At 40.0% G+C, this 144,179-nt stretch overlaps 3 protein-coding genes and 2 long non-coding RNA genes across 8 annotated transcripts in view; 3 read left to right on the forward strand and 2 right to left on the reverse strand.

Moving 5' to 3' along the window:
• Nucleotides 1-6,859: 6,859 nt before the first annotated feature.
• LOC116035097 lies at nt 6,860-58,900 on the reverse strand. The gene is made up of 3 exons (XR_004101269.2): nt 58,664-58,900; nt 44,595-44,814; nt 6,860-7,579 (listed from the first exon to the last, which is right to left on the reverse strand). It is a non-coding gene; the product is annotated as an uncharacterized LOC116035097 (long non-coding RNA).
• Nucleotides 58,901-58,963: 63 nt separating this feature from the next.
• Nucleotides 58,964-67,146, forward strand: tbx3a (T-box transcription factor 3a). 2 transcript variants are annotated; one of them, XM_031278040.2, is made up of 7 exons: nt 58,964-59,421; nt 60,628-60,910; nt 61,414-61,560; nt 62,412-62,488; nt 63,008-63,165; nt 63,717-64,354; nt 65,329-67,146. In XM_031278040.2, the coding sequence occupies exons 1-7, from the start codon at nt 59,030-59,032 to the stop codon at nt 65,773-65,775; spliced, it is 2,142 nt and encodes a 713-aa protein (XP_031133900.1). In that variant the 5' UTR covers nt 58,964-59,029; the 3' UTR covers nt 65,776-67,146. The 2 variants fall into 2 exon arrangements, with proteins under 2 accessions (XP_031133900.1, XP_031133901.1); XM_031278041.2 differs by having other exon boundaries at nt 60,628-60,895.
• Nucleotides 67,147-84,828: 17,682 nt separating this feature from the next.
• Nucleotides 84,829-106,138, forward strand: tbx5a (T-box transcription factor 5a). Of its 2 annotated transcripts, none has more exons than XM_031278103.2 (9): nt 84,829-85,256; nt 85,958-86,130; nt 87,047-87,141; nt 88,914-89,033; nt 90,003-90,150; nt 97,142-97,294; nt 100,919-101,010; nt 102,470-102,702; nt 103,416-106,138. In XM_031278103.2, the coding sequence occupies exons 2-9, from the start codon at nt 85,987-85,989 to the stop codon at nt 104,006-104,008; spliced, it is 1,578 nt and encodes a 525-aa protein (XP_031133963.1). In that variant the 5' UTR covers nt 84,829-85,256; nt 85,958-85,986; the 3' UTR covers nt 104,009-106,138. The 2 variants fall into 2 exon arrangements, with proteins under 2 accessions (XP_031133963.1, XP_035860619.1); XM_036004726.1 differs by lacking the exon at nt 84,829-85,256 and adding an exon at nt 85,301-85,564 and having other exon boundaries at nt 103,416-104,008.
• A 1,930-nt stretch (nt 106,139-108,068) lies between these two features.
• Nucleotides 108,069-123,374, forward strand: LOC116034913. The gene is made up of 3 exons (XR_004101242.1): nt 108,069-108,079; nt 119,294-119,298; nt 123,290-123,374. It is a non-coding gene; the product is annotated as an uncharacterized LOC116034913 (long non-coding RNA).
• Nucleotides 123,375-143,550: 20,176 nt separating this feature from the next.
• The window catches only part of ddx54 (DEAD (Asp-Glu-Ala-Asp) box polypeptide 54), an 8,419-nt gene continuing 7,790 nt past the window's right edge, over nt 143,551-144,179 (reverse strand). For both annotated transcript variants that reach the window (XM_036004808.1, XM_031277935.2), the window contains exon 20: nt 143,551-144,179. This exon is cut by the window's right edge and continues 304 nt beyond it. The gene's annotated coding sequence lies outside the window, so the exon portion shown is untranslated.

Consider the following 144,179-nt stretch of genomic DNA (forward strand, 5'->3'; position numbering starts at 1 on the left):
TGGAACCTGTTAGAGGCATGTTCCCTGCAGGGAGATCACAAACTTTTTTTTAAGATAATTTTTTCGGGCATTTTAGGCCTTTATTTCCATAGGACAGATGAAGACACGAAAGGGGAGAGAGAGGGGGAACGACAAAGGGCCGCAGGTCGGAGCTGAACCCGCGGCTGGTGCGTCGAGGAGCAAACCCCTACATATGTGCGCCTGCCCCACCTACTGAGCCAACCCGGCCACGGCCTCAGGAAAAACTGTAACTACAGTCTGCACTCGAGTCTGTTCGGTGTGTTCCGTGCCGTCGTCCGTCGGAGAAGCTGTCGGCCTTTATTTTGGCCAACCCAACATACTCAGTCGGAGACAGGGCAGTCGGGACTCACCCGGAAATGGCGAGCGGATAAGCCTCTCAAAATCTGACAAAATCTTTTAAACTGACCTTTGTTGATCTGAAATGAAGACAGATTCAGCAACTGTATGGCCTATTTCTCGCTTAAAATGTTTTCAGAAACACGTTTCTTGAACTATTTTAGTACAATATGAGATCGTATTCTGAACAAGCCGCCATGACAGTCTGGCTGTGAATTTCCGGAGAAAAAAGACCCATGTGACGCGTTCGTCCTATCAGCTGCCGGTTTTCATTTTCTGGAAAACAATACAGAGAAGCGCCGCCTGCTGCTATGGAGACGTATTACGTTTCGCGTACACTCAAGTCAGCGTCGCCTCAGTGTGTTTTGAGGCATTTTTTTGGACCTCGGGGACCCGACTGATCAGTCCGACTGCCTTTTCTGCCGACGGTCAGCCGTCTGGTTGGTGTGTAACAGCTTTAAGGATGGAAGCTTGGGGTGCGTCGCTTAGGCCTAATTGAACAGAGGAATTATGGTATTCTTCGGTAGCCTGACTAACTTTAACCGTTGTTCATGTGAAATCTCAAAGACAGCCTGATGCTTTGTTTGTGATGTGACTATTTGTGGGTGGCTGTTTGCTGTTTGACCTATCAATTCCTGTCGATAAAGTATTATAAGGTAAATCCTGTATAGTGCATACTGAACTGTTATGTATCTTTGTAAGTCATTGTAAGTCGCAAGCGCACTCCCCATATTTTTCCTTGTATTTATGTATAGTTTGCAAAAATGGGAACTGCTGGGTCCGTGAGATGAGAGAAACAAAGTGTATGCGCGATGTGCACACTCTACATTACGGCCAAGCATGCGCCCTTAAAATAGCATCTGAATAACGCGCCACTGACTTTGAACTAGGTTTTTTCTGGTCAATGGAGGAATTGTTTTCTGAAACTGCAAAATAGCACTAGGGAACGTTTGCACCGGAACACACCTGCTCTTTTTGCTGAACCGCCCCCGGGAGCACAAATTCATTCTCGAATTTACCGACGTGAGTCTGTGGAGGGAAAAGTCAGCTGTGCGTCGGGTGCAAAATAGGAATGATACATGCGTCGGTGTACAAAGTCAATTGCGCTGGGTGCAAGATAGGGCCCATCGTGTTTTTGGCCACGCCACCCCAGCCCCCCCCTCTTGAAAATATTTAGAAATTGAGAATGAGTACAGGTTTACAGCATAGAATGAAAGAGAGGGAACACTTAATCCACTATGTACAGGGTCTCCACTATCTCTGCACAGAATCACTGTTGGTGGGCTAGCTTCATGGTTAGGTACATGAAACAATAAACTAAATATGAATCAAACACAAATGCTAAAAAAGGGGAGACACAAAGATAAAATAGACTGATTGACATAGGCGTACACTATAGAAACACAATAGTGTCAAAGTAAAAGGTACTTGTTTAAGACCTCACTATAAATGTGCTGGTCCTGATTCAGCAGGATAGAGGGACTCAGGTGACAACTTGTGTCCCTCCTCCGAATGGGGACCTCAATAGCCTCCACACAGCCAGTGTTTTCTGGCAGGTCATAAAAGATAATTGCATTGCCTGGGCTTTTTAAGAGTTAGCCAACGAGTGCTCCGGGGTGGTCAAGGGGACTTAGTGTGTGTTTACCATGACACAGAGACAGTGAGACTATACTTAGCCACCCACTAGACAATAGATAATACATCAATCTACCCCTCCTCTCCAATTTAGGCAAGAAGGGAAGGTGGGATGGGAGGAGAGGAGGAGCTGTTTGAGGAATGAGTGGCGCTTTCCCCATCCACCATGCAGTAGTTTGGGGTTGCATGCACCATAACTATACACTGAGCATGTGTATGTGTGTGTGTGTGTGTGTGTGTGTGTGTGTGTGTGTGTGTGTGTGTGTGTGTGTGTGTGTGTGTGTGTGGGCCAGACCCAGCAATCTACAGGGAGTCGTTGCCCTATAGCCCCAGTCCTGTTATAACTTCATTAGGTGTGTGTGGAGGTAATGGCACCGTGGTCCAGGAGCTCGTAACATAGAGCCAGAGGCCCATCGGCTGCCCGCCAGCACAGCCCACACAGATACTGCACTGGTATGCCTCTGTATAAGCTCTAGTTATATGGGTAGAATTAGCGTTTAATGAAGAGCTGCAGTAACTTAATCTGATACTGTGCTTATATATATTGAAGTGAGTGGATTGTTCGAGCAACATGGGATTAAATTGGGAACATGGGGATAGATTAGTGGATTAATTCTCACTAGACATATATAATTCTGCTGGGCAACGTGAATAAAGACTTAGGGCAAATGTAGACAAAAGAAAGTAATTGATTCTAAACTCCAAGACAATCCATACCCTTCACACCAATGATGTAATAAAGCTGGTCCAAACACAGTCCAAATTCTGCTGACAGCCAGATTGTGGTTACTGCTTTGTTGGAGTCAATGAGAGAATGAGCAAAAAATGTGCTGCTTCTTCAAAAATAATATATTAAACTCCTGGATAAAGCAACATAATCTTAAAATGTTGCACCCCAAGGTGTAACAATCGATTCCAAGTGGAAAGGATTAAATTGCATTATGTCATTGTCTGTAGCCTATTGTTTTGTTAGTTGTCACTCACCCTTGGCAGTCTGCCAGCTGAACACAAAGTCAGAAAAAGAAGAAAGTGTTTCTATACACCAGGGATGTATTTATAGAAGTTGTAGGGACAGATACACAGTAGATAATGCGTACTATCATGCATGAAGATGTTGGTAAAACTTGCTTTTAACCCTCCCTATTTAGCATTTATAAGCAGCATATAACATTTTATAAATCATTTATAAGACACTATAGTGGGTTTTTTTCCCAGATATTTCTTACTGAATGCAATGACAAACAAAAAAATTAAATCTAAACACTACAACTAAAACTAATACAGAATTTGAAATGCATTATCATATTCTATGTAATGTCCGAACAGGCCCTTTGTTTCTAATGACAGAGACTGAGGACTGACGACGCTCATACACCATGAACTACTTGTCGTTTCTGGTTTCTTCCATAGACTAAAAGGTACAGCTTATTTGAATAATCAGCCTGGTCATAGAGGCACACACACACACACACACACACACACACACACACACACACAGAGACTGATTGAGTTGCACATCCCATTTCCGAAGGAAGCCTCTGTTTATTTATTTGCTATATGTCTGAACTTGCCTGTCTTGATGTTGTGTTGTAAGTGAGTCAGAAAGAGGCCCTTTATTAAATCACTGGGCTCTCCTGCTGGAGTGAGACTATCCCACAGATCTATGGTAATACGCAGCCTGGGGTGGAGGACAATTCCATTAGTGGAGGACAGGGGCTGGGGCTGATAGCGCTACAGATAGGGCGCCCTCCTCACTACAATACCTCTTGGCTGACTGGCCGTCAGCCTGTTTAGCCTGAAGTTTTATAGAGCTAATCACCACTGTTTGCACAAGTCAGAATAAATCTGCCCCCTGCACCTGAGTGGTAGACACACAACAAAGTATTGTTGTCATGATCCAAGTACCTGGCTCCGAAGGTTTGTATCATAGACTGCAGCAGGAAAGCAGATTAAAAGCGAAATCTGAGTTTTATACAATCTTGGTCTTATTTTGATTGTTGTGGCCATTATTGCTATTGGTAAAAATAATAATTGCTGAGATCTGGCAAAATCATAAAACAATAACTGATGAAGCAGGAAACATGAAAAGTCAGACCAGACAGGTTTTAGGATTAGCCAACATTATTTGGATGAAAAGAAAATTGTATAGGGCTCCCAGGAAGTCTCATGGTTAATGTGCATAGCACATAACCGCAACGTCCACCATTTGACCCACAACCGAGGGACCTTTGCATTACTCATACTGTCTGTTGTAAACATTCATCACAGTTTACAGACTGACCCTATACTTCAACTTTGACCCATGGTACTTAACATAGTTTTGTGCAAAATTTCCCTGTGCAGTGAGAGACTAATAATGCTATGTTGGGTGTCCTAAACCAGGTACAGTGTCTAACTGTATGCAGTTTGGAGCCACTCCCAGCACACAGCTCCATTTACAGTAGTTTACATTTCTGAGTTGACCTTTACAAAATTAGGCCAAATGAGTGAGCAAGAATAGGCCAGGCTTTGGTAAAGCCTGTGATGAAAGCCCACCACTCTTGTTTTTATTGTCCACTCTCCACCAGGCGGTGTGTTGTGTGAACTCTAGAGAGTTGTGGCTGCTGTTTGATCACACCATGGGAGTCTGACCTGTCAGTAAGTGGTGGCAAACATGGCCCACACACGGAGCAGTGAACGACTATGCATGTATATGTGTGAATGTGTTTCCCACACGCAGCGCTACATACCTCACCAGAGGAGGCAGGTCACAACGTGTCAGAGTGTTGAGGATCCATAATGGCCATTTAGCCTTCAACAGCTAATATCAGCAGTGCTGACTTACAAGGAATTGGGCTGTGTGGTCGCTAGAGTCAGGAGCTGCTTTCATCAAACCTGTTTGACATTAGCTGGTATGAACATAAAGCCGAAAAGATACACATATATTATACCAAATAATAATAAAATGAAAAGGAGATATTAAATAAACTGGTGATTATGCATAAGCTGCTTCCAGTACTGCATTTGATACCAGCATGTACCATACACCCCTCCATGTTATGGCACTGGCTCTGGTAACCAGCTGTTTCCAGCCAGGCAGAGTGACAAGGGACCGGAGGGAGCCATCGAAACTCCAGGGACTATGACAGAAGCGTGGTGACAAGTGACGACTACGCCCTCCCTCATGCATGTGTCCCCGCACTGCACAGGACAGCACCCTCAGCAACAAGACAAGACGGAGATCACGCACCATGCTAGGCTAATAGCCACGATATGCTCTGCTGAAGTCAACTCTGATAGAGGGCTGGCTCTGTGATAACTGCTGATAGGGGAACAATGTGACTCGTAGATGTCAGATTGCATATATGGAAATGGCAGCTTCACTTTTTTCCAGAATAGTTTCTATATCCAGCAATGAAAACTTGAAAAATAATGCATAACTCCAGAGCTAGATTAATAAGGATCTGTAATTGCTTAAGATTGGTGATCTGCAGGACTTGACCAGAGATTCACCTTCACCACAGTGTTGGGAAGTATCACACTGGTGCTAATGAAGACTGTGTTTGTTAGATCTATTTGTTGCAGAGGCATGGTGTAAACAACATGTGAATGAAGGTTTGACTAGACACACATACAAAAGTTAAATCTTAGCAGTAAAAGCTAAGACTCTTTGCACAATATCATACACACACTCTACTTGCCCCTGTGACCAACTGGAGACCAGAGAGACATTGACATGACCCAGATAATAGGCCTAAAGTCTTGCCTCTACAATTTGATCAATTTGCAGTTTCCTCACAATCGCAGCCACAGCGCTGTCCCCCGCAGCTACTGTGTAGCCCCCCACGCCTAGCCATGCAGACGCATCACTGCTCGCCACAGCAAGATGCTCCGCCTTTCACTCCTTTTCCCCCCAAATCACCGCTAAGCCTGCCTGATGCCTGCTGCCGGGACACAAACGTGCTCTTGCTCCTGTCATCTCTAAGCAAGTACAGACAGGAGGGAAAAAGGCTGACAGTTTGTCTTGTACCATATGCCACGTGGCAGCAAAGCCTAACTGATATGGCCGGAGTTTGGGCCACAGCCAAGGGCTCTTTTTTATCTATTTTATTCTCTTCTTTCTTGCATGTGGCTGTGTCTTGGGTGGAAATGTGAAACAAAATCACTGTCTTGCCCTCACCAGGCTGGATTTACTGTCTGGGCCCAGCCAGTGCAGGGAGCTGCTTTGATCATTATTTGTGCAATATTTCAGACAGTACTCACGATAGGTCCAGCCACTGAAAGCTGAAATAGCCTCTTCCCTGCTCATGGGATACTTGCCGTGCTGAGGGGAGTCCGAAAAAACACTGTGATAGGAAGTAACTATCCCCTCCTTCCATTTGCCTCAAGACATGTTTGTCTTCAGTAAAGCTATCAATCATGGATTCACCTGTGGGGTCTTTCCACGCAGTGAAGGACTGGAATTTTAAAAAGGTTGTCAACAGTTTAGAATTTACTTGTATAGTAGGCTTAGTGAAGGCAAATTTGTTGCTGCTAATGTTTTAACCCTTCAGGAGTAGCATTTCTTTGATAATTTTCTTCAGAGCAGACCCTTAGGCCACAAATAAATTTCAGAAAACTGTGTTGTCACAGCTGCCAAAAAGAACAAATGTATGTAGGTAGCTACCTGAGTGTGTTGCTTGGTCTCCTGAAATTATGGGAAATTAATTATTAATTATGTGGGAGAGACATGACTGGAAACAGGTGGGGTGATGAATGAGGAAAAATTTGAAAATTATCCAATTTGTGGTAGAAAATGGATCTTCAAAGTTTTGGTTCTTATTTTAATTTACAGTAATACAACAATGAAATGATAGCAACAGGAAACAATAGTTTAATAAAACAAAATCTTAAGGATCTAGCTTTTTCTTAAACTTTCAAGCGCATCTCACTGATTTCTCGTTATCGTTATCATTGGCAAGTACAATAAATGTATTGATATGTCTTGGTAACACTGGTGCAGGAGTTATACTATACTATAACTTATATACAATACAGGACAGTCTAAAGAACATCAGTGTAGACTTCATATTACTTTATCTTTAGGGTTCTATCATACTAGATATAATCATGCAAAACAAACCTATGAATTTGTTGTTACAGATTGAAAATGTCTTATTAGTCAAGTGTGTTAAATAGTTAATAGATACATTCTCCAAACTCCTGTGCCTCCATAGAGAAACCTACTTTAATGAGATTTCAGTCAACACCCCCCTAATGTGTCATCTTTCACAGCAGCTAAACCTGGTACCGGGGCAAAGTGGTCACCATTTTCGCTCCAATGGTTCCCTCCCCGCCTTTGCCGAGGCCCAATTCAAGAAGGTAGGACGGAGGCAGGAGTTGATGAGAGAAATGACAGGTGAGTGACAGATGCCTTGAGGGACAAGAGGTGGGAGGGATGGGGGAGGATAGAAGCGTGCTAGCCAGGAAGGTGCAGCGTAGTGCCACAGGTAAAGAGATGCCAGGGTTGAAGATTGACGCACCTTGACGGCACTGGCAGGCAGATGTGACACAGGTGAGGGGCAGAGTTGGGGGACCTTCCAGGCTCCTCACAGCTGCTTCTTTGCTCCTGTGAGACAGATGCACAGAAAACCAACCTTACACTGGAGACGATGCAATCATGTGTGTTCATTTTCACAAACAGGCTCACACTCACACAGTTTTTTAAAGTCAAGACAACACAGAGTGAAAGGACCAGTCGAATTCTAGCTTGAATTTTCTTCTATAAGGGAATTATTAATTTAGACATTAGATTCATAACATCAACCAAAGTTACTGGCTATTGACCAGCTCCTACCACCTCTTTTCTTTCTCTACTGCCTCCTTACTTCCAGCCTTGCTGCCACAACTCCATAACAGGTGCCACATGTAACCATTGATCGTGTCACTTTCTCCTCCCCTCCTAAATCTATATTCTCTCCTTCTTCTACACCCATTCTAATTCAATTCTATGTTCATTTACCTCTATATAACCCTAACATAGGCAGTGGAATCTAGCCATCTTCCTTCTTCTGAATTAACTAATGTGGAGCCATCACAACCATCTGCGGGTAACCATGATGTGACCTTTGTGTTGTGTGGATAGCAAAAGTAGTAGGAGTAATTCCTTTGGCTCCACATAATCTTGTCTTTGTTGAACAGTGAAATAATAGGTGACATACAATTTCCGATGCAATATATCATGAGTCAATTTGCAGAATCATGCCACAAAGGCAGTTGAAATAAAATGACTATTTGTAACTGAAAAACTTTACACAAATACACAAATTTGATAGACTGTACGATAGCATTACAAGAGAATGAAACTGAGTAAGAGAGAGACAGCGACAGAACACCACCTCTCCAGCTCACTTATTAACACGTTAATAAAAAACCTAAAAAATAGGGCTGTCAATTGATTAAACATTATTTACTGTTAATTTAACTGTTCTAAATGTACTTTAAAAGGGATATTTTTTCAAGTTGTTAATGCTCAAGTGGTATTTGAGACTCTACTACTCCACTGCTAACTCAGTTCATATAGACAGTACATGCAAAGAAATTCAGTCTTGGGGGAGAACTTTCTGAAGGGTTTGAAACTCATTCTTCCATTTCTGCTCAAGGAGCTTTGTTTCTGCTAGCCATCCACTCCCGTTCATGGATGTACAGTATTATAAGACCCGTAAGACCCGCTTCCGTTGCGCCGCTTCGCCTCCGGTGCAGGCAGCCCCACCCCTACTGACTGCCTGCACAGTGCTGCTGTGCTGTGGACAGAGGGGGAGAGAGCAGCATTGTTTAGTGTTTAACCGAGGGTCTGTGGAATGCATGCATGGGAATGAATTACAATAGAAATATATTTGAATATATTTTTAAGTCGCTAAGAGGGTCTGAAAAGTCGCAAAATCTAGCGAGAAAGTCGGCAAGTTGGCAACACTTTTCACAACGTTAGTGCTGCAGCTTCCTGAATTCCCCAACAACGGATCAAAATCACAGAAGGTGCGTGCATTAATCACACGTTAAAAAAAAACAAGTGGCGTTAAAAGGAATTTGCGTTAACTCGTTATTTACGCGATCATTTTGACAGCCCTAAACATACTAAATAAAATGTGTAAAAACAACAATTTGTGGTTTTATGGAGGTATGAGTTGGACCATTTCCTGGCCAGGTCCAGTGACTTCATGGAGCCTTCACTGCAACGATGACGAGACTCCATGAAGTCACTGTGTCTGAGTCACAAAATAGTAGCTGTACCATTATATTTAGCGAACACTGTGGTATTAATTTTCTCATCGAACTCTCAGTGAATGTGTTTTTCCTTAAATGTCAAACTATTCCTTTAAAACAAGTATGATCGGGCACCTGGGTAGCTCACCTGGTGGAGCGTGCGCCCATATACAGAGGCTCAGTCCTCGCCGCGGTTTCAGTTCCGACCTGCGGCCCTTTGCTGCATGTCATTCCCCCTTTCTCTCCCCTTTCATGTCTAAGCTGTCCTAATAATAAAGCCCTAAAATGCCACAAAAAAAATCTTAAAAATAACAAAACAAGTATGATCAACTGAACATTACAGATAATCGTTGCACAGTGTAATGCTATTGTAAAAAAAATGGACTTGCTTACAATTTATTTAATGTCATCTTTGGACCAAAAGTATTAATTGAGTGACTGTAATTCAATAACTTAAGTGTAGCAGTTTAAAGTGTCAACAGACAATTCAATGAATGAACCTGAATCAACAATAGATGCCATCTAAAAGGCGTCTAAAAACAATAATGTTTTTCTCTATGCAGATAAAATATGAATTAATCAGAAGTATGATATTTTATTCAAGGGGCCACAGTAGCGAGCAGGGCGCCCATCTGTCTCTCATCTCTCTAGTCAGTCATGTGGGACTGAAGTGAAAGAGAAAGAGAGCCTCTGATTGCCTGCCACCCAGCTCTTTGCTGCTGCTCAGTGTCACTGCCACTCACCCGCCGTTCTGATGTGTTCGTTCCTCTCCACCTCCATTAACGTCATTCTTGGTCGACACGCTCGCAAATGGAAAGGCGTATAGGCCTCCAAAATATGGAAAAGTGAAACGCTTCATTTATGTTTTAGGTGTACATGGACACTTGAAAGGCAGAACAAGAGTGATATTTTTTTTTTTATTTCCTTAAGTAGGCTTGCATTTCTGCTTTGAAATGTTATTCTCGTACCCTGAGAAACTGGTCTACTACAATCCTGCAGTTGTTATCCTAGCAGCCTGGCTTAGGCCCCACTGTCAGTGAATGGAGATGTTTCAAGCAGACTGAGTGACGAGGTGCATAAGAGGTCAGCATTCTAAAGGGGGCTACCAATTGGATCATGACCCATGAGGGACAGATATGAGCAAGGGATTTAGCCTCAAAGGTCACACTGGGGTCAAGGAGTGTCTTGCATTCCAGACTCCTAATCCTCTCCCTGCAGTCTGGAACGCCAGGCTTCGCTGCTCCACACACGCATGCCCACACACACAAACATGTACACCTCCACATACTCTGTGCTGAGTCTCTGTGCCAACAAGCACAGGTTGTGGTGATAGATTGGATAAAGAGACTTAAAATAAATGTATGCCTCCTCCTCTGCCTTACGTAGAGAAAGCATGGCTTTTGGGTGCTCTCGCCACTCAATTCCTTGACCTTCCACTTATCTACCCACCTCCTACTGGGCCATCGAGTTTACCCCATGCTGAGACACCAGAGTGCCGTGGATGTGGGTAATTTGTCAGGGCAACCCAACCCCCACTATTCATGCCTGTGTGTGTCAGTATGCAAGCATGTGTATGCACCAGGGGCTTTCTCCGGGAATCTCTCAGACTATGTCGCCAGTCCAGGCGGTCCCAGACAAGTCAGTGTCAGTGGCTGCGCAAGCACTGCTCACGCTAGTAGCGGTGCATTGGAAGCTGGGGTATCCTGGTCACGGCAATCTGAGCCATCCATCAGCCCAATGTGACGTGCATGCCACCCAACACCGTGCAGTATTTGTGCCCCCCCCCCCTCCCCTCCCCTAAACACTTATACATGACATGCACAGGCACAGTATACAATGGAGGCTATACACCCCAGATGATTTTGGAAGCTGAACCTGTTGACATTTACACTGCAAATCCCAGCACACACTCAAAACACACAAACATAGTGACAAAATTGCTCTATCTGTGGCTCAGACTACACGTAACACTGCAGTATGTGTGCAGCAAGGCACACCAGGCATCAGCCTCCTACTGTTTGTGTTAGAGTGGCCCTCATGCTGGGCCTTCAATTGTACCCCACCAACTTCCTATCCCACTACACTATACCAAACAGAGCCAAATAAAACACAGGCTAACATAATGTAGCAGCATGTCAGTGGTAGGCCCTGAAGCCAGGCTGAAACATGAACCGCTCTGTACCAGCCATTAGGACAAGAGTAAACGCAGCTACAATTTCTTTCTAGCCGTCCAGCCCTTATGTTGTCCAGCGCAGAGCCTGTGTGTGTGTGTGTGTGTGTGTGTGTGTGTGTGTGTGTGTGTGTGTGTGTGTGTGTGTGTGTGTGTGTGTGTGTCAGCAGCAGATTGAGTGATGTATCCTGTGTGGCTGTGGTGTGCTCAGTGGGCCAGAGAGAAGTCCCAGCAGGGAACTACTTCTCCCTTGGCCCCCGGGCCACTGCACTTCATCAATCTCTCCACTGGGAAAGGCCTGCCACTGGATTGCAAGAGTTTCACACACACACACGCACAATTGCGCTCACTCAGAGAGAGGACCCAAAAGCAGACAAACCAACGTATACAGAGTCCGAGGAATATGGTAATATTGGAAAACTGTTTAACAATGTTACAATGCTACACACTGGTATACATTTTTGTTACACTTTAAGCAGGTTTGTATTGGAATGCCATGATTTGTACAAATTAGTAAACAATTTGTTGCACACAAATGTTCTTGTCAATGACAGCTGACAAGCTACAAAGTTAATATTAGATTACGACATGAGCAATCTTCAATGTATTTAAAATGTCCTTAGATTTGAACAAAAGAACATGAAGAAGATCAAATATTTGCATATTACATTTTTTTTTATAGACTGTATTAATTCTCCCTGTCGGTTGGAGGGCCCATGTTTTGTGAAAGGGTGTGGTGGTGGAGAATTCTGGCGCTGGATTCTATAATTGGCTGGAATGACATGACATGAGGTGAGAGCTGATAGCTGCGGTGTTCAGGCCTAACTCTTCTCACGGTAAGAAATACTTTTGTCTACTTCCAGCACTGACAAAATCTCAGTCAGGATTTCAGTGGTTAAATCCAAAATTATGCTAATACAATAAAATGCAGTCTGGTTTACGTGTCATCACTTATGTTGCTATAGTGGGAGGAATCCTGCCTGTCTCAGTGTGGGGACCGCAATTTCTTTTAAAAAAGTAATTGTGTGCACATCCCACCTTCTGGCAGGTGCAGGACAATGAGAAATACTAAAATGAAAAAAATTGTAAAAAAAAAACTCAATTTCTTGCCTTGGAGTTAAAAGGAAGCATGAGCACACACACATGAACACATGCTCTGGCACAGTTCCTGACCTCATATGAGGGCTGGGTGTACAGATTCAGCGAAGGTGAGAAATAGCTAGCCTCCTCTTGAGTTGATGAGGACTCCAGAACTTGAAACATTTAGGGAATTTCTCATGCCTCAGCGGGAAGCAGGGATCCCCTCTCACTTGTTCACGTCGCCCTCTGCATTCTACAGTACACAGATTTAGAAGCCATGTAATGCCAATGAAAATCTTCTGGATATGACTTAGAGATTGTGTATGATACACACTCTTGTCAAGTAGGATGAAAACTAAAACTCATTCCTAAATAAAAAATAAAAAAGACTGGGTTTATAGCTGAACATTAAATGATATTAACATACACTGAGCAATAGGTGAAAACCCTTAAAAATAGAAGCAGAATCTATGGCAGACTTTTTCAGTCCTCTATTCCAGCTAAGCAGCTTTTAGGAGTTGAATCAATGCTTTGTCAAGTCAAGAGGAAGCTGTGGAAGGAAAGACAGAAAGAATGAACGAGTAAAACGAACAAGAGCCAGAGCGGGTGAGGAGAGTTGGTTTACAGTGCAATCAGCATTAAGGAAATTGGTTTGCACTAGCGCTGCGAGTGGAGAGAGGTGATTGATGCTAAGCTAGGCTAGCAGGAAGGAAGTGGAGAAATTAGCAGCAGGCCAGGGCACTGAGAACTGTCAACTACTTCCTGGTCAATCTGGGGTGTGAAGTATGCGTCCACTGCCAGCCCTCATGTACCACTTTTGTAGGTTTTACACACACACACACACACACACACACTTGAAAATACTATGCATGTATACCATATACTGTATAGATGCATACACACATATGGGGCAGGCATTTTGCATTAAGTATGAACTGTGCTTTAACAGCATTATGTGAAACCTGAGCACAACCTGACTCTTCCAATCTGAAACTCGAGTAGAATATATTGATTTAGGAGTGAGTTAACACCAAGGGGGTATATCTTATATGTGACAACTGTGTGCTCAACATGCTGGGAAGTGCACATACTTTGACATACAAACACACATGTAAATTAATTGCGCACACACCAGGGGCGATTCTAGGATCAGACCTTTAGGGGGGCTCAGCCCCTAATGAGAATGTGACACGGATACAGTGCCTTGCAAAAGTGTTAACCCCCCCCCCTCTCCATGCCAGTTTCATTTCATTAGCCGATAATCTCTGAACTAGCTACGGAACAACAATGTCAGCTAACGTTTTTAACTAAACCTGAAACTTTATAAGTCACAGTAATAACGACCAATTTGACACAATGTTCTAACATTCAGCAATTTTAGTTGCTTACGTTTCAATTTGGGTTCTAATCTGCACCATAAAATTACCAACTTCTTCTCTGGGGACTACCAACGTTAAACTTCACAACCGCACTACTGCTCTCCCTCTGACAGATTAGATAGAGACTCAGCCAAAGGCGGGAGTCTGGCACAACCACCTCCGATAGGCCCAAACTACGTTTCTGTTGACCCTTTCCTTGACGGGGTTACAGGTGCTTTAAGCCATTTGAACCTGTAATTGTTTGTCCTCTGTCACTAACAGACAAGTTTGCAAACTCTAACTTGAAACACCAAATTTGATTTAAAAAAAAAAGGTTTTTTATTATTGTTATTTTTAGGGGGGGCTGAGATTAAATTTAGGCTTGAGCCCCCCTAAAAAGGGTCTAAAATCGCCCATGGCACACACTCCCTTAAAACACAAATTTTTAATTATTTTAAATCACAAAGAGCAAACATGACCCCTATCTTGATCTCAACTCACTTTCCTCTGCACACAAACCTTCAACAGCACATATAAACAACACAGTGCAGTCTCCAGGGCACAGTGTCAAAACTTGGCTTCATGCATGCTAACAGTGCAGCCACGTCATGCCCCTGACAATAGCAGTAGTAACATACATTCAGTGTAATTAAGCAAGGCAACAGAGGACAGGCACAGTGGAGGAGAAGACACAGAGATGCCCTTGATACTTGGGTGTTGGCGCTGACAGCATTTCCTCTGACAGCTTCATCTCATCGGCCACCACAGAAGCTCTTACATCTCCTGACGTGCTTTACTCATGCCTGCCTCACTTCTCTGCTCCCCCAACATGACAGGAAAGAAGGGATGGTTGGAGATGGATGGGGGGATATTATGATGGCTGTGCTTGTTGGTATCAGCAGTCAAAAAAGGAGTTCTTGTACACACTTGTCATTGGCCTACATTGGGGCTGAGAAAGGACATTTATTAGTGTTATGAAATGTTTAAGAATAATTAATTAGTTACGTATATATGATTTAAAATTGTCATATTAATCTTTATATGTTTAACAATAATGAACTAGTTACTTATATGATTTAAAATTGTCATATTCATCTTTATTGAAAGTTCATATTAGTGCATTAAAGGTGCAGTAGGTAAGACTCATAAAACTAACTTTCTGTCATATTTGCTGAAACTGACCCTATGTTCGAGTAGAACTACATGAAGCAGGTAATAAAAAAAAACAATCCGGCTCCTCTGGCACCACCTACAGCCTGTAGTGTGATTTATTCAGATGCACCAATTAGGGCCGGGGGGGGGGGGGGGGGTCTAACTGCGTGTCAATCACTGCTCGTGCACACACATTAATTCTCCCTTGTGGGGGGAGGGGCTTAGGAGATCGTTTTGGGCTTTAGCAGAAAGGGGGGAGAGACTGAGAAGTTGTCGATGTTCAGATTTTTTGGCTAAGTCCTGGATCTTCGCAATCCTACCTACAGCACCTTTAATTAAAAGAAGAAGAAAAAAACACTCCAGACCGATCCTCTTAGAGCTACAGTGTCTGATGAAGAGTGATAGTCATCATTTAAATCTTTATGGACTTCCCTCTAGAAAAGTAAAGTAAGGGGGCCTGATTCCTCAAATGTATCATTTAAAGCAAACTGTATTATTTAAAGGTGGAGGGTGCCTGAAAAGCAATTTAACCAGTGCTGTTTATTGATTTCTCAAGTGCATTTAATACGGTGCAGCCTCACCTATAACATAAACTGGGTGTCAGCCCACACCTGACTATGTGGGTCCTCTCCTTCCTCACAGACAGACGGCAGCTGGTGAGATTTAAACGGCCACTGCAGCTCAGTCAGAACCATCTCCACAGGTTGTCCTCAAGGCTCTGTGATCTCCCCAGTTTTGTTCACCCTATACACCAATGACTGCAGAAGTGAGAGTCCAGACAAGGTATACCTGAAGTACTCTGATGACAGAGTCATCGTGAACACCACCAGCTCAGGGCAGCGACTGCAGTCTATGGTAGACAACTTCTCTCTCTGGTGCAGGGATAACCACCTAACCCTGAACATCTCTAAAACCAAGGAGATAGACCAAGTCATAGATTTCAGGCGCTCCTCCACCAACTCCCCTGCTCTTCAAGTAGATGACCAGACAATAGAGAGACTGGAAGAGTATAAATACCTTACAACCATATTTGATAAACAAGCCATCAGGAAGTAAACTCATCATCATCACCCACCCATAATCTCAATAACCAGTACCATCTGTTACCTTCAGGGAGGAGATTCTGTTCCCTTCCCGTACGATCTATACAAGCCATGTCCACCTTTGTGCCAGCATCCATCAGACTGTTGAACAAACAATAACCACCCCCCATCGATCGATCCAGACTTCGACCTATTCTCCCTACCCACCCCTCTACTTCTACCCTCAGGGTTTTTAGTTTCTTTTAGTATTTTAGTATTTAGAATTTATTTATTCTCTGGTATGATTAATACAGACTATGTATTGTTGTATGTTGTGTTTGAATGTGACTGACCACAAATGAAGTTCCCTCATGGGAAAAATAAAGTTCTTTTGATTTGATTTGTACTGAAGGCAGTTCTGGTATTTTCAAGTCTTGTAGTAAAGGTTTCTTGAGGTCATGCTGCACCACAGCACCAACTACTTTGGACAACATTTTGGAGATATGAAGAAAGGTTGTTTGATATCTGTCTCTGAGATTTCTGCCTCCACTTCAATATAGTGAAAGTCCATGGAATCGCATTAAAAAATTCAATAGCAACATCTCTTTCCAGAAACAATGTCCTGTTAACACTGGATCCACATCCAACAGTTTTTGGGGAATCTGTAGAAAGTAGTTTTCACAAATCACATATCAGGGTGGAGGCAGATAATAAACCCAAACTATATTATACTATATATATATATATATATATATATATATATATATATATATATATATATATATATATATATAGTTCACTCAGAGTAAATTAAGAAATATGATTTTGTTTTTGTAATTTGGGTGAACATCCTTTAAAGAAAGTAGGGAAAGAGACTCGCACTCCAAAAGAGAGATGGCCATTTTACAGAGGCCCATCTTCTACAAAGCACTCCATTCCTCTCAGGCAGGATTGAGTTAACGTCCCTTCCCTCCCTCTCATCCCTCCCCTGCCCCTCCCGTTTCGCTGTGACTTGCTGGCTTGATTTATCTGATGGAAGGAATTCTGCACAGGGCTCTGGTGGTATCCCTATACTGTAACCTTTTCCCCCCACCAGATGTTCCTCTCTCAAAACACGGTAACGTTCATCCCAAAATCCCCATACAAACATATCAAGTGGTCACTACATGTTGACGTGGGCCATGGCCGACAGAAGTGACAGGGACAGTGACATGAGTATTGGGGGGTTGGAGATCAGACAAGGAAGAGAGACACAGACAGAAAGACAGACAGACGGAAGTGTCAGACATATGTCTACGCCAGCTGACGACACCAGGATGACCCGAGGAGTAAGCGGAGATTGGGGGAAGAAAGGGGTTGATAACTCCCAAAAATGTTGTAATGGGTGATACTTTGAGTTCAGCAGTTTGCCTGGATCTGAGGGCCTGAACTGATTTATTGTGTCCTTTCTTGTTACACAGAATTTTCCTTTTACATGATTTTTTTTATTATTTGGTGCTAAGCATTCCAACAAGGGTGGTGAAGATGCTTTTGGTGGACACGCTGCTGGAGAATTATGATCATAAATATGTAAATTAGAGGTGTAGCCAATGTGTTGCATAAGCTAGGTGTGCTAATCGTCAAATTTGGAATAATAATGTTACAAAAAATAGTCTTGGGTCAGGTTCAGCTCTCAAATTTGGCCGCAGCACTTGGCTTAAAATGAATCAGGCCTTAAAGACACCGGTACAGGCCGGGTTCAGGTCGCAGTTTTTGGTTCATGCAGAACTGTACTCGCCACACTTCACACAGTATTTGTGTGCATGTATGTGTTCATACATCTGTGGATATTGTGTTCCCGTTATTAGGTAAAGAACACATACAACATCAGCAAGACAGGATAGGAAAGAGAGAGAATGATGACAATCCTGATTATGATGATGGGGGGTAAGCTATATCAAGGCCCTGACCGCTTTGACCGCCTCAGCCAATATTTATCACTTTCAGTGTGCATGAATTCTTGATTTGATGTGCCTTAATTGATTCAGCTCTGCCTGACACTGTCTGTCTGTCCCCACCCCCCTTCTCTCCTCAGCTTTGTATTTATCTATCTATCTTTCTATTTCTTTATCTATCTATCTAATATCACAAGGAATACGGAGTCTAGGCAAACTAAGATGAATGCATTGCAGGAAGAAGAGCAGCCAGCGATACTGCCCTCTTCGTGACCTCTTCCATGACACAATGAGCCCCAAATGGCAGACATAAGTGAGGATCAAGTGCTTCAAAGTAAGCCAGGCAGAGATAAAACCCAACAGGCCCCTCAGATGATAAACGGGTTTTGTAGCAGGAAAAAGCCATCATGTAGCTACCATGACACCTGGGCTTTGGTGCACAGGCCCAACACATGTTGCATCATGTAGCTGAAGGAGGAAAAAAATAAGAGTTGTTCATGAGCTTAGTTGGATTTTAGGATTAAAGCATATTATGCCAGTATTTAGTGTAACGGCTGTACTAAATTCTCAAGACTTAGATTTGTAGGACGATTTATATTTACAATACCTGTACTTTGCAACACAATCATGCAATAATGATGAACCTTCGTGGGGCTTTCCATTCATTTTTATTCTCATTCTGTTACCAATTCTTGTAATAATCACTTTCTTAGGTGTTTAGTTCCCAGATTTGAAAGAAATATCACTATCAGCTCTTTGTGCTCTGTTACCATGGTGTTCAGACCAAGGTTTGCCATTCTATGTTTCTCACAATGTGTCTTTTTTCAAGCCTGCATTTTTGCAGAGCACATTTACCTTGGTTGTATTAATCCATGCCCACTACAGAGAGAAACACAGCCAAAATTGATTTCCACTTCATTTATTGTAATAGCAGAAGTATGCAAGGTTGCAGTGGTTCCCACTAGAAGGGATGGCCTCCTCCTCTTCTTAGCCTTGGACCAAATGATTAGTAGGGGAGTAAAAGGGCCCGGCTAAAACTTGTTTTTCGTAAACACCCCCTGTCTGTCTATATGTGTGTGAGTCAGGGAGGGGAGGGGGGTTTGATGGTGATCATAGACCATTCAATGACAAACGTGAAAAGAATCATAGAAAAACCTCATGTGTTGTGGTGAGGATTACTCGGAGCACAAGATACTTACAGAAAACTCTGCGACAACACCAACCATTGTCCATGTGTTGAAAGCTGGTAAATTTCCCATAAGTCTCTTTTGAACAGAGTCAAAAAGGCCTAGATGGGAGCTCCCCCATACATGTAGAAAGCCACTAATAAATGTGAAGATGCTTGCATGCTTTTTACAGAAAGCATAATTCTACTTTATCTGCCGTTTCATGTTGGGTCCATTCAAGTAATGTGAGATACCTTTAATCTCAAGCCAGGGTAACTCGTTTTATGATGAGTTGTGGGTAATGCTGAAGTAGAGAAACAGAAGTAACTGCGCCTGCTTTACAATAAAGCACAGAAGACCAGTACTGAACCTGTCAGCTTGCAATTTAAATGCATACTTGATTGCTTTTAAAGTGGGTGCCACTGATATCCCACCGGCTTCTTTTATGGGTGGTAAAAGCCTGAGAAAAACTTTCAGGAAAAAGATCAGGAAATTTTAATCGCATAGAAACACATAGTTTTATTAAAAAGAAACAATTGTGCTCCATCTCCGCTCCACTCAAACCCCCGCACATTATGTTGCTGTGCTGATGTCACATTGATTATGCTGATCGTAAACTGCCTTTGTTTGTCCCTCGCTCCCTCCCGTCAGTCATCCATCTGCAGGGATGAGCAGAAGTCACACTAAAAGCCATCTTTTCCATGTTTTCTGCATTTTCAAGTCATGCTGCAGATGACGGCAGTCCCACTGGAGGCCTAGGCGACTCCTCTTTTCCTTCGCACTCCAGTATATTAATTGATTTTTAATGTTTCCCTTCTCTCCTGCAAGTTGTTGCATACTAACAAATCAACAACAATAAGGTTCTTTTCGCTGTTGCGGGCCACAGCCAAGGCTAAAAGGGTACAGTCACTAAATTATCCATGCATTGGAATGAAGGCTTCAAGCTGGTAACAGAAGAATTTTAGCAGGAGGCCATTTGGCTTTCTTTCTGCTTTGTCCCAAGTGTCCTCTGCTCCCAGCTGTGCGCATGTCGCAGAATGGGACTTTGGTGCGAGCGAGAATGGGAAGATGTAAAACTGATCCAACTAATCCAGCTAACCCAATGAAGCATTGTGACATGCTTCTCCCTCTTGAGCCACAACTTTAGGCAAAATTAGAGTTTTTAGCATTCATTATTAATCTACAGTTATAAGAAATGAGCTCCCTGTCCTGCAGAGCCTTTTAGAAGAATCTTAGGGAAATGCTGTTAACTTTACATTTTAAAGAAGAGGGGAAAATGCTTGCCATTTTGTAATAGAACACCGTAACTTGTTTTGTTTGTGAACTTAAACATTTTCAGACAAAAAAGTTTAATCCATATACATATTTTGAAATTTGGTTTTATCGTTTTATTTGAAATGGATACATGACTATTATCGGTTTTATGACAGCAGATCCCACTTATATACGGGAAACTCTAAAAATATGTGTGCCCTATAGTAACAAATTATGTAATGAATTAATTTGTTGCAGGCTTAAGCAGCCTTTTGAAATCTCTGCTCAGTAGCCTGCAGCAGAAACGAGAGCTCTCACTGCTTAAGCTGTTAACCTACAACTTGCTGCTGCCTGTAACATGATTCTTGCTCCCAACATACAAGGGAAGCAAAGGCGGAGGTAATCAGACGTATTTACAATTTTGTAATATGAAAGGTCATAACCTAACTACATGGTTAGCAGACTTACTGTAACTAATGACATAACACATTCAACTATGTCTGTGATTTGTTTAGGATATTTGGTTCCTACTTTATCTACTGTACTTACTGAAATATATTGTCCTATTATAGTTTGGGGGGCATGTTTCTCACGACAGAAAACATTTTTAAGACGTACAGTAGCAGATAGAAAATCTAATACAGAAAAATATTTATATATATAAAAATCCACAATGACATCAGGGATGAGAAATGATCCTTTGTAGTGGCTCATAGCAAAAACCATTGCTGACTGTATTCTTGGTTCTGTATTATGTGTATGGTTTTTTTTTAACTTTCATCTTCCATAGAAGAATGCATAGGCTACTTGTTTAACATTAGACAATCTGTACATATCTTTCAGTCTAGAAAATAAAAGTACAGTTTGTTTGGAAAGTACAAGTTTGCATATGCACACCCAAGCAGCAACATTGCATTGAGTGAGGAACGCACGGGGTGCAAGGGGGGTCATCAGCGAGTGTTTGGAGCTTGAGTTACAGGGCCAGCATCTGCCATCCGGCCATCAGGCCCTCATATCCATCACTGGCCGATGGCGTGGTGCAGCCCGGCGTTTGTAAAAACACCCAGAGGAAATGGAGTCTCTGGGCCAGACAAGAATAAAATTAGCTTGATGACTAAGTTCCTCCTCAGGTCCCAGCGGGAATAGAACTCTGCCATTTGTTTTCATTACTTCCCTTGGCTGTAGATGGGAGGACAACGTGTGTGTGTGTGTGTGTGTGTGTGTGTGTGTGTGTGTGTGTGTGTGTGTGTGTGTTACTGTTAATGTGCATGTGTGTTTAGAGTAGAGGGTGCATGTGTATGTCTGCTTCCATCCCTGCAAAAAGAGCACTGCACAAAAACAGGCATTTTGTCATTTCCAGTACTGTATGGGTTTAATCAAACATATTCACTCGTAAACACAGCACTGGTCTGTAGAGGTGACATTACTGTTTGGAATTGTTCCACAACCCCTCATGGCATAGAATATTGGCTCTGGCCACTTTATTGCATTTGCCTCGGAATATCTAATAAACAAGCAAAGGGTATAAAAATTGATTTGCTCGCAAATGTGTTTTCATTCATTCCCAGTGCTATGACCTAAGCCAACTTCTACTGAACTAAATGTGCAACGATCTCATTTTTGGTGGCTAATATTAATGTCAAAAGCATAACATACCTTGTCACTTCAGGCCAAAGATGAAATTGTGATATATATCTATGCACATCTTTACATTCTCACCAAGTTGATCATATGCACATAATCAATTGGGTTTTAAAAGATTGCTCCGCATGCATAAAAACAGATAACAAGGCGGTTCTGGTCACGAAAGAAATAAAGATCACTGGAGTGGAGGAAAGAGCAGAAAAAAGTAAGGTAAAGAACAAAGTATGATAGACAAAGTAAATTAAATTCAAATGGATACTATATATACAAGGTAGACGCTTAATCATAAATGTCTTTACTGATAATGTTCTATATAGAAGTATTTACATTTGAGATTCATGCAATATCTGCTGAGAAACACTATTAAAACATTAATGGGAAACTAAACAGCAACCTGTGCTATTCCAGTGTCCCTGCATGCTCACGGTGCAGAATAATTGGCCTTGTTTGTACTAAAGCAGCACAGAATAGAATCCCAGAGAAAGCAAGGAAGGGAATTTCTTTTGTGAAAAGAGTGAGAAACCTCAACACTACAGAAATAATGTCAGCCATATTTACTATTAAGCTGTGAGAGCACCTCTGAACTTCACCTACTTACAAATGCATTTCTCTGCTTTGAATACTCTTACACACACACACTCACTCTGTCTCACACACACACACACACACACACACACACACCTCAGATTAGTTCCAGCTTTTACCCAGGGTGCCTGTTAGAACTGAAGTGAAGACATCTTGTACTTCTTTAAAGCATGTAGCATTAACACCTTAGCCCCCTGTGTAAACCCTGAGTACTGACCCACAGCGGAGAGCGAGATGGGATGTAGCAGTGTGTAACCCGCAGAGCTGTGTGTAAATGTTACTACAGCACTTTTCAGTCAAAGCTCTTGTAGGAAGGAAGGAATCAGGAAGGGGGATATTGGAGGTGATGCAGAAAATGAAAGTGTGTGGATGTGTGCATGTGGGTGTGGGTGGGTGTTTTTAGGGAGACAGACTGACTAAACAGGCCAAAGGCTGGTGAGGCAAAGGCCTTGAATCAGAGGTGTCAACAGAGAGATCCGCTTGGCACATCATTTTGTTTTTTTTGTTTTTTTTGTCATAGGTCGATCCATCTCTGCAACCTCCACACGCAGCCAGAATTAGTTTGTTTTTCTAGTAAGACCATTAAAGGGTCAGTTTACCCAAATTAGGCCTACATTTTTTTAAGTGGTATTTAGTCATGCAAATGGTTTGTTTTATTTAAAGATTTTTGAGATATTTGTCTTTCTGCCACCAACACAAAACAATTTAAATGGATGGAATTATCTTTGTGTTGCTCACAGTATTGAAATTCACATGGATTTTTGGATGGAATGGAATTTAATGTTTCCATGTTGTAAATTAAATTCCATTCACCTGGAGTAGAAGCAAAAATGTATAAATAAAGCCAAACTATTCACATGGCCAGATTTCTTTCTTTGTTTATAATTTAGAGACCCCTTTAATGTCTGATGTATTTCAATGATTAGCATCCTATCTTTAATAAAAATATATACAACTGCTGCTTTTACAAACACTGTATCTCCTGTCCTGACATAATTGGACAGAGAAGTAGACATGCACAGTAGCTGTAAAATATGGAGTGTATACATTTTAACTGACCATGGCACAATGAATTCAAATATGCAGTTATGGGAAGACAGAGAGAATACAGATCACGGAAGAATAACACGACTTCCCAGAACTATTGTTAGCTGAAAGGGGGAAGTGATTTAGTCTAATGTATCTCTGTGTTGTGTCCTTGTCCTCCCACGACTGGTCTGCACACCAACAGTTAGGGGTCCTGCAAAACGTGGGTCAAGGCGTGTGTGTGTGTGTGTGTGTGTGTGTGTGTGTGTGTGTGTGTGTTTTAGACAACAAGAGAAAGAGAGAGCGAGAGGGGTAAAGAGAGTTTGCCAGTGACAAGGAAGTCAAATAAAGCAAAGAAAAGCTCCATTTCCCAAGCTAAATGTACCCCTGGGAGGCGTAAGGGAGGGAGGGAGGGAGGGAGGGAGGGAGGGAGAGAGAGAGAGAGAGAGAGAGAGAGAGAGAGAGAGAGCAAAAAAGAAAGAAAGGTTATGAACCGACAATACTCCTGCAAGGCTCTAGATTTACAACTACCAAGCCCTAAGAGCTCTGCCATACTTATTTCTACAGCCAGTTAAAACAAATTGCAGCCATGTTTCAATCACCCACATCCTCTTCTTGCTCATCCGCTCATGCCGGGCTTTTGGCTGCTGTATTATTTCTCTCAGTAACTACTGAATAAATACTTTACTCTAGTGAGGCAATCTTCATCCACTGGAAAGTCCCCACATGCTGTACATACACCCACACTCTCCCAAACCCCAAGATCTCTCTCTCCGCTCCCCTCTTTTCATCTCATGTCAACTCTATCTGGCACTTGGAGTGATTTAAAAAGGAAATGGATGCAGTTTTCAGAAACTGTTGGCACTTTTGATTTTGTTTACTTGCATTCTGTCAGCAGTGTGCAACTTTTATTTTTGGATACTAACAGTTAGCTGGATCTTCACTGGCAAAATTAAAGTTAATCTGCTATTCTTATGCTGTTAAATCATTCTTTAAAAAAGAAAACACTGGAAAACAAGCAGTTGCTTCCATATTGAGTGAAATTCCTGACCTATGGAGCCATGGCTGAGAGCACAAAAAATGAATACTCCCGCTTTTGTATGTTTGATTGCAAGTTGTGGTAGAAACGTAACCTGATACGCTGTTTGATTTGGGTTCAAATGAGAGAGAGCAACGTCGGGCAGAAGGAGCGGGGTGGGGGTAGAGGATGGTTGGGGGCAGGTATGGGGTCACAAGAGTGTCTTTTTCATGTTGCAGATTAGAAGCAGATGTCAGTGGGATTACACCATCAGTGTCATCACTCACCCCACAGCCCCACCTCCATCCATACACAGTCATAGTACATGCACACACACATTCACATGCAGAGAGGGTTAGAAAAGATTCACAGTGCTCTCAACCGTCCACACAGCTACACAGTGAGTAAGGAACATCAATGGCTGATGTGATGCACTGTGCCACAGCTGAATTAGCCAAGTTGAACCGAAGCAAACTGAATTGTATTAAAATATGTTGAGCATGGAAGTCTGATCCTGATGCCTGAACGAATCTTTCAATTTAACCTGTCCTTCAAATAAATGAATCAAATCAATTCAAAAACATGAACAAACCAGAAATAAAGGAACACACACACACACACACACACACACACACAAACTGACACACACAGTTCCTTACGGGGAATACTGGAATGCATTTATTGTGAAGCAGCTGCTGGAATACATGGAAGTGTTTAGCCACCGAATACTGACTTATTGCTTCATGAAAATTCATCTTAATCTAGATTTGTAAATGTGTTGCTTTTTCACTGGTGGATCAGTTTGAAATATTGCCAGGGAGGAATCGATTTCATAGCAGCTCTGACAAAGCATGAAAAGGTTAAAGCTTTTTGTTGTATGCCTGCGGGAGTCTGGTATGAAGGAGAGGAATCTAGTTTATGAATGAAAGAACCAAATACTCACTTTGATCCAAATGAACCAAACGCTTGCTCCCTCAATGACACAGTGGAATCAGTTCCATTCATGGATAAAGGATCCAAGTCACTCATTCAAATGAGTTGAAATTCATTATAAAAGTGTATGGAGCTAAATCAAGGCCAAATGTTTTGTTAATTTGAAAAAAATATATATAGTTGAAAAACTAAAGCTTGAAATAGAAAATTTAAATTTTGGTCTAAAACTTGAAAAATAAAACCATGTATTCAAACTAAATATAAGTGTACCAATTTTTCTTTCAGTTTGAATAAAATTTAGATTAAATTCTGGAATTATTTTTGAATAAATTATTAATTTTCATTTTTCACTTTTATATTTGTTTTCAGTTCCACATTTCATGTTTTCAGATTCAAAACTTATTTTTTTTACGGCTTCAAATCTTTTTTTTTACAGTTTCAGATCTGTTTTTCAGTTTCAGATCAGTTTTTTTCAGTTTCAGACTTTTGGCCCCGATTTTGCATAGGGGGCGTGGCTTCAACTCAGAGGGGCGTGGAATTATGAGTGACAGCCTAACAAAGAAGGCAGAAGACTCCTCAGTCATGTTGCCTTCAGGAAATTGTGTTACTGCGAGAACTATGACTGAATGCTTTCTATCCACCATATACATGTGATTTTTACTAAACAAACTGATGCCAGTGACAAAGTTCCATTTAAAAAACTGTTTTAGACATCATGTGGTACCAATTACACTATAAGAGCAATAAACTTCCACGTACGACTTTGAATGAATGCACCACAGAATTCATTCGGCCGTCAGCATGGCGTCCGCTCCGCCAAGGCATCCCTGGTGCCAGCGCACAGGTAAGACATGTGAAAGATATTAGCATTTTTGAATAGATACTCTGGGACATTATCCCCGCAGTGGCATTTTTTTTGTCATTAACACATAAAAGGGAAAATAAGTGGACAGCTGGACAAAGCTGGAAATGAAGCATCAGCTCTTATAGTGTAATTGGTACCACGTGTTGTCCAAAACAGTTTTTTAAATGGAACTTTGTCACTGGCATCAGTTTGTTTAGTAAAAATCACATGTATATAGTGGATAGAAAGCATTCAGTCATAGTTCTCGCAGTAACACAATTTCCTGAAGGCAACATGACTGAGGAGAGTCTTCTGCCTTCTTTGTTAGGCTGCTACTCATAATTCCACGCCCCTCTGAGTTGAAGCCACGCCCCCTACGCAAAATCGGGGCCAAAAGTCTGAAACTGAAAAAAAATGATCTGAAACTGAAAAACAGATCTGAAACTGAAAAAAAAGATTTGAAACCGTAAAAAAAAAAAAAAAAATACGTTTTGAATCTGAAAACATGAAATGTGGAACTGAAAACAAATATAAAAGTGAAAAATGAAAATTAATAATTTATTCAAAATAATTCCAGAATTTAATCTAAATTTTATTCAAACTGAAAGAAAAAATGGTACACTTATTTTTAGTTTGAATACATGATTTTATTTTTCAAGTTTTAGACCAAAACTTAAATTTTCAATTTCAAGCTTTAGTTTTTCAACTATATATATCTTTTTCAAATTAACAAAACATTTGGCCCTGATTTAGCTCCATAAAAGTGATGGACATTGTCATAACAATGCCATATATGTGACGGAAAAACTTGTTGTGAATGATTAGCATCTAATGAAGTTGTGCTGCACTGGAAACTTTGAAAACTTCGATAATCAGGTTTGTGTGGCTTCCAAAATAAAGGCTTGTCATTTTTCTGCCTCAAAATAAAATTAAAAAGCCATTAAATGTGACTTTGGGTGACATCTGATGGCATTATATATTATGTTAATGATAACAGTATTGCTGCATCCCTCTTTAATGTCTCTACGTCATTACACTCATGTCTACAGACCCACCCTGGCCTGACAACTGACCTCAGCACCATGCACCTCCCAGGGCCTTGAAGTGGTCCTGGCCTTGAGGATAAATGATGTGACTGAGGAGCCGCTGTCTGCAGAGAGCTTATTGGAGAACCTCTGAAGATGCAGAAGGTTTATGGGATCTAATTCTGAAATCATTGGAACCCTAAATGTTCAAATGTGTGTGTCCACATGAGAACATTGGATGTACAGATGTAAGGAAATGTGTATATAATGCAGCAGGCATGGTCTGTTTGGTCCTAGCTGTTTGATGCTGGCAGAGTGGTGTTGGTACAGAAACAGAAGACAGGAGCCAAGAGGCTCCATGAGAGATAGCTGTGAGGAGTTAAAGCTGAAAGCCACAGTGCTTATTGTTCCTGACAGAAACCACACTGGGGCTGTGAGTATGGTCACATTTGCTGAGAACATCATAATACGTTATTTTGACCACTGCAATCAGCTAGTGAAGCCTGGAAGCCTTTTTTCGGGTGGGGGTCAGAGGTTTTGACCGGATGTCGGAGGTAACTGTGGATCAACTATGACCTTAGGCATTCATAAAGAATTTGTGGTCATATGAATATGGGAGCAGCTTTGCTGAAATATAAAGAAATATGTTTGTCTACTGTATAAAAATGCATTTAAGTTTGTCACACCAAACAATCACATACATCAAGCAAAATTACAAGAACAGACCATTTTACAAGGGTTTTATCAGGAAGAAGACACAAATGCTTATAAGGGGTGTGTGTGTGTGTGTGTGTGTTCTGAGATCACAGAGTGTGGACAGTTGAGGCTCCATTCCAAAGCTGGGAGATTTGGAGGTGCCGCTGTTGTGGCAGACAGACTGGTGGAGATTAAAGAACTTAAGATAGACAGACGTTCAGAGAAGTTCAAAGACTGCAATACAGCAGTTCTTTTTATGAGAAGATGTCTGAAGAATGCAGACCACTGCAGCACTTAACAGTGTTGCAAAAAGATTCATTCAGTCTCTTTTACAGTGTTGAAAAAGTAAACATGTTAGTCAAGGTATACTTCATTCCACAACAAATCTTAATCTAAAAAAATCTAAAACTTAATCTAATTTACTAAAGAAATGTTTCTGGTCTGTTCAGAAAATGTTGATTTTGGAACTCAATGATGCATTAAATGACCAAATGGAGATTGCAGCAGCATGAATATCACGCTATTCCTGGCAAGTGTACTGGAGCCATGGGATCAAATCCACCCTGTGTTGTTGTACCTCCTTATCTTTTTTGTTTTCAGCAATAGATGTTAAAACACTTCAACCAACATATAGAGTCATGTACCAAGTTACTCATACAGCACTAGAAGACTAATGGGCACAAAACAGAGACGGTATGGGCATGAGACAACCTAAATACTGCTCGTCCTGACCTATATTTAGTTTCAAGGGGTAACTCAGTCCCCTCTTATCTCCTCCACTACATGGTGACTGCATGCGAGCTTTGAGTGCTTTCTGAGAACAGCCATAGAGCACCGAGAGCCCACTCTTGAGTGACTATCTCCATGCTCTTGACCCAGCGGTACAGCACGCAGATTGCCTTAACTTTGGTAACTGATGCACAGAGGCAAAATGCATCTGTTTAAAACTCAAACTTATCAATTTACAGTAGATGTAAAGTTTTCAAGTCATTTGTTTTGGTTTCTGCCGAGATTTGGATCATGATGGATGTAATTACACTAAGAAAAAGGAAGCACAGCCCAACTTTAACAAAACGTACAAATAACTGAAACAAACTGCTAAACAAAGTCCATTATTACTGGCCACCCACAGTTTCACCATTGGTATCAGCACCTCAGGGTGATATTTAAACTGTCATTTCAGGGGTGCACAACACCAGGGGACCCAACTCTCAAATGTAAACATCATGTGCATCTTGCAAGGTTCATGCATCACATGTATCACACACCTATAAAGTCCCACAAAAAGGTGATGCTATATCTCATACAGTGTGCATTTATCCATTGTGTTCTTTTATTTGCTCAGGCAGTGTCATACTTTCTTCATATGTCCTATGAAAAACAAAGATCTCTGATGTTCCTTCCTATGAGATATGGGCAGTATTTTACTCTATTATGCGGTTTTAACTGGGTGCTAAAGGTCACTATGGAATAATCAACAGATTGTGGTTCACTTTGAAAATGATTCATAATATTCATATCAGAATTAAAAAACTGTAGTTTTCAACAAGTCCTGCAAACCATATGACCATATAGGTCGTTTATTCCTACCCTCTTAATACGACCTATAGGAGTGTTTCATGACTTAGCGCCCCTAGTGGTGGCAGGAAATACGACCCACAGGACCGTTTTCCAACCTGTAACGGTCGTGGTTTAAATACGTTGTTAACGTTGTGAAATGTTCGCAGTTTGGTTAGGTTTCAGCAACAAAACTACTAAGTTAGTTAAAAAAAGATTGTGGTTTGGGTTAAAATCAGTACTTTTGTTACGGTACATCACTTCTGGTTACACACGTGACTCAGAACATGACATAGTTCCATTTGTTTCATAAAGTTAATAAAAACTCAATGTTTACTTTTAATTTCAAACAGGAAATGAACCCCAGTCTTGTGCTTGTTTGACCCATCCACCACCACAACCTGCCTCCTTATGGAGTTTTGGCTCTCTAATCCCGATTTTCCACTGGGGCGCGTCTTTACGCGCCATACCACACCAGGAGCGTTTCAGAAGCGGAGTGTCTTGCTGCCCGACTGGTAAATTTTATTGTCTCTCCAAGTACTTTACAGAACAATCCTGTATTTATTAAGCTAGTATCTACCTTCCACTCCGAGCACTTCCGCAATTAAACTCCATGCATTCTCTTTTTTGGCGTTGTCGTTATAAAAAAGATCTGTGATGTCTTTTGTTTTTCCACCTCCAAGATGAATCTCGTTATAGAGGAGACGTATACGATATTAAGGGGTGTGTTTTGGTAAATTGACTGGATACTATTTTACATGGATTAATGACTTGGTGGCAAACTGGGGCAAACCTTCAAACTGCCTTAACAGCAGTTATTGTTGCAGCAAAATGCAGCTAAAGGCCATATATTTATGTTTAATTTCTCTTCATTGCCTTGACCTGCACCCGTATCGTAGATTTATAACCCAAATCTGCTCCCTCTGACCTACAATTAAAGTTAATGGAATCAGGGAGACAGGGAGTCTTGTGTTTCTATACGTCTCTTAAGTGTGCATGCATGTATGTTTTTCCACATCCTCTCCATCCCCTCTTTTCTTTTTACCTTCTCCATGTTACTTTTCAGCAATTGAAATCAAGGTAATGACTGGGCAAGGAAAAAGAATGTTCTTTCAATAGATAATTAGGGAGATTGGTTTACCAGGGCCACTCAAAGCCTATTCAAATGCAGGGCTGAGGCCAGGCCTTGTTGTCTGCTGAGCCCAAAAGGCTCCCAAGAGAGGCATTCGCCTTGGCTTCATTTCTCAAAGCAGGTGCCTGGCAGGTAGTCAATGGAGACGGCCAGTTGAGATATATAAGAGACCCATCCCCCTGGACAAGGGGTCAACATCACAGGTCAGGGGTCATGAGCAGAGGTCACAAGGTCAATGTTTAGCACACAGGATTGGCCAGATGACTGGAAATGCAAGCTGGACAGCCAGCTATCAGTTCTATGACTTGACTATGTGCAGGAAGTGGAGGTACTACTGTTGTTGATTGATAGCTACCATTTTTATCATCTCTATCGAAATATCTTATCTGGATTTAGCTAACAGCACACTAAATTAAAAGAAAAACGCACCGCATGAGCCTCATTTGCCCACCCAAAAATCTGCATCAGCCAAAATCAAATTATGTTTTAACTGACCCACAATGTTAAATATAAAATTTTTTCTAAAAGCTAAAAAAGCTGAGGTAATTTAAACTTTTTAATGATTCTTTGTGAAAACTGAAGTGAACGTAGAATTGATTGATTGCTACCATCCTTGGCATTCCTATAGATTTTCTCATCATAACATCAGCTCTGACAGCTTCATTGGAGCATTATTATTTTACATTATATGGGGACTGGTGGTCCTAGTTTACAAATTTGCTTAGAATTCCTCCCCACAACATGAGCGGTGCAGGATTAGAGGTCAGGGGTGATGTGCACTCTAATTTCTAATTAAATCTCAGTGTGGAAAAGTGATCCGTCATTGCCCATGGGCTACCATTGACAAGGGCTCAGCTACCATGGCTTCACACGTAAAGGGATAAACCCCCCCACCGTCCCTGGACTCCAGCCACCTTGGGCTCCCTGGCTGCACCCCAAGGGAAACACTATATAAATGTCAGTGCACTGAGAAGCTGCTACTAAGGGAGTCAGAGCAATCACACAAGAGGAAAGCACATGGAGTTCTACAGGAGCTTTTTTCATTCTAGTGGTGGTCTTTGGAAATGCAGCAGTGATTTAGAGTCAGATCTTCTTACATAGCATTGGACCTGAGCTTCTGTGATATGTAACGGAAACTCTGTTGGGTTGGCAAAATGTGCACACCCAATCTCTGCTGGGTGTGCATGTACCCATACACATGTAAGGGAATGATTACAAAAGGTACAACAGTATACAAAGAAATCTCAACTCAAACCTTATGTTGTATACACTGTTCAGGTATCTGCAACCCAATTCCTCATTAGCATTTGTGGCAATAAGCAGAGCAACATATCCAATATGCATGTCAATGTTTCTCTCTCTAATCAAATAGAAAGCCTGTGAAGTAAATATCTATTTTCTTACAGCCTGGCTGTTTACAACATGAGGGAGCGGCTATATGAACAGCGTGTTGCAAATGAGGAATTTCTTTTAACGTATCGGCCTTGCCAGCATATGCTAGATATAGGAAACCCACAGCGTTAGTGGCTCCATATCGGCTGCACAGGTCAAAGGCTAGGGAAGGTCAAAGGTGTCATCCTCCTTTCTCATCATGAAGTGCATTAACATCTTCTCCCTGTCCCGGCTTATCCAGATGGCTGACCAGGCCACAGGACAGATGCCCCATTTTAAAATATCTCAGGGATTCAAAATGCACCATCAAGAATAAATATGGCTCCATCTTTAGGACATCATATTTCAAAAGGAATATGGATACGGGTGGATATAGGGCGCATAAGCCCAGGCTGTCTTTAGCAGGCCTTAATTGATTCTTGGTCCAATTTATACAGCTTGCTCTCCTCAGTTTGTGTTTTAACTATTAAACTTTTCATTCATGTAAAGTAGGAGGAATGCAGTTAAGGAAAGAAAAGTGTTAGATTTGAGACTGCATGTCATAAGTGAAAAATCATTAGATTGTATGTGTGAATAGCAAGTACTAAACATCTCACGTTTGACAAACAAGTCAGGAAAAAAAGTGAGATGTTAAGTATTTTTTCCAAGAATAAACTAAAAATAAACATCAAAGAACATAAAATTCAAGGCCATCACATAGTGAGCTAACATTAGACATTTTTGACCATGATACTGCACCACTGTTGAAATCAGCAGACTAATTAGACCAGGTTGTTGCTATTGGCAGTAGACCATGATCCATTTTGAGAAAAAGGCATGGACCTTACCAGGAGAAGTGACCTCACTTGTGTGCCTAAGTAATTAAATCCCAGGGTCTTGGAGTGCATGTATGGCATTCTTCCACTTTTTGCTGGGTTATGTCACATGATAGCCACACAGACATGATTGATGTAGTAGAAAAGTTGGCTAATTAGTCGCTTTACAAACTGCAAGAAAAAATATCGAAATATCTCCAAAATTCTACAAGTTAGTCCATCATCAAAACTCATCACTCAGTGTCCCTCTTCAACCAATGAGCACAGCTTATAAAGAGATGAGACCACCTCTCAGAGCCTGTCATTATTTTAACAGCAGCAAAACTCTTCCAGGCATGCTTGCAGTCAAACAAATGGAGCCTCTCCAAGCCAAATAGACCAAGGCACCCTGCTGGGAGCTTTGGGTTGGACACACACACACACACACACACACACACACACACACACACACACGCACACGCGCACACGCGCACACGCATATGCTACCCTGCCCGGAGACCTCTGACTTGAACCTGCTGCTCTCACTCAGCAACACATAAATCACTGGGCTCTCAGCAGCACTGCTGACCCTCAGTGCCAAGCTGAACTTGACTCCATGGGAATAAAAGTCTGTAACTGGATACAAAAACTAATCCAGGGCAGAGACAATTGCTGGCATACGGCTCCCCTAGAGGTGCCGATACCCCCTGTGACGATATTCCGTTTCTGTCATGAGACCTTTGACTTCTGCACTAAGGCGACACAGGCCTGCTAGGTGCTACTGGTCAGAGAACAGAGAGACAGAGAGAATGAGTGAGGACATGAGGGAAAGGGGGTGATGAAGAGAGAACCTGTCAAGTTGCTGCCATTCTTGGTCTCGCCATATGTTTCTCTAAATATGCGGGAGATGGTGCACTTTTTACTGCTTTATACTGTATTTGAAGACTATGGTTATTTTGTAATTTTGTTACATATTAAACTAACCAACAGTACAGGAATTTGTTACAATTGTTACAAAACTCCACCCCAACCAGCTACAATATTGATGCATCTGTAATCATAATCAACACTCTGAATAGATCTACACTGCATAGTGAGTAATTTTACTATAAAAAGAAATTTAATGCAGGACTTGCACAATATTATTACATGGCAGTATAGGTTTGAGTAAATAAACAGAACGTGTCTTCCAACACCACAAACACACAATTCATGTTTTTTTTAAAGCACTGCAACAAACATGGAAACAAGGGAATCTAATACCAGTTTAATTGTACAACATGAAATCACATAAAGCTGGTACAACATGTCACACATTAGCATATGCACCTGAAACTCTCTCCATAAAAATGTCAACATCACTGTATCTCCTAGAATAAAAACATGTTCATTTGTTAACCCCAATTGCTCACAGTGATTAATGAAAGTTAGAGTAGGCAAGAAGTGAATGCTGCCTTTGTCATGGTCCCTGAGATTTATGAAGCTATAATGAAATACAAAACTTTATTTGGACTTCTCAGTTTCCCTTTGTTGCCCTGTTAGTCTAGTTAAGCTGTTGACAAGCCAGCCCAGCAAAGCACTAATAACACCCTGCTGTAAATAATCCAACGGCGTGTCCGGTAATGTGGCAACCTCCCCACCACTCCCCAACTGTCTAACTGCGCTGCTGCAGCATGCTTCAAGACTCCATCCCAGCCCCCAGTCACAGCTACAGGCCTGACACCAGCTCCAGTAATACAGGAATGCCTCTGTACTCCTGTCCTGATAGAGAGGCCACTGTGATAACATCAGGCACCAGGGCCTGCACAGCCACAGGGCTCCAAGACACACTTTTATGACTTAAGTATCTAGGACTGATATCTGCAGCCATCAGCTCAATACACCCTCATCACATACTTAGACACACTCGCCTCGTGCACATGGACACACAACCTCACTATTTATTCTACCTCCCATAATTTGTTGTACACACACACACACACACACACACACACATAACTGAACTTCTTTATTCTGTGGGCCACATTTAATCTTTAGTCAACTAGTATTCAATTAGCTACAAATTGTAAAATTACCCCTACTCCTAAACACTTAAACCTGACCTAGTAACTTAACTATAATCATAAACCTGAGCCCGCCTAACTGTAACACGAGACAAAATGCTAAATTGTAAACGTGGTAACTCTAAACTTAAAGATAACTTTGCTAATGTAAGGACCAAGATAAAACAAAATGTGGTCCTCACATAGATAATGTATAAAAACAGGCACAAGATGATCAGTCTAAATCAAACAGACTTCAAGCTGAGTGTACCAGAGCCATATCACTGGGAGACACAGAGGAAAACAGCAGGGAGTCTCCTGATAACACTGACCTTTCTTTACAATGTCTGTCTGATTAGGATCCATGCTCACTGAATACAGTCAAATAATTAGGTTTTTCATTCACCTACTTTGCACCTACTAAGTTGTATTTGTCCTTTTACTAATAAGAAATTCAGAAGTATGCATCTATTCACCTTTCATTTTTATGAAGTAGGATTCTACTGTATAACAAATAACTTTTGGGGGGTATTTTGAAGAAGAAGACATACTTTATTAATCCCGCAAGGGAAAATTACATTTGTACACTCTGTTGGTATTACACATTACACACAGACCTGAAATACACACACATGCACAAACAGGACCTTATACATGCACTAATGGAGAGATGTCAGAGTGAGGGGGCTGCCGATTTTCTAGGTACATACACTTTGTTGATGTCAAAGTCAGAATCTAGAGATTATATGTTGGCTATGATTTGGGGGGAAATGGACTTCATACAACAGCTGCCATAAGAATGTCTATAAAGACAAGTGTGAAGAAAAGTTTTGAATACTTTCATCTTACACAATTCATATACAATTCTGACAAGTTTATTGCATGAACGTTATTTTTTTACAGGCTCAGCTCAGGGATATAGACAGAAAAGAACAAATGGTAACTCAAAAAAAAAAAAAGTTCTTTATCACAAACTAAGCATTCTGACAGCTTCACTATACTGTATTATACTGTCTGATCCATCCAGTTAAATGTAAAATGTCGCCCAAAGCACCACTGTCACTGCTGTCAGAGTGTGGAGACACCGCAGTTACCCTTTACTCCTCTTTGACCTAAGAAAAGGCAGTGTTTGCCTTTTGATGGACAGCACCACTTCACTCTTTCACATTGATGGTCAGTCACACAAACAAAAAGAGGGATGAGATGAGTTTCTCAGGGGAGTGAGGATAATAAAATCAGGGTGTCTGTGTGTCCTAAGCGGGGGCCATATTTGATGCTCTAACAGAATGAAGGTCTTTGGCGGCCCGGCCTGGCAGTCTTTTAGCTAAAGCAAGCAGATTTCTTTGAAGCCTGGCCACCTTGGCTGAAGAGCCATTACTCCCGGGTTTTTCTATACATTAACCATGCTACAGCAGCACAAGTGCATTACAGGCTGCCGCCCCAGAAGGGACCAATTGTACTCCCTCTTGTTAAATATTACCCCAACAGAGCTTTTGATTTTATTGTCATTTTTTTCTCCACATAGCGCTTATCCTCCTCCCCTCCCCCGATCAGATTAGGATCGATTGCTGCATGGCAGAGCTGGCCCAGACATGAGGACCAGAACAACGCTACAGCGTGATTGTGCTCCTCAGACCCCGCCTTGGAGACTATTCAGGCGACTAAATAGAATGATTTGCCCTTAGATGTCAAATTTCCTCCGAGACAAGGATGTCAATACCAATTAGATTGTCTGCAGTTGCCTTAGTTACGCCAGCCTGCCCCACACAGCCACCCCAGCCTCTTTTCCTCTAAAGATACACTCGCTCTCTTTTAACATCTCACTCACATCTCTCTTTTTTGTAGGCAGAGTGGTGGTCTCGGCACCAAGCCTTTAGCCTCAAATCAGTTTTATGGCTGGTGCTGTGCAGACATTAGGCTTACTCCATTAGCCTCTCTGAAAGAGATGGCCTGAGGGGATACTGAGGGGCCAAGATGTGACTGGGTAGGCACGTGCGTGTGTGCATGTGTGCGTGCATGCTGAAAGGGTGAAGAGGTAACATTGTCTTACAGAGTCTTTTGGCATCGCCTTAAAGGTCAATGTCTGCTGGTTCGAGGAGGCAAAGCCCACTGGAGCAAGAACATAAACAAGAAAGAGAAGTGGGCAGAAAATGGATTAATGAACAAATGTAATTAGGAGAAAGGGTGGATGGGGAGAGTGGGAGAGAGGACTCTGTCTCCACTTAGTATCGTGGCTCCTGCAGGCGCTTAAGTGCTAACATGACAAACAGATGTGGCCATGGCTGGCCAGACATAGGGCTGCACACACACCAGCGTACAAATACACCTACAAATACACAAATGCACATACTGACATTCTTTCGCCATCTCTTTCTTAGCTTCCTGAAAATGGACTTCAAGCTCACTGTGCACAAAATGCAGTAAAATAGCATTTGGCTTGTACAATTCCAACTGATTTATGACAAAATGTTCATACATACATACTTGGACAAGCTCAAACCAAACAGGACAATCATGTGTAAGCAAGAAATTCAGCAGCAGAGGAAAAGTTAAATTAAAGCTACAACTGCTCCAGTATGTACAGTAGAAAACATTCTTACGGACCATTGAGCATCAATACGGATACCTTTAGGAACAAACTTATACACAGCTTGCTTCCTTTTTTGCAAAATAACATCTCATCTCTGCAACGGTGGTAAGTAATAGCAAAAAGTTACTATAAGTTATAGATCTGACACGTTTTTTTCCTCACATGAAATTTCTGAAAGGACAATCATTACAAGATTGAGAAACAGATGTTTATTACTACTGCTATACAGCAGATCAAATGACCTTATATTTTTTCAGCCTTTCATCTGTCACGTCTGTCTGGTCACACTGTGTTCTTTACTCAGCTGTCCACCAGTTATAGCTTAAGTGTCTCTGTGAAGTCACCTTGTCCGAATTTCAGCATTAAACTGTTGTTGGTGTGTTGTTAAGTTCATAAAGGGTATTTTGCTTCAACTGACATTCATTCAGGGGAAAGTTTTCTCACAGCTCTCACAGCTATTTTTACATTAAATATGTGTTATGGGCCACATTAAGTGATTAATAACTTCCTCCTGTTTAGTTTACATTGTTATTCCTACAGGAATATGAAACCTTATACTTTCTTTTCCAGGTTTCAATTAGCATCTAAAGACACCATTAACTACTGTAATTGACTAAATCAATACCTTCCCAGAAAGCATCCAAATAAGCATGAGATGTAATCAGGTCTGTCAGTTCTGTCGTTAGTTTACCATAAACACAAGGGGACTTGAGAGCATCAGATCCTACAATAATTTGAAATTTAAATACTATTTCATGGTTTCAGGCAGTATGAATCACTGTTTGAAATGTTTGAGATACAGACAAAAAAATGACTTCACCATTTGTAACGCAACCCAGTTTTAGGCACATTCTTTCCCTCAGTTTCATGTCAAAGGCACACTATGCACAACCAGCAGACATGTGTCAGCCATGACCAGGGTTGTGAATCTCCTTCTTTCAATCCCTTTTCCCCTGTTCTTTTTTAAGGGCAAACAACACTACAAAATCAATTCAGCAGTGAGGAATGGAAACAAGACTTGCATTTTGAAGTTGGTTTAACCTTGCAGTGACACCTATTGCAGATGCTTTGAAATGGTTGAGAAGAATAGTTTCCGCATGGTGGGATCTGCAATTAGGCGGCACATCTGCACCAGCAGCAGCACTCCAGCATCCCTTCGACCTCCGAATCTGGCATGCTCAGAGCCCGCTGTTGGTTGGCAGCCAACACAAACAGTTCCCGTTGCATAAATGTGAATAATTATATGAGATGAATTTCAACTGTGAATATTTCAAGAGCGCCATGCATTTGATTTTCCAATTGCTAAAAGAAGAGACCATTCAAGGGAGCGAGAGAGACACGGATACAAGTGACAGGACATGTTGAGCGCAGTGAAGAGACAAAGAAGGATACACAGAGAACGATGAAAGAAGGGGAGGAGAGATAGTGACAGCCATGAGACAGAAATTTACAACAAGATCATCAATTAACCACTCCAATCACAATGGATCAAGCCATTAAATGTGCATTTCTTCCAAACGACCTCCTGACTGACAACAACTACAGATCATGAGCTTCGATTGATGGCTGTTGGAACACTATGCAGTCCCAAAGTCTGAGAAGTTCACTGTTTGTCCGTTAATTCGGCACATACGGTCAGGAACAAAACAAATGTCTGCCCTCTCAACTTACATACGTCTCATTAAATGCAATCCAGTTATTTCAAGCTACAAGACTAATGTCTTGTGCTCTCAACTTGGCATGTTTACCTTGCTCTCGTTTTTCTTGTGCTGAATAGGCACAGAATGTGACCATTAAATATATTGCTGATGGAGAGACAAGGGGAGGGAGACATCAATATTAAAGTGAACTGGAGTTACTGCCGGCTGTTATAGGCTATCTCTGGGTGGCGTCATCTCCAGGTTAAAGAATATATAATTCATTTACACTCAAAGTTATGAATATAAGCATGTGACATAACATTAATGTTTACTCAAATATTAGAATACACCAATGCTCTGTGAGATCAAATGTTGTGATTGGTAATCCTTTAACATACGCTTATCTCCCTAAATCTATTCAAAGTTGGGGAAAGCAGTTATTCACTTCCATTACCATTGCAATTAGCCTCTGTGTAATGAAAAAAACATGCGAAACAAAAAAGGACCTTAGGACATGGCATACTCTATAAAATCCTACTTTCAGCACCTCTGAAAATTAGACCTGAAGTCCCCCCAGAGGGGCTATTAGACGATAAATCCCTGTCATTGACCAGGTTCTGCCCTCTGCTTGCTCATGACTGACGTCCCAGCCTCTTTGAAGTCCCTCGCCACAACAACACCAGCACCACTTCATCTCCTCTAGAAAGACATAATGTGAGGTGCCCTTAGTAGGACACCAGAAAAGAACAGGCAAAGGTTTAAGGGAGGAAAGGGGACCCACAACATTCAAAATAAGCCAGATGTTTGGATGTTTGTGTCCCATGTTAACATGTGGAGACATGCCGGGCCGTGGGCCTGCATTAATGATAGGCAAAGGGAATGCTGTGTGATAGGTCGCGGCACATACACACACTCACCCGGGCACATGTGCTAGCAATAAGTTAGCCTCACTGCCACTCTGGTCAGACAAACAGATGGAACTGGGCTGAGGCTCTGTTGCTGAGACGGGAATATTTCCCATTTCAACAATAAAAAGAAAAAGAAGCATGAGAAAAGAATTGTCTGCTGTTGTTGGGTTAAATCGAGTTACTTCTGCTAATTCATTCAGCAACAGAGCACTTTTCCTTTTTTATGCTGGTAAAACTAACAGGTATTCAACTGGTAAAATTTCTCCAAATATGTAGTAGCTGGTGATACGACACATCTTTTTACCTTATGATTTTGTTTTACACAACATTTTAAGAAAATACACAGTATAGTGTTGTACTGTTGCTCTCGAGACATTTTATCTGATCATTGATGGTTTCACTAAAGGAAAAAAACACTGCACTGTGAACCACAGGATTGCAATGATTAAACTCAGTTAATTAGAGTTTCAAAATTATTTATGGTCTTTATAGGCCTAATACATGCATTTTCTTATTCCAAAAATTGGAAAAATTAGAATAAAATAAATCAGAATTTCTTTTGGCAATAAAACATCTCATACAGTAGAATAATGGTCATGTCACTGTGTGCCATCAAGTATCATTACCATAGTGCTCATGATTGAAAATCATTTTTGTCTGGTGGAGGACTACAATGATGGGTACTTCTAGGTTAATATTTAACTCCGATATCTTCAAAAAGGGCTGCTTATTAAATCGTAATGCTATTTTTATGGACATTATGAAAATTTAAAATTAATTATGCTATTTGACTAAAATGTTTGTCTTCTCAGCAAAAGTGTACCACTCTAGCCAATAGAAAGATCACTCCAGCACAATGTTATATTTTTTGTATACCATTAATATAATCTGTCCTTTCTGTATTATCATTTTGACAGTTATTCATAGTGTAAAAAAGTATAATAGTACATATTTAGCAAGACATGAAAGAACAATTTCCATGTTATTTATGTTGTAAGCAGTGGTGGAATGTAACTAAGTACATTGACTCAACTACTGTACTAATACAAATTTAAGGTACTTGTACTTTACTTAAATCTTTTCTTTTCTTGCCACTTTCTGCTTCTACTCCACTGCATTTCAGAGGGAAATATTGTACTTTTTACTCCACTACATTAATCTGATTTAGTTACTAGTTACTTTACCAATTAAGATTTTTGTAAACAAAACATGTGTGGTTTGTAAAATATTATGTTTTATTATAAATTAAACTATCCAACAATATATAGATCTGCAAGTAGGCCTACAGATAAAATTATTAGCTAAATAAACACCTAGATGATTGACCTGTTTTGATCGTTTCCAGTTTCTAAAAATGTGAGGATTTTTCTGCATTGAGTACTTTTACTTACTGGGGCAGCATTTTAGGCTTTTAATTCCACAGGACAGATGAAGACATGAAAGGGGAAAGACATGCAGCAAAGGGCCGCAGGTCAGAGTCGAACCCGGGGAACTACTTACATATTTTTACTTAAGTAACATTTTCAATGCAGGACTTTTACTTGTAACAGAGTATTTTACAGTGTGGTATTAGTACTTTAACTTAAAGTAAAGGATCTGAAAACTTCTTCCACCACTGGTTGTAAGCAGTATTTGCAAATTAACTAATAGTAATTGCCTTAACAACTGACTTTCTGGCTGGAATAAATAAAATACTTTCCCGCCTGCATGGCTGTCTGTCTCTAACTTCTTTGTTAGACTTGTGTTAAGTGTTTAGAAGAGGCATTCAGAGCTGCACTGGGATTGCATTTGTGTGTTTGGTTGTGTGTTTTGATTGTATCACAGTATATAACAGCAGTGCATTTCAGAGACACTTCAGAGTAATTAGGGATCAGTAAACAGCAGTTACAGTACATACATTGTTGTGTGACTCAAATCTCCATCATGGAAGTATCACTCCTGGGCATTCAGCAAAGCATGCAGGATACATACTGAAAGTGAATTATGTCAACAGTGAAGAAATGACCATTCATAGATATTAGCCTTTCAAAAGAGACAAGAAAGAAACTCTACAATTATCAAAGGAGCAAAGAGAGGAAAGGGGGAAGAGCGTGAGGAGGGTGAATGGAAACATAAAGACTGCATGGAATGCTCTTGCGTGAACTGTAAATGAACCCCTAAACCCCAATCTCCACCTGACAAAATCCGTTCTTTGCCCTGACACACAACCACAAAGAGCCTTGCAGCCAGCATGCAGGAATGTCATATTAAGATCACAATTGCCTCTCTCCAAATAAATATTTCCATCCCAGGAGAGGCTGCGGAAATATTATACAATCCAATAATTGAGGATCCTTATGCACTCAATATTTTATCATCCTGCTTTCTATGATTGCTTTGGGGGAACGAGGGAATATTTGCAACAATTATACCTAAAATGTATACATAAAGGTCTCAAAAAGGAAGTGTTTGAGATTAGGGTGTGCTTATTTTAAAAAACAGCAAGAAGATAAAAACATCACTTTAAGAACAAAGACATATAAATGACTCGTCTGGGATATTCCTCACAATGACATGTTTTTCATTCTAAGTTTGAACTTAATTACCCAAACATTCAGCCAAGAAAAAAAAAAGTTGTAACATTTTGTGATGGTCTAACAACATCAAGTTTAACACCTCTCCAGTGTGAAACCGCACTATAGGCTTTGTGATCTCTCCTCAGCTGTCATCAGTGACACATCGCATTTAAACTGTGACTGAACTGACGTAATGATAACCACAGTTGCTTGGTTAGAATGGTATTTAAGCAGCCTAATGCCCTGTTTGTTTTCCTATGTGCTCTCCCAGTGGTGCTCTCAATCTACTGAGGGTGTGTTGAGTGCTGTGATTGGTGTTTTTGTCTGTGTGTGTACGTTCAGAGACACTCCCTCTCCAAAGCTGGGCAGGTCTTTTCTATGTGTGTGTGTGTGTGTGTGTGTGTGTGTGTGTGTGTGTGTGTGTGTGTGTGTGTGTGTGTGTGTGTGTGTGTGTGTCCCCTTCATTCAGTCACTCACTTTCCCTCACTCGTTCTTTTCTTTCCTTCCTCCTCCTCCTCCTCCTCCTCTTCCCCACCCACCCACTGGGGCTGTATGCATTCCTGCCAGGAGGGGCGGAGGTGTCTGTGATCCTCGATGGCCTCCCCTCCATGTTACTCTCCCTCCTGTTCACCCTCACCTCCTCCCTGGGAAAATGGGTGCACCCTCCTCCCTGGCAGGGCACCGGCTCCCCTTTGAGTGTGCTGCCAGCCGTGGCAGCAGAGACTTAACATGATTTGTTTGTCTGCTGCTGCGTGTTTGCACCAAACTCTAGCGCCAACCCCCATTACTCCTGCCAGAGATCCAGAGGGCTGGTTAGCTGGTACAGATCTGGAGTGAGGCTCCTGGAGGCGGGGGGCGGAGGGTTAAAAGGGTGTTAAAGATGGTGAGGTAGGGAAGGTGGGGGACGTAGGGAGAGATCAGGGTTAAAATGAGTTTGGAATATGATCCACTGGCTGGAAACATTTCTTGAAAATAAGTCGGGCTGCAATGGGCTGGACTCTGCATATGTGAGATAACAAGAAAACATTCACATACATACACAAAACTCTTTCACTAATCACTCAGTTAGCAAAGATTGAGGGTTTTCCCATTCTTTTCTTTTTTCCCCTGGTGTTTTGTAATTGGCTTGCTTTCTGGTGCAGTGGCGGACAGCAGGCACAGCAGCGGCTGTCCAGTCAGCCTATTGATCTTTCATCAGCCCATAGAGTTAAAACTGAAGGCATGAGGGAGAGGCAGCCCCTCTTTTTATGGCAACCCGCTGGAGCCTGCCTAGGATTGTTCCCCGTTTCCTCAGATTGTTTTTCCATTTAGTCAGGGTGCAGCGCTGTGCCACTCTGAGGAGGTGAGGTGAAGTGTCGCAGACATTTAGGAGAGCACGTAACCGCTACGGTCTGTATAGCAGGGCTTGTTTGCTGATAACATTTTAGTTTCTGTGTGTGTGTGTGTGTGTGTGTGTGTGTGTGTGTGTGTGTGTGTGTGTGTGTGTGTGTGTTTTGTCTTAAAGTGTGTTATGAGTGTATGGTGTATCTCCTTGGTATATTTCTCCCTGTTATTAAATTACCGATAGGCCTACGTTTAGGAAGGTGTTGGTGGCAGCCTAATAAGTAATTACTGTAAATACATATGAATGTGTATTTTGAGTGGGAAGTGTATAGCAGAACTATTTCGTGCCTTAAAGCTTGGCAATAAACTCAGTTGACAAACAGCAGCACCACTAATTTAGCGTAAGAGATACATTAAACTGTTGCACTTGATAATATTTCTCCATGGACTCCCAGACTATTAATCAAAACCATTTTACATTAAGAAAAAGTAGCAAGAGCTCTTAACGCAAATCAAATGTCACTTAAGGGGCTAAAATTACCTTCATCAATTTGCATGAAAGCCATGGTAGTGGTCAAGACATCCATGTGACATCCAATCAGAGGGTCTATCAGTATATGGGTGTGGTCCGTTGTATCCCCAACAGTATTCCACTGATGCGAGCTCTGGCGCTGTGCTGCAGCAGTCGTGCAGGCCCTGAACTTGGTCATCTAACTGATATGTGATATTAGGATCCCTCTTCGAGGCAGGTCCACAGGGATCTGGTCAGAGAGGGAGAGAGAAAAACAGACTTCAGATCAGCAGATCAATTTTCACTGGACCTTGAATATTTCATGTAAGGAGTCTTGCAGCAGACACATAGATGGGCTAAATAACCATGTCCAGTCACACACATACACCTAATTGTGCATGCTTACAATTACACACACATGGCCAGATCACACTGGAATTTTTTTTACTTATTTGTACAAAAATAAATGTCATGTTTTTCACCTGATTTCAACAAACCAAAAGGAGTGGGCCAAGTTGGCTCAATCCGGATGTCCCCAACTTTATCTTCCAAACTGAGCAAAAAAATGACCCTAATTGTGTCTCTAAATATAATGTGAAAATACAAATTAATTGTAACGCTAGAACAAATAAGGCTGTTTTTGTTCGTAATGTCTGACAAGAACATTTCCGTGAAGGATGTTGCACAGGCACACATTTCACCCTAAGGGCTGGGTTAGGGGAATCATGTCTGGATCATGTTTCTAGTCCCAGCGAACATGTGGTCAAAGTAAGGGTGTGAAACTGCCTCAGCCCTGGACCTAGAAGTAGACAGAGGAAAACATGCTCAAAAAGCCTGTTTATATGCACAGTAGAGAGATATACCTGTGTTCATAAGGGGACTTATTTGTTCATTTGTTTATTTATTCTATTGATTTGTCCTTCGACATTGAAGTCCCACTAAATGGTGCAAGATCATAAAACTTTAGAACATAAATGTCAGATAATTCTAAAGAAAAACTTAAATAATGCCCTGTGTAAAATGGACAGTAAATCTATCCAGAATATTAGCCGTAACAATGCAACGGGATGACTAGCTCTTGCAGCAATAACCCACACCTGACCCCAAACCTTCACCCACAGAAAGGATGTTGTTTCACCGACCGTCTTCAAATACTTTCCTCTCGGAAAGACATCAGTGAAACCAGAGCTTGTCAGACCCTGTATTTGTTTATTAAGTACGCTCTTGGAATGGCTTACTCCCAAGATGGCTGTAACTGAGAGTTTTGTTCATGTAGGCATTAGGGCTGGCTATCAGTGGTGAATTATTTATTGAAAAAAATCTTCCCGTCCTTGACGGATGAGAGAATATGTAGGGCTGCTCACTGCCATATATTAAAGGAATGATGAAACATTGAAGCGCTGCACACAAAATCTATACAATACTCTACAATACTGACAGTGAAAGTGTGGTTATAGTAATACAGTGACATAAATACAATTGGGAATACTTCTGCCACATCACTTGTTTAGTATTTCAATATCCAAAAAAAACAATCAGATTTAAAACAAACATTTTATACAATTTTATGTATAAGCATTACAAATTGAAATTGTTAAGTTAACTCTTTATATGTCATGTTCTGTGCCTTTACAAACACCTAATTTTTTCTTAACTGTCCCAAAGCTGTGTCAGCCTGTTAGTGCCTCCTTTAAATGTGAGAATGATGTATTGGTTTTAAATGCTATCTTCTAGAATAAATATGAAAAACTTTAGTGTATATATTCCCTCCGACAGGAACATCAGGGATTCCACAGGGAAGAAGCAGTGGTTGCAAAACGTGCTGATACCGTAGGACCCCCAACCCCTGTTGTTTATAGCAATGATAAAATACAATAAAAAAAGGGCACAAGTCACACAAAATCAGACAACTAGAAAGCCAGTTACCATGGATATTTCTCCTGCTAGATTTAAATCACAATGATTGGTTCAAATCGGAATATATCTCATTTGGTAATTTTCTTGGCCCGCTTTATTATGTTAGTTTTTATAGTCTGCAGCAGTGAAAGAAAAAGAGACAGGCAGAGGGTCCTGGCTATTGTCATTCAATGGCCAAGCCATTTTGGAAACCACCGCTCTCGATTTGCTCCTGCTGCCTCCCTCTCTTTATTCCCTTATGGCTGCACTAGATGGAAGGCTTCCTTTTATAATTTCCAAGTTGCACATACGCCACCGACCCCCCCTCCTCCTCCTCAGAATAACATACACATGTCAAAGGCTGAGTTGAATGTTTTAATGAGTCGATGAAAGACGTAAAAAATGATGAGGGACTGTTAGCTTTCAATGGAATCTGCAACAGGATGTATCTATATTGATAAAACTATTTAACCCTTATTTAAAATTTCACAACAAAAAACAAGTTGGTTTCTCTCAGGATAATTTACCACTAGAGACGTATATATATTGTTTAAAGCAAAAAGCTGCTCCATTAGCAGAGGGGACTAATAATTGTGATCTATGCCTGCTCACTCAGCAAATAATCAATCACGCTTATTTAGTGTGCTTAAACTGGGATTTTGCTTATACAAACCATTGTCGTACACATAAGGGGCAACTTTTAAGTCAGTGTTATTTAATGTCCAGGTGACATTAAATACAATAAAACTTTTTGTGGGATATAATGTTAGTTACCATATGTGGTATTACGCATATGGGTGCTTTTGTACGCTCCAGATCTAATTTGCCTAAAATCACTGTGGCCCTGTGACCCAGGCTCGTCCAAACACTTTCACATTGTCACACAAAGAGCCACTAAAAGGGGGCCCATGACCCATTTTGTGTCTTGGCACATATTTCAAGAATAAAGACAAACGTTGCTGCTATCAGTGAGTCAGCATCTTCACTGAAAAAAAAAACACCAGAGATCAGAGGAAAAAGAGTGCAGTGCACAGCAGTAGAACAGATTAACAGCACAAGACAACTGAAGAAAGAAGAAAACGCTGTGTAAAATCCAGGATATTCTAGAGGACATGTGGATGCTGACAGCCTGATAACTTGAGTAATTGCGGACCTGATTTAGAACTACCTGCATGTTAAGACTTTAATTTGCAGAAATCAGGCAGGATCTCCACAGTGCCACTCTCACACCGAGGGAGGTTATTCTCATCAACAGGACATGTAATTCACTAACCACTGGACACCCTGCCTGTTTTCAGGTAAACGAAGTAACCACTGAAGTGATGTGCCAGTGTGTGCATGTAAATTGTGTATCAATGTGTGTGTGTGTGTGTGTGTGTGTGTGTGTGTGTGTGTGTGTGTGTGTGTGTGTGTGTGTGTGTGTGAAAGAGAGAGGGAAGGACAGCAAAAGACAAACATGTGCCTGGGAGAGAAAAATAGAGATTGATATTTGTATGTAACTTTTTCGTGTGTGTGTGTGTGTGTGTGTGTGTGTGTGTGTGTGTGTGTGTCCTTGCAACTGAGAAGTGCTTTTGGGGAAATTTCTATTTTAACCCAATGTGAAATGGTATGAAATATGCCATTTCACCTTCAAAATTTTATTTTTAAAGTTCTGTGGCTAAGTTCTCATTGGTGTCCTGCTGAATATTTATCCACACCTTTTTGTCTTTATTTTCACACTTGAATCAAAGCTCATTATTTGGCAACACACACTCTGCACTCTGTAGAGTTATTCTTATCCCACTCTTGGTAGGGTGGACCATTTTAAACTTGTGCTGTACTGTTCAGAAATAGAAGGAAACAATAATTTAACAAATCAGTTATCAGAGGCTAATACTAATAGGTGTAACCTTTTGAAATATATAGACTTCAATAACTGTTGTTTCCTGCATTTGAACAACCACTGAACAATCAGATGATGTGACAGAAGTGATGATATGTAGGAGAAAGTACAGATAAATAAAGAATTGTAAGATTGTGCCTAAAAGCGCTGTAGAGAATGCTGGAGGACAGGACTAAAAATTGAGATCTCCAGGCTGATTACCAAGACCTAATGCACTAACGACACTGCCTGTGCTCCATGTGATGAATGGATTTCACTAGGTTTAAGAGAAGAATGCATGTTACTTCAGAAAAATGAGAGAAAAGAGTAAGGGTACTTAGACATGTTGTAACACCCATACATAGTCATGGTAGCAGAGTGTCCTACAACCCTCATCAGTTATGAGAAGGAACGTGGCAACAGGTAAAACAGGGGTCAAACGAAGTTGGTATAAGTGTCCATATGTGTATTTATGATGTAGGTCATAGAGACATCAAATGTATGCTTAGGTAGGACATGTGAGATATTGTTCTAATTAAGCTTTCTAAATTATCACAGCTCAAAGTGTATCCTTAAATAGATAAAGATCCATTAAACAAGCTGTCCTGCTGCATGTCCAAAAGCTCTGAGAGGAGGTCTGCGGAGAAATGTGACTCTTCATCTTGTAACAAATGTCCTCAGCAGCCTCCCAAGAGTCTCCCAAAGCCGCAGCCTTGACATCAAACGCTCGCCAGTATTTACATGACCGGGAAGTGTCCAGAGAAGTGTGTGTAAATGGCTAGAAAAAGCTTGACCAAGCAGAGCCACCACCGCTGCTGCAACACATTGCTGCTGGACACGTTTTCAGCGCGGAGTAGCTATGTGCGCCGGGCGCCGAGCAGAATAATCTGTTTACAGTGTGTGTGTGTTGATGGTCATTTTTTATGATGCTGTTTAATCCACGGTGGTGGTGGTGGTGGTGGAGCAGGAGGAGGAGGAGGGAGAGTGGGCTGTCTAGCTGAGCCCCAGACAAACTGGCTCCAGTGGCCATCTCTGTAGGCTATAGGCTTCTCTATTTGAGCAGAGAGACAGGTGTAAATCTTTGCTGCGATCTTTACTCTGCACTCTCCGCGACACTCACCTGAAGGTAAATAAATGGTTTATGGCCAAGTAAATGAACCACCTCTCTGGTTTAGTGTACAGAAAGAGAGAACACCCCCGGGGCAGTCATTGTCATGCCCCGGGAAAAGACAGCATATATTAGTTGTAAGTCTGGAAAAACGAATTTAATTACATTTGTCAATTCTGAGAAAAGAGAATTAAAACATGTTTAATGAGAAAATAAATTCCTAGGCTGTTTGTATAAGCAATTTACCTAAAGACACTTATTATAAGCTTCTCAAAATAAAAGTAGGGTGGAAGGTTCGCTAACAATATAAGTTTTACGCACTCCTGTATCTAAAGTAGAGAGGTATAAACTTTGATTTATAATACAATATAGTTGTTAATTTAAGGCATGTAATGGGAATATGAAATAATTGTACCTGGCAGAGGTGTTTGAATATCTGTGTGAATACTTGCGCGCAATTATTGTAAATGGTTTTTGACATTGTCATGCGGCACCCCACGTCACGCAAAGTGTGTGTGTGTGTGTGTGTGTGTGTGTGTGTGTGTGTGTGTGTGTGTGTGTGTGTGTGTGTGTGTGTGTGTGTGTGTGTGTGTGTGTGTGTGTGTGTGGATTAAGAGAGAGAGGGGCGGCTATTATGCCAAAGTTCTGCAAAGTAGGTCTGTGCCACTCTTGATTAGGGACTGTTCGCAAAAGATGGTTGCAGACATGAGATAATGAGGTCCTGTGATAACGCGGGTCTCCTTTAAGTTTTTCCCATGAATCGAGACTGTCGCCAGTCCACAAAACGACACTGTGCATCGGCACCACGCTACTCACTTCTCATTTGTCGAGCACAAAAGCTGATCCACCCCAAATCCGCACTAACAAACCAGGGGCCGGGAGCAAATCATATAATGTTCAACCGTGTTCACTGCTCCACTAATTAACTGGAATCCCACCTTATTCCTAAATACAGTGACCAATTAAACTGCCATGTATGCCAAAGGTCTCCGGGGCCACAGTCGGTCGCCACGAACATTTGTGAAGGTCTGCAGCTTCACTATAGGCAATGGATCTTATTAGATGGGTGACCTCAGCGAGGAAAGGTTACAGACTTTTTCACTGCCCTCGGTTGGAAAACTAAGATGTTTCCTAATCGGATTTTAATTGGTTGGTTGGTTGGTTGGTGCCTGTGTCCTCTGTGTGTGTGCAGTGGGATGGTTGTTGTATTTCAGCGCGGATGCACAAAAATGAAAAAAGGCTGAGTGGTTCAATCTCAGTATATCATCATCATATAAACTTTTACATCAATAAATGGCGTCATATACAGAAGTCAAATCAACAGGTGTTGACATTCGTTGTAGGTTTTTTCATTACTTTACACGATCATTTTTAACTACTTTACATGGCTGCAAACCTTTTGTTGCAATAGCTTCTTTGTTCTACTCCACAAGTTACAATAGGCTAAAATAAAGTTAGGAAGGTGGCCATAACCACAAATGACCGTCAATTCAACACCTCCCCCACTAAACAGGGCACAGTCACATTTTTTCCTACAGGCTACTTTGTGCAACCGTTGCACAGATTCAGCCTCCTTCGTGCTTATTCGAGGTTACTGTAGAACCCTATACAAGTTAAGCCAACCAGGTTCAGCTTACGTTCAAATACTCCCCCTCATTACCCCAAAAAGCGTCTTTATGCAAAACATCTGTAGGGACTTCAGTAAATGAAAGCACAGCTCCTAACCGCATCCTATTCGTTTTGATTTTCATGTGGTTTTCGTGTATTGTCCAACTTAGTAAATACGGCCAGTCTCATATTTTAAATGCCACAAGTCTCATGGCGACTTGCAATTTGAACATGAAAAAGCAGCAAAGGCAAACAGCTAGTAAAAAAAGAAAGACAAAAAGGTGGCTCCGAAACTGTCTAACTTGAGTCACATTAAACTCCTAAGATCAAAAGAAAGAAAAGGCTTTTTTTATTATTCCACGTCGGCGGATATAGCAGACTATAAGATGGTAAACTGGTAGTGTTTTGTCAAACCTAATAGACTATTAGGCTAACTATATACGGTACAGTAGGCTTTGCAATTCACATGTACAAGCCAGCAGCACACGCTCATATAGCAAATGTGCACCAAGCCAGATGAACCTGTTGACGCACACCATCAGTGGCTATACACCACAAACAAAAGACACAACTTACTGTAATCTGCCTTCAGTGTAAACACACAAGTTTAAACATTATTTAAATGCGCCTGTTCACATTCTGAGTCCTATGTGTAAATAATACACATAGGCCTAATAATACTTTCACTTTGCATTTGACAAAACGGATGCAAAGAAAGCTGTTTTCTACTCCTAAAAATATATATTTTGTGAAATAATATTACCAAGAAGGTAATACATGTAGCCTCATTTTAGAAAAATCGTATTTTTATGTTCTAATTCAGTAAAGAAATATCTGATAAAGAAAAAAACAACTCCAAACAACTTGACGCAGGACTCCATACCCAGAGGAGTTTTACGCAAACATTTCCAAGGTATTATGGCTTCAACAGTTAACAGAGGGATCCATCCATCGCAGAGAGAAGCATGTGGGAGATTCAATTGACCGCACTCAATTTTGCCGCCGCTTGAGCTTGCCGCATACACTTCAAATTGTTGTTCTCGCTACTGACAAAACCGTTAATTCACCCAGAAACAGGAGGTCAAGTTTCAGCAGGAGCAGGAAAAAAAATGTAGCCTGCAACTTACAGGAACATTTGTGTCAGTCCTCAAAGCTTTCTAAGAGCCCTCAGCTCTCCTAAAATAGTCAGCGAACATCATAAACATTTCACACCTGTTGTTTTTATTTATCAGTGTGCTTGAAAAAGGAAATCATAATGAGGTCTGTAAGAGACGTGAGTTGAGACATTTCAATAGATCTAGAAATTCCTCAAAAAGTGACTCTTTTCTGTTAAACAGAAGTAGTGGAACTATGAGGAATCTGACAATAAATTCCACAATTGCCAATTTGGAAGAGCCTATTTTTAACTTAAATAAAGGAAAATCTGCTTATACTTAAGAGTGCAAACCTAAATACTAAACTGGATTTGTTATTTAATGTGTGATACAAACTGATTTACATGGAAAGTAAAATGTCAGTTATCTTTTCCTTAAGGTCTCAAAATATTCTGAACTGACTGTAATTATGTTACCTCCTAATAAACTACAGTACACATTTTACCACTTCATTGAAAATTGACACAATATGCTTGATACATAAGTCTATGCTGTTTTCATTCTTTAGCTGCTGCTTCACACAACAGAGTAAAAGAAACACTTGTGGGACGAGGTGCAGCAAAATCCACACTGAAAAGGGTGGATTATGGGCTCAGGCCTGCATACATCACCTATGGGGAGTGGCTGGAGAATCTTTCCCAAAATAACCCAGAAAACTCATCCCAGCAGGTCTGGAACAAGGTTGAACAGGAAAAAATGACGGACCACCTGAGGCCCAAATCCAGGAAGGCCTGGCTTACCTTGAGGGGAACTGACACCTAAGAGAGTTTTTACAAGGTCATTTAGGGATGGGGTACTGCAGTTTATGTAGCATAACTGTGCAGCAAAAAATTCCTTAACTGCATTAAGGAGCTCCCTTGAAGCAACAGTCACAGCTATGATGTGCTGCATCTGTGAGCATGATGCCTGAAACCTCCTCATTTCCTATTGAACATCTATCATGGTACTTACCATGGATTTACTTTAAAGATTGGTATTGCACTTGATCCATTTACCTCAATCACCATGCTCAGTAATAAAATGTCTGATTGTGGGGCAGAAAGACATAAAAGACATGTACTCAACCGTCCCGTCAGTGGAAATCAGTGCTGGTTTCTTTTACCCAGCCTTTCAGACTGCATGGCACTTGCTTTTCCGCCTATGGTTTTCCATTTCAAAGCCCTATGTCTCCATGTAAATACCAAAACACAGTAATCCAATCTGACCCCACTGCAAATTTTCCAGAAACTATTGGGGGGTTGTGGGGTTGACATGAGCCACACACTTATCCCACTTAACCTCTAGAGAGAAGCCACCCTAACCCCTTATAGCCCAAGATTCCCTTGGTGGAGGAATGCACTGCTTTTACCACTCTCCTCTTATAAGCACTGGGTCTTGAGGTTGGACTCAATGGTAAAACCTTATAACTTTGCGAGACTGTAAAGTCAAAGCAGCACAAAGCTGGGGAAGCTAAATCGACAGCAGATATCCACATTAGAGCCCTGCCCACTGCAAACCCAAATTATTTTTGATTCAAACCCAAAATAGTCTAACTGATGCCTCATGAACATAGCAGGAACACTGTGCTAACTTGATGACAAATAACCTGAGGATTTTTTCTGGTTCCTATTTGTCATTGTTTGCTTTTTAGCATGCAAAACTGGTTTCAGTAAGATTCTCGGTGCTCTAAATATGATGGGAAAGATGCTTATCTCCCATGTAGGCGAGTGGTAAAGCAAGCTAAAGACTTTTGACACATGGTCCACATCTGAGGCATTTACCACGAGCATCTTGATCCCACAGCTTGTAGCTACAGAGAAAGCCTGATGGCTGTTTATGGGGTTGAGCAGACAAATCTCCTGCATTATGCTCTACAGGTGGCGTATGCCACTGGACTGCTTTATTCTAATAATGTGGCGTACAATGTCCCTTTGAAAAGCAGCTGTTCAGTCCTTACTCTATTCTACAGCTACAGGTGTTAATGAGCGTAGCTTCTTTTACTTGAATACGAACCATTAAGCAAGCATGTAGTGGGCTTCTGGCCAGACAATGCAAACTTATTGAATATGAATAAAATCAACTTGTGATTTCTGACCTAAATATATTATAAAACACCTAAATGCATGTAATCTTAATATTTAGAATGCACAGAAGATTTTAAGTCATAATTCAGGTCTAATTTATTTTGTGTATAATTTCAAAACATCTTATGAACTCATAAATGTGACATCAGATTACCTGTTGCCAATTCATTTATGAACAAATCAGATTGTTCTTTAAACTTTGTGTCAGGTCTTTTTAATGTTTATAGAGATTAGAAACTGGGCTTTTTAGCATCAATATTGACATATTTAGATAATGGATCAAAAGCAAAACATACCATTTTTTTCCCCTTTTCAATTACCTCGCCCTTAACTATGTGGTAGTAACATAAGTTACGAGCCTGAGTCACTGTTGATGAACAGCCACAATTAAGGGAGCAAATGTCTCCCCAGCACACTGCCATTTTCCTTGTCAATCCGTAGTCAATGCGCTGCCATCAATAAGCACATCCCCTAATTAACTAAAATTGTTTTTCATCAATACCTATAACTGGCTGGCACAGAAATTGATGAGAGCAAGGGTTGACTTAACTAAAATTGTCCTGACAGGGACAATTGATCAACAGGTAAATAGCTTATCATTCCTCCTGTCAATTGACAACAACATGCGTGTGATTCTGGAAAGTGCATTTTACAATCTGCACCCTTTTGGGACGATATAGCCTCAATGGGTCAATTTTAGCCCCACCTAAATCTTGGAGGTAAATGGTTTGCATTTAGAAAGTCATTACGCTGTCAATTGAACGTCTCCCCTCCACTTTGTGTCGGGATGTCCATAATGAAGTTTGGAGTCATTCTAGTAGTTGACTATACTAATCTTGTGATGTTTCCTTTGCCTATCATGTCGTGTTAGGGCTGACGACTCTCACCAGACAATCTCCTCCATTCAGGAGCGGTGCCACCAAGTCTGTCTTTGCTTATCATTAACAATCTGCAAATAAACAGGACAGCATACATTACATCACTTGCAGTTCCATGATCAATTCCAGGAATGTGTTTGAAGCTTTGCTTAATGAAGCTACACAGTAGATCTGTTGTGTGTAGTCAGGGCATTCAGGCTTCATAACCCATGACCTTAATGCAGTTTTTCTTCATTGATAATATTGGGAGGTTAGCAAAGGTAATAAGAATATTCAATAAAAACACAAGTTGCAAGTTGAAATAATTGCATTGCAGAACCACGTGAAAGAAACTGCTTTTTCACTGAAACATCTAAAAGCACATTCTTCGAGGATAACTAATTGTGTGGACAGTACTGTATGATGCTTTAGCATATCAGACAAAACACAAGCTGTCAGAAATCACCCACCCACGTGGAGTGAGAGACTTTAGAGCCTGTCCAGTCAAATATACTGCCCCTTTTGATTTTGATATGCATGATCTCTGTAGATGTATAAAAAGGGAAGCGCTGACAAAGTTGGCTTCATCAATCAGTATTGTCAGCTTAGACCTTTTTATAGCCTCTTGGAGTCCCTGAGAGCCCTAACCCTGTAAAAGTTTATATAGTGTATTGACCATTCTCTACTTGCTTAGCTAATGAAGCCAGCTTGGCTAAAGACACTGAGAGGCTGCCGCCATGTCAACACTGCTTCCTATTTGATGACACCTTCCACTAAATTGAAATGTGCTGCTAATAGGGGTGCGTGTTTAAAGAAGAATAAGCCACAGTAATTGACACAGGCCTGACCTCACTCGCACAAAGAGAAGGATGGAAGGCCCCACGTAAGCTGGTGGAGAGCAGCACCTTCATTTTGGGGCTTATGCCATGTAAAGGTTTAGCTATTGGCTTACTGTTAAGATTTCCATTCAGTCAAATGCTGCTGTGGCTTATCAACAGCTATCACATTTGTTTTCTCTAGCAAATCTATTGCACACAACACATAAGCCAAATACCCTTGTGCATCTCCCCTGGGCACTAGACCACTCCACTTTACACACATGCACATATAGCTGCTTTTCAACACATATACACACGTTTCAAAAGACACCACATTCTAGCCAAATCTATGTTGAAAAGAGTACTGTGGCAGGTAAAACTCATGCTGCACTGAATAAAACATGCATCTCACTCATACTTGTATGCATGAGCAGTGCTGAATGGAACTTCAGTTGAAGTTTATGCTGTCAGAGGCTCCCAATATGAGCCCTGAGGCATTTACTGACTATGTCAAGCTCCGAACTTCAAACAAGCTTCCATACATTTCTAGCAACCAGGGTGCAACAAGTAGCTACATCCCGCCTTTTAATGTTTAAAAATACCAGAAGAACAGATTCACATTGGACGACTGATGCAAAATACTGAACAGAGCACGTTGTCAGGATACAGGCCTATTGCTTCTTGTGTGAGAATTCACTGTGCATAGTCCCCCCTCAAGGACTTTGAGATCCCCCACCGCTTTGGAACCAAAGAGACAGACAATTGACTGAGAATTGATGGTCAATATTTATCCAAGTTGGCTGACTGGCCACGGCTCTCTAGTTTACTTGTGAATTTGTAGTTAAATAGCATTTTAGGGAGCACTAGTGTGGCTTTGTGGGTGCACATATCTTTAGACGCTTTGCAGTGAAGCAATATAGTGCACCCAATAGTGAGCCACTGCAGGCTTGTATTTTGCGTTTTAGCTTAGTATGAAGTCTATAAGATGTATTACAGCTTAACCTTAAAATGATGCGACTGATAGCCTAGTAGTCTAGGCACTGGACAAACTGCATTCTACTTGACATAACCGATAAACATTTGCTCAGATAGAATTCAGAATTGTATTACCAATGACACCTACTTGGTGCAGCCTGTGCAAGTGTCACTTTGAAGACTGGGACTAAAATGTTATTGTTTCCCAGAGACACTTGTGCCGGGAAAGCTTGCTATATTTAACAACAGAATTGATTGGTATGATTCAAAATGCAGACGTTTTGATAGAAGAATTGATCAAACACGAGCAACAGTGAACACATCCTCATTAGCCCTGCTGTTCTCCGTGTGTGCGCGCAAACTTGTATTGTAGGATTAGGCTCCAACATTTTATAAAATGCTATTTCAAGTCAAAATGAAAACCTCCACTAGAGCTGGAGGCGTTTTGCCGCTCATCCAAAAGGTTTCATCAGCTCCTCGTGTTGCATTGATATAAAGATGCGAAATACATTTATTTAAAATGCACTAAGATTCATAACTGACTTCACACAGTGAGTCAAATCCAAATTTAGGCTGGAAAAAAAGTTGGAATGAAGAGCCATAGTGGCGTGTAGCCTATGTCTAAATATCCAAACTGACAATAAAATTAAAATAAACTTCATTTTTTTTCATCCATAAGAAGTCTAACAAACAGAATAAAACAAAATAAATAGCATAGCCTACAAAACAATTAGGCTATTGAACGTTTTTTAGCGGCATCATAACATTTTTATAAACATTAGGCTACATGAACTTAAATCATAGAGCGCCTCATCCAGTCACCCGCTATTTTTCTGAGCTATGATTTCAAAGGAGGATGTTACAGGAAACGTTGTCTAAACTCGGCTGCATTTCGGCACTGTTAAATCTCAAACAAAAAACTTACTAGACCGCGAATTGAATACTGTTAAATCACAGAATAGGCCTAAATGAATTTATGAATGACTAAAAGTGTGTTCGCGATTTTCAAAGCATTAGAATACTAGTGTGCTGTGGGACAGAGACAGCCCCACAGATCATAACATCTCGCCGACAAAGCAAGCCGGTTCCCCGGCTTTGATTGTCTGCTCTCTCCCCTTCGCTGGCTCTCACAGACCGACCGATAGCGCAACTTCTATAACGATGTTGACATATTCACACTACACTGACTGGGGCAGGGTGGTGTTTCACGGCAAAGCCCTTTTGAGTTTCCTAACACCGTTTTATAAGTCTGAAGTCTGTCCCCTCCACCCGACCTGTTAAAACCACGCCTACGCAGCCACACAATTGGTCCGAAAGCGTCAAAGAGCCAATCAAACGGAGCGCTGCTACTCGTAACATGCAACACATCCATACAGTATGAAGCCCTATGGGCCACAGAGGCGCTAGGAAAATCACGGAGCTGGGACCTTACCACCTCTCTCTCTCTCTCTCTCTCTCTCTCTCTCTCTTTCTCTCTCTCTGGCCGTCAGCGGACTCCTTTCTCTGCACACGTCTTTCTCTGAAATGTGTGTGTGCGTGAAAGACAGAGGAGGAATAAAGTGTGTGTGTGTGCGTGTGAGGGTGCATGTCCGGAGCAAGTAAAGGCAGGGGGATTATTCGGCGCTATCGAAATATTTCAACACGTCGCCCTCGCTGCAGGACTGAAGCCAATAAGAAGGAACGCATTTTAACAGGAATGCCGATATTGTAAACAGCAGCAGAAGAGAAAGAATGCACAGCAGTCAATTAAGTGACTCACCCAAGTTGGTTTAATTCGACTACTGTCCGCAAGCCAGCGAGACACAGAAGGTGTCCGATGCGCGTCAACCTCTCTAGAAAATCGGTCTCGCAGCACTTTCGAAAAATAATGGAGAACATTTTTACATTTCTCTTTCCAGACTTTTGATCATAACACAGCAAACGACTGTAGTTTCCCGACAACTTGTGAAAAATAAGTGGATGCCTTTTTCTGCAGACCTGAAGGAGGGATTTCCAAAGCTTTTCAACGCCAGACCCATTGTTTCCTCTCTTTTTGTTTTATTTGCTCCTCTTACGCAGGCTTCACTGTTGGTAGAAATATTGTTTCACATCCAACCTGTCGTATACAGTTGTTGCCTGCACTTGGATGAACTTCCTGATGAGAGATCCAGTCCTACAAGGATCAAGTATGGCATATCATCCGTTTATACCTCACCGGGGTCCGGAATTTGCCATGAGTGCAATGCTGGGTCACCAGCCTCCTTTTTTCCCTTCTCTGGCTCTCCCTCACAACGGCTCCTTCTCTCTGCCGGGCGCCCTGGGAAAGCCGATCATGGACCAGCTGATGGGAGCCGCGGAGACCGGCCTCCACTTCTCTTCGCTGGGGCACCAGGCAGCGGCCGCCCACCTCAGGCCTATGAAGACTCTGGAGCCTGAGGAAGAGGTGGAAGACGACCCTAAAGTTCACCTGGAAGCCAAGGAGCTTTGGGAACTTTTCCACAAGAGAGGCACCGAGATGGTGATCACGAAATCCGGAAGGTGAAAAAGATTTTTGTGTGTGTGTGTGTGTGTGTGTGTGTGTGTGTGTGTGTGTGTGTGTGTGTGTGTGTGTGTGTGTGTGTGTGTGTGTGTGTGTGTGTGTGTGTGTGTGTGTGTTCATCCCAAAAATATAATGCATTATCTGACATGCAATAGCCTGTTGTGCATATTGATAACTCATGATGAAGGGATTTGTAATTTTACATAGCTATATAGATATTTATCTATGACACTTGGAGTTAGGTAGCCGATCTCTACAATTCCTCTTGATATTTCATGCAACTCTCTCAAGCTTTTATTAGTCCAATGTGTGTTAACTTAGATTGCAGCATAATTGTCTCACAATTGTCATGTAGATATGACATATATTAGACGATATGTTTTCATTACAAAATAAAAACATGATCCCAAAATATTATAAATATTATATACGTTTAGCTTGGTAGAAAAACTGAGACAAAGCTGCGAGTTCCTGTGTGTTCATACAACCTGCAAACTCGGAAGTCTTTGATAAACTGAACAAGTGTACAAACATGTCTTTAATAAAGGGAAATCAATTGGTAGCTGTAACATTATTTTTGTTAAATAAAAAGAGGCTTGAAGCTGCTGTATTATTAATAGTAAGCCTCCAATTACAATAGCTTCCAACTTCACGGATCTATAGGATTTTCTCATATAAACATCTGGCTGGATTATAATCCTATTGTTAATTTTAATGTCCGGTTTCTCAAAATTTTACATCGAAGGATTATCCCACTGAAATGTCAACTTTGAGTGTGTGGAGCTCTGACTAAATTATCGTCATCACAGTGGCAGTATGCAAAGATGGCTGCTGTAGTCTGTCTGTGTGTCTGTATGCCTTTCAAGGCATTAAAAACCAAGAAACCATTCAAACAGCGTTGGCGTGTTGTCTACAGCCTAATCAGGGATATAGCCTAGTAGAAGAAAAATATTTGCTTATTCGACTTCTCATTCGTGGGACACTTTTTCGGCTGAATTATCGTTAGCAGATAAATTAAGAGCAGGCTATAAGCTTTTTAGTTTAAATAAGATCGATCATAATTTATAAAACTAATACAACACGTTTTAAGATGAAAAGCATACATGCATGTACATCTCAAAAATATTACAGCGTCTTTATATTGTTGAATATGTTAACCATATCTCAATTTGCCACTGTTTATCATTTGTTTTCTTTTTTTTCAGACGGATGTTCCCCCCGTTCAAAGTGAGGTGCACTGGTCTGGACAAAAAGGCCAAATATATTCTCTTGATGGATATTGTTGCAGCCGACGACTGCAGATACAAATTTCATAACTCCCGCTGGATGGTGGCAGGGAAGGCCGACCCCGAAATGCCAAAGAGGATGTACATTCACCCGGACAGTCCGGCTACGGGTGAACAGTGGATGTCAAAAGTCGTCAATTTTCACAAACTCAAGCTGACAAATAACATCTCCGACAAGCATGGATTTGTAAGTTCAACTAATGTATGTCAATTTTCCTATTTATCAACTTACCCTTTTAGTAGCAAAATGTATTTTATATGTTGATGTTTTTATTTGTATTGTGTTTTATCGAAGCACAGGAAGTCATGAGTCAAGACCTGATTAATAAAAGACATAATTACAAAAAATTAAAGAACATTACACATTTCATTATCTTGCATAATTTTATTTTGTAAAATTATTAGAAGTATTGAGCAAGATAATTAAGTCTATAGAGACATACCTGGATCTATAGCCAACTTTATTGAACCGATTAAATATTACACTATGATTTTTCTTTTTTTGCAATTTTTACAGCATAGCCTACTGTGCTGTTAAAAATGCAAATATTTAAATATTTACAAGATTTGATTCCTCTGAATGAGTTGACTTTTGATTTCAAATAAGAGCATTTTCAGAAAGTGATTTAATGAAATGTAAGGATATTCTGTAACAAGTGTACCTTCAAAAGTGCGCTTATCTTTGTTTGTGATTGTGTGTTGCAGACCATACTTAACTCGATGCACAAATATCAGCCTCGATTTCACATTGTGAGGGCCAACGATATTCTCAAACTCCCGTACAGTACCTTCAGGACTTACGTTTTTCCTGAAACAGATTTCATTGCCGTGACTGCTTATCAAAATGACAAGGTAAGCACAATTATTGCTCACAGGCTACCCGGTATATTTTCTCAAATACGGCTTGCATTTCTTTCCCTGTCAGACGCCTCTCATGCTCTGCACCATTTTGTTGTCATAAAATATGAAAGACGTCATATTTCTCTGAGCCTGTGAGAGTGGCGTATCATAATGGGGGGGGGGGGGGTTGCGAGTAAGTGTCATATTCACCAGCCTGTGGTAGGAAAGTAATAATTCTGAGGAATGTTATATAGGTTGTCTTCCTTTTATTTAATCACGTGGAAAGGATTTGGCATAGACCCAGAATCTTTCTCTCGCTGCGCGCGCGTGCGTGCGTGCGCGCGCGTGTGTGTGTGTGTGTGTGTGTGTGTCCATGTGCATGAGAGTAAAATTAAAAGGGTTGGGGGTTGAGAAATGAGAAAAAGAAGAGGGGCAACACTGTGCGGTTGAATGGAGAAAAAGAAAGAAAGGATTGTGTCAAGCATTTTGGCTGTGTCAGACTGTGCTGCATGGTAACATTTTATTCTCTGTGAGACATAAAAAGAATGAAAATCAACTCCTCAACCCTTTGATATTGTTGGGAAACCATGGCAGCCTCCCCCCACTCGTGGTTACACTGCCGGAAGCAGTGTGGCAATTGAGTTTTTCAAAAGTTTACACAAAAAGCTGAATGTTCACTCATGGAAAAACGTGCCAATTTTAGGACTCGTGCTCTTTGTGCACGCTTGAGAACTTATTGTACATTTTATTATGTAGCCTTTTTTGTTTGTGGTCTGTATCTGCAATTGTTTGAAAAAAGACGCGTTTAATGAGAATATGAAAGGTCACTCGCTAATATTTACGCACAATTTCAATTGTTTCAGATAACCCAGCTGAAAATTGACCATAATCCATTTGCCAAAGGATTCCGTGACACAGGCAATGGGAGACGGGAAAAAAGGTGAGACAAGGAGGAAAAAAAAAAAGTCGTTAAGCTTTGTACACGGAGACAGACAGTGATCTCGGTGGATTAAATCCGCGTCAAAGCTTCCTCATTAACCCACAGGGAGTGTGGCTCTTCACAGTTTCTAATCAAATGGCTTAATTGGCTATAGTTCACTATAATTCTTATAGCACTGGTGGTAACCGAAACAGGGTGTTGCACAGTTGTTTTCATTACCGTCTTCACTTGCTATTTCTTTCTCTCAAAACGTTGAATGCTTAAAATTAGATTGTGCTCGCATTGATAATGCGCAATGTGACATGACAAGAGCGATAGATAAACGAGCCTACTAAAGCAATGGCACTGTAATAGATTTTGTATTCTCACCTGCCGCATAGGTGAGTCAGTCTATAGTCAGAAGCCTCAGTACTATCTCAGGTGTTTAGTTGAAATAAGCTTCCACACCATATCATGCTGATATTGTTTCGGACCTGAGAGCTGTGATCCTCCGATAATAACCTGGGTACCTGTGCACAGGAAACAGCTGGCTCTGCAATCCATGCGTTCATACGAGGAGCAGCAGAAAAAGGAGAACGGGGCTTCAGACGACTCCTCTGGAGAGCAGGCTTCCTTTAAGTGCTTCGGCCAGGCCTCGTCCCCTGCCGTGTCTACCGCGGGCCCCCCACACCTAAAAGGTAAGCTGACAGACCCCACAAGTCACAGCTCCGATCACAAGTCATGTGTCAAGTCTCGCAATTTTTATTGTTGCAAGAATGTTTACAAGATAATGTGTTAAAGTAGAGTAAACTTTAGGAATGCCCAGCACATTTACACTGGGGGAATTGATAACAGTCTGCATTGACTGTTTTATTGAGACAGTAAAACATGATTATTATCACCAGTTATTGACACAATTAGCTGTCAAGCAAGATATCAGTATACTTCAAATCATTTTCGGTCAATCTGCAAAAAAATAGGCTATACAATAAAATATATTCTTAAAACAAATGCCATGTACTAACGTAGCACGCCTCCAAATAGTATTGAAAGCAATGGGCAATTAATATTATAGATCATATTGGTCACCAATGTGGATTCCTACAGTGTAAATGTGTGTACTTCAGGTCTATTTCTTATTCCACCTGTGAGAGCCAGCTGCAATATGGCTGATAACGGGAGTCATTGTTTAGATGATTCACCAATGTGCAGAAAGACAACTGATCTTCTACCCCTCCTACTTTGGCAGATTTTTGTGACAGTGATGAGGACAGCGACGATGAGAGCAAAGATGGACACATCAAAGATGGTCCGGACTCCAGCAAGATTTCCACGACTACGAAAGACGGGAAAGATCATGAGTCTAGCCCAGCTAAGGGGCATCCCTTTAATGACACTGACTCTACCAGCAGGACCCGCGACAGCGGCCCTAGGACTGAGAAAAGCCAGGCAGACTCGCGGCAGAGCCCCATCACCGTCATCTCCAGCACCACCCGCTCGGGAGAAGACCTCAAGAGCCCGAGCCTGGACCAGCCCAAAACGGACGAGTGCAGGTCAATAGGCAAAGACAGTTTCATGCCTTTGACTGTTCAGACTGACAGCCCGCACATAGGCCACTTGCATAATTTTGGATTTCCAACAGGCCTAACGGGACAACAGTTTTTTAATCACCTTGGGAGTGCGCATCCGTTTCTCTTGCACCCCAGTCAGTTCAACGTTGGAGGTGCATTCTCAAACATGGCTGCGGGCATGGGACCCCTATTGGCAGCTGTGTCCACGGGAGGGGTGAGCACCATGGACACAACTAGCATGGCATCACCTTCGCAAAGCTTGACGGGATCGCCAGGCCTGCCCTTTCATCTGCAGCAGCATGTCTTGGCATCACAGGTGAAACCAGTTTTCTTGGGCCTAATAGGCCTACTCTCAGCCTCGAGTGACGCACAATGTTAAGTTGTAATGTACAGTGTAGGCGTTGGAGGCCCATATGCTAGATTCAATATGTCAGATACATATCTTTAATGCTCTCGTCATCATGTTCATGCGTTTGTTTTAACCATAACTGAGAAGAGTGTGCATTTTTTGTGCTCATGAGTTTATTTTGTTTTATTGCCGAATGGGTTCATATTTAAAGCAAATTTAGGCAACTGCATTTTGAGTGACTAAGCTATTATATCAACTATCATTCAGTAAGAAAAACAGAATGGAAAGACAGACGTGGCAACAGCTAGAGGTGTTAAGCAATCTTTGAGCTCATTAAGTCTGTTTTTAAGCCACAATGGCGAGTATTAAAAAGCCTCAGAGAAACAACATCATGTTTTATTATTCAACAAAGTTGTCTTTCTCCTTTTATTGTTGTTATTGGCAGTGTTATAGCTGCAACTTATCTTGCTTGATTGCAGCATCAGAAAATAGGATGCCTACACATTCTTGAACAAGCACCAAAGCTGTTTACACGCTGGGCGGTGAAGCTTGCTGCATATTGTTTTGTTGGCTGAATTTGTAAAAGCCTGAGTGAATGGAAGCGTTGAAAACACACTGTGCATTGCCCACGTTGATCAGATCAGAAGTTATGTTGTCCATAAGCTAAGTGTCAGACAGCGTCATTAACAATCCATTACCAACATCAGTAAACAATCTTGAGGACTGAAAGTAAAGACCTGCCCGAAGTTAAATCACTATTTTCACGCATTTGAATCCAAAACACTCAGGAGGCTGGTAAAGAAGTGTATCATCATACATTTCCCCTCACTTTCCCTCTCTTTATTTTGTTTTGGCACATTTTGTGTCATAATACACAGTTGTTTTAGCTGTCTAAAACACCAGCTTTATGGCTCATACTCAGTTTCTCCATTTCTCCACAGGGCCTGGCCATGTCTCCGTTTGGCAGTCTGTTCCCCTATCCGTACACGTACATGGCAGCAGCCGCGGCAGCCTCCTCCGCTGCCTCCTCCGCGGTGCACCGGCACCCTTTCCTGAACGCAGTGCGCCCCCGACTCAGGTACAGCCCTTACTCCCTCCCCATGACGGTACCGGACAGCACCCTGCTCACAACTGCCATGCCCTCTATGGCCGGCAGCAGAACCGAGCTAAAAGGAGACGGCATCGTCCCGGCCAGCCCCGTGTCTGCTGTCACCCTGGATTCCACATCGGAGGTGACCAGTCACTCGTCCAACATATCCTCCGGCTCGGTTTCAATGTCCCCAAAAACTTGCACGGAGAAAGACGCGGCCAACGAGCTGCAGAGCATCCAGCGCCTGGTCAGTGGACTCGACTCAAATCAGGACAGGTCACGGAGCGGGTCCCCATAGGGACATAGCACCTGCTTCTCGTGTCGTTGTTGTCGTGAAAAGTGAAAAGTGTTGACGGTGATGAAGACATTACCAGTAGGAGGACATCCTTGTAGATTCATGCAGGTTTTCAAAAAAACAAACAAACAAAAAAAAAAAACTGTTGGACGTTTTAGTTTCTGAAATGCACTTTGGTTAATACACATCTGTTATGTATAGGCCTATTTTTTTCTTCTTTTTTTGTTGTTAAATTAAACAACGCTTTTATCCTGTCATTTGAATACCGTACAAGTATTGAAACTGAAAAGTTGGCATGGGTGTGACTTACAGATTTAGGAGAAGTTGCTGCTGTGTCATGTCTCCTAACTTTATTGTACACGAGGAGAAATGTGTTTTAATATGCACTCTGAATTGATTTGACTTATTTGAATTCACTACCGTTTAACCTACCTTATATAGACTGCTGTATTTTGTTGTACACTATTAATTGATCGATTGGCCAATTGTTGCATGCCCCCTAAAACCCCAACGGATGTTATTTTAACACCAAAAACATTTAAACGAAGTATGAAATATATTCTATTTGGAGTATAATTAACAACACTACCTTTGCTTAAGTTTCTTCTTAATTGGGTAATAACATTTCAAACACAAATTAGTTTTTCTTCATGCCTTTTTGAAATCAGAACAAGCCTATTGACATGACTAGTGCTCCGGGACTAAACTATATAGCCCAAGCATGCGGAATTTTCCCCAAATGTCCAACAGGCAAAGGGAAGCAGACATTTAAATGTTAAAAAAAATTGAAAAGGTAGTATTGATTAAAGGTGTACATAGGGATATATAAAATATTTATGTAATTATTTCATATTGTTATTGCGTGTAAATACAACGGAGTAGTTTGTTTCTAGGGATCTGTTCTTAATTTATTGTCGATATACCTGTGTAAAGATAGTTTGTGGGCTTGTATCCTTTTGTTGACATCTGCATTTATACCCCTCGTAAAATATGGACTCTATTCCTCCCCAAATATCCACTGAGCTAGTTATTCACACTCATGTGCCATTGTATTTTCTGTTGTCCCCGTGTGTGAAGTGCTACTGTTGAAAAACGAATGAAAAAGCGAAAACGCACTGCACCAATGGCTTGGAAAAAAATATATTATTTTCTTGAGAAGAGCAAAAGAAGTGTGTTGAAGTGTGACAAATTGACTATTTTTCTGTTATTAAAATACTTTGCGAACCTGATCGTACAAGTGCCGCATAATCGAAAATATGAAGGTTTCTTTTGTGTTTCTTAAGTTGTCAATGGGTTATGTTGTATTGGAGTTATGTCTAGTTTACAACATCGACATCGTGTTCTTGAAAGTTTCAATAAAATATTGAAATGCCATTTTTTTTAGTGTGTGTCCCTCGCTTTAGCCCATTACAGATGAGAATTACAGAAACTTTACAAATGTAAAGTCAGCGGATTTAAGGCTGGCGTTGTAGAAGACATCCATATATATGTTGTTTTTTTAAACTGCTACCAGCATGTTTGTACTTGGTTTTGGGAGATGAAAAGTCTCTCTCTGCCCTCTTACTCCACTTCAGTAAACTCATGTGGAGATATCCGTCTGGCTGTGTTCAAAGAGCCCAATTAAGATAACTCAGGGTGAAGCAAAGGCCCAACTCCACAGATCATCCTGGGATTCCTACCTGGACAAGGGACCGCGAACTATAACGGAGTGTTTTTATTGGTCTCATGGGCGTCACTTGAACGGTATGGCATTTAGAGGTACAGTTCATACTTTATCTGATAATGGAAAGGAACAAATTTAAAGAAATAATCCTAAAATGTATTTGGAACTTATTTCTATGAAACAAAATTACATACAAGAAGCAAAGTGGCCAATATTTCTTTTGAGGTTGAGTTGTTTAGTGACAACTGGTTTATCACATTGACCAAATAGTAATTTGAAGTCACCCAAAAGTGATAGCTCTCCTCAATTCCCTGCATGCATCCGTCTATGTGGTTGTAAAAGTTGTGTTGCAAAGCGACAGCATGAGAGGACTTAAATTAATCTGGCATTTGTGATGTGGCTGCATCTCCTACTGAAGATGTGTTGCTTTGGTAAAAACTGAAAAGAATATTAAACCCTTGATTGCCCTCTCTATTGCAACTCGAGTCATGAGTTTATCAACACCATATCTTTATTTGTATATTGTCTGGTTAATGTGTAGCGGGCATGGCGCTAGTGAATTGGTGGAAAATGACACATGCTGTCTCAATTGGTCCGTCTTATTGCTCACCTGGCGCCCTCGATGAGCGTATCTTCCATTTTATTGCACGGAAGGCGACAATGCGTCTGTAATCAAAGCAACATACGACGCCCCCAAGCGGCTACAACGCACTGCATAACAAACCAAAGGACACATCCTGGGTGTGATCTCACAGAGGAGTCCGTGATGAAGACCGTCTGACCTGGTCCTGCAGCTATACAGATACTTGTAATGTGTGGTACTTAATGGCTAATACAAATGCGTAATTAATCGGTTTCATACAACTTTAGGCTAAAAAAAAAAAAAAAAAACAGCCTTAAAACATAGTTAACTTAAAAAATATTTGCTGGTCAACATCCTTATGCGTATTATAGCCTGATCCCACCGGGTGGACCGCAGCTATTAATAGGCTATAAGAAGTTATGACATAAGTAGCCTACCTAAAAATATATTTGAGACAGAAGAAACTCATTTAGACAATCAATGTAGTGTGTGCCAAACATGTGTATTTACTGCCTTTTAGTTATGACAACTGCCCAAACACAATACCATAATGTTCCGATGTATAGGCTTCCAATTATTGTTAAGATATTATAATAAAGTAAGAGAAGATTAGGCCTAAACCTGAAGGCCTTTATATTTTGATCTATGCACATTTACTGTGTTTAGACCTAGCCTATGGTTTCCGCTTGTTGCAGGTCTGTTGAATATTTGCTGCTTCCTCTCCAGCCAGTAGGGGTGTCCAACAAATCCCGCGTCCAAGGCCTGGATTTATGGCAAGTTTGTCTGCTTGGTGATGGAAGAAAGTGTCTCCTGCGTCGCGAGGCTCGGTTTGTAATGTTGGATTGACCAGCCTATCTAACAGGTCCCTTTCACTCACATGGATGTCACGGGTCAGCTGCGCCATCTAGTGGCAGTAAATCATAATTGACTTAAAAAACTTTTACTGCGCCCGTTTCTCTTTAAAATTTTTACTGTGTACTGAAATGTGTCAGTTATTAGCTGACGATTGTGACTTCTTTTTTTTTTTAATTTAATATTAAAATTGGTTAACTTTGCTGGTAACATATATAATAAATCTATAATTCCGAAGATGTGTGTAAAGAAAGGGCATTTCACCCATCACCTAAATACTTTGTCCTCATGCAGTGTCACTGAATCTCCTAAATTATTCAATGTTTAATTAATATCAAAATGGGAAAAATATGCATAGGCTATGTTTAAATTAATGGTTACATCTTTAAAATAATAAGGGCCTACAATTAAACACAATTAAAAAGAAAGCAATGTACAGCTTAAAAAGGCAACAAACTATATGTAACTGATTTTTTTTCCCCCACTTAGAATAAACTCAAAATTGTAAACTGTATACAATTTAAATCAAACTAACATTTCTTAGAGTTTTATTTTTTAAAGTTGATGAATGTATGTCTTGTTTATGTTGTAGATGTTTTCTGGTCCAGTGGTTAGCATTGTCGCCACACAGCAAGAAGGTCACAGGTTCAATCCCACTAGCTGGCTAGTTCGGTGTTTGTAAAGTCCCAAGGACATGCAGGCTAGGTTAATTGTTGTCTCAAAATTGCCAGTAGGTTTGAATGTGAGCGTGAATGGTTGTTTGTCTCTATGTGTCAGCCCTGTGATGAACTGGCGACTTGCATACCCAGCCTCTTTCCCAATGTCAGCTGGGATCGACTCCAGTCCCCGCGAACCTGTAATGGACAAGTTAGATGGATGTTTTCTGCATCAAGTTGCATTCCAAGAATGTGTTTCAACATGATCTGATTTGAGATGCTGCTGAGTGGATCATAAATTACATATGGGGAGGTGTGTGTGAATGGGAGACATTTGCTTTTTTTATAGCTATGTTAACATATTTAAGGTTGTAGATGTACATCGATTAGTTTTTCCATATTTTAAGTTGATTAGTTTTTTGTCATGTAGCAAATCTGATATCAGACCAGGTTAGAAAAATGTCTGTATTGTCATTCCAGTTTCTGAGTGTTAAAAGACAAAAAGGTTGTCCAATCACTGCATATGAAAACACTTTTGCTCAGAACCCTTCAAACTGCGTCAAGAGAAAAGTCTGATTTGCCTATGAAATAAGAAATATTTTGAGGTTCCCTATTTACAGTGACTTTCACAAGCCACATACAACCAATTGTAATATTGGTTGCCATTAATTTGTACCATAAAAGTTTATACACACACAGAAACTAAAATGTTATCAGCAAACGTGTGTTTGTTTCAGTGCCACACACACAATGTTTCAGTGCCACACACACAATGTTTCAGTCACACACACACACACACACACGACAGTTTTCCTGCAATAGGATTATAAACAAAAACAATTTAGAAGATAATGGTCATAAGAGGAAAACACGTTTCTTTCATATGGAGGCATCAAAATGTAGGCATCAATGCATCTGCTTTATTTGTTGGTTAAAGGTTATGTGATTACTTTCATTGTCATGGCAGCTCGCACTTATGAGGTGACAGCGCACTCTACTGTACAAAGAATATTATTACAGAAAACAACCTGTAAATGCAAGTTTTATTAGGAACTGGATAAAAGTTTGACTGAACAAGATCAGATGAAGAATCTTCTGGCACTCAGCGAGAGGAGCGGTGTATGTAATCATTTCTTGTTTTTTCATTACTTTGAAAAATCAGGATCCTTTACAAAGAAAGATTGAGGGTTTACAGTTCAGTAGATCAAACTCAAACTCATTGTGTGCATGCATGACAATCTCAAAGGCTTTATTTTTACGACAAATACAATGCAGGAATGTGTTTATTTTGGAATGCCTGAAAAAGGGGAAAATGACATAACCGTGTAAAACTATAACTGAGTTGTACAAGACATACAGGATGTATTAAAGGTGTCGCCCGAAGAAAAAAAAAAAAAAAAAAGAAGTTGTGCATCAGGACTAAAAACATCAAATAGAAAGGTGATGATGACGCAATTAAAAGGTTTCAAAGACGTGGAATGAAAGTATGGTTGTTTGTTTTACAGCAACAAGCCCAGGAGGAGTAAATCTGGGCTTTGGTGTTAAGGTGCAGCTCAAAATGTCACTTCCGAGGATAAAGTTACATTGTTCTGAGACATTTGCAGCTCACCGACATGCCTACCTGTCAGTCAATTAAATTCTCCATTTCTTTTGCTGTCAGCTCTAATGCTACTTAGTCAAAAACCCTAACCCGGGAGCTGTCGGTGTGTTATGGCTTGCTCAAAGACATGATAGTGCAAGAATCTATTATTGAGTCTGGTAATCATATATTACAAAATATAGTGGGAAACATTTTTGAGTCTTTGATGACACCAGCGGCTGTGCCACATCATCTCATGTCTACTCAAAATTGGAATTAGGTGCAAAATTATTTGTCTAAAGTCTGTCCATGGATTCACTTAAGGCTAAATGCCTTCAGCTTTAAAACTTTCATGAGGGCACTTCATGGGTTTCATTTAGCTCTCTTTGGCTGATTCACTTCATCCTTCCTTGGAATAAATATTCTTCAGTCCTTGATGCAAGTCAGTCTTGCTTACAGCAAAAGCCTGAAAACAAATTCAGGCTGCTTGTCTATAATATCCACCAAATGATCAATATGACCACTTACTGTGAAAATTAAGAATTAAGAGTTTGATTTTCAATTTCAATACATAATGCTTTTAAATTAAGCTATTAACATTTTGTTGAGGATTTATTCTTCATGTAATAAGGAGGGCTTTCTAAATTCATCACTTTTCATTAGTGTAGATTTTGATGGGGGGAAAATATTCTTTAATATCGGATGGATGTTACCATTATTATTGTATGAATAATTATTTGTGTTTGTATTTCTAATTAGTGCAATGGGACATACTACACATGGACACATTAAACAAATATAGGTGTAACAATAACAAACAAAACAGACATAGGATATGATTCGTTAGTGGGAGAACTATAGATATTCATATCTGCATGTATGAAAGTGTGTTGTGTAATCATATATGCATAAGTGTGATCAGAGGAGATATGTGCAAGGAGGAGAGACAAGGGGAATAATATACACATTTTAAAATAAAAAAAAAAATGGACCTAAGTAAAAGAGATGCATACACAAACACATGGAGCTGGTCCATTGCAGGTCATTCTCAGAATCTGACATTGGGCTGCCCCCAGACCCTCTGGGAGGGAGCCAGTCCATTGAGAGTAATCCCTCGCCCATGTTGCAAGTCTGGTTTAACAGAGCCACCCCTCCAAAAAAAGTTTGTAATAAATGGAAGACACACAGATGGGGAAAGTTGTGACAAATTGACAATGAATAATTAAATAAAATTAATGAATGTTAATCGTTGTCTTTTCTCCATTTACAGAAAGCATGTAATACAAACTCTGAACCAATGAAGATCAAAGCACCAAACAAGCCATACTAATACCATATATTGTCTATGATCCATATTTTTCAGATATGTTTGCATTCTGTGTATCATTTTGTTACATGGATTGTCTATATTGTAATTTTGAGATTTATTGCACGTCTGTCCTGGAAGAGGGATCTCTCAGTTGCTCTTCCTGAGGTTTATTCCATTTTGCCCCCGGCAAGAGGTTTCGTTTGGAGAGTTTTTCTTATCTCGAATCGAGGGTCAAAGGACAGAGGGAGTCGTATGCTGCGCAGATTGTAAAGTGGCATGAGGCAAATGTTAAATTATGATTTTGGGTTGTATAAATAAAATTGGCTTTTCAGAATTTTTCCAATAAAATTACAAAAATAGTTTAGAAATATCAAGGACACCAAATTCAACTGATTTCAATATAACCTTTTCATACCTGACATTTGCGAAACCTAAAAGAAAAACCAGATGTGTAAGAAAAGCAGGCCACATGTGTGGTATATCGTGTGAGGCATGATGCATTGTTTGCACATGCAAACCACTGCTTCTCTGTTGTATTATACTAAATGGGTTCTTTACATGCTTTTCACTCATTCAAGTTTCTTAAATAGCAGCCCAAGTCTAGCCGCAGAATCCCTCCATCTTAGAGAGGATGTTTAATCTCCACCAGCAACTGGAAGTTTAAATGAGCTGTGGGGAATAGGAGAAGACAGCCAACTCTCCCATCACAGGCCTAATAGTGACCACCGTCAGCAGCACTTCATACACAACCACTGGCTGGCAGATTAGAAGGAAGGCTCACCACAAACACAGACAGATGCACGCACCAGCATGCTAAAGGATTCCAGTCATATGCATGTGCTTTTATTCAAAGTGTATTTTGGAAATGCAAAAATTGACACACACACCAAAGTAACACTTGCCATAAGAACACAAGAGGAGCCCTTTATAGACACCTCTGTCTAGCATTGCAGTGAATCAAGAGACCATCCTGGAGCCACACACTCACTAGTTATGTGCAGGTGCAAAGCCCTGATGGAAGGGGAGCCAAACACAAACCACCATGAAGGCAGAGTGGCTCATTAGACACAACCATGCACCCCTCAACCAATGATGGGCCTAAACACTCGCCAGGCATGACTAACAACAGGTTTTTGAACCCCACTCAAAAAACAAAAAAAAAACAAGTGTGTGGGGAATGGAAAGAGCATAACAAATAGCAGCTAGCAGAACATACAGATGTATAGATTAATAATAGTAGTTTAGAGCAGCTATAGTCAATATTTATTTTTAACAATGGATCTCATGATTGCTTGTATGTGAAAGAGCTTTGCTAGTATTGATAATATTTCCCTAAGGAGTTGTTAGACACCAAAAACAAAGCTAAAAGAGTAAATATTGTTTATTGGTGTTTTAAGCCCCCAACGTCTCCTTCCAGGCAGCGCTGCCTGGAAGGCACTAGGATTAGGCAATGGTTATGGTTATGGTTAGGGTTAAGGTTAAGGAGACGTTGGGGGATTAAAACACCATTGAGCGTAAATATTAGACCTACATTTGCCAGGTAGCCACAAAAACAACACCACATTAATGTCGTAATGTCTCTGTAACTGCTGGTAGTGTGAATAAGCATGCTAACAAGTTCACCACCATACTTTATCAACTTAGGGTCAGTGTTGTTTTCACAACTTCTTTCAGCCAGCCCCAAGTGGACAAAAAACATCATTGCAGGTTTAAGATATTCGGTCTGGCTTCTTTGGGTGCCATGTGTGGGTCTGAAAACCACCAGTCTTACCCCGTGACATTAAGAGATGAAATGTAAACGACTGTTTTCTCACACACTGAGTACTGTTTCACCAAGGGTGGCTGCAGGGCTCAACGCTAAAACCTACATAACATGACATTTTTGATTTGGAAAACTTAATACCATGCTAGAGGAGCAAGACTACTAGAAGCAATGTTGCAAACGAGCAAACTAAAGCAGGTCTCAAATTCTGTATTTCACAGTTGCCACAAAAGCAGAACATTATAATAAATCTCGGAGAGGTCGCTGACAATGTAAACACGACAAAAAGCAGAGCAACTGCCATTTAATGGCACACTGGAGAAAGAATTGCTCTAGACACTGGCTAATTAAATTGTTAACGCCCAATCATAATGAAGACAGAGACATATACTGTAGAACATATGTTTACCAGTCAGCAGATGTCATTTCTGTGGTCCTGTTATCTTTTAATGTTCCAGCACCTAAAGGGGAACTGCCAAACCCATTTTATGCATCAAAGTCTGTTTACAGTTCTCATGTAGTACTACTGCATATGGGAAAAGTTGTATAAAGCCTTTTGTCTGCTGAGGGAGCTGCACAAAATTAAACTGATAAATGTTGATGTCATGCAATGATATGAGAGAGAAAGTTAAATCGGGGGATTTTTAGATTAGATTTTTTTTGTAAAATTGTTTTGTGAAAAGTAATCTATTTTATATTTTCTTTGTCTGTGTATTTTTTTTTTTTTTTTTTTAAATCGCCCAAAAGGTGCAGTGTAGATTAAGTGAAATTAGCAAATATTACAAAATGCTGTGTCTTGTTTACTGAATATTCCAGACACTTTTGTCTAAGACTTTCTAAATAATGGTTATTAACACTGCCACTGAAAGAGTAAACTTAATTTGTCATATCAGTACTCATTATTTGTTGCAGCAAGTAACTCATTGGTTGAGACTGATGAACAAGAAATAATATCCCTTATCCAAACAAAATGAACTGAAACCAAAGCCAAGCTGTGAGCCATCAGGACACCAGGCCCAGCTACCCACCCAGCTCAAGGGAAGCGACGCAGCGGGACACGAGTCAAACTCACATGAGGTCAGGTAAGGCTGACATCCTTTCTCTGACATAAGCAACCAATGGTACTCAGTGTATGTTGCAGCCCTGTGCCACAACACGATCAAAACCCAATGTCAAAATCAAACCCACTGCTCCCCGAAAATCACATAATTTATTGTATTGTACATGATGCAGTTTTGCTAAACAGACTAGCGTCTTCTCTTAACCCCTTTACCTGTGCTCTTGCAACAGTATTTGACTGCTTATTTGCAGCATCACTGCACAACAATAGACCGGCTGTTTTCCAGCTGCATTTATAACTAACTTGGTTCACAGTCTAAGATGTGTGAAAAGCATGAAAAGCCCTTGGCCAATTTCCAAGAGAAAAATACTCAAATATGGTCATAGTTTCCCCTTCAGCTATCATTCTTGCATTTAAAAAAAAAAAAAAAAAAAAAAAAATCAATCTGCCTTCCATGTTCCTACTGAGAGAACTCTTCTCAAAGTGGTAAGCAATAGCTAATATCTTTGTACATTCATTCACTATCATCCCTTAATGGCCAAACATCAGTCATGTATACAAATGTATCAGCTTTCAGCCTAACAAAATACTCCCTACATACTTTAATATTATAGAAATAGAAACATTACAGTGTCAATTAGATCTATAGAAGGATGTGAACATTGTGTATTTTATATTGATCGCTTACCCTCACAATCGTCCAATGATGCCAATATCCAAATCCTTTTCCTGCAGTGCAACAGCATTTTCAGCCTCTTCCCCAAAGGAAGCTGCAAGTCAGAAGCAACATTTCTCTGTCACTGCTTAATACTTTTCATGTTCAATATGCGCATGAAGAGTTTAATTTATATGACTTAATTGAACGCTTGTACAGATTGCAACTCTGTCTCACAGTCATTACACTTAATACACACAATTTCTTTTGACCAGAAGATGCCCCCGTGTGAACACTTTAAGAAACACATTTAGTTGGAAAGACTCAGTTCCTCAAGAAATGCCCATCATCAGCATGAACTTCATGTCATGTAAAAACGTATTCTGTTGTCTATGTTCAGCCTATGTGATATTTCCAAACAGATTACCTGTACCAGTTGGTTGGTCAGGCAGTGAAGGCAAAACAAAGGTCTTGATGTTGCTTCACAGTCTTATGTTGAGTCCAGTTGTTTTCAGCAGTGCAGTTGGAGCTGCATAATTAGTGCAGAAGAGCTTGAGGAAATAAAAGTCTTTCAAAAAGCACTTTGCTAGACCCTTTTGAGTATGTGCGCACCACAGGTGACAACAACGCCAGCATGCCACCATCAGCACTGAATTGTCCAATCACTCAAAAAAGGGTCCAAACTCCTGCTTTTATAACCCATAGCTCCTCCTACTACAGGTAACACTACTTAATAAATCAATTAAGTCACAGAAGTTATGTTCCTAAAAACTTAAATATCATGATTTAACACTACATTAATCTCAGTAAACATGTCAAACTGATTATATTTACCAAACAAATGCTTCAAAACTATAGTTTACTTATAAAAACATTACAACCTCCCTCTACCTATCCCACACTTGGCACATTCCCCCAGGAACAGCTCCATAAAAGGAAGCCAAATAGGCTCAGTGTGGTTTGCCAGTCCCTCCCTGGGTCTATAACTGGAGATGAACATGTGCTGCAGGCACAGACGAACTGAACTAAATAAAGATGTCCAAATCTGTGTCATATTTTCTGAATAAGAAGCAATACAAAATGTGTGATATTTTGCAAACATCTTACAAACTCCCAAAGTATCAGTCAATGCATATTACTAAAGAACAAACACTTTAATGCTGCCTGTGAGATGAGTGTGTTTGTACATCTTACTTGGTGTAGAGGGCATGGGGTATTCCAGGGATCTATTCAAGGAAGCAGGTTTGAATTTAGTCTCCTTCTTCTTTGAGGTTTTATGGCAGCTAGCATCCTTGTAGTTGCATTACTGCCATCTTCTGGTGCTTTCTGCCCTGCACCCTATCTCCACACTCCAGAGTAGCATTCATTCTTGTGTCCTATACATTGTGACTCTGTCATCACTTCCTGTCTCACTACTGCATTTTTTTTCCTGCACACCCTCTATGGTTTCAGAATCTTGCTATTCTCAAACAGTTTTGACGTTTTTCCTGTCAGTTGAAGTGAATTCTCAATCTGGTCTGTTTACGGGGTTCTAACCTGGTTACTTTCCTGGTTCTTTTTATAAATGCCTTCCCCTTTGTATCACGCTACTCTTGAGTAATTTCCCTCTATGCTTTTTCCCTCTTCAAAAGTTTAATCTTTACTTCTATATTGCCGTCAACAAGCTTCAAGGATTCAATCATTCTCTTGCCTGTTTATTGTGGCATTGAAACAGCTTTAAAGATATGAGGTCAAGAACTAATTGCAGTACTACAAAACTATGTATTGCTCAGTTTTCTGAAAAGCTTCTCAATGTTTTTAACTTTGATATGTTTAACAAATTCAGAAAGAGTTTCTGTCAACAAATGTCCATTCATGTATATTACATAATTATTTACATCATACAAAACAGTAATGTTTTATATAGGGTCAGGTTTGGCACAATTCTCCACCCAGTTCCCCCCCTAAAAGTAAGACAGATGTACAGTTACTTCCTCTCAGGTTCAGATTCTATTCTTTTCAGTTTAGCGGGGCTTGGCTTTTATTTTCAGTGTGTTGCATCTCTTTAATTAGCCTGAAAGTAACTGCCTGGGATTCAGAGCTGTTCCTGGACATACCAAAGACTCAACAGAGGTAAAGCAAATACCTAATTCATAATTTCTGGATTTGACAGATTCATAATTTGTGCATTTGAACATGTCAGAGTTGAAGGTGCTTTGACCTCACCGAAGGATCTGTGAATGTGGCCATGGCTGGACCAGACCACACCACATGATTCCCATGCTCATTACCTCAGCTTGGTAGGTCGCTGGCTGTCTGCGATGTCAGTGTCTCTGTACATACATTTGTGCTCTGGATGCTCATGGTATTCTATCTCTATTATGCATATACCATCCAACACAGTTTAGTTACACAAACCAGCCCCATCCCAGATCTACTGACAGGACTTACTTAGCTATGTGGTCATAAGCCGTCAAGGTTTTTTTTGGGATCTCATTAGATGCAACAGTTAATCTTCCTGGGGTCCCATTTAATAAAGTAATTTTATGTGATTATGTAAATCAAACAAAAGAGAAGGTATTACCAATATATACAAAGTACACATACAACAGGTAATTGAATAATATAAAAGATAAAGTACTAGTCTGTAATATAATTAGCAGTACTGCAGCATACACATAACTACCTACTCTACAAATACAACATAGGACAATGCCCCATTATATTTTTCTCAAACTATAGAAAACCATGTATCAGTACGAGTAGCCTGAAAGATATCTATGATTCAACACTTCAAACACAGTTGCTGTTTTAACTATTATATGGATTTTATCTTTTACTTTTCTGTTTTCATCAAAATGTATGGATTTATAAAAGTATATATTGAATTAAAAAAGCCTCTCAATTCTAGTAGTATGGTTTCATGTAGCATATTTACTGTTTCATGCTGTATTTTACTATTTTGTTTTTAATTTGTAAACTGTGCTGCCACAACTCTTAACTCACCAAACTATACTGATAAAATACATAGATGAAATATTAAGTAAACTTTTATGATCATGCAAGTCCATGCATTTGCTAATTGTTGTACTTCTCACACTGCACATCTCCGATGGTACACGTCATGTCATTAGTGAACCATTTAAAAGTATCACTAGAGGGCAGCAGAGGACATGTTATGCAACACAGCCACACATACATGCGCTTCACTTAACTGACTAGCCAATATGTCAAGATGAACTAGATCCAGATGTGCTACAATTGCATTCATTTTAATTTCTACAATATTTAAAAAAGATGGTCTAGTGATAGAGCTCTCCTGACCTGATTAAATATATTAAAAGATTATTTTTTTTTTTTAAATCTGTTTAGTATATCTGTAAACAGTTTCATGAATATATCTGTTCTTCTAAACCCAGAAAACTGACCACTTTTGTCTGCCCCATGCCTGCACACTTCCACCACGACCTGTTGGGGGATGAGGACGACTGTGAGGTAGGAAACAGGGTGGGGGGTGGGGGGGGGGGTTCATCAGGAAGTTGGAATGTGGGTCCCTGTGTGTGATGTGATTGTTAGCAGAAACGTGTCAGCCCCAAGCCCACCGCCACCAACCCTGAGCCCACAGTCCTGCTCGGGTTGTGAAAGTAGAGCTCTGTACGTGAATATCCATGCATGGGTGTGTGTCTGCGTATACACACGGTATACCTCTTAGCCCTGCACTGCTATGGAGGCCCAGATACCTTATCGTTGCCTTTCTAGTGGAACAAGGGTAAACTCACTCACGAGGTTGAGGGTGAAGGGAGGGAGGGGAGTAAAAAGACTCTGGGCAGGGGGCAGACCACAGGCCCATGTGTAGCCATGCTGCGTGAAACCATACTAGATTAGGAGGGAGTTTATAAGATGAAAGACAGAGGAGGATGGTGGTGGGTTCATACTCCTCAACCAGCAAGTGACGCATCAATCGGTATACATCTCTTTCCAGTCATCATAATAACCTAACCTGCAGTTTTACCATTGTTTCTAATGTCTTTCACTTTTTGTCACAATGCTGTAATGCTGCCTGTTCCTATAAGACAGGTCATAATTTCAAACACAAAACTATATGACACACTTTGTGTTGTGCTGCTGGCAGTTTCTATATATTTTAGATCAAGGGGTTGGGCTTTAAAGGTGCAGTCTGTAGAACAGTATTGGCTTCTATACTCATGTAGTTACAATGTCTCCTCATTTGACACTGGAATCTACAAACAGCTGAGTGCTGAGTATTCATAAGCAACAGAACTTTATCCAATAATGACTCACCATATTCCTTTGTTTATGTTTTAGAAATTGTTCATAAAATACACTCCATGCTTGTGTTAGACCTATTAATACTGCAAACACATTGCAGGCAGGAATGAATATATTTATACATTGTTTAAATAAAGAGACTTCAAATTCATACTTATTCTGTCAAATTAGGCGACTCCTTAGTGCCACCTGGAAAAGATCTAGCCTAAAAAAAATGCAATCTCTGCAGCTTTTGTTTTTCTTCTCTGGCTCCTGAGAGCCAAACTGTGGATGGGTTTTCAGCCACAAACTTCACAGCTGGTCTTTGGTGCGGCGCATCTGGGCGGGCTCCCCTCCCTGATCCAGGAGTCCTGGCTGGACTGGTGGTTAGCCACACCAGCACTTTCACCTGCCTGTCTGCTAAGGTCTCACCAGACTTTAAGCAGCTCTAAACGGTAACATCAGACCACACACTCTATAGTACTGGACAGCCAGGAGGTAGGTGAGTATATTTAACCTGTGTGTGTGTGTGTGTGTGTGTGTGTGTGTGTGTGTGTGTGTGTGTGTGTGTGTTGCACTGAAACCATGGTTGTTTCCTTGTAATCCTGCAATCAGCTTTTATTCCCCTTTTTTTCACCTGATGTTTCAACCTAATATTGTATTTTCTGGCGCCTTGTCAGTGGCACCTGGGTGAGTTGGATTTGTAGTTCTTCAAGAGGAACGTTTTGTGCCAAACATGCTTTTAAGATATGACCTTAATGGGCTATGGACACTGTTTGCATCCAGTGGTTTGATTTCTAATGCTGCAGATTTATGGTCTAGCAAGAGCAGCAGTGAGACTGTTTAAATGCCACCGGTCAGCATACTGTTGCTTACTGACTTTTGTGGTTGATGCATTGTATGTCTTCCAGGCTACATTTAGATTTTATGTTTCAGAGTGAATAATTAGCCAGCATGGTCACGCAACATGTTGAGATTTATTTATTTTAGAAGTGAAGACAGGTTTTATGTACTTTACTGTGTACATAAACAGGTTATTTGTGAGGCTAACTATATTATACTATAGAAAGGATTTGATTCCATGTTTGTTTTTTTGAAATGTAGAGAAAGTTATTCACAAATGCAGTTTTTCCTCTGCCTTTCATTTTCATCAGCAATATCATTTTAAAAAATAATGGCAAAAATAATGCTATATTTCACTTTTTAAGCTCAGTCACAGTGTACATTTTTAAAATATCTGAGTTTGGGAGGAGTATGCAAATAGAAAGGGTTTTGTCTTATTTGGAGTAAACGAAGATATAATCTTGGGATGTACGATTCTATGTATGCAGTTTGTTAAATTGTGTGTTGGCGTGGACCTCCATATAGCTTTGTGGAGCAATTGTTTTCCTCTGTCCTTTTAACTTTTAAATTCATTTTACTTCACACTGTAATTTTTTTTTAACATGTATTGTATTAGGTAGCATTAGAGTTCATTTGTTTAGTTTTTTGCAAAGTCTTAAATTTGCTCGTATGTGATCTCCCAATGAGGCATTTACTTAACTTAACTAAAGGTGATTTGTTTATGATGTGCAAATACTGTAAAAATGTTTCTTGTTTTTCTTGTTTTATTAATTAAGTTCACTGATTACTGCATACACTGATGCGCAGATAATCGATGATTTTTTTTAAATGTGATTTAATACGAATAATATCAAAACGCTATTTAGTTTTAATCTATAATTGTTGGATTAAATGTACCTTTAAATTGCACGCTTATTTTAATAAACTACCATGTTATATGTGCCTTTCTTTTTTGTAAGAAAGTGGTTCTGTTGTGGCTGATCAGTCCCCATCAGAGCCGATTTATTTTACACTGCTTGTGCAATTTAACATCCATTGTTCTTGTTCTTTCTTTTTTTAATTTTCTCACCATGGGATGTAACTCAATGTGCTATTACACTTATAAGGGGAAACCTTTTTTTTAACATTTGAAATATTTTCTTTTAAGTGCTACCCCTATCAAATAATTGACAATCTCGGTTTATTATAGGCTTATGGCCAGAAATTGTTTATTAACAAATACGTTTTATAAATCGACCCACGTGTCTATTTGGTGTGACACTATTAATACCTCTCTAAATGTCCCCCTTTTTTGTTTTAGTGGCCAAAATTACGGAATTTTTTTTGTCACTGTCAAGTCAGTTTTTTAAGTTGTTTTTTTTAGATTCTGTTTGTGTGACGCACCGTTAGAAAGCTTTAAGTTCATTACTATAGTGTGAAGCTTTCATGCTGCACCTCTACATCCACGCCATCTGAGGGTAGCCTTTATTTTAAATGATCAAAACGTTGCATTTTGGGCTTTTTTTTTAATTACTTGCTCATTAGGCCTTCAATCAATTTCCACGTGTGGTCATTTCCTCTTAAATGAGTTTCACTACAATATCTCTCCTATACGTGAGTTTCCATGCCAATTAGTAGGCCATATGGCTAAAACGGAACCATGAAAAACTATGATGACATAGGATGTATATTAATATTATAATAGTATATTAAACTGATTATCATTTTGGATTATTCTTAACTTCCAATAGACTTATTAGTGATAGATTTCAACTGTATTATATCGACCTTTGCATTATATTGACCTTACAGCGCCAGACTGAAGTTTACAGCTGGTGACATTTCATTTCTATTGACCCCAACGGTATGCCCTTTTTTTGATTGTTAATGGGACGATTTGTTTTCTTCTTTTATCTATCGCTATTCTGTTTTTCTCTTTCAAAGAAATGTAGTTTTTCTTTCGCTCTCTGTATTTATCTCTTCATTTCCAAAGATGAGGTTTATGTTGGCTATTATCAGGCAATAACGCTGTAATGTAAAAGAAAGTATAGCTACAACCAATAATCATACGTGTTCAAGGAACTTGGCGCCAAATTTGAGGCCTGTATTCTATTTGTATTTGTACTCTGAAAACAATATTATTGCAATATAAAAGTGCCCTGTAGCCATTTCCAAGTTCTGCAAAGCTAATAGTTACGTTTATTTGTACAGTAATGGAGAAGCATGCCATTAGTCCTATTAGTCCTTCGGAGCTCTGTGTGCGTGCATGCGTGCGTGCGTGCGTGTGTTTTTGCGTGCGTGCGGGTGCAAAAGCGAGAAAAAGAAAGTTTCCCTATACCTTACAACTCAGCTAAATATTCAAAACTTTTGTAAATTGTGTGTGAGACTGATTAGCTTCGTTTTGTTTCAGCCCACTTCAGTAAATGTGTTTTTTGGTCAGGGGCAACATTTGCCATAAGCTTTAGAGGGACCAGATATTCAAATTAATTAAAATGTACTTTTGCTACCTTTTCCAGGAAAATGTTGTTGGACACAAGCTACCATCCCCAATATCTTAAAGATTAATTTAGATGTTTCGAAATAAAATAGTTATTTTAACTGCTACACTTCCAAAGCTGCTTTCGACACCAGGCTCGCTTATGCTACTATTCTATCATTACTCCGCGTTTCAGTCCTCCCCGTCATATCTACTCAAGAAGTGTTAGTATTATTGATAGCTTGCTAATGGGCAAACATCCACCTCATACTGTGTCTCTGTATCACACCGAATCACGGCGAAATTGACTCTGTGGGCGCGTGCGTAATCAGATAACAGCCTAAACAAAATGCAAATAAGACATTGTATGCGCACACTGCAAACAACTTGAGCAAGTTGTGTGTTGTCAAACTGCTCCTGTCTTTCTATTAAATCAAATATGCTGCTTAAGTATATTCTTTCCAATGATCAGCCCAATCAGAGTTAAGCCCCATCCAATACAATTACAGTTCAAGAACAACACTAATAAAAATAAATTTGGGATGGTAACATTTCAAACCACTAAGGCTGATTCCCATTCTACCTTCCAACACAATTGAGTGAATATTTTTCTGTCAGCTAAATACGCGTCTGCTTGCGTGTCTAACCAGGCGCTGTCATTGCAAACATGGCTCCATACTTTAGTTGTGGTCTTTAGATGATGTCAGATTATGAAGTCCAGTGTCCAGTGAAACGGTCCGCGGTGTGCTGACTAAACCTGTGTGAAGCCACAGGCCCAAACATAGCTTACACCGACTGCCCCAGGCTTGTGTTTTTACTGTGGGGGCAAATATATTCAATTCCGACCTACGTGCGTCTTTTTAGCCTCCTACTCTCAGTCGTGGAAGCTGTTCTGTGCAGGGAATGGTCCAAGATTCATACATAACATTACTTGAGCTAACGGTCCGTTAATTGGGAGGTCTATTGATAATTACCCACTAACAGACACTAACAGAACCACAGGCAAAAACACATGCTCGATTAATCAATTAATCATTCCTTCGGCCATAAGCAGAGACAACATGTTAACGCACAATATCTGATGATGCTTAATAAACTTGATTTCTATATTGTCTGGAGGCTATGACTGGCGTAATGGCGCATGAAGGAGCTAATATCAAATGGATTCCTTCTACCAGACTGGGATTATTGAGATGTTTAGGAGAGGAACTGGGGTGGGTGCCTGGAAGGGATTATTGTTGGTGTATAAACTAATGCTATTCCTGCGCAGACTGCTCCCCCATCACCCCCCACCCCCTGATCTACGTCGCGAACTCCGCTTCCGCTTCGCACGGTTGGTCATTGATGCGCAGTGGAGGGTTGGAGAGGGAGCGCGCGCGCGATAGAGAGAGAGGAGGCGTAGAATTGACAAGGCAGAGACTGGGAGAGAGAGGAGGGGAGAAGGGAGAAGGAGGTGACGGACCTGCTCCTCTGGGACTCGGCTACAGATTACTACTGCTAGGTGCACTATCGCCGGGCTCGGCTCACAAAACGCTCTTCGGCTGTAAAATGCGCGAGTAAGCACCGAGCTTTGCCTTGAAGCTGTCACCGAGCTCCGCGAGGGTCTTCACGGTCGCGGCTCCGTTTGTAGGAAATCTGGACTAACTGAGAGAGGAGGGAAAAAGAAGCATTCATGGAGATTCTGCGCAGCTTCGTTGAGCAAATCGCCTGGATTATCTGATTTGGGACGGGGCATTGAACATTTTAAAGACGAAGACTGTGTTTCTCTGTTGTGCCACCGCCGTGCCAACTCGAGTCCACGACGTGTTTTAGTTTTTAGGTAAGCTGATCCCGCTCTGATCCGGCTACGTGTATTCGTTGTTGCAATTCATATTCAAGTATAGGCTACTCTGCCTTGCAGGAACCACTGCTCTCTGCAGAAGTGATACCGTTGTAGTGTAGAGGGTTGTTTTTTAGGCTTCTCTGTGTCCTGGACGTCACCATGTCGCGATTACAACAATAACGCTCATGTCTTTTGTTTGGGGAGCATGAATAGGAAATCTTGTTTTCTAAAAGAGAGGGGGTCCAGGGACTTCTTCAACGTGCCGCCTTATTCTCCCAACATAAGTCAGCAATCACACTTTTAATGTGAGCAATTCTGTGCACTTCCCTCTAATTCAAATAATCTCTTTGTTCATTTCTCAAAATAAAGCTATAGTGGTGACAAGCATCTTGACATATGATACCAAACCATCTTATTTAAACAAATTAAATTAATTTGCTGTTACACTGAAAACATTCAATTTTTAAATCAAGTCGGTATGTTAATATGCTATGTTTTCCTATCTTTTAAGTCTACTTTGATGCTGTAGTTATTAGTATAGCACACACTTCCGAAAATTAGTAGACTACCTTTATTGTCACAACATAAAGCTCATCTGTGTTTGTCTGTCTGTCTGTAAACTTATTAAAATCACTGTAACAATGTTAATAAGCAGATATCCAGTCTCACACACTGACATCTTTGTTTGGGTCTTACAGCTGGGACAGTAGTTTCCGTTGCTCCGGTCATGGCGGACCAAGAGGAGACTTTTGCCCTTCAAAACTCTCCTGGTGGCTCGGATTCAAGGGAATTACAGACCGATAATAAATCAGAGAAACAGAACGGGACATCAAGCAAATCCCCATCATCACAGACAACTTACATTCAGCAGGTCAGTATCAGTCAGTCTGTAGGCCTCAGTGTCACTGCTGCGAGCCGAGGCTGCTTCCAACTCACGTATGGGGTCCCTGTAAAAATAAAAAATAAAAATAAAGTATTTATATTCGTCCGAACAAGTAGGCTAACTATATTGTCTTTTGGGGTGTTAAAATATAGCCTACGCGAAATGTTAAAGAAAATATCTGCCAATGTGATGGAGTAATTCTACTAATTTTACTTATTCTAAAGCATATTTATATACAGATATAACTTAATTTGGGTCCGATATTTAGTCTGTCTTAGTGAAGTGTTCGTTGTCTCACTGCGTTGCTCAAAGAAACTGATTTTAGAAGAGTGAAACATCAGAAAAGTTTCAAAGCAAGTTTAACTTGTTTTTAGACTAAATTTTAGAACTGAATATAAGACTAAAACATTCTGGGAGCGACCTCTAGCTCACCCAGTTGCTGCGTGTCATCCCCTCTTTTCTCTCCCCCTTTCCTGTCACTGTCACTATCAAATAAAGGGAAAAGCCCCAAAAAATAATCTTAAAAAAAAAAAAAAAAGATTAAAACATTCTGTACGAAAATATGTTAAACGTCAGACATGAACTCTTGCCTTATTATACTGTATAGGCCTAGTTTATTTAATTGTGTTTTATAAGTGCCCAACAGGTTTAAGACTACATAATTACACAGTAGATCTTAAATAAGTAAATAAGCAAGGGTTACATTGCCCAACATTATTGTTTAGACTTAAATTGAAAATTGAAATGTGTATTTGACTGGCATTTATAATTTCCTCTTTGGCAGCTTTTGACCAACTCAGAAGGCCTCAAAACCATGTTTGACACATCTCCGTAAAATTGAAGTTGTAGGCTTATTACAGCAATCCGGTGGGCACTTTGGGCACTAATATGCTTTATTTTGAAGGGAATGGAGGGAATAAAAGTTTACCTGCACGAGAGGGAACTCTGGACAAAGTTTGACGAGGTGGGGACGGAGATGATCATCACCAAAGCCGGAAGGTAAGATGACAATATAAAAAAAGTATTTATCATTATTATGACGGGAAGCCACTAATCTGAACAAGGGGGGATTATTGACTGCATGTCTGTTTGCTAATGAGGCTGCACGCAATCATTTTCTATGAATTGTATGTAGGCCTAACATTTAAAATGTACTATAGTTTACAGGCCTGGCTGGATTTATTTTTGTGTGTGTGTGTGTGTGTGTGTGTGTGTGTGTGTGTGTGTGTGTGTGTGTGTGTGTGTGTGTGTGTGTGTGTGTGTGTGTGTGCGGATTTAGAAATATACAATGGGAGGAACTACAGAGAAAACACAGAGCATCTGGCGGAGGCTTTAGCGCTCTGCAACATCACCAGCGCATATAGCCTACATTTTAGTCTGGGTGGCCCTTTTGGGGAAATGCAATAGGGCCTACCATCGACCAAATACAGAGAGTGAGCAAATGTCCTCCTGTTGAGTTTGAGTCTGTTTTACTCAACATTTATTTAAATTCAATGAAATAAACTAATTTCAGGAACATATGTTCTGCCTTTTGCAAACGCTGTGTGTGTGTGTGTGTGTGTGTGTGTGTGTGTGTGTGTGTTTGTGTGTGTGTGTGTGTGTGTGTGTGTGTGTGTGTGTGTGCGCGCGCGCGCGCGCGTGCGTGTGCGTGTGTGTGTGTGTGTGTACGCAGACACCTAACGTGACAACACTTTAGCAGCAACATGTTGTGCAGGGACTGTACATGTGTCTCGCTGTCTGCTCCACAGTTGCCTCAGACTGCAGCCAGTCAAAATAGCGCTCGTCTGCTGAGTGTGAACTTGCATATATGCATGATGACCGCTGGTGTCTGCTCATGTCAAAGTGGCCGCTGGCTCACATGTGGGTTGCCATTATAAATGAATGCATATTTATAGTTTAACACAGCAACATTTCATTGTGCTCTCCAGTACGGGCAGAAGCCAGTTGTTTTCACACAGCTGCATAAAGTCTACATTATATTCCCGTCAGTCATTTCTCTCCTGTTTTTGGTGTGAAATGATGTTACACAGCAGCTCCCCTTCGTCCTCCTCAATCCAATTCCTTTTGGCTCGTGAGACTGCTCAGGCTTACTCACATTATGTGTTTGCTTTTTTTTTTTTTTTTTACAATATGACAGCTACCAAATATCCATATGATTTACTCAACGGATCTTACAAAAAATCTAGCCCGCAGTGAAAAACGCAGGTCCCTTTCAGACCCAACGCCGGTGTTGCACCGAAATCTGTGACCCGTCGTGATCTGTGTCCCTCCTGTTAAAAGCGTAGCGCCCCCTTCCGTGGTTAAGGTTAGGGACAGGGGTTTGTTTCAGGTTGAGGTAGGGGGACACCGATCTCGATGGGTCACAGATTTCGGTGTAACACCGGCCATGAGAGGAGTTGTTACCTCTGCCTGTACCTCTCCAAACCAAATCAAGGCATTTATTTGACATGTTAAACCATCAAACGTGACCTGACTGTATGCATTATAATTTAGTTTGCAAATTGTAATAATTATAAAAACGAGAAAGTCATAAGATTTATTCTGAAAACACATTTGTTTTCATTCACAGTTTTGTAAAACTTTGTAATGCATGCTTGTGCCCGCTAAACGTTTGAAAATGGCTAAATTGGATGGGAATTTTTCCTCTACCGAACAGAAAATCACTAAAACAAACCACAGCCTATGTTTGCCTACATGTCGCCTTTTTTTTCTACTGTCTGACAGAAATACTAGGCTATATAGCGCCATAAACCGTGTTTTGTCCTTTACAGGCGAATGTTCCCCAGCTTCAAAGTGAAAGTCACGGGATTAAACCCCAAAACTAAATATATTCTCCTGATGGATGTTGTTCCTGCGGACGACCATCGATACAAATTCGCCGATAACAAATGGTATGTAAAATCTAACACACACAAAATCGAATTTTGGAGGACTTTTTCTTGCACTTTCAAACGTTTCTTAAATACTACGCGCACGACATTTTCACAATAATGGGGGTTGTTGTTTTGAGGGTCGCAGCTATACTCTCTCTGGAGTTTATTCCAACGGGAAATGTTGTATTGTTGCCCTGATGGATGAGAATCGGAAGTGAAGATATCTTTCGACAGAGAATTATGAACTGTGTACATTCTAGTGCTTGCCAAGAAATGTTGTCAGCGGGGAGAAATGTTTTTGCCGGAGCTGTTGAATGAATGTTGATGACTTTTCCTATAGCTATACCAGCCTATATGTGCACTGCAACAAGGCTGTCTTTAACAGTGGGGCATAAACAGGGTTATTTGTTTAGTGTCATGTCGAGCTCTCTAACATTGGTCAGGAATATCTTGTTTGGGTCAGCGCCTTTCAATGAGGGGATACTTATAGAGGATTATCATATGCTAATACTGCCGATAATGACCTGTCCAAAGCATGTCCTGGAACTAATTCTCCTCTTGATCTAACGATGTTGGAAAACAATGTCTGCCAGCTCTTATCTGACCTCTGACCATCCAAAACCAACTTCTCAAAGTATTCTATATAATTATAACTTCTTGCATTAAAGAAACCCTAATGCAATGTTTTGACCAGGAGAGAAACATCCTCAAGGCAAGTAGCAACAGTGTCCCGATTAGTCGTTTTTTTTGTTTCTTATTTTAGTTTTATGTTTTTCTCTTGAATACGTCGCATTCAATTCAGATATCCCTCTGCATAATCTCAAATGTTTGACAATGAAATATTAGCCTAAAAATGAAATGAAATGTTGTCTACTTAACATTTTACACTAAGAGCCCGTCCGCCTACTTTAGTGGCTGCATGGTTGATAGCTGGCGGCTGTCCTGTCAGTCCAAGGTGTGACTGTGTTGCTGTGTTGCTGTGTTCAGGTCTGTGACCGGGAAGGCAGAGCCCGCCATGCCCGGCCGGCTCTACGTCCACCCGGACTCTCCCGCCACGGGGGCGCACTGGATGAGGCAGCTCGTCTCGTTCCAGAAGCTGAAACTGACCAACAACCACCTGGACCCGTTCGGACACGTAGGTGCCTAGGCCTATCATATATACTATTTAACCACATGTCTGTGATTGTGAATGCTAGCCTGGTGCTGCATTGATCAAAGTCCAGGGAATGTATTTTTCGCTTGGTGTGTTGCTCAGTGGCACTTCAGCAGAGAGGCTTGCCACTGAAACACACACGTCGCACCTTTCTACTAATCTTGATCAGCTTTTACAACACAAGTGCTGGTCCTTCGTTACGCATTTGTATGAAAATCACCCAGCTAAACTAGACAAAATCAGTGGCGTCAAGACTCACAGAGCTACATTTGGAAAAAGGACAAAGTGGTACAGGGAGCAAACTGTGCGAATGAATGAATTAAATAAATTATGAGTATTATTATTATGAATATTGTAATTGTTAATAGTATTATTGTGAATATTATAATTGTTAATAGTATTATAATTAATATTATTATATAGAGCATTATTTAAATATTAGAGTTGTAACTTTAAAAGACTAAGTTTTAAGTTTAGTGTAGGTGTTTTTGTTAAGACTCTTTGCCCATCCTGTATATTGGAATTACCATTTGTGTACACAACTATTGGCCTTACAGTTAAAAGGTCATGATTTGAAAAAAAAAAAAATGAAAAAGATACAACTGCTGATGTTGCAAATTATATCTATATAATATTATGTAATGCAAATGATGGTTTTAAGTGTTTGATTGAAAAAAAAAGTCCCTGTAAATATAATCCATTTTTCTTTTTACTGTCAGGAAAAAAAAAAAAAAAAAAAAAAAATCTCAGAAAAACTATTGACTTATCGATTTCACAAATTAACTATGCATTCTTGCACTTAATTCTTCATTGAAAACAATCAAACCCAAGGAAGATGAGTAAACAACAGGATATTGAATTAGCTGCAAGGAAAATTAAAAGAAATGTTTAATTCAAGTATTGCCTGTTGTCCTTTTGAAAAACAAGCAAAAGGGATAGACTTGTATCGCTGAGAAATATATGAATACATGCTTTGACAAAGTGAATCTACATATATAAATATGTCATTTTCTCCTTATAATGCAATTCACCACACAATGACAACAGTGTAATATCGTAAATGTTCTGATTTGAGTCTCTGTGATGTGTAGAGAAAACTGCAATTTCTGATTCTGATTCTCAACTTGAATAATTAAATTGACTAATTTGAATTTAGACTCTTTGTCATAGTTGATGGTAAAGAAAAATAACATATTTGGTTCCAGTGTACTCTTTCTGTTGCCCAGGTTGATTATAGCAGCCCTAGATGCATTAACGTTGTAGACCTCCTGGAAATCAGCTTAGATAAGTAAAGGGGAGCAGTTGGGCATTTCTTTTAAGAATCAGAATCAGAATCAGCTTTATTGGCCAGGTTTGCGTAGACAAACAAGGAATTTGACTCCGGTAATCTTTGCTCTCAAAGTACAACACGTAACATATTAAGAATAAAAACAGAGTTGACGGTAAGAATATAAAGAAAAGCAAGAGGCAATTGCACCACCACCCACCCACCTCTTCCCTCAGCAGTTTGGGACTGTGTATTGTATCCATTTCCTAACTTGAACTCCTCATTATTCTACACTCTCTATCTGGCCTCAGGCTTTTGTGATTCCTGTCTTACCCAAAACACAAACATCACTTACTTCATCAACTAATGGGCCTGATGGCGTCAGGTTTTCATAAAATTCTAAGTTGATGGGCACATGACCAAGACCAGGCCAAATGAAATGTCTTGCTGTAGAAACAGAAAAGTCAAACAATTACCTCTCTTACTAATAGGCCCGGTCATTAGAGGAGAAAAAACAATTATGAGGTTGGCAAACAGTTCATTAATAGCTACTCTGGTTTTAAGGAGGTAGGTAAATAATGTGGAAAACACAAGAAATTGAATTAGAGATTATTAAAAGTGTTAATGTTGATAAGAGGGATTAAACTGAAAAAGTTTTAAACTGATGAGGAAAAGGTTTATTTGCTGACCATATAAGCAACACCAAAACATGCAGTCTTGTTATGATGTTCTAGTGATAATATTTAATTTATTCCATTCATCATTCCTACTGAATGCAGATTGAGAACTATTTATAGAGCTACAGGTACTCAGTTTGATGATGAGTCTAAAATGAGACTGCTACACACAAGCCCTTCTCTATCCATATAGCGCCTATATCGTGGTTGTTGCATTGCCAAAGCCCAGCTGGTGAAATGAAACTGGAGCTCTGTCGGAATGTGAGCAGTGTTGTAAATTTTGGGTTAAAGTGCGTTTTTGATTGGTTGCAGTGGTTCCTGTCTTGGCCTCTTTCGTGCTGGGAGACAGCACCCTGGGATTCATAAATGAAATGCTGGTGGCTGGCCAGAAATATACTGCATCGGCTTGTTGGTCCAGCTGGTTGAAATAACTTGTGGATGACTTATAATTATTAGCAGTGAGATATGAGACCAAAACATATTGCTGATGTTGAATGGACCCATTTAGGATGGGCCTGAATTGATCGTTTTTCTCTAGAAATGTCTGGTAATTGGACACGCGTCAGCAGACTGAGCTTACCAGCTCAGGCCTGTTGTGAGGAGTCTCCTAAGAAACAAGGGAGGCTGAGCCCCATGGGGAGTGTTTGTATACAGTTAATTGTTAGCTTTATTTTTTTATTCAACTGATATGTCAGGAGGTTGTCTCCTAAATTGTTGTATACCACTAACTTGCGATGGCAAATGTTTTTTGTAGGAAACAGGATTTTGAAATTATGTAAATTGTGTAATCGTAGTTTTGAATAAGATGGTGTGTTTATTTTTTGCAGCTTCATTTTTGTTGATATGCTCAGGCAGAAAGAGTGACATGACATGGGCATCACACAGGCACATATATGTTGTAAATGTTTCAAGTATTTGATCATATCTTGGTCTTAAAGTAATAAAAGGTCCCTTCTCCATACAGTTTATGACAAATGCAGTCTAGTTGAGGATAATGCATTTTACACATGGTTTCATGGTGAAAATGGTTTTATTTACCATTGTAACATAAACTGCTACAGTTTTGGAAAGTATCTAACTAAGTACATTTACTCAACGTACTTAAATACAATTTTGAGCTTTTTGTACTTGAGTGTTTACATTTTAAGCCGCTTTATACTTTTACACCTTTACACAAATGTACTTTTTATGCACTAAATTTATTAGACGGCTAACAGTGTAGTTAGTAGTTACTTCAGAAGCACAAGTAGTTAAAATGAGCTTCACCTTGACCATCTGCAACATTACAGTGCTGCTTACTGAATGCATCAGTAATAATCATCAATTAGTATTGTGTATACACTACTGGTCAAAAGTTTGGGGTCACTTAGAAATTTCCATTCCACTCCATTCCAGACAGAATACCAGCTGAGATCAGTTGCATTGTTTTTTTAATCAGAGCAGCAGTTTTCAGATTACATTATGTGCTTACATAATTGCAAAAGGGTTCTCGACTGTTGTAGAAAGAAGTGGCTGAAGAAACGCTTGAAATCCATGCTTTTTGGTCTAAACGTCATACCCAAATTAAAAGTGGTACAGCTCCCATATACTTTGACACTCTGGGGTGTGCCTGATATCATTGGAAAGGTGATTGATGTGGGTATGTTTGTGTATTTGAGAAGTGTTGTATTTTGTAGTTTTTTGGCTTTTTTCTTTGCACTTTTCAAATGGAAATAAAAAAACGCACAGATATATCTATAGAAGAAAAATCATTTAAAATCCATTTTTGAGTCTTTTGGCTTCTGGGCTTTTTCTGTAGTAAGCTGAGACATGTGGCTAATGCCCTGTGTTGTCTGTCACCTCTCAGATGTGTTTACAGCAGTGTATTCTAATCATTTTAAAGATGTATGACTTGGTTCTAGCCTCTGTAACTCTGTCAGTAAGGCCTAGACTCACCCTGACACTTGGAACAAAAACTTGAGAGTGTTACCTTTCCAATGATATCAGGCTCACCCCAGAGTGTCAAAGTATATGGGAGCTGTACCACTTTTAATTTGGGTATGACGTTTAGACCAAAAAGCATGGAATTTCAAGCGCTTCTTCAGCCACTTCTGTGTACAACAGTCGAGAACCCTTTTGCAATTATGTAAGCACATAATGTAATCTGAAAGCTGCTGCCCTGATTAAAAAAACAATGCAACTGATCTCAGCTGGTATTCTGTCTGGAATGGAGTGGAATGGACATTTCTAAGTGACCCCAAACTTTTGACCTGTAGTGTATATAACAATACAACACGCTGGAAGGGGCCTCTGCATAAGTACTTAGATTTGTTATACTTGCTGTTAATACTTCTGTACATTTACTTAAATAAAACTTTAAATGCAGTACCTTCACTTTTTTTTTTCCTGTATTTGAATTCCTAAAAATCATTTGTTTTTGTCTCAGGTTTCATACAAAGCTGCAGTTTTTGCTTTGATCTCCTTCTCAACTCCTGGAATATTTCTCAGTGTTATTCTTCTCCTCCCTCAATTTGCTCCTGCACTCGTCTCCCTGTCTTCCCACACATGTTTTGGCCAGGAGGGTGGAGTGTGAGGATCGCACTGTTTACATTTGAATGGCAGTGTGTGATGAGCAATAGATGATGGTGTACAAAGCCTGCTGATCCCGAGGCTTGGGGAAACTCTCTGATGTGGTGGAACTTGAAAGCAAAGGGCAGCGGCTCGGGACCCAAAGTGATCCCTCACTATCATTAAATACTATCATCCAGAGGTTGGGGGGAACAGAGATACAGGGACCCAGGCAGGGCAGCGGCTGGGCCAGGAGACAAGGCGTGTGCTGGGGCCCCAGTGGGTGGTCCACAGCTACCCCGCCGCCCCCCTACTAACACACATACTGGACATCAGTAACCCACACTCGGTGGACCATGCTATGTTCCAGAGTTAAATGTGCATTTAGATATTTCCACGCAACTTCTAATGTGTCTTAGTGACAGACATTTTTAGCTCCCAAAACCATGTGAATGACGTCTTTACATTGATGGGATTGTTGTGTGGTTTGTCCAATCTTGGACGCATCTCTGCAGACCTCAAGTAAGCCTTTAATGAATGCATGCATGGGAAAATGTTTTGTTTAACCTACTTTTTCTCTACATTTAACCTACTTTTTCTCTGCACTGTGTTCAAATCGTTTTGAAAAGCTCTTTCACTGAACTAAAAGCCTCATTTACAAATCCAAACAGAATGGTAGTGCTGCTTGGAACGTGTGGTTATTTTTTTTTTTCATTTGCACAATGACATGACTTCACAACACAGGAACCAATGCAATCCCACCCTTAAAACGAAACAGAGCTACCATGGAATACAGCAACACAATTTAATTTCTCTCAGCCTGAGGCTCAGTTTTGGTAAAACTATTCTCACCTCAGAGCAAAATGCAACCCTAAAACCACTTTACTGTTATTGTCAAATTAGCAAACACAAAGTTTCCATCTGCAAGTGACTCTTCCACAGCTTGCTTATCTAACTAAAATGATACACTCAGCTGACATTGTATCAGGGTCAGTAACTTCCATTAAATCATCTTGCATCTACAAGGTGCATGGCAAGCAGTTGAAAAGCCATTTTTTCACAGTTTCTGCCTATTACAAAAACCTATTGCACCATGAAATAAGATCAAGTTCAGCTGGAAATTGAAAATGGATGACTATTGTATTGTCTATGTAAGCCTCTATGGTTCACTTGGCTCCAAGAAAGGACTTGGGGGGTATGTCTGTTTAATGCTATAGGATGCCCCCACAGGTACTGGAGGTCAGGGCGATCCCTTGTCTCCTCTCATGCTGGCAGTGAAAGGCAGGTACAAAAACAACCTTTAAGATAACAGATAGGAGGAATGCCTAAGGGACAGAAAGGTGGGGGTAGGTGGGTGTAAAAAAAAAAAAAAAAAAGGAGTGGTAGAAAAAAAGACCCTTTTTTCAATCTTTAAGAGTGGATCTGATGAAAATAAAAACCATCAGATTTCCTTGGGGCTGATGACCATGACTCCCTGGTCCGTCAAAACAATTAGACTTAAGAACCACGGATGAGAGGGCCTCAAAAGAGAAGTTCAAGGCTCAAGTTCAGCTGTGCAGACGCGTCTTTATGTCGCCAAGCTAGCCACGGGTAGTAGTCATCACTTAACATAAACTAGGTTAGTCAGGTTAGAGGAGCAAAAAGAGAGAGGACATGCTTATGTTATCCTATCATTCTCCCGGGACTGCTCATCTACTCACAGTACTGTAATAATTTGAATATAGTGAGTACTGTATCTGCAAACATACAGTAATGAGTTTGGAGTTGCATAACAGGGGAAGTTATGTTTCAGTTTTGGCTAGAATAGAAGAAAGGTTAGAAAGAAGAAAGGTTAATATGAGGAAGCCATCTACAAAAACAAAATAAGAGCGCACATGGCCCAATTTTATTTCAAATATTAATGAAAGCAGTAAAACTTTAATTACATTTTGTAGTGCAATAAAAGTTTACCTTTTAGTCAAACATGTAGGCTAATTTGTCCAAAAAAAGTACCGTTCTTCAAACTTTACAAACATTTTAATTGAATCTATTGGGCCTCTGTGAGATTAATATAGTATATTGCCTTGACCTAAGTTGCTGCCAAGCCTTTTCTTGCCTTTTCCCCCCTTTAATGTCTGAATTGCACAAAGTATGCCAAGTACCCCCCCCCCCCTACTTTCTTTTATCTTTGTCATTAGGCTCAACCAGATCTTGTATATGTTTGCATTTCCTTTTGGTACATGTTGTAATGATAAAGTGATGGAAAATGTGGCAACACATGAGCAACAATAACCTAACCTCCAAAGCAAAATAAAGTTTTGATGCATGCAGCCAAAAAAGGATTTAAGGGGAAATTAAAGGTTTTTTTCTAAGCATTTACTAAGAAACCCTAAAGTTAGACTGTGTATTTAGTTCTGAGAGATTTATTTTTAAAAAGGGTGTTTTGCTGTGATGAAATGTAATCAAGTATCTAACGATAGGCTCCACTTTTTATTTTTTCTAGATTATCCTGAATTCGATGCACAAGTATCAGCCGAGGATCCACATTGTGAAGGCGGATGAAAATAACGGCTTTGGCTCCAAAAACACGGCCTTCTGCACTCACGTCTTCCCCGAGACAGCCTTCATTGCGGTTACGTCCTATCAGAACCATAAGGTAAGTCCTTCGTGGGCTACTTTTGGATTTTCTTAAGTGTTTCTGTTACAGCCTGTGACATAGTAAATAGCAACTTTAAATTCACGGCGTCTTTTATTAGGCGATTTAATTTTAACAATGTTTTAAAACATGGCAAACAAATGAAAACGTCGCAGAAATACAAACAGAACTAGCGTACGTATTGCGCATTAAAACATATTGCGGAATTATGTAAACGTTTAATTTCCCGTTCAAACTAAAAATAAGCAACAACAGAAACATTGTTTCTCAAGCGTTCCATTGGATGTTGCCCATTTTTACGGAACTCTGACTGGATGTGCTGACTGCAGGAGAGGAAATGAAAGGCGCTGTTCCCTGTGAGGTTAAAGTAAAGCCTCGTCACTGTCAGCTGAAGTCCCTGATATCACGTTGAGTCACTGACAGACGAGAGAAACCTTCAGATACCCGACTAGACGACGTCTGACCTCAGGAGACTTTTCTCCAAGTTCCAGGCCTGCAGCGCTTTGTAGAGCGAGACAAGCTGCAGATAAACCGGAGAAACCCCAGTGTAGCCTATCAAACCTAATAACAAGAGAAAACTAAACAAACAACGCATCATTATAATAATAATAATAAATAATAGTAATAATAATAATAATAGTATTGAAAATGTAACACTTTGAAATACTTAGTGCCAATTATTTGGTTAAAATGTGTTGTTTTTAGTCAATTTTACAGTTTACAGTACTAGATTTTCTGTAGGTTATTATCTATTCTATTAATTAAAATAACCCTTTGCGTGACAGATGCGCAACATTAGTTTTTTTTTTAAGTTCTCAAAAAACTGAAATGCTGACCTGAAAACTATATCAAATAATATAATAGCCTACATTATATTATAAAGGGCCTATACTATATTTAATATAATTTATAAAGGTTTTAAATGTTCACTTCTATTATACTGTATAATTCTTTCTGTTGAGGTTTCGGCTCTGTTGTTGCAGTTACCGGTGCAGTAACATGTAGCCTAACGTTAATGAATAGGCCTAGTAGCCTAAATTAAAATTGTTGCCTTGAGTTTGTAAAAGTTAAAAAATCTGTAAGATTTCCTTGCTTTTTATTCACACTTTAGAAAAGGGTCGCCTATAATAACACTAAATTAGAGAGCACAGTTGTTTATCACTTTAGTTGAGAATTTGGGGAATGATGTAGAAATAAAACTCAATATTTACTCAGCAGAAATTCCAGGGGGAAAATCTTGGGAATACAGATATATGTAAACAGCGTCTGTTTAACATCACGTTACCATGTAGGCCTATATGTTCTTAGTTTGGGGAATATGGGAGAGAGGGGCGAAAGCTCATAATGTCCCCGCAGCCAATCAGACGTCTCTGCGCTTCTGGGAACAGGAAGCACAAATGAACGACATGCTGTAGAACCATTCATTATTTTCAAACATGTTATTGGGGGCTCAGATCGTAACCCCGGGCTAATTATTGGGGCTTTCCAGACCTGCAGAAAAACAAGTATTTCTGATCTGCAGGCACTTTACCACAACTGTCTAATCAAACAGTCTAACATCTGCCAAAGCAATGTGTGCTGCAGGCATGTGTCCAATTCACCTGTTAGACTCTCAGCTAATGAAAATGGTCAAAGTCTCTGGTTTCAAGTATTTCCTGCCACTGCTGCAATTAAAAAAAATGTCCAAACTGTTTTCTGAGATATGTTTTCCCTTAGAATAAAAAGTGAAAAAATGAGTAGTCAATAACTCCAAACTTATATTTAAGTTAGCCTATATTTAATACACTTTATTTGAAGTACTTAAAAGTAGTTCTATAAACTAAAATAGCCAAAAGCATCTTGAAATATGTTTATATAGGCCTTCATTTTTTTAATGAGCATAGTTCGACACAGTCTAGTAAAACTGTGGTCTTAGAAGCTGTGAATGAATTTTGCCCAGTTGCTTGAATGTACTCTCAAATTATTTTTAACAGTATTCATATTCTTTGCTGATTCTTTCCACCGTCTGAGTCCAGTCAGTAGGAGAACTGCGAATTGCAACATACATTATTTTCTTTTTCTGTAAACTGAACTCCAGCTATCACTTGGAAATATATCGACTCCATATCGTTATCGCAATATATCAAAAGTGTCGCAATAAGTATGCAATATTTTGTTTATTTTGTGGAGCGCTGCATCCCGTCCGTTAGCTGTGTGACTTAGTTGTGTTTGATTTAGAGCTTGCTTGAAACACTATAATGATCATGTTTCATTGGCCAGTTACCGTGCCACTTGCACATGTTAGTGCACGTCAGCACAGGGGTCCACTACGTGACAAACCCTATGGAGCGTACCATGTGACGTGTTCATATTTCAACAGAGTGACAGTGTAAGAACAAAACAGAATGAATCAGAGAAGAGAAAGAAAAGTTGTGTCCTGTTCTCTTTATTCATATATTTTATACTGTCCAACCAGTAAAACGTGTCCTGTTCTGTAGACATGGTCTTTATTTATTTATTCATGCTGTACCAGTCCAATATGACAGTCAGTTGAAATAAACCTTGTGTTGTAAGAAAACTTGTTTAATTTGTTATGAATCTATTTTGATGCGTTTTCCCGTAACTTTTGTAATTTTACATATATTTAAAAATATCGAAATTAATATCGATATCGCAATATTCATAATCGATATCGCAATATCACATTTTGTCAATATCGTGCAATCCTACTTGGAATGAGTTATTATTTGTCTAGCTGTATTTCTTCTTGGAAGGCCCGCAGAGGGTAAAAAGAGTGCAACAAGACTGCCCTTTTTTTATTCCTAACTTTAAAAAAAAAAAAAGATAAAACAATATGTAAATCCGCTGCCAGACTGCGTGTAACAAGAAGCTAGCGAAGTGTCATGAGAGATTTTACAAGGTTTGGTGAGAGTGTCAGCCAGCGTACAGACAAACCTCCAGTCTTGTCAGAAAGCTGGAAGCACACAAGAGCTGCCAACTCATTACCTGCCAGAAACCGCTGCTCATGAGAGGGATATCCCTGGATTGGGTTTAACCTCTTTGGGATTAACTTGCTTTCAGGGTGTTTCTCTTCACTTTTTTTGTTTGATATTTACAAAGACATTTTTACTAAAACATAGTCATAATAAATCACATTATTTGCATTTGTCAAGCATGCGCCAACTATCTGTTAAGCCAGAGACTGTCAAATATAATATTATAAATTATGCAATGAAAATATATCTCATTGAAACATGCTTTAATTTAATTTTTTATCTTAGGATCCCTAAAAGCATCTTGGTTTCTGGAAATGTGATCTATTTCATTCTCTTGGGTAACTTGTGAGCAGTTAGATGCATCCAACAACACTTCAAAACTCAGCTCGAAAAAAACATGTCGCAATACTGTCATTGAGCCTCATGCTAAAGAAGACTTGTCTATTGTGAGAGTATAGCGCATACTGAAATGTTGCATTTTTTTTTATTTAAAGCGTTCCTATTTTTACGACAAAAAGGTGACACACGTGTTATTTATTTGGGACTACAACTTTTTAAAATAGAATAGTACTTGTAAGTGACACAACCAGCACAGCATATGGCTTTCATTGCACAATATGTTACTAATTAGGTCTTTTTGCTGTTTTAGATAACCCAGCTGAAGATTGAGAACAATCCGTTTGCAAAAGGCTTTCGTGGAAGTGATGATATGGAGCTGCACCGAATGTCCAGAATGCAAAGGTAGATAAGACAAAGTTTTTAAATCTATATTTTATTGATTTTGGAGCATGTGAATGTTATTCATAATGTATTTCTTTAATTTATGATCATGGATACATGGAAGCACTGACACAAATTGAATGATGTCAAATGAATACATTACAGGGATTACTGACATCCTGATCACACTGTCACTTAACAAGCCCCGCTATACTGTAATCCTTCAATCACCAAAATGCAAGCCAGTTATGAGTGTTATTTTCAGTGAGTGTTATTTTCAGTGATGTAAGTGTAGTTCTTGATACCCGGCCAGTTTTCATGCTGAAGACTTTTATGGCTGATCTGGCAGAACCTTTGAAACACGACTGCAATATCTCTGCCCTTCCACACAGCTTTTTCTACCAGGACGTTCTGTGTGTGTGTGTGTGTGTGTGTGTGTGTGTGTGTGTGTGTGTGTGTGTGTGTGTGTGTGCATGTGTGTTGGTTGTATGGCTTGGTCCGGCAGCCAAGGCAATGCACGACCACATTGTTCTCTCTCCATTATTCAGTCCAGATGAGGGATGGAGCATGCGTCCATACTTCGTGGAAACACATTTTCAAAGGAGAATATCTGGTTTTGAAACTCACGGCCCAACCACTCCCCCTTTGGGCAACCGATACAAACGTTGTGTGCATTCAAATATAGAAATCCCAATTCAGAAAAAAACAACTGTAAAGCGGTTTGGCTTTTCCACAAGGTGCTAAAATCCTACATCCTTCCCATAACCTTTACTCTGAGCCACAGTAATTAAGAATTTCAGATCAATGTCATGGTTTATGCTTTGGAGAAAAAGCCGTGGAAATCTGGGGAGAGATTTTTGTAATTTCAAGTACTTGGGAAAAAAATTGTATCAGACAGACACAGCCACAGTTTAATACAATGTTTTGAGTGAAATGCATTTCACCTATCAAAACTTGCAAATGTGTAGAGCATGGTAAGAGTCCAGACCACACTATCAATCCTACATGCCATTGTCCGATCCTGCCGAGTACAGTAAGCTATGCACGTCTGCTCTTGGTTACAATGTTGAAGGGAGAGCTTATTGCAAAACCAGGTCACTGTTTCAACTGAGGAGATCCCTGAAATCAAAGAAGCAAAAGTAGCAAAATGATCTATTGACAGATCCTGTGGATTAATAGGAGTGAAATGCATGCTGGCGTTTTCACTGGGAAGAGTTTTCCCCAATGGAGCCTCTCTCTATGTGTGTGTCCTAAGTGGGTGTGAGTCACTGATGGTGAATGTTGTTGACTGTCTTTGAGAACAGATCTTTCGATGAATCGAACTGTACAGAAATAAACGATTGATATTCTTTTTTTTAATAAACTGTTTTACGATTAATATTTTAGGGGGACAACTGCAGATAATTACTAACAACTGTATTTGTGTCTGTGTGTGTGTGTGTGTGTGTGTGTGTGTGTGTGTGTGTGTGCCTGCACATAGTACCAAGGAGTATCCAGTAGTGCCTCGCAGTACAGTGCGCCAGAGAGTGGGCTCCAGCCAGAGCCCGTTCAGTGGGGAGGTCCAGGGCATGGCCACCCCGAGCACCCTGAGCTCCCAGTACTCCCAGTGTGAGAATGGGGTCACAAGCACCTCACAGGACATGCTGCCTCAGTCGGGCTCCTACCCCCTGCCACATGAGCACAGCCAGGAGTACCACTGCGTCAAGAGGAAAGGTAGGAGACAAATATGGGAGACTGATGTATCAAAAAGTCATAATCATTTTTACAGCAGTCAGTATCCATACCTATTGATGTTAATGCTGTGGTTCTATTGTGGTATTAGCCACCCATGCAAGCTGAGCCTTTTTAATTAATTGGGTGTTTTGGGTAATTTGGCAGCTAACTACCAATATAATATATATAAGTAAGGGCTATATATGTATTTTAAAATTACCTTCTATAGTCTATATAAAAGGGCACACTAAGTATATATATATATATATATATATATATATTAATAACAATCTATTTTTTCACGTAGATTATGTCCACTTTTACACAGATTTGATACGAAATTATGCTAAATTTGTACTTGTGTATTTATTTTTCAGGAACGGCCAACATTAGTAGTGCAAAGTATATAAAGTATGTGCATAAAACGGACAATATTCTGAGCAAAAAATACCCACACATTATGTTTTTATTTACAAAGCATGTATATTTGTTTTTCATGATTAGCATTTAATTGGCAGCCGGATAGTGGGAATTAATTATTTGTTTTGGTGTCAATTAATTAGCAGTTGAACAGAATTTAAAGCCAATATTGCATTATTCCAAAAAGGTTTGTCTCACGTTATTGACATGGAGTTGCACATTTTTTTACTTTACAGAACTTAAAGATAACGCTTGAGTAACACTGTTATTTCACTCTGTAATTCTCCCTGCAGTGGAGGATGACTGTCACTCAGGTGAGCACAGCTATAAGAAGGCCTATCTGGAGAGCTCGTCCAGCGAGGAGGACCATTACTACCGTCCTGTTGGCTACGCCCAGAGCCTCGGCCTGGCCAGTGGGCCCTACCGCAGTGAATCCAGTCAGCGACAGGCCTGTATGTATGCCAGCGCCACCCAGGGTGCTGAGCCAGTTCCTAGTTTGGAGGACATCAGCTGCAACACTTGGGCCAGCGTTTCACCCTATGGGAGTTGCTCGGTCACCACCATGCAGCCAATGGACCGGCTGCCCTACCAGCACTTCTCCGCTCACTTCACCTCAGGGTCTCTGGTGTCCAGACTTGGCGGGGTTGGGGGACACGCCTCTCCGCAGCTGGGCGATGGCCACCACGCTGCCATGTACCAGAGCGCCATGACCCACCAGACTCTGGGCCGCCAGTGCAGTCCTGGGGCTGGGATCCAGTCGCCAGCAGCTGGCCTACAGGGAAACGAGTACCTCTATACACACGGCATACCACGTACACTATCGCCACACCAGTACCACACTGTACATAGTGTCAGCATCATGCCAGAGTGGAACGAGAACAGCTAAAAGAGCTTTTTTTCCCAATCAAGAGATACAAATAATAAAAGGAAAAAAAAACAAAAAAGGACCAAAATAAGGCAGGGTTTAGATGAATTTATATTTATATTTTTAGAGGATGTGTAGCTGATCATCTTAATGAGATCAGTGTTGGTTCACGGACAGCAGTGGATATTGGTAAGATGGTGTTGAAGTAGGAAAGCAAACATCCTATCACTAACTTGTTGTGAGAGCATCTGCACTTAAAAGCAAATAATATAAACATGAATAAAGTGGAGCTGGACCAGAACATACACAAAGACTGCTTAGGTGCAGAGAAAGTGAACACATGGGGACACTGAACAGAAGAACAAAAAATGCTTCAGATGCTTTGCCAGCAGTTCCCAAGTTGATGACCTTCTTGTGCGTTGGTGTTTTTTGGATGTCAAAGTACAAAACTCTTGTTTTGTGTTCATGTCCTGAATTTATGTAAAAAAAAAAAAAAAAAAAAAAAAAGGACATTTGTCCTCTTCACATTATCCTGAGTTCTCTTTTTCTTTTAAGTTTTTGTAGTTAACATCTTATGTTGTGGTCAAATTGCTATAAGTTAAAATGAATAAGCTTAAGTGAATTTGCTTATTCTTAAAATCTCTCCTGTTGCTGGGTACATTTACATGAACCTCAAGAATTTAATCTTAAGGCCATTATGATAAACATGACAATTAACACTGTAACTGTACCTGGCTTCATTTTTTTCAGGTATATTCATACTAATACAATGACGTACATTTACAAAATTCATTTTTGGTCGATTTGAGATTGATTCACACAGATAACTGCTGGATTGGGACATAACATAACATATTGTCTTGTTCTTCCAGTATGGAAGTCATCATATGTCCAGAAACACTGAGAACTGTTGAAATGTTCCTCTGTGTCTGGATGTGTAATTAGGCACAGGGTTGCTAACACATTACCACTTTATAAGGTGATAATATGTCAGGGCTGTGGGTTTGTCGCCTTGTTGTGGTGTTCTTCTGCCCTCAAGTGGACAAAAAAATCATGAATGCAGCTTTAAGTGTAGTAATTATTCAATACAGCTACATAAAGATTAGCAGTTGGAGTGTGACAGTCATTAAGTTGAAAGAGCATGTGTTGATCACTGTTTCAGTTTCTGATGGAGAGGTAGCTTTACAGTACAGAAACTGATGTAATTCAGGTCAGAGTAACAGATTTAAACCCGAGACTTAAAACATATTTCTTGAAGCAATTGGCAGACACTATAAATTGTCACTTTGATTTTGGTTAATACTGCAATTACAAACTACAAACACTATTAAATCATGCTCTGTTTAGTAAAGACAAACACACAAGCAACACGTGGTTTTAACCCTAAATGTGTTTGTATGATCTCTATATGATTAAACCTATTTTCCATGCCAACATACAGTATACAGTAATGAATAAACAAGCTACTTGATATTCATAGTTTTGTTGTTGTTCAGCACTGCCATCCTGCAAAACCTTGCCACAGTCCTTGTGTTGTGCATACGTGTAGGTTGTTACATTGGAAGAAGTCTAAATCTAAAATTATTATTTATTTGGATTATACACTATAACACACTCCATCGGAGGGATTTGTGTGACAAACTACAGCATTGCAGTATTGCATTGTAATTTCAGATAGGTTGAAAAGGTTTTCTGACATAACAACCCTGCAAAGTTTGGAGGAGATTTTTTATCTTTGTATAAGTTCTAGTTGTGTTTCATGCAGTCTCATGCTGTACTCAGTGAATGCTTGTGCTCTAAAATATTTTGTATTAATCCCCAAAATGGCACTTCTCTGACAATCAAACTAAATGAGTGTATGTTAGAGGTATGTTAATTCAAATTTTTAAATGCGTATGGTTGATAGAATGCTATTTGTCAATAGTATTTATTTTTCAACTCTGTAAATCAGCTTGCTCCTGCATGTATCAAAGGTCCCATTTCTTTTTTTATTGCCTGTTTTTTTATGATTGTTTATAGGATTTTCTAATCATACTTCTATAGAAATCAGGAGATTACAGATACAGCTGTCAAAAAGTATCAAAATTAGATTGAAACACATGGATAACTTTGTAAATAAACATGTACATAACAGAATACCTGCAATAAATTAAAAAAAAATAATTAAAGTTGTGTTCTTTTGTCTGTTCGTGCTAAATTCTCTTTCCATTTTATTCAGATATGTTTGTGCTATGTAAAGGTAAACCCCCACAGGTGAATTTCATTATTTTGGCTGATTGGCCCTCCTCTCATTGCTGTTGAGTTTGATTGACATCTTACTCACTCTACGGTTTGCCTTGCTGCACCAGTCAGGGCAGGATAAATCACACCTTTATTATTCTTATTAATTTGAGATATTATGTAGTTTCATCATATCTCCTCCCACCTTCAACCTGAAGTCTAATCAGGATGACTGGAAACACCTGTGTGGGTGTGCATGGCCTTCAAACTGTACTGGAATTTGTGTCTGTAAACCAAACACACTGGGACACAGACACCACAAGACATGAGTTAAAGGAGAACTCCGGCCAATATGCTAGTGCTGTCGATAGAAAAAAACGAGCCGAATCGGTGCCAGTAACACGGAGCTGCTGCAGCTACGTGTAGAGCTCCAACTTAGCTAAAACGGCAGTTGTGGGGGCATGAGCTAAAGAGTGCCTTTGTGCCTCTTAAGAGACACAAAATACAATTAAAATGTCTGTGCAACATGAACAGGGCCCTTACGTGACAACAAGATGCGTTTTCAACTCAGACATCCTGCCGGTAGCTATCTCGCCCTGTTAGCTGCTAGCTGCCGTCTGGGATGAGTGTATTCAGCCAGGCTTCGGTGATAAACATCACGCAGCAGTTCCGTGTGTATTTGTAGCTCATCCATTTTGTGCGCGATCGATCTGGCGTTGGTGAGTAGGAGTCTTGGCAGTGGCGATCTGTGTGGTAGTTCCCTTAGCCGGGCTAGCAGGCCCGACCGGCATCCTTGCTTCTCCCCGCCTTTGTCGCCTGCCGCGGCCGACAACAATCCACCGAGCGCCCGCTGTTCTGGCTACGTCCTCTAGAGGACAGGTCATGCCTTCGCGACAAAAACTTGAAGTTTATTTCCCCCTCAAAAATAGGTAATTGAGCACTGTAGTGGTTATGACCATATCAGTGACTATGTAACTACATGGAAAAGGTCCAAATGATGTCTGTGGCTTGCACAGTGATAGCATTAGAGAAGGCTAGCGGTCGTCTCACGCTGAAGTCCCATGGGAATTCAGTTGTAGCAGGAAAAGGTAAACAGTAGTGTGCAGATCGGAGCGTAGTGTGTGAAGAGTGAAGATCGGAGGTGTTCACAAGGGAAGAAGTGTGGAGCAAGAATAACTGTCCTCTGGAGGACATAGCCAGAACAACGGGCGCTCGGTGGATTGTTGTCGGCCGCGGCAGGCGACAAAGGCGGGGAGAAGCAAGGATGCCAGTCGGGCCTGCTAGCCCAGCTAAGGGAACTACCACATAGATCGCCACTGCCAAGACTCCTACTCACCAACGCCAGATCGATCGCACACAAAATGGATGAGCTACAACTACACATGGAACTGCTAATGATGATTATCACCGAAGCCTGGCTGAATACACTCATCCCAGACGGCAGCTAGCAGCTAGCAGGGCGAGATAGCTACCGGCAGGATGTCTGAGTTGAAAACGCATCTTGTTGTCACGTAAGGGTCCTGTTCATGTTGCACAGACATTTTAATTGTATTTTGTGTCTGTTATGAGGCACAAAGGCATTCTTTAGATCATGCCCCCACAACTGCCGTTTTAGCTAAATTGGAGCTCTACACGTAGCTGCAGCAGCTCCATGTTACTAGCACCGATTCGGCTCGTTGTTTTTTTTTCTATCAACAGTACTAGCATATTTATAGCGATCAAGATTAACGTAAAAATTGGCCGGAGTTCTCCTTTAATATCTGATAAATGCACTTGTTGGTGGCAAGAAATTACACTTCATTATTCCCAACATTCATTTACCCTGCAAATTATCCAAGGGATTAAATATCTGCTGTCTGGACAAAGTTGGTAGTTCAAACTTTTTCACTCAGTTGTGTTCAAAACTGTTCATAAGGGTAATAGCTCAGTAACCAACTATTTTTGACAGTTATCACATTATGCCTGTTTCTGTGGCTTCCGTGGTCTTTTAATAAGCTTTTAACAAGGAAGTAACATATGTTGTATCATGGCTGAGTGGACAAGGGCGCAATCAGGCACCAGTGAGGGGAACTCCTCTGCTAAAAGCTACTGATTAGGTCAGTGACAATGATAATTCAGTATAGTGAGTTTAGTTTCAAGATTTTGTATAAAGGTTTGTTTGTACATTTACTGAAAACCTCCAGTGGCCACAAGTGCTACATGCTAAAATAATCAATCCACAAAGAGCATCAGTTTTCTCTCTCAGAGCTACAACCAAATTCACGGGTTAATAAATAATAACAAATAATAAAACAGTTTATTAGAACATTTATTTAACTCCGGTCTCAAAGCTGTTTGCAAACCATTTCTATTATGTGAAGCAGTTTATAGAAGCGAGGGTTAAATAAAAGTGGATGGTGTAACACAGCCAAAAAATACTTCCATCGCAAATTTGAAATTGTCACAAAAAAGTTGTGCAGTACTTCACCCCAGCAAGCAAATCAAGCGGTAACATTGTAATAAATTGATTTTACGGTTAAATATTACCACATATTTTACCAGGCCTTAACAATACTATTCTTTAAAACATCATAAATCAAAACGGCATGAAAGATGATAGTATCCTGTCCTCTAAGCTCATTTATGTCATCTTAAATTCCACTCCCTTCTGTTTATGGAAATGTTAATTAACTGGTGAAAACTTGAATATATGATAAATTGAAAAGATAATAAAAGCAGGTAAGATATGAAATTGAAACGTTCAAAGGAAATTAGAAAATGACACTGTCCATTCCCCTTCCCCCCATCCCTTGACCCTCACAGTCTCTTGGTTTCTCTACTATTTATCTTTCACTGTCTCTACCCGTCCCTCTTCATCTCTTTTACTCCCCGTAATCCTGTTCCCAATCCCCCCAACCGCCCCTCCACTCTCTCCACCACCCCATGGCCAAAAACAGTGACCTAGTCTCCCAGCCTCCTTTGATGTGAGCGATGTGACCCCTGCGCTCCAGATGCCCCTACACCGCCAGTCTTATCCTCTCCGAGAGCCGGCAGAGCCCACAGAGAGGACCAGTGATTAACCCCGCACAACCTGGGCCTCCCCTCCACTGCTTAAACACATGATGTATCACAACACCCACCCCCTTGCATCCCCCGCGATTCACCCAAACATGCATGTGTGGGCGAGAACCGATGATGCAATAGGCTCTTTAAACATTTAAAGAACGGGTCAACTTTTCAAAGGGAGGAGCTGGAACCTTTGGCCACTGCTTCAGTTATCATGGTCAGTGCTTGAAAGTCTAGTGATATGTCAGAAGGAAAACAAATGAATGTCTAATAAATGGAAAGCCTGGATGATGAATGAAACTTCACACTGGTACATTGCTGGTTTATTTGGATTATGAGTGTATATCTTTGTCATACCTGTGCTGATAGTTAGATAGGATGAAAAGAAACAATGCTTTTATCTACTAACTGATTGAATATGATGAAATGTAGTCCAATCTTAGGAGAACTGTTTATTATTTTATGTGACATTTAAATGAGTACATGCACATTGGAACAGCACTGAATTCCTTATAACTACATCAAGTATCTTTCAGTAAACCAGACATCTTTTTGTTACTTCAGCAGAGAGAAAATTAAAACAAGTCTTCTCAGAGTAATGATGAGCCATGGCCTCAGTCAACCTTAAATCTGAAACCTAAACAAAACATAGTCTGGGAACCCCACATGACAAAGGAGAAGAGTGCAAGAACAAGAGCATTCCTACGGGTAGAAAAACGAGGGAGGGGATTACTTTATTAAGATGTACTGAAACACAGATCACCACAGATGGATGAGCCCCACGCACAAAGAGGGTTTTCATAGAATCAAATCCATCTCGTGCAGGAGTCACAAACATCTGTTTGAAAAGTCCGACTGTTGCAACTTAAGGTCTTTCATTAGAAACTTTTGAAAACCTTTGGACAGCCAACTAAGACATCAATCAGTCAGAAGGCTCTAAGTCTAAAAATACAAAGAGAGAAAGGGACAAAGAGGTTCTCCTAATAACCACAGGGTTGTGCTTATCCATGCAATTCTAATAACGAGGCTCCAACCTGGGCCTCAATCGACAGAGCATCTGGGCTATCCACATAAGGAGGCAAATGCTAATATTGCTCTTGCTGGCAGATAAAATAAAGTCTAGCACACTTTTCCTGGCAAATTTCCAGGGCAGATGTCTGATGCCTGGCCTGAGGCTTCTGATGAGATGGTGGTGGGGGTCAGTCAAGAATTAGGAGAGCCCTCCATCAGATAACACATTTTCTGGTTCATGTAAAGACGTACAGCATATCAACGGAGACATGCATCACTGTGATGTGAAATCAGCATCTGTGCAAGGCAGCCGGTTTTTGCCTCCGCAGCCGGCTGAGACAAGTCCTGGGATGGGAGCGCTGAAATGGGAGCACAGACCCTTCCATCTCCCACCATTCAGTCTTTCAGCACCACTCCTGGCCATAGTCCTGGGGAGAGAGTGGGAGGAAAGGGGGGAGGGCAGGGAGCGTCCTCCGAAAAAGGCAGATGGGGATGGTGCAGTGTTGATAGGGTGAGAACCAGAGAATGTCTCAGAGCTAGAAAGCAGAGGGAAAACTGTTAATCCATGTCCATACGGTGACGTGAAACGTTCATTTTGCACATAAGTAGATTTGTGACTTAAACAACCATCTGCCTATATCTAAGATGTCCTGTCAGTGTAAAATCCTGGTGACTCACAACTACATGCCTTTCTGGAGGATAATAATATCCTTTTATTCTACTGTTTATTTTGGTAAATAAACTGCTTTCCATGGGTTCTGATGATTTTGTTTACAGCTGGTTCAAATCAGCTTGTTCAGACTGCTGTTACCGATGGTTTCAAATCAAGTCCTCAGATGGACAATAAAGGTGTCCCACAGGGATCAATATCGGGCCCCCTGCTATTTACTCAATATATAAATAATATTTCTTGCATTGCGTAAATAGATCTAAATATATTTATTATTTAAATATTATATATTAAAATATGGTTAAATAACATTGCAACAACAGTCTTTATGCTGACCATACCATACTGTAAACTTGGCCTTCTCCAGGTTACAGTCTGGTTTTAATTACCTCCACACCCCTCTTATTAATTTAAAGCTTGTTCTAAACATTAAAAAGACTATATGTGTCAATTTCACAAGAGTATGAACCACTTATGTTCTTACTCTGATCCATGCTCTCATGGAGAGCTATTCGATACAGTAGAGCATTATAAATGTTTAGGAACTAGATAGAACACCTCACACTAATAATTTGGAGAATAGTGTGGTTCTCCTTTCAAAAAAGGAAAAAAACATTATACAATCCACAATTTTATTTACACTTACACTGGATTATGGAGATATAATGTATGCTCAAGCTGCTACTATTACTCTTAAACCACTAAAAGCCATTTATTGTAATGCCTTTGAGCCTGTGTTTCTATTGCCTAATTAGATTACATCATTTGTGAAGTTCAAGGTGAACACCCATGACACCAGACCATAGCATAGGTTAGCATTCCTCATATTAACCCTAACCTAGGGAGGACTGGTGTCCGGTAGTATGCACCTTACTACTAGACTGAACTGCCAAACAAATAGAAATGAGAGACTTTCATTACTCTGAAGTACAGTTCTTGCCAATATTTGTGTGAATGCTGATCCAGCATTAATCACTTTTTTTGACATACAATACTATGACATTTTCGACATGCTATACTTTGACTTTTTAATGGCTTTTTTCGACATGCTATACTATGACTTTGTTATCACAATTTTTTTTGATATGCTATACTATGACCTTTTAATGGCTTTTTTCGACACACTATGCTATTACTGCTTTCAACATAAAGTCTTTGGTGGCACACTGGCTCAGTGGTCAGCACTGCTGCCAACAGGCAACCAGCAAGTAGTCACCGCAGAATCTGACTTTTTTGATATACTATGACTTTTTTGGACATACTATACTATACCTTTGTTATCACTTTAACATAAATATGCTATGACTTTTTTTATATATACTATAATAGTTTTTAACATTCTATACTATGACTTTTTCCGACATACCATACCATGACTTTTTAATCACTTTTTTTTGACGTACTACACATTGACTTTTTTCGACATTACTATACTATAATTTTTTTCGACATACATACATCGCTTTTTCATCCCTTTTTAGACTATGACTTTTTATCACTTTTTTCAACATACTATATGACTTTTTTTCAACATACTATACTATGACTTTGTTATCACTTTTTTCAACATACTATACTATGACTTCTTAATGGCTTTTTCGACATACTTTGCTATTACTGTTTTCAACATAAATTCTTTGGTGGCACACTGGCTCAGTGATTAACACTGCTGCCAACAGGTAACCGGCAAATAGTCACTGCAGAGTCTGACCCATTTTTTACTATGATTTTTTTTGACATACTACAATTTGACTTTTTAATGGCTTTTTTCGACATACTATACTATGACTTTGTTATTACTTTTTCGACATACTATACTTTGACTTTATCACTTTTTTTCCACATACTACACTTTGACTTTTTAAAGGCTTTTTTGACATGCTATACTGACTTTTTTCGATATACTATATTATGACTTTGTTAGCACTTATATCGATATATATATATATATATATATATATATATATATATATATACATACATACATACATACACACACACAGACTTGTTTTATATACTATGATTTATTTTAACATTCTACACTATGACTTTATCACTTTTTTCAGCGTACTATACAGTGACTTTTTTCAAATACTATACCATGACTTTTTTCGACATACTATACTATGACTTTTTTCGACATACTATACTATGATTTCTTTAGATACACTATACTACGATTTTTTTAAACATTCTATACTATGACCTCAACATACTATACTATGATTTTTTTATCACTTTTTTCGACAATTTTCGACATTACAAACCATGACATTTTTCTTTTTAGGATTTTTTTGGCATTTTAGGCCTTTATTTGATAGGACATCTTAGACATGAAATGGGGGAGAGAGAGGGGGAATGACATGCATTAAAGGGCCGCAGGTTGGAATTGAACCGGCAGCCACTGCAGCAAGGACTGAGCCTGGGGTGCACGCTCTACCAGGTGAGCTACTTTTCTTTTATCACTTTTGACATACTATACTATGACTTTTTTAACATTCTATAATATGACCTTCTTCGACATACTGAACTATGACTTTTTTATCACTTTTTTCGATATACTATTACTTTTTTCGTCATACTTTGACTATTTTATGACTTTTTTCAACATTATACTATTACTTTGTTCGACAAACTATACTGTGTCTTTTTAATGACTTTTTTCAACAAACTACACTATGACTTTATCACTTTTTTCAACATACTATACCATGACTTTTTTAGCCCTTTTTTCGATAAACTTTACAGACTTTTTCATCAGTTTTTTTGACATGCTATAATAGGACTCTTATGACTTTTTTTGTCATACCTATACTATGACTTTTTTTAAATATTCCACTTTCGTTTAATACATTATTGGTATTTTTCAACTTTTCAATGAAATTCTTAGTAATTAAAACCATTCCCACTTTTCCAACTATTCCCACTACTTCACCTTTTTTTTACGCAAATATGCCAGCAATCCAGTTTAGCTTTAGCAATTTAGCTTTTCAGCATTCACAAGCATATTCTGCAGGAAATGCATTTTCTAGTTATAATATTTGCTCTTGTTTTAATAAGTGATCCTGAGTGGTTGTTGTTGTTCTGAGTGATTATGATCAAGACCCCTAAATAAAGAAAGCATTAACAAATTAACAATCTGGCAGAGTTTTAAGACAAACACATGAAAAAATAGACTGATATGAAGAAAGAAAGGAAAGAATTTGAGGAAAAGAGTCTCAATGCACTTTGGTCTGACAAGAAAAGATTATGGTACTGGTGAGAAAAATGGTTTTATCACGTAAAAGAATATTGAGGAAGCCTGTGTGATTCTGGGCCAAATCCATTTACAGTAACTGATGAGAAGTCTTTGTATGACAGGTAAATTATGACTTATAATCTTATCCCAAAAGCCAGTTCAGTTGGGTGAAATAATGTGCTTTACCAACCATGCTATCCAGTTCAGTGCAAAGAACACACATCTATTTATCAATTACACAACGACATCTTGGTGGAGACTCTTTTTAATCACAGCCAGCATTAATCAGGATTTAACATTATGTTTTCAAATAGGGTTCACTGTCCTGCAATGACAGACCATTTTTAACCAAAAAGCTGCTCTCAACTTCAGCTCTCAATGGAAGATAACCAAGAGCGAGTGAAATTGTAGCATTTGCTCAGTAAAGCCACCATACCAGATTTGAATGATTGGTTAACATTGCAGAAGTCTCATCCATCCTTGTCATGGGGAGACCATGCAGGGTAGACCATAAGTGTTTCAATGTCAAAGCTGGGCCCAACTGGAAAATGGCCTCCAGCTGTCTCATTATTAGAACTGATAAGGCACTGTGGCCAGGCTCCCTCCATTCCTCACTCAGTCTGTGGGAATTACAGGTACAGACTGTAGGGACTGGCGAGTAAACAACCCTTTCTCTCATACACCTGGGTAGTAGTTTCCCCATATGGAACACATTTAGACTTGTGTCAGCCCTTAGAGATATTGAGCATGCTGGTTTGTTTCAATCTAAACATCTCTTTCTGCTTTGTCCTGAGAAGATCCTAATGTGCTGTATTTGTCTAGCTTCACATGAAACAGAACAAATACAACACATTAAACAGATAATCAGAAGAGCCATACAATGAAGGAGTAGTCTTCTGACAGCTACTATGCTTAAAATTACCATATAATTACCATAGAAGTACTCATAATTGACTTAAAGGATACTTCAGATTTGTTGCAGCCTGGGCTTATTGTTTGGTTACACGTTCTGTCTTTTCTGTAGACCACAAGAAGAGCTACCATAGAGGCCATTAAAAAGTAGAAATGAAAAAGATAATCAAGTAAACAAAGGTTAGCTAACACTGTGTAATGTTTCAACTTAATCTTAACAATATTTGAATTCAACTGTATTCCTTTTACTTAGATTTTTTTTTTTATTTAGACACAATGGAATACGGTCACATTGTAAATGTTCAAATTGATTGGAGGTCTTGGTTAAACAAGGTTGCATGAACACTGATCACATAATACAATACCAGCACGACACAAAGAGCGTAAATAATCTGCTCATGCAAAACTGTTGATTGAGCAGCATTGTGACAAGAGGGTACCCCGCCCTCGTGCAAAAACCCTGCTGGTAATTACGAACCAGCTATGAGATACCTCAGCCGTGACCACAGCCATGGCTCTGCGGGAATACTCAACAGGGAGCTTTGTAACTGCTGGGGGATCAATACCATGCATACAGAGTAACTGAACCCAAGGGTAGTGAGGCAACATCCGTGCCTGCCCCCTCTGTGCCTTCAGAGACAGTGTGCCAACACTGCAGGTCAATACGTCTAGAAGCAACAGTATGGGGCCATCACATTTTGGGACAGTAAATTGACTTATCATGCGTGCCACAGCCAGACTTGTGAAAATAGTTCATTTAAATAATGTTAAATCTATCAAAAGAGTAAATGTTTTATCAAAGGTTGGAAATTGCTGTAGTATAAACTTTAAAGGTCCAATATGTAATACTGACAGCTAGCGTTTAAAATAGTTACTGCAGTCCAAATTCAAAATACTGGTGAGAGTCGTCCCCCCCTGACCCCTCTTCCCCAGACTCAAAGTTCACGAAGGTTGCCAGGTTGAGAACACAGCATCCAACAATGTTGCTAGACACTAGTCTCACATAGCCAGACGTTACTCACAGCGCAGCGGAGTAGCTAATGTTAGATGCTGGCTATGTCATAAAAGCCCATGCTCACGTGGAGCTCGGACAACCACCCTATCTCGGCTTAAAATTACGGCAACAGCCGCTATTAACACCACTACCTCGCCTTCCTCTCTACCCGACTGATACACACTTTCTTGGCTTAAAATTACTTTAGTTGTTTTGCCAAAGTTAAATTGCATGTTTCCATTATGAGGAAGTCAAACTTTCAGTTTCTGTCATACGTCTGTCAAGGTGGTTGTAAACAGCTTGCCTGGTCCTCAGGTAACGTTAGCAGTTATCGTGTTAGCATGGCAGCGTTAGCCAGGGCAACTGTTAAAAACATGCCAAGTTATTTTTTTAGGTTGGCTAGAATCTATCTCTGTTGATCCCGTGTGTTTGTTTGCTGCTTCCATGGTTGTACTACAGCTGTCGCGCACTGGGTTTGCATTTTTACAGGTACAGTATATCTGGCAACCCGGCCTGGTTGCCAAAATGGGCAGTCACAACACAGATAGACATTCCGTCACGGAATGAAAATTTCAAAAGGACAAAAAAAACTGGCTTTAGCATTGTTGTCAGAAAAGACAGTATTTCAGCTTTACATTTTTCCTAAATATCTGATGACATATTGTGGTCATTTTTGGATTTAATACAGTAAATATATTACATATTGCACCTTACATTTGTCAAGTTGTCAAGACATTAAATCTATTTTGATTTAATGTTTTCCTCAATTATTATAAAAAAATCTATATTGATCTAAACGCAAGTCAATTATATTATCTTTCATACCGGTAACAGTGTAACTATTACATTACAAGGTGACAAGAATAAGTGAGCCTCTTATGGGATTACTACAATTTTGCTTTGGAAACATAGACTTGAGTGGAGCATATCAGAGATATCGGCTCCTTCTATTAACACCAGTTTCAAATCAATAAATGCTATTCTCCAGAGCCACTCTGAGTTGTTTGTGGCAAGGTATTGATCTCCCTAAATGCAGGTGTCTGCATGTTGCTCTTGGAGAGACACTGTGGCCTTGCTGTGTGCCAGTTTACCCCCAAAACTCCCCCCCACCCCCTTTGCCCTTTGCTTCCATTCCTCGTCCCTCTCTCTCCCGCCACCCGGGCTAAGCAGCCAGCATGGCACCTCCACAGAGGCCAATGTGTGACTTGATGCCATCAATAAAACTATCATCTAAGATGGACTTCTATCGCGCCCCGCACAGTTAGTCAGGCCCTCTGTGATGATAGAGGCAGGCCCTCGAGGAGACAAACACTCAATATCTCACCAGTAGGTTTTCTCAAATCCATACCAGTTCATGTTTCTGCTTTTTTCTGCTCTCTGCTCTATGTCATTAGGGTTCTGGGTTAGTCAGCAACAGTATTCACCGGATCAAGGCATAGTGGGTTTGAAAAGTATGTAACGTGAACAGTGAATGAATGACAGTGAGTCAACCAGAGAAGACAGTTAAGACTCCCTCTAAAATAGAAGAAAACTGGACCTATAAGCTGTTGTGAAAAGAAGTATTTAGACACTGAAACAGCTGATAAACACTGTTAATTTTGTATCATTGCAAGATAACTGTGGACGGAGCATAACGAAGCTTTTTGTGTCTGTGAATCAGATGTTCTGTTTTTATCTTATCCCTGACAGGTTGTTTGGTTTTTGTAACAGTTTATTATCTACACATGTGAAAAAGGTCACACTTTTTATAAATGTGTGTGTGTGTGTGTGTGTGTGTGTGTGTGTGTGTGTGTGTGTGTGTGTGTGTGTGTGTGTGTGTGTGTGTGTGTGTGTGTGTGTGTGTGTGTGAGGCTGTGATATCATGCTGGTGGTCTTTTTCTTTCTCACACTTGAAAAACAAACTGGCACTTGATCTGTAAATTTCCACTTTTACAAGATCAAGCATCAAGATGCCACATAAGATGTTGTAACATATTGTCTTTTGTGAGAGGATTTAGTATTTGTTGCACAAGCCTGAAAAAGATTTATATGGCATGTGAGGCTGAAAGCATTGGTTAGCAATGTGAATATAACACTTGACAGTTGAGAGTAACAGTATGGAAGACACCCCACGGTCCCATATCTTAACAGAGCGGCCTATCAAGATGGATGGCTCTGAAAGGACACTAAATGGCTAAACTGACTGATAGGATAACAGACAGACACCAGTCATGATAGCCAAGTCTTTTAATGCTGCACACAAACATACTATCTAAGTGTAATTTAGATTATACTAGTCTGGTCTTGGTCATACATGAGCCACTAGTTTTCGCACCGCAAATGACCAAAGAAGTCTTTTGGAGATTTGAAAAATGAGGTGCTGCATATATAGAATCTGATGATTTATGAAGTCAGTTACTGCCATTAAAGTCTGTGAAAACGTATGATGTTACAGAAATTCCCATCATAGTCACTGCTCTGTCTATGTATATCCTTGCTGGTGTAGTTTATACAATCTCTTTTTCTCTCCTTCCAAGATCCAGACTGTAGGTAACCTACTTCTGCAGTGTTTGGGCTGAGAGCTGCTACGCCCGGCGTTGGTCCAGAATGTAGCTGAGATGGATGAGTGTATGACAGCACTCTCCCTTTGCTCTTTCTATGGGAGGCTCGCACTGAGCCACGCTGCGTGTGTGTGTGTGTGTGTGTGTGTGTGTGTGTGTGTGTGTGTGTGTGTGTGTGTGTGTGTGTGTGTGTGTGTGTGTGTGTGTGTGTGTGTGTGTGTGTGTGTGTGTGTGTGTACTGGCTGTATAAACTCACCCAGAGGGACCCCAGGCCTGTGGGAGATAAAGACCTCTCGTAAAATGTAAACACACTCTGATGTGGCGAGCGGGGCAGCTGTAGTTGCACACACACACATTTAGAGTAATGCAAGCCTAAGGTCAAGGTTAAGCTGTACACTCTTTCAAGGCTCACTTTCCCTCTTGACCCTCCGTCTTTAGTGTTGGATCTGCTCTAGAGTTTGGGTGCTGAAACATGGGCCACTTTGACAAAAGAAAATCAGTGAGGATGTGCAAAAGACTGGTGCTACAGAATGGTGGTACTGCTACTGACAATTGACAACTTTTAGAGCAACACGTAAAAAAAACTTAAAAGCTTAAAAGCTAAATAATATGTATTTTAAGTGAATGCGGTAAAGATATGGGGAATCCATAACTGCTGTGTAAGATAGCTTTAAAGAGATAGTTCGGAAGTGGGAATGAATGAGGTACTTATCCATAGTCAGTTTATTGCCTACAGTAGATGGCGGTTGGCATGCCTCCAGTTTGAAAAAGCAGGCAGGAGTCCCGACACTGAAGAGAAATAATGTAGTGCTGTGGATGGTGGCAGCAGTTGCTGGTCTACAGTTGTATCAATCGGTAAGTTTGTTTCTTAGTTTTGTTAGTTCCTAACCCGTTCAAAACACCAAAGTCACACAATCTGTATTAGAATACAAAACATGTGCACTTTACAATATACTGTAGTTAGCATTTGCAGACTTACTGGCAAAAATGTCAGAGAACAGAAACCACAGTTTGGGGCTTTAAGTACAATGACAAAAGACAATAGCACAGTTATGGATATAATCATTGTTATAAGGCTCGCTTAAACACTGCTAACCGAACATTTGTTCTTGGCTTTGCACCCAAAGATTGTGAGGATTAGCTCATGACAACATAATAAATTAAAATGTCAGGAATAACTGACCACAGATTAAAGCCAAAATTCTCCAAAAGTATTGAGAATAAAAAAAAAAACCCTGCAGTATCAATAATAACCATTATCTCTTTGCCTTACTCTTTTTGTGTTCCAATGAAAAATTAGGTAAAAAAGGTCAAATTTCCGCTTGAAATATTATGCATGTTGAATTTACACTGACAAATCCAAAAGGCCCGACTTTGACATTCAAGTGCATGTATAATAGTAGTTTAAACCAAATGAACGAAAAAAAATTATAGGAGGTAAACTGTGTAAAAGTAAATCCCAGTGTACAATGTCTGAATACAAAGATCTCTAAAAAGCCATGTACACATATTCACAATAATGATCTCTCAAGTGCTGTGTAGGTGTGCTATTACCAGGGTGATGTTTGTGTACAAAGAATAACACACTTAACAAGTACTTAACAAAGTACCTTCTGCTCAGTGAGAGTGCTGTGAAAAATGAGAAGGGCTGGCAGGAATTGCTGGTAATCTTAGCTTGAGTCCATCTTTATTATCTTGGTCAATGGACAGAAGTGGATCCCGAGGTAAAAATATCCAAGCCTGCCTCTCATCAATGTGATGCTCTTATCTGACATTTGAAATACATTCAGCAGGATGAGCGAGTGCATGATGTATGGTGCCGTGCTGAGCAGTCCCTCCAGGATTTCGCGGCCTTTTTTTGAGATTGTTGCGGCCCAAAATGCCTCATTTCACGGGAGCTTTTGTAAAAAATTGCGATAAAAGTTTTGATGTCTTTTGTGTGTTTGTTGCAATTAAGTTGCGGGAGACAGTGAAAGTTGCAAAAAAGTTGTGATTTTTTTTTTGTATAGTTCTTTAAAAATAAAAAGGAAACTTGTTTTGGGGAGAATAAAACTACTCTGGGCTGAGTTTTCCTAGTAACCTTACCAAAAAAGCTTAGGATTAGGGCTGTCAAACGATTATTTTTTTTTAATCGCGATCAATCGCTGAAGTTCTATAGTTAATCGTGATTAATCGCATATTTTATCACGATCAAAATTCTATTATTTTGCATTTCAGTTTTTAAGTACATATTAACAATCGAAAGCAATTTTTACCAGTGTATCTTGATTGGGAATCAAATGAATGCAAAGAAAGTTACTTTATGTATTTGTAATTATTTATTTACTGTAAACAAAAGAAAGATGTGTGAATCTGTCATTATTGCACAATTCCTCCAAGTACCTAACTAAAAAACTAAAAATCCCTATCCTTACTAGAGTCAATATAGTGTTTAGTAACTCCTAAATAATGTTGATTACTCATTGACGTCCAGTGATCACCGGTTAATAAGCAGGTCATTTGCACAAGTCCGTGTTAACACAGCCCATCTCCACTCTTACCCAGCGACAGAGAAACAGACTGGATAGTCCGGTACACTGTTGTTTCCACAACAACAAAAACACAGCAGTCTCTGAACTCGCGTTGGGAGTTTCGTTGAAGTTGGATGTAGTCCAGTTTTTGTCTAATGAGCGGACACTTGCAAGCAGGATTGGAATAGGTGGCCGGCTAGCGTTAGCTTTCCACCTAGCTAGGTTATACTCCAGCCCCCGTTCGCGTTTCACCGCTGAGGATGTCCCCCCGTGATCGCCCGCTACAGCAACCTCTTATTTCCGAACATTCATCTCTAGCATCACGTTAACTGTACTACTATGCTTAGCTCCATAGGTGGTAGCTCAAGCTTGACGTGCTTCGGTGATATTTTAATTCCGCCCAGGTAGATACAATCCGAATAAAATTTTCTTTCCCCCTCGTGAAGTTCCGCACCACGTGCATGACAGCGTCAACGTTGCACTTGCTCAGAGTGGCTATCGTTACGTTAGTAGCTGCATGCTGCTGGTGGTCTTGCAATGGGATTAACTGTACTAATAAAACCGTGCATGTACCCATTAACTGTATTTGTGGACCCGAGCCCAAATAAAACCCTTAATTTTATTCAATTGTCTGTAAAAGTTTTAAACTACAACTCAGAGGTGTTTGAATGACAGAATACTGCTCAGATGAGATATAAATGAGTGCAACAGGACATGTATAGTACAGAACAGCGTGTTTAGGATCCCAAAATCACGGATTAATACACTTCAAAAAACTAACAATGATCTAACCAACAAAATGAACAAGAATTAACTTTAGATAGCCCTAGTCTTATATGATTTAACAGGAAACAGTGTTAAGATTAATGATAACATGTAACCTTCTGTATGGATCATAGTACAGTATTACAGGTATTTTATCTGCTGAACCGCAAAAAAAAAAAAAAATGATTTTATTGACAAAGCACAACATGGCTACACTTTTTTTGTCATTTGTTTAAAATTGAACGAGCAATTTGTCGTATTTTAGCAAAATACTGAAAGCAGCAGTAATGCAGAACTGAGTAGGCTACATTGTAATATCTGTTTATTTATCACAAGTTATAGCATTATCGCGATATTCAACAACGTTAGGGCATATCGCATATTTTCCTCATATCGTGCAACCTTAATAACTACCCTGATATTGTGTCAGATGCGGCATGGTAGGGCTGCACAATTATGGCCAAAATGATAATCACGATTATTTTGATCAATATTGAGATCACGATTAATTATCACGATTATTTGTTGATTTTAATCAAAACAAATTTTATTGTCACAGGCTAATTATAACTGCTTTCACATCCATATTGTACTACATTCCTGCATATGTACAAATATGTGCATCAAGTTACATGATGTACTGTGAAAAGTTTGAGGCACCCCCATCACCACATGGTAGTTGATGCATGATGCAGAGCATGGAAGAAGGGCTACTGCTTTAGGTAGGTTCAATGAATGCAGCAGCACTGCCATATGAAACAGTGTTGTTGGGTAGCCTGTGGCTCTTATCAGCATAAGGAACTCAACTCTGTGACAGTTTACATAGATTAAAGTAGCATTTAGATGTGGTATCATACAGGCTAGCCCAAAGTCAGTGGACTAAAAGAAAAGTTAGAAAAACATAATATTAAACAGTAGCCTAGTTTAAAATACATGTACATGACTGGTCAAAGACTGTCATACCGGTTCAAGCAACTGGTAAGTAGTTGGGACGTTATAAAATGACGTTATAAAATGACGTTATAAAATGACGTTATAAAAAACCCATTAGTTATATAAATGTATGCATTGCATGTTTATTTTTTAAAATCCTTTTCTGTGTTATTCGCGACCATGTGACTGCCCTTTGGGTTTTTTGGGGCTGCCGTGCACGCGCTCCATCTTCCCCTTGATCGTTGAGAGAGCGCGCGTCAGAATTCAACAGCTGCACTGTGAGGACTCGCCAAGTAGAACAACAATATGATTCACATCCAAACAATTGAATAGGTGAGCTGTCCCACCACCAGAAAAACGTGTTTGTGTGTGAAATGAAGAAGCAACTCACCCAATCTGCTTCGCTCCCTACTGAACTCAGTCGCTCGTAGTATCAGTGTCATTAATAATCCGGAAATTCACAGTTGTTTGGTGAGTTTCTACAGTTTGGTCGAAGTCGAGACAACAGAAAAGTGTTAAATTTGCTAACGTTAGTGTCGTTGGAATGCGATTGACATTTTTTTTTGTTAAGATAGTTTATAGCCTTATGACCGGCTGCTATCTGTTGTGGAATTTTCCTCACGTTACTCTGTCCTCTGTGACTGTCTACATCTAGAAACTAAGCTGCGCGGAACGCAATACTTTTTTCCCCCACTATGGCCATGCCAAGACCCGCCCTTCAATAACTACTATTGGCTACTATTGGCCCCTACTAACTAACCCTAACCCATTTGTACAGGTCCTATCCCCTGACCAATCGGCTATTCTAACCTTAACTACTCGAGGTCAATGCCTAACCCCAACCAATCGAGCTGCTATTGAAGGGCGGGTCTTGGCATGGCCATAGTGGGAGCGCTAGATTAGCTTTCCAAAAAAATAAAAATAAAAAAAATTTGATACGGAGCGTTCTATGAACGGAATGACGCATTTTAAATATCGCTCGATCACGCGAATTTGATCGTGGTTAGCCAAAATCATGATCGTGAGTAAAATTGTATTAATTGTGCAGCCCTACCGCATAGTGTCGCAATATTTTCATCTGTATCTGTAGCATCTTTTAGTCTAATTTGTTAAATATGTAAATAGTTGTTTCCCTTTTTTGTTTTTGACTCCCACATGCAGTAAAACCTATGACAGAAACAAAATGTGGCCAGTTCATACTTAAAGTTTATTTTTGTGACTGACAGACAAAGGGTTACTAGGGACAACCATCTCCATCTTTGAAGCAACAGATTTCAATCCAGTACAGGGAGGAGGAGGCAAGGGGAAACATTAGCTGTGTTTCGGAACAACAAGGTGAGAAATTGTGGCTCACAGTCTGCAATAGTTCCACTCTAGTGAGCTATTGATTTTGTCCCGTTTTTCTTTGGCTCTGGACACTCTGCAGCCTTCGGTGGAACTCTTTCATTCCCCTCTGGGATGCGGGATGAAAGGATGCCGCCACTGAACAAGTAAACGAAATGTGTTGTGAATCACTCAGGGAAACACCTCCAAAGATGGCTGTCCTTTTTTCAAACTGAGACAATAGTCCTCTTTGTTTGATGCCGTATCCCTAAGCTGCTCAGGGATGCAAACACTTGCTTTGAGAGTCAGTCAAGTGCAAAGAAAAAGAGACAAGGACCAGAAAACAAACAGGACTGGGATGAGGAAAATGAAAAATGCAATAAGGCACCTTGTATTTCCACACACACATCCGGAAGAGTGTGTCAGTGACATGCAAAGAGAAGTAACGGTGGACAGCCACCTCACACAGAGAAGCACTGAGCGACCAACATGTCACAACACGACAGCTTGGCACTTTAGCTGCCTGAATGTTAAAGTATAACAAAGTTTTAGAAATCTATATAAGTTAGCAGTTAGCATAAGTTAGTTTATTATTTTCCCCATTTACATGCACGAGTATGCAGCAAGCGTGCAGGTGTTCAATCACATATTGTTCTTTGTGTTAACAAGACACATACATATGCACAGGCGCCATCGTGACAATGAAGTATCACCCTAAAACTTCACAAGTAGTATTTTAAATGCAGTGGGTGTATTAATGATACTATTTTTCCTCATATATCATCATGTTCCTCTGGCTTCTTGTTGCTTTTATTTCTTCATAAAGTAATTGGAGACGGCACAGTGTTCAGCAGTCTTTGTTCAGAATATGACATCATAATTTTTAAGACCAGTCCCTTTGACATCTTAAATTACCTATTAGCTGTCTCATCTACCTCTCATATCAAAATGGTTACTGCAAAACCTGTTTCAGAGCAGACACATTGACATTCAACCCATCCCCATGTAGCAGTGCTTGTAACTGTGATTTAGTTTCTTCAGAGCTAAATTCATTTCCCCCTGAAGTGGTTATTTTATTGAGTCTATGTAGCCTACAATAAGTTGTCAAGAATAGCTTAAATGTAGTATCAGATCTGATCATAAGTTTTTCAGTGTGAATGGCAGCAGCGGTGAGGGCATTAAGGCAGCAGGCAGGCAGACGGGCAGGCGGCAGATAAAGAGGACTCTATTAGTCTCGGCTCGTTGTGCCACTCTGATTTCTTTCTACTTCCTAATTGGCTGGCTTCTGTGGGGTTGGCGGCCATATTTCAGTTTAAAGGAGAATGCTCCATGGGTCATAGGGAATAAAGGGGCCCATTTGACAGGTCAGCAGGCTGATGTCTACAGCATAGTCTTGGGTCAAAGGTCAAACTAACATCAAGATAGGCCATGGCAGTGTAGGTCAGCTCCTACACCAGAGAGCCCAATAAGTAAGTCAGCAGACTGACTGGAATGTTGTATCTTAGCAAGAATATCTTTACAAAGACAATGAGGTGATTCATTTCATCTAATACATGATTTGATTTTTAAAGAAAGATTCAAGCCATATGGCTGTGGTGGAACTGTCAGATTAATAGATTTGAACTTAATTTTTTTTAGAAAAGTCATGCCCATTACTAATAATGTTCATTATATTCAATTACTGAATTAATTGATTTGAAACCATTCACTCATTATTATCCTTCAATACTGAAAATTTGATAATTTCTTAACAGCTTTTATTACACAATATGATGTCTCCTGTTGGCCATCATGGGCCTACAAAATATAACACAAGGTTTAACAAATTAACCTTGAGTCCTCCCGTCCTCCCCAGTTTTAGTATTAATCTACTATAGCATGTTCAATGCTCATATAAGCAAAACACACAATTTTTAACTGGAACTGGAGCTGATAAATTGTGTATTGTTCCATCCGAATAATCCAATTATAAAAAAATCTAATTTGTAGCGGTTATGCATTGCAGTTAATAAAAAGCAGTAGTGACACTTTATTTCATTTCTAACTGATAAAGTGTTGATTTTACTCATTATTTTAGACATTACGTGAGCAAAGTAAAACCAAGTTAACGAAAGTAATCCAATTATGAGTAATCCATGAATTGCAGTAGTCAGAGGGCTTAAGTAACTGACAGTCAGTCAGACAGACTTTAGGAGGGATTTGGTTTGTACAACAGATCACATTGGAAGCATCACCCTCCTAACTCGATTAGAATTAACGTTCACCTCTAGGAAATGAGTAGCCCGAAAACATGAAATTCACCATGCGCATTTACTCACACACGTATATGTGTGCACACACACACACACAAACACAGGATAGTCTGCCTGGCACCAGACAGCAGTGCACAGCTAAATGAGATGTGTGAGAGCCCCCTGCTGCCAAGAGGCGGACAGGAAGAAGAAACAAACCCTCTCTAATGGAGACATGACATGCTCGCTGGGGCGGAAACTCAAACAAACGATTAATGGGCCATGGAGCCTTCAGTATAGCAGCAAAATTCCCATCGCTGCACCCCCTCTATGTACTCCCTTACTCTCGTCCTGTCCCATGTTGGCCGAGGGGGTTCAACATTTCAGGACCCAGGCCTCTGCCCCGAGGCGACATATTTCTACCACTCCCTAACCCCAATTCTACCGAGATCCCTGAACTGAATTAAGTGGACAACACAACAACAATATCGTGAACATCTCAGAAGAACCCTCATGCAAAGGAGAGGAATTCAACAGTAGGACAGATAATTTATTTAATGTCCTCAATATATTGCTATGCATATGTTTTAAGAGTGTTGTACAGCTGTGATAGCCAAATATCCAACTATATTGTAGCCTAACTGTAGCCTACATGTGAGCTTGGTTGTAAGACTGTTTTGAGGAGCCAGAAGTTCTGTCACTATCTAGACGAGACAAGAGTCCTGCGATCATGCCCTGACTGACCCCCAGTGGAGGTAGTGACCTAACAACGGTGACACAGCACCAAATGAGACAACAAGGCCTGGGAAAAGATAAAGAGCAAAGTCCACACAGAAGTATTTCCAGCCACAAGCATGGTGGAAGGTATTGATAATACAGTCTAAGACTTTTGTATAAACTTCAACTTTTAGTGACATTTTAGACAAACTCTAGCGGTGTTTTTGCAGGGACAGCTGGGGCGCCTGAATGAGTCCAGGAAGTGATAGGGTGGGGGTCTTTAATTCTCATGGGGCCATGGAGGTCCATCCAGTCCAGTAGCTGTTGCAGTCTCCTCCATTGTCTTCCCTTCTATCTCCTCCAAAGCCCCGGCTCAGCAAAGAGTAGCGAAAGAGAGAAGGGAAGAAGGGAAGCCCCTTACGTTCATGTGTTTTGATTAGCAGGTAATGATCTTTGATCTAATGCGCTGACTGGGAAAGTGCGGCTCCCATTGAAATCCGGTGGATGCTTGGCCGACCTGGAGCCAGTGTCACTTCTCGTTAGGGCCTGCAGCTCCATGACCTCCCCATTGCCATTCCCAGCCCCCTCCTCGCAGCATGTGCACCCCGCGTAATGATATCAATAGCAGCAGGGGTGCAATGAATACAAATCCGCGTGCAGAATGTTTGGAGAAGAATCCGCTCCCAGCCCTCCCTCCTCGTGCCGCCCCACTCACCACCGTTCAACCTCTATGCCCCACACAAAGGGCGAGGTTAGGCTGTAATCTGGATGGTTGATTTCACACAAAATAGTTGGCTACTGCAAAGAACAAATGCCCCCTGCTGGTTAGCTATAACTGTATATGTTTCATAAAGTACTAGGTACTCTGTTTGTACATTCCCTCCATCACGGTGAGTCATAGTGGGCTTAGAAATCTGCGTGTGAAAATGTGTGTGATTGCACCGAATTGTTTAAATGTATTCATGCATGCAACTAAAATCATTCAAGCTTCAAAGTATATGATAATGACGGTTACATGCTTAATTGAAAGAATACAAAACTCAGTTGTCCTTTTGCATGAAACAGGGCAGCTCACAAAAAGCTTCAATTAGAAATATTGTTTGTTTCACATTATCTCAAATAAAGCACATTTTTCCTATGATGCCAGGCCAAAATAGTTAGAGTATTATCCATATGCCAGAGGACTCCAGTTGTTCTTACTGCAGCAAATATATATATTTGTATTACTGTATTTCATATCATAAAATATACAACACCAACTGGCAGCTGGAAAAGGAAACTAATACACAGTTCTGTGACCAGGCACACAACCATCACCTATCGAACACTCTGTCCAGTGTTGGGCCTGACATGGCAGCCACCTGATTTCCGTCTCTGGTATTGACACAGCCGTTTAAAGCAGCCTGGCCACCAGTGGCCATAACAAAGGTATGTTCATGGAACCAGCCAAGGAAATCAGGGAGGAAAGAACCAATTCATTTCTTTTCTGAATTAACAAGACTGGAAAAGCTATAAAATCCCCGCTATGAGACCTGTTTATTATCAATTACTGCGGCTCAATGCAGTCAGCACACTGTGAACACACATACATGTGCTGCAGCCATGTGCCTCTCTGCAAGGATTGCATGCCATGTGCACATTGCCCGGTGCACACAGAGTCCTCTCTTCTTCACTCGCCTGGTTCATTACAGCACTCTCAACACACCTCTGTTGCTTCCTACAAAACTCGCGGTTACATGGTTCAATGTTTAATGTGCTATGAAATGCAGCAGTGTCAAGAACAATGTCCAAGATGCCTTCATTTTGTTTGGAGGAAGGGACGAATAAAGAAGATGAGTCGCCCCAAAAAGGCAAACTTTAGTGGTTGTCGAACACAGATTATAAAAGTGCTAAAATTCTTCTGTCAAATTATAGTGGTTCGAAATTTGGTGTAAATTATAAGGGAAGGTTCTCATTTGAAAAATAACTTTTAATCTATTTTGTCATTTTATTAACTGCACATGTATGCAATTTTTCTATAGGCCTATAGTGTGTGATGAATACTGCAGCAGCATATCAACAGTGAATAGTTGACTAACCTCAAAGAAGATGCAGGTGCTTGTCACAAGACTGTTTTGTTCGGGGTTTGGGTCACTTCTCTAAATGAGCATTTTACCTTCCGACCAGCCAGTAGGAATGGAGTCAAAACCATGTGGTAAGAGATGACACTGCTCATGGGAGTGCCTGGACACTCCTTCACCACTCTTGACTCAAATTAATATCCGAGGCGCGACCCTTCCCACAGTTTGACAGAATTTTCTTAGCATGTGGTCTGTCATCACTGAGGATGGCATCGTTTAAAATCTGTAAATTGTGAACACGCAAGTGGTGTACGCTGTCAATCTGTTGCACGAGAGGCAAATTTATAACTTCTCGCAGGAAGTACCTGTCTTCTGCTTCTTTCTAAAATGCCCTGTGTAAAAATACTGTACGTTACTCATCTTTATTTTGTGAGAGATTCTATTTTGTATCCATTTTTCTTGTATTAATTGAAAAACCTATATTTTCAATAAGGTTTGTCAGACATATCAAAGGTTCAGATTTTAGATCTAGCAGGAAGGGACTACAGATCAGTCAAATGGGGACTGTGTTGAATATTTTAGTGTGTAATGTATAGTCACTTTAAAAGACCCAGCATGCCATTTACACTGGTGTAAGGACTCCCATCTCCTCTGACTCAACACCCTAGCTTTTTTTCCCAGTACATCTCAAATGCATTAGCATTATAAAGACTACAGGAAATTAAATATGTATGAAGAAGCTTCCTCTGGTCACACATCTTTTGTCATAGTGTCTACAGTTTACAGCCAAGTACTTTGCAGATTTTTTTTTAAAATCGTTTTTGCCATTTTATATGCGGTGGTAACAATATATTCAACACTATTATTTTCACAGATTATTTTCTCATAACAAGATGTTCTTCGAATGTTTGATAACGTAATGAAAAGTGAAATGGCCCCCAACTCCATCTCGGCTAAATGAGAGGAAAGATTAAGATAAATAGCTACATCTGGCTCTCACTTGAAACTCTAAAGGAAGTCGAGATAACCCAAGGAGGGTCTGGTTATTCATCACCATCCAGACATGTGCCCGTACACAACTGTAACGGCTTAAAAAAACAGACAGGGACAGATGGAAACTCACCAGCCATGCATACTCCAAAGCAGCACCTGACTTTGGGCCCCGTTTTTTTTTTTTTAAATAACCATTTACAGAGTTATACTGTAGAGGAGCAGAAAGGAAATCAATGGATTGACAGCTGGGCCAGGAGGGACCTGGTTAATTTCACCTATCATCCAAACCCTTAGTGCCCCACACATCCCCTTGCATCTCTCTCTCTTTTTCTCTCCACTCTTTTTCTCAAGGGAGCAACTTTTTCTCCAGATCCTGACTGACATAAACCCCAGAGCCTCAGACCCCAAACAGAATTTTCTGCAGACCCCAGGCTGCTTGTCTTCTGTCTGCTTCATCTATCTCTTTCTTCCACGATTTCCATCTCCTTAACCATCGCTGCCTTTGTTCTTGCAGTCGATCGATGTACCATAACTCAACTGGCCTCCGGTGTTTGATGTCTGAGCTCTGGATATCATTTCAACCGTTTTCGTTGAACCAGTGAACCACATTGATAATACTATGTCTCACGAACACAGGCGTGCAAATCATGTGTGCACACACATACACTGACACACACACAATATATATATATATATATATATATATATATATATATATATATATATATACACACACACACATACATATACATTTAGTAATAAAAAAGATATTGAGACAGAGGGATAACGTGAGGGGAAAAGAGAATGCAGTAAGTCTTCATGCACAGTAAGCTTTAAAACAGTAGGAGATATATCACAAGAGTAAAGTTCTGTACAGCTGTACAGTTTTAAAAAAATGACCTATAAGCTAAAACACTTGATGGTAATGTGCTTAATGTGCATTCCATCAACAACAATTAAGGAAGATGATCAATTGCTTGTGGTTTAATTAAGTGTCCTTTAATCACACTCACATGAACATCATAGTCATTTGCCAGTTTGAATCAGACCTGGTAAATGAATAAAGCCAAGTCTTTATTCTAACTTTAATCAAATTGCCTATTTTGCATTTGAGCAGGATTTCAGAGAAATTCAGTGAAAGTTCAACAAGGTGTCTGAAAATGTACTGGTATATTAACTACATGATGAGTAAACAAGGGTTGTAGATTGGCATAGACCTGCCCTTCTTAATACTGTATCCATATTAGGTTTGATGTGCAATGCAGCAACATCCTGTTTCATTCTCATGCACACAATGCAACCCAACCACAATTTTACCTGTTGGTCAGATGTGTTTATCTGCCTTGCTCAAGAATACACCAGCAGTGAACAATGAACAAAGGGGCAAATGCTGCTAATTCACCTCTCCACAAGATTGAACCTGCAACCTTTTGATTTCTCAAACCAAAATCTCCTCATACCAGACCAACAATAGCTACTTGCCTCACATGAGGAACAAGTAGACTGATGGTGGATGACATACTCACAAATGGTCACAAAAATACAGAACAACTAACCTGAATTACAGTTATGCTAATTTAAAGAAATACTATGGTGCTGTAGAGTGAGCTAACAGCAGCAGCAATTTTCAAATATTCAATACTGGATTTTCTGTCTTCATGATCACAATAATCATATATTTCTGATTTTCTAATAAGTTGATCTAAGTTTTTTTTCAATACAAACAAACAACAGCTTTTAATGGCTTGTAAATAACCTATTATTATAACCTATACAAAGGAGATAAAGAGAGAATACATGTGGCTAGATTGACAGAAGTAAAAAAAAGTATTTAGTTAAAGGTGCAATGTGTAATACTGACAGCTGAGCTAGTGTTTAAAATAGTTACTCCAGTACACATTCAAAATACTGGAGAGTCGTCTCCCCCGCCCCCTCCTCCCCAGTCTCACCGTGGCATCCACAACAATGTTGATAGAAGCTTGTCTCACATAGCCAGACATTACTTCACAGCACAGCGGAGTAGCTAACATAGATGCTGGCTGTATTGATTTGACAGTCATAAAAGCCCATGCTCAGGCGGAGCTCTGTACCCAACTGCCAGGCACACTTTTTCGGCTTAGAATAACGGTAGAAACCGCTAAAAAGACAACAACCTCGCTGTGCTCTCCACCCGACGGACAGACACATTTTCTAGGCTTAGGTGAAAACCGCTAAAAATAACACTACCTTGCTGTCCTCTCCACCCGACTGAACACACTTTATTGGCTTAGAATTACGGCAACAACCGCTAAACACACTGCACGGTACTCTCTTTCCAATTTACAGCCCCCCTCTCTTGGCTTAAAATAACTCACCGTTGTCTACGGCCCCGGCTGAACAGGCTACACGTTGTAAACAACCGTGGCCGCTTGCCTAGTCCTCCGGTAACGTTAGCTAGGAGTTAGCAGGTTTGGCATGGCGGCGTTAGCAAGGACCAGTCAGGATCACTTTACTAGCTGTGTCTCAATATTTTTTGCGAGTAACCAACTCGGGTACTCTAGCTATATAATTCAATGTGAGTACACAAATGTTGAAATGACATAAAATGTCCGGTGCAAAATTAGCCCGAAGCTAATGCTTACCTGTTCAGGAGGAAATTAGCCAACTCGGCGTCCTTTTGGGCTCTAAGCTGTCTCCATCTTTCAAACACATCTCCAATATTTACCCGGGGTTTGTTACGTCTCTGGTTTTTTAGGTCCGGTCGAATCTATCTCCGTTTATCCTCTTCGTTTGTTTGCTGCTTTCATGGCTGTACTAACATTACAGCTGTAGCGCGCTGGGTTTACATTTTTACAGGTATATCTGGCTACCCGGCCTGGCTGTCACACTGGGCAGTTGATAACAACACACAGGCCAAAACACAAACAGAAATTCCCTCACGGAAAAAGGAGAAAATCTGGCATTAGCATTGTTGTCAGAAAATATAGCTAGTGTTTCAGCTTAGCATGTTTCCTTAATATCTGATGACGCTGGCATTGGGGTCATTTTTAGATTTATTACAGTAAATATATTACATATTGGACCTTTAAGAAGTGTATACAGTTACTTTGTGATTTGCAGTTGTATTAATTAAGTGTGACCAACATTTTGTAAAAATTGTTTATTTATAACAAATGTCATATAAAACATTTCAAAACAACTCATTAAGTTATTTATATACGTGTTGAAATAACTTGGAATGTCTTTTTGATAAAGGTAGGTAGAGGATAGCTGTTTTTTCTTTTCAAATTTTAATTATTTGTCAACCAAGCCAAATGCTATGACTTGGCTGTTTACATTCAAATTCAAATTACTCTGACATTTCTTTTATTTTGAAAACGTTTTACAACACAGAGCATAACCAGCAGGTATCTTAGTCGGTAGAACAATTCGGTTTGCTTAAATTAACAGTTACAATCACATTTTTTGTCTGTGTGGAAAACAATTCAAACCAGACATACTGATGAATGAGATTTGAGCAATACACAATTATTTTATTTCTCAAGCTAATTATGTACAAGGTGTAATTTAATATAATAATCTATACAACTCCGAGCTCAGCTCCCTGAAAGCAGGCTGACTTAGCAAACCGTATAGCCGTGAGAGATCTGATTTGACCCATCATGTCATGAGATAGAGGAGTGTGTTCAGGTGCAATGAGCTGGGAGGGAGTGCAGTTGTCATGTTCCCTAACGTGTAGCAGGATGTATTGCTGGCAGAAGCAGCAGGGGAGATCCAGAGTCTCTCCTGAACACTCACAGCCTCATGAAAGAATGATGGTTGATTACCTGCAGGAGATGAGCTACGCGGGCCCTCCAAAGTCACAGGATAGCACTTTAGCGCTGCAGAGCTACACTGCTGAAGATGACGAAAGAAGGAGAAAATCAATCTTTGTCCTGTTTGTAAATTTAGTTTTTTTTTCTAGAATTGTCCAGAAAATAAGACCCCACATATTTAATGATTTAAAGCATGATTTCACATTTTCACATTAATGATCTGTGCATCTTTGATTTCACATTTATTTGTTTTTGTTAAAGAAATTTCTGAACAAAATGTGCAATAAGAAACATATTTGACCCCAAAATGTTATATGTGGTAAATATGTAAGAGAGCAAATGACCAAAAATGTAAAGCTGTTTCAGAAAAGATGGCAACTTTCACAAACAGATTAGGGCTGGGCGTTATGGAGAAAATCAGATATCACGATATTCTTGACCAAATACCTCAATATCGATATTGCGGCGATATTCTAGGGTTGACAATTGGTGCTTTACAACAAAATATCTTCACACTTAGATTTTAGATAAATAATCATCAGTAATGTGGACATAATGTCTAAGTGGGGAAAAGGCAAATAATAGAACAGCTAGAACAGTCTGGTGAGTTCAGAAAATCACTTTACTGTAAAGCAGCCTTTAAAACCAGTAAAAGACAACACTTATGTCATATCACGATATTATGATATCCAAAATCTAAGACGATATCTAGTCTCATATCACGATATCGATATAATATCGATATATTGCCCAGCCCTAAAACAGATATTATTTTAGTCAGCAAATTGTGGAGGTTATTCACAAATCAACACATAAATAATATAAATATGCCTTAAACTGTTTATGCCTCCAAAATCTTTTCTTTACTAAACTGTATTACCTGTTTACCATCAACACCTGTCAACAGTTACTTGACACTGGTTTTCTTCGTTTTAAAATCAAAATCAAGTCATATTTTCTTTATGTATTACTTACTGTCGATACTCTTTTGTGCCACAGCCCCGCTCTCTGGGAGAACAAGGTCCAGATGGCTTGGGGGGACCCGTCAGTTTTCCTCCACCAGCCACTCTGCTTATCGGAAAGTTCACTTCACTTCAAGGAACAACTGACAGCTCTGTTAATTAGCACCTTTAGCCCTTTTTTCCCCAGACACGGACAACACTAAGACATTCATATGTCTTTTTACTCCTGTTCTCTTCCCACATATTTAGCCTATTAGGCCAGTTGGCTTTTCATTGATATCCTGTTATGCAAAAAATACCAAATCAGTGGAGATAAGGAGTGGAGATATGTTGGATATGTCTGTTTCAAGACAGAATTGAGTGAGCGGGTAGTTAAAATTGGTCAGGAATAAATAGAATCATCATTAGCAACAGAAGTGTAGTTACAATTAGTAAACTGGTTATTTGCTCTACTTTATGACAGGATTTATTGTAGCAAACTTGAAGTGAACTTCCCAATACCTCCAGATGTTAGTTGTAATGACCACAATAAAGGAAACATTTTTACCACTTTATCGACAACAACAAATATATGATTATCACAGCATTGAATACTAATAATGCAGACAATAAAAAGTTGAGTCATTATAAATCCATTGCCTCATCATTATCATCACCACTGTCACATTCTCTACACCACCACTGAACTACTTTGTCTGAAACTGAAAGCCATAAGACACAGTTCACTGTGGCATCAGTGTAGGGTCAGTCCCAGGCCTTTGGCCTATACCCTCAGCGGAACTGAGTTCCTGACCTGTTGGCCATTTGTCCGAAGTGCAGGTTAGACCTTGGACAGCCTGCAGAGGAGGAGAAGCAACCTGAAGCTTTGATCTGCTGTTACCTTGGATTGGGAGTAATGAAAGTGCCCCTGCTAAATTACAGTGGGGTTCAAAAGACTAATAAATAATCATGTCCAGCAGCTACAGGTGACTGGTACAGATCTAGGTCACATTCTGTATTTAAAAAGCAAATATGATTGCTGGTGGATCGATAGATATTTCAAGATCCTGCAAAAATGTTTATCTTCTGCATCAAATAGGAATAAATCAAACACATTTCATCAAACATGAAAAAGTAACTTTCAAGGTTTTCTATCAATAAAATAATAATGAAAATAGCTAGTTGTTTTTTCACTGTGATCTGTACATTTTATTATTGAGGAATAGCTTAGATTATTGAAACTTGATCTAAAAGTTACAATTTGGTAATTTATATTAAAGATCAATAAAAAGAGCTGGCCATGGGTCTGATCCTTTTGTGTGTTTGAAGTGGCCGGTTGGGGGCGGGACAAAAGGTGTTGATTGATAGCCGCTTGGCCTATAGGGCCGGCCGAGCTTCCTCTAGAAGGTCACGTCCTGTCTGGCCCCTGTCCACTGCACACTTCCAGAACATATCCGGGGTCTCGGCCCTCCAAACTGGCTGGAGCACACAACATACACACACATACAAACACACACACACAAACTCTGTACCTCCTTGGCGCCATGCTGCGGCGGTGGTCAGGGCCTTGCGTGCCATCCAGGGTCTGGTGTGAGGGGGAGGGGAGGAAGCATAAGGGAGAGAGAGAGAGGGGAAAATAGTCTTCAGCCAATCACAACCCTCAATTCTCCTCATGGAAAAGGTTACAGCACTCCTCCTCCCCTTCCCAAGTCACTGTAACTGTAATTTTAGGTAATTCTGCCTTTCACATCTTTATTACTCAACACACCAGATGTAAAGAATATAACCTAGCTCTGCACCTGGCTGTATATGTATTTAGGCTTCAAAGGACTCGTACGACCATTCAACTCTACAATATCACTGAAAAGTGGTGGCTACGTTTAAAGATGCTGCATAGTGTTAACTTTGAGTGATCCCTGATGAATGGCTCCTTACACAAACTTTTCCACACTGTCCAGTTTGTCGGCCCTGACACTACGACCATTTCAAGCCCACTCACAAACAACCAGAACTCAAACCACAATGGGAGGCCCGGAGAAGCTCACTGGTTTCCAGCCTTGTCGGTCTGACCTTGGCCAATGGCTGTAGCTCCATCTTTTGGTTGGTAAGTTAAGTGCAGCAGTAAAAGGACGTGTGAAAAGGCTTTTCTTTGGGCTGACACCAAAAAACTGTTTAAAAAGAGTATTTTAAAAAGAGAAATTGCTTGAAGAAATTATAAAGGAAAGTACATACTTAACACATTACATGACAGTGAAGCAAAGTAGTTGTGTTTATTGATAAAAAGATAACATTGGATTATGCAGCCACTGTTGTGCATCAGGCTTACATAATGGAATATGTATTAAATAGACTCCTTCTGTATTACCCTTTAAGTACCACTGACAAGTTGATTATAATATACAATATATTAGAGTGATGGAAATGTTCACAATTAATGTGTTTTACTTATTTTATTCAATTTTGTTTATCACTATGGATGCGATTAAAATGCTGCACACATATTCAGCCAACATATGAATAAGTCAAACTTCCCAAAGCTTTACAATATCAAACAAAAATATTAATAATGCAAAAAATAATATAAATGTGCTGAAAGTTTTTAGTAAATAACTAATAAAATAATTATTTGGCATGGCCAGCTTCTAGAGAACTCTATCTTAACAGGTTTTGTCATCTTGTTATCCAGGGTTTGTCTTAAGCTTTCTCCTACTTCAGTGTCCAGTGATTATTTTGATTTTCGGTGTTTCTCTGATCCTGGGGAAGACAAATGAAGTGCGTAACCACAGAGAGACTGAGCGCTCACAGAGGGTGAAAAGAGAGTCTGGGAAAACATTCCTTAGACAAGGAACAGAGAGAAGGGAAGAAAAGGAAGAACGGAAAGATGTGGTAATAACATTTTTCGATATGCTCAGTCTTGTACAATATCAAGCAAAATTTTAAAACCCAGATTAGGATGCACTGCTGAAATTAAACTGACTATAAAAAGGATAAATAGTATATGACACTTTCATTGTTGTGTAGTGCAAATGCATTAACTAACACTGATTGCTGTTGTGTATAATCAGAAAATTGACATTCTACATAATCACACTTGCACTGAATGTGCATATCTTAAATAAGTACAGTGATTTTAGTTTAGCTTTACACTGAAATCCCATTAACCCCAAGGCATTGTCATATGGTCAAAGCAAAACACACCTCTGCTCTTCCCCTTCATCAATAATGTAAAACAAATGAGACAGGGGAGAGAGGGGGGAGAGGGAGGCCTGGAAAGGGTTGGGGAGAGAGTACTGCGGATGACAAAATTTGAATTAAATAATAAAATTGTAGCTAAATTGTATTTAGTGTGAAATTTAATTGACTGGTATAAGAAGCGGTAGAGTGTAAGAGGAAATGTGGTAGAAGGAGATATATTTAAAGTGCTCGGTAAGGCCAAGGGTCGCTTTAGGATCCGTGCCAGAGAGGGGCAGAAGGTGTTGACTAGATGCAAACGAGTTGGCCCCATCAAGGAGCGACAGTGAAGCTGATAACTCACTTTCCACCCACCCAGAGAGGACCTCTTTATAAGGGCATTCTGATGGGGCCCCATGCAGGCACCTGAGCATCCCCAAAAATAACCCTGTCTGAGTCCTATCCAATGAGCTGTGGCTCCATGCCAACATAACAGCAAAACACACTCTTGTACAAACATATCCTCTAATTTAATGTTAGCTTTCTTAACTGTCAATTCATTTTATTGATTAGAGATGTGCAGGATCAAATAGTCAACTTTCAAAAGACTTTGTTGAACTCTGCCCTTTGGTTGTATATTTAACCTCACCAAATATGCATTTGTGTGCAATCCCAGTGATAGGTCCATTTTTCCACTTTAGAACATACACAACAATCCCAGCAACCTCTGTTTTCAGGGTTTGCGGTCACAATGACATAAAATATGGGAAGTGTGGGAAGATGCTGAGGGTAATAAAAAAAGAAAAAGAGGTGCAAAACTGGACAAAAAGAGGCCTTTGCGTGCTGACTGTATTTCATTTTCATGGCACAAAGGCAAGCAGCGGAAACACTGTCTTGCAGCTTGCTTTAGTCGTAATAGTCCCTGCTGAAAAGCCTCTTTCCTTTCTCAGAGGGTGCATCCAGATTTACAGCTTGACAGCAGTTACAGATCATAGCAGAGACACAGTTCTCTGGCAATGAAAGATGTTCTTTACATTACAATTGGCAGGTGGTGGTTCAGACGGCATGGTTTTCCCTGTTTATTCAGAAAGCATAGGACTGGATACTTGAACATTTATAATGAGACAAATGAATATTTATGTCGTACATCTGTAAATCTTAAGTAATCTTAAATTGTCCCTGACAATTTCAAGCCCACAGGAAGTCACCGACATATTAAAATGATCATTACTAAACATCCCAACGTAATGATTACAAATGAGAAGGTCACTTAAGTCATATAAGTCAAGCAGTGCACATGTGGCTTGTTTAGTAAGGTTAGGTGAATGCTGGGAGGTTCCCAGTTATCAGGAATCATTGAAACATACCTGGAAAGTTTTTAAAAGAGAAAGGTTTGGTACATACCAAATATTAAAAGAAGTTAACTATAGATCATGTCTCAAAAAGTGTATTTTCATTCACAATGTGTTATCCGTTAGTGCCATTTCTGAACTCCAGCTTGTCACACTTCATCATAGAAATTTCACATTTTCAAAGGGATTCAGATCTGTGTGATCATTTTCCCAATCTGGTTCTTGTTCATCTTACTGTAAATGGCCTACAGCCAACACAACCCCAACAGACATTTTTTATCTCTAATTAGGAAGTTTCTGGCCCCAAGAAAGTCCCAGTGACTCCAGCTCTCTCCTTGTAATCAAGCTAATTTAAGGTTCCCTTTAAGTGTCTGCATGTTAGGCTGTTCCAAACATCTTCATGAGCTGCCTGTTGTCCGAAACAAAGCCACAGCACTGTAATTATCATATGACAATAAACCGAGCTAACCAGCAGTTGAACCTACAGTAACAACGCCTCAGCTCCACCCAGTCAGAGACAGCAGCCCTGTATGCCCTTCATTAAAAAGCATAAAAAAAAAGTCCCATTGAAGACATTCGTTAATGAGTTGTCAGCACTTTTCTACATAGGAGAATGAAATTGCTGAGGCGAGAGCAGCTAATGTCAGTCATGTTGGCCCTGTCATTCCTCAAGTGGCCTTTTGCCTCGTAAGCGATAGCCTGAGAAAGGGCAGCAATCTTATCATCGCAGGGGAGCACACAGAGAGGAGCCAGACTGCAGGGACGGCTGCTTAGGACACAATGAAACAGACACAACACACTCACATATCTGCAAACAGATAATTGCTTTGATAATGGATTAAGATTAATGAGATAATTACAGAGGGAAATCTCACCACATTGTTTATATATATCTAGAAGGAAACACAAAGTCACTGAGTAGGAAAGGGGATTATGGATATTTCGGCTTTTCTAGATTTAAAGGACCATTCCACTTCTTACACGTTTTAGCTCATTCACTACACATCATGAAAGAGTTACTGACAGAAAACATCTGAGAATAATAAAAATAACGTGGAGGAGGATCCCGACATTATAGATGAATACACACATACAGGATATAGATCTTCTTAATAACTTTGTTTTACATAATTGCTGACATTTTTCAACAATTACTATTTAATATGTAAGTAAGTACATTTTTTCATTTTTTTTTTTTTACTATTTTGTCCCTTTCCCTAGGGGCAGGCTTTGTCACCTATATGGGAGTATCAGACAGCTCTGCTCTGATTGGTCCACTCTGAGTAGATTAGTGATGATGATCTTTGTTAGATCAAAACATTGCCCTGTTAAATTAAATTCACTGGATCCTATCAGTAGTGTGCAGAACTTTTGTCTGACTTTTGCCTTCAGTTTGTTTTTTGATCTATCACCTGTAAAAAGTTTTGAATGTCTACACTCATAACGTTTTACATTAATTTCTATCATCCAGGCAGCCACTAATTACAATTAATTTCCCAATGTTAAGAAAATCAACTTGCAGAGAACTTGGTTCGTGTACGTATGGACAACAGCCATCAGGCTCATGAGCCACTGTCAGAAAACTAAGAGGTTAATAAGTTTAATAAAAAAATTTAAATCTGGTTCTGTCAGACAATGTCTACAGCTAAATGCACACAGACAGCACAGTCCCACTGTAACTACTGCCTAGCATTTACATCCCTGTTCTGAGAGCAGCAGTGCTCTGATGCTCAGGCTGTTTGGCATATCTCAAGTGGATGCTGTGTTAGGCCTGGGAACCCTAAACAAAGATAAAGCCGCTGTTCCTGATGACTGGAGAGCTGCTGTAGCACTAAAGAGCGCTGGGACCGGGAGAGGGGCCATCAGATAGACGAGGAGGGTGAGGGATGGTTTCACAGAGGACGGGATATGAGGTAAAGGCAGGCTGTAGCTCAGTATCTCTGCGTGAGGATTAACTGATATCGTAGGCAACATAACCTCCTTCACTCCAGTTCGTTCTGGTCGCAGATAGTTAGGGGACAGACAGTACAAATGCCCTATCTGGATGTTGTTCGCCACAAATAACTTTTTGTAGCCAGCCCATGGTTTGCTTAGGGATGTGTTTCATCAATCAGTTAAATTAAGCACTCCAATATTTTTACTCATTTGGAGACTGAGATGCAAAATAATGTTATTTTAACAAAAAATTACAGAACATATTTTAACAAATTCATTACAAGAGATAAATGTGTAGATGTCAAAATGTCAGCTAATAGCATGAAAAATACTGCTGAGCTTTTTCAAAAGTAAAGCAATGTATGGACAGTATTAAAAAAAAATCTCTAAATGGATTAATGGGTAATTTCTTGGAAAATGTGCAAGTATTATATTTTTACATGTTTGTTAATATATATTTGCTATTGTTTTATATATATAAAATATATTATATATATATATTATAATATGTAGCTTTGTTTTTTCTATACTTATAAAGGAACATTCTAATAAGTCTCAAAAAGATGTGCAAATATATGAATATAACTGAAAATATGTTATAAATACTTTGGATTTTTTTTTTAATTAATACAATACTGACAGAGCTGTGGCTTCTCATAAACTACACAGCAACCTGAAACGCTGCTTGCTTTAGCCCCTAGACAGAGTAGCTGGTGTGTTTTATGAATGGCTGTTATTTGGAAGATCCCCCTGATATGAAATATGACAGTGCTCTGGTCTGTGTCCCGTGACAATCGCCATGGTGACTCTGCTATGTTTAGAACAAATACATTGCCCAACTACCACCCGTTTTCTTCCATCTTTAGCAGCATTCATACATGACTGAAAAGCACCAATCTCGGCCCTCGAGTAACTGCAGCCATGAATAACCTTTGATGACAGGTACGCATATCATCCAAAAAGAGCTAGCACTGTAACCACATCCAGATGGACTAAGCCACTTGTCTCCCTCACTTCTATTGGTGTAGTGCTGCTCTTTCCTCCGAGGCTGCTGTGCATGTGGTCATGTTTTGCACCTTCCCAACAGCTGAAAAAAATGAGAATACTCCTTTGCTGGATGATCGACTGTTGTATCTTCTGCAGGATATAAATTACAAGATCATTTGACATGCGGCCAAAAAAAAAAAGATGATGTGATGCTTCTCAGATGTCAGATAAGTCCATTATTCAAGAGAGAAAAAAATATTGTATATTGTTGATGAAAATAATCAAAGATTTAAAAAAATAAAATAAGTTAAAACTATGACAGTTTATGTCTTAATTCAAATTAAATAAATGGGTATTGTGATAATTTAAATTCATCAAGCCTTAGTGTGAAAATATATTAAAAGAAATATAACCTAAAACAAACTTTTTCCATTACAATATAACATATTTGAATCATGTTAATTAAATACCACTATAATACAAGATGTTTTTTTAATATGTCAATCAATCTCTTAAATTATATTACAGATAAATATGGATGTATTTCTAATAATTGAAGGTTATCATTGACACATTGTGAAAAACTGTGAAATACTGTTTTGTATTGTTTAAGCATCCAAACTGAATCTGAACGCTAATATTTAAGGCAGTTATTGTCCCAGTGACATGGCCTCTCAAACATATATAACCCATATACATTTTTTCTTCACTTTCTTCCAATGCCATACTGTATATGCAAGTATACCCACCATAAGTGGTGTGAGTAAACAGTGGAGCACAGCAGTCTTCAACACTTGGGGGACACTGATACAATAACAGATTTGTAGTGCTGGTTTTCCACCAAAAGAGTGCAGCATTGTACCTTATAAAGATGCTTTACTATTTTAAACTATTTTATTATTAGTAGAAAATTAAAGTAGAAAATATTAGGTCTACATACCACAAAACCGGTGACTTCAACTCCTTCACTGAACACAATTTGGTGGAGAACATTATGGGATGGTGCAGACTCCATAAAGAAGTGGTAGGACTCAGTTTAGAGGTTCACACAAACCAGTACCTCATTTTTCATTTCACATCATCCACTGGAGTACAAACTGGGAGCAATCCAGAAGCAGAACCCAGGGAACAAAGTCACATTACCCTGCCAGGGCTTTCATTTAAATAGCAACTAAATGTCCAAAGGGACACCAGATAGAGAAAGTCAGACCACAGTTCCCCTGATACTATAACCCTGTTTAATGGAGCGTTATTATCATCCATATGTTTCTCACATCTTAAAGATTTTCTTCCAGACACAAGACTCCTGCTTTTTAAAAGTAACGGACCAGAACCATTATTGCCTGGAGCAGATCAGGGACTTTTCACAGTCCCTCCTCATCCCTTTGGCGCAGCGTAGAGCCTTTTTGGCTGGCACTTAGCAGATTACAGTATGAGAAACACAGCTTTAAGACTGAAAATGTATATTTTGGAAAGTCACGTCATAAACACTTTTTTTTTTCTATCAACATGCAACTGACTACAAATGAAGACGCCCCAGCAGAATATTGTCTTATTCACATCTGTATTTTGACGTCAGTTAACGTGTATAGAAATATCTCAGTACTCAAAAACAATCTGCCAACACACAAGAGTAAACTCAGTTCATTGGATCATTCTTATACATACTCTGTGTCAAATCTAGACTTCAGTAGTTCATCTCCACAGTCTAGAAATGCTTTCCTCAACTCATCTTCTCCTTTAATCCACAATCATGAAAGACGCCGTGAAATTATTTAAGGTGGTTTGGGAAGAGAATTGTATTCATCATCCAGTCTTTCATGACGCCCTCCATCTCAACTATCTCACGC

The sequence above is a fragment of the Sander lucioperca genome, chromosome 1 (genome assembly GCF_008315115.2).
Source record: "Sander lucioperca isolate FBNREF2018 chromosome 1, SLUC_FBN_1.2, whole genome shotgun sequence".
Lineage (NCBI taxonomy): Eukaryota > Metazoa > Chordata > Actinopteri > Perciformes > Percidae > Sander > Sander lucioperca.

Excerpts from the sequence above, each read along its gene's own strand:
- tbx3a (XM_031278040.2), top strand. The coding sequence starts at position 59,030 with ATGAACTTCCTGATGAGAGATCCAGTCCTACAAGGATCAAGTATGGCA. Across the intron at positions 62,489-63,007 it reads AATGGGAGACGGGAAAAAAG|GAAACAGCTGGCTCTGCAAT; the intron begins GTGAGACAAGGA and ends ACCTGTGCACAG. Across the intron at positions 63,166-63,716 it reads GGGCCCCCCACACCTAAAAG|ATTTTTGTGACAGTGATGAG; the intron begins GTAAGCTGACAG and ends CTACTTTGGCAG.
- tbx5a (XM_031278103.2), top strand. The coding sequence starts at position 85,987 with ATGGCGGACCAAGAGGAGACTTTTGCCCTTCAAAACTCTCCTGGTGGC. Across the intron at positions 97,295-100,918 it reads CGTCCTATCAGAACCATAAG|ATAACCCAGCTGAAGATTGA; the intron begins GTAAGTCCTTCG and ends TTGCTGTTTTAG. Across the intron at positions 101,011-102,469 it reads CGAATGTCCAGAATGCAAAG|TACCAAGGAGTATCCAGTAG; the intron begins GTAGATAAGACA and ends GCCTGCACATAG.